The sequence below is a fragment of the Apus apus genome, chromosome 1, assembly GCF_020740795.1.
Source record: "Apus apus isolate bApuApu2 chromosome 1, bApuApu2.pri.cur, whole genome shotgun sequence".
NCBI lineage: Eukaryota > Metazoa > Chordata > Aves > Apodiformes > Apodidae > Apus > Apus apus.
This window is the reverse complement of record NC_067282.1, coordinates 155,816,618-155,953,544: the sequence shown is the minus strand read 5'-3', so window position 1 is coordinate 155,953,544 and position 136,927 is coordinate 155,816,618. Positions and strand designations below refer to the sequence as shown.

The following is a 136,927-nucleotide window of genomic DNA, read 5'->3' as shown; positions in this document are numbered from 1 at the left end:
TGTTGCAAGCTCATGAAGGATTTGCTGTGCAGCACAGGCTGCCCTCCCTACTGACACTCATAAATCTGCCACAAGGGCACTGCTGCTTTCTCCTTTCAGGCTGGGTGCTTCACCCCACCCCTGTGTTTCTCTTCCCTTTGGAGCCAGGGGAGGGAAGGTACTGAGCATTACCAAGAACCCAGCCTGCGTTTATCACCAAATGGCAGAGAGCAGTAGCCTCACCCCTGCATCCCCTGCCTGGAGCTGACGTGAGCAGCAAACGTTATTTCAGGATGTAATCACTAGTTCCTTGGCAGTGGTTATCAAATATGGAAAAGTTCAGAGTGATAAATGTGTCCCCAGAAGGAAACCGATGCTCAGAAAAAAACAAACAGAGGCTGTAACGAGCCCACCTGCTCTACTAGTGTGCTAAAATGCCCCAAGCCCTTCCCAGATGGGAGATGAGTGGAGACCATGGCCCAGCTCCCATTTTCAGGGTAAGAACTATTCCCAGTATTTTAGGAGAGCAGGGAAGCTGATGCATGCTTGAGTGGCCCAAAAGGACAGGAAGGAGGTAGACTCTGGAACAAAATTAGCCCTGATGAGGACTCAACCCATCAGCCAAGGGGAAAAAGTTGGTGTGCTGGTACTTTGGTGGTCCTTCCTCACATCTTATACTCAGCCAGGCTCTGCTGGAACAGGGAAGCCACCATGTTAGTTCATCCCTGGAGGATGAGCCTGACTCTCACACTGGTTTTACATTGACTTATGAAGAAAAGCCTCAACAGCTGGAGCTCCTTTCAACCTCTGCTCTCTTCCTCCGTTTTTCCAGGTGCAAGGAGCTATCATTGTAGCTTCCTGCTTTCAAATCTTCGTTGGATTTTCTGGCCTGCTTGGATTTCTGATGAGATTCATTGGCCCCCTGACAATTGCCCCCACCATCACCTTGGTTGCCCTGCCTCTTTTTGACTCGGCCGGGGACGAGGCAGGGCAGCACTGGGGCATAGCCTTCATGTAAGTGTCACTTCCCCCAGGGAAAAGCTGAGGGTACACAAACCATCTACCTTTAATGTGAAATACAGTGTTGCAGTTTGTAGCAGGGTTCTCCTGGGTTTGAGGTTAATTTATTGAACACCAACATGTGGCAGGCTTGTGCAAGACAGCAGCGTGTCATAGGTTCTCACCCTCCCAGAGGTCCGATCCCTCAGCAACAAAGCAAAACCCGAAAATGAGTTAAAAAATGTGATTTTTGTGGAAATCCAAAGTTTAAAGGTCAGTAGAGAAACAAGTCTTTCTTGTGTCTGGCTCCTGAGGAGAGACTCTGTCACAGCTGTCTATGCACACTGTCTTACACACTCATTATTTGTGTGAAAAAAAACATTCCTGAAATGACAAAGTTGAGCACTCAGAGTTAGGTATTCCTTGAGTTAGAATAGCTGGTGCTTCATGTATTGTTTTCACATGACAAGGAGGAATTGTTTTCTTCACAGAGGGCCTGGGGGGCTCTGGAGAAGTCTTTGCTTGTGGCTTTGTAGCACTGAGTGCTGTTTCAGGGGTATTTGTGTGCGTGCTCTTGTGCATGAATGTATGAGCGTGCTTGGTGGCAGGATTTCCTTGGCATTTCAGAAATGAATTCAGAAAGAATTGCCAATGGTTCCCCTGCAGATTTGGCACCTTCAGATCTCTAATGCAGACTTCCACTTGGGATAACATGCAACAGGAGTAGGTTGTTATCCTCTCTATGGGCTACCATGAGTTTTCTAGTGTTTTCAGAGCTGCCTTTGGAGACTCAGGAGCCAGGCTTGAACGCAGTCCCAGGAGGGCAATGTGCTGTTGTGGGGACATGCTCCAGTCCACTTCTCTCTGGTTCTCTTCTCCCTGCACCTGCCCTCCCAGGCCCCAAAACCCCTTCTCTACCTCCAGTTCCTCACCTAACTGATCTTTCACACCAACACCCCACATGACCCCAAACCCTGTCCCCCAGCTTTCCTTTCACAATTGTTTCTCCCACCACTTGTTGTTCCACTGCCTTGTTGTCTTCTCCAGATCTGATGAATTGCCCTAGCCCCTTTGCTTAGTCAGTCTGAATTTTCCCTTCAAAATATATATTCTTGTCAGGACTTGTTCTGTTTTCTGCCTCATTTTTCCAGTCACTGATTCCTAACCTCAGTCCCTTGCTTGACCTTTTTGCCCAACTGTGCTGCTCCACTGATGGGGTCTCAGCCTGTGTCCCTGATCTCAACCTGGGTCATTGTTTCTGCCCTGCTCATTTCTGTCTCATCTTCTGCCTGTGCTAATCCTAGTCCTTTCTCTCATGACTCAGACACCTTATCCCCACCTGATAATTGTGCTTCGAGCTGTCTGAGTTTGTGTGTTCTTTTACTGCCTTCTCCATGCTCTGTGGCTGCCATTAGGGAAAGGGGGAGAAGGGTGACGGAGAAGATGGAAGACATTGGCCATGTGGTCTCAGCCTTGCTGACCAGCCCCATCAGATCCCAGAGCCCTCATGATGGGCAACACCCATTGTTGCTTCCAGAAGCTGGTCTAGGGCTTGCTCTCTTGCTCCCTGGTGATGGTGCATACACAGGTTATCACTGGGCAAGGCCTGGGCGTACTCAAAGTTCAGAAGCTGTATGAGCTGCAAATGCTAAAACCTGAGGTGTTTCTGCTGACTGTCTGGGACCTGGGATGAATGATGTTACAGACTGATCACGACTGAGCAGATTTTTGTGAGAAAGGGTAATACCCCTCACATCAGAGGACAAGTTCTACTAAATCTCAAATTTCTGCTCCAGTCATAAGCAGACCCTGCTGCTGCTCAAGGCAAAATTACCTCCTCAGTACAAGCTATACTATGTCCATTTCCTGAACATTGCTCTTTGAAATAAGTTTGGGATATATTATTCCAGAAATATTTGGCCTGAAGCAGACATTTTCCACAGAAATTCTAATCCTGAATGAGTCAAGTTCAGCAGAATTATAAACAGCTGATAACAGTGTTTGTTAATGGAATGTGTCAGACAACCTGAATAATAAAGAGCAACACCTACCCAAGATAGATGAAGGTTCTGCAGTGATTTGTAAAGCTGCTGAGCACCTCTCTTACTGTGAAAGCACAAAGGTTGCACTAATGCAGTCTGTCTGGGCTCTGCAGCTTTAGAAACCACAAATGGAAACAAGTTCCTCCTCAGACTTTCCCACTCCTGTCATTCAGCGCTTTGAATCGTGACTGACAAATAACTCTGGCTTGAAGTCGCGGCACGTCTTTGCAGAGAGGTGAGCTTCGTGTGTCCTTTGCACTGCTGGGATTCTGCCTGCTCATGAATATTGCATCCATAGCTTCCCATCCTTTCAGGCATGGAAAACAACCGGTGCATTGTCCATGCACTTCAGCTGGTGCAATCAATTTCTCACCAAATTCTATCTGGATTAGTTCAATATATACAGTTCAGATTTGTTATTAAAAATAAAAAATAAATGAGGAGCCTTTCCTAGGCCTGGTTAACATGGAAGGAAAATGTCCAAAGTCTTCTACCAGCTCAGTAGTCAAGGTGTGATGCCCAGACCCTGCCTTCTTGCTACAGATCACAGCCTTCAGTTTCATCTGGTTGCCCTCTCTGGGGAGAAGACACACAGGGGGCAGACAGGGCTTCCCATGAGCACACCCAGCTGTGCTGACATTCATGGGAGATGTGTCCCACATGAGGGATGGCAGAGGAGCTGCACCTCATGATTGCTGCCACCAGGATGAGCCCCGGGTGCTGCTGGAGGCACACATGAGCATCCCTGTCTTGGAGGACCCCTTTGCCACACAGCCCTTGCAGACCAGTCAGCCCTGCTGTCCCCTTCTTGTTTGGCTGGGAGGGCTCTGTGGGTGCCACGTGCAGCCTCATGGTCCCAGCACAGTTTTTTTCTTTCAAAACTCAACCTTGCACAACCAAATTAAACCGTCTTTCTTTTCTCTGTGCCACACAGGAGCTTTTTGCCAGTTGCAGAGCAGCATAAGTAAACCTGAAATCAGGAAACGTATAAATCCTTTATTTCCAGTACATCTGAATTACACAGAGGTTGAGGGACAGTTTCCTAAATATCCTGTCTGGATCTTGCATGTATCTCATGTTTTTTTCTTTTACTCAATTGCCATTTTTAAGCTCTGGCAACTGTGTCATACTCAGTGATGCACCATCTGGGGGATCAGTTTTGAAACAAAAGGGGAAAAAAGTATTTAATAGAATCATAGAACGCCAGGTTGGAAGGGACCTCAAGGATCATTAGGTCCAGCCTTTTTATGTAGGAACACATATTTGCAAATGCAGCAGACCTGTCAGTGGAATGTGATGGAAAGCTTGTTCCACCCCAGGCTTGCTAATATGGGGAGCCACCCTCTGGTGCTGACAGCCCATTTTTTGGAGTCTTCTGGAGTCCTGGATGCTTCAGTAGCAGGTCTTCAATAAATGTGGGGACAGGCAGGCAGCTCAGCACCCACTTTGTCTCATGGTCTGATTTTCCCTTCTTCCAGGACTATTTCTTTCATAGTCCTGTTCTCTCAGTACCTGAAAGATGTCCCTGTGCCGCTGCCATCTTACCAGAGAGGCAAGAAGTGCCACTTCTCCCCGGTCTACCTCTTCCAGATCTTCCCGGTATGTTGGGGTTCCTGGAGACCCAGTGATCATGGCAGAGGGACTGGCCTCACCCACCTGGGGCTTCCTGGCATCTTTCCATTTGTGTCCAGCCAAGTTAGTGCTTCCCAATCCAGCCTACACAGTAAGGGGGCAAAAGTGGAGAAGATCCCCATGGTTCTGCATGTGGGGAGGGAAGAAGGGCCACCAGGTACCCCTGCCATCCCTCTGTCTCCATCCCATGTGCAAGGGAAAGGAACAGGCCAGGATTGTCCCCCACAACCGTGCTGGAGACATGGCCATGCCCTAACTGGACCCCACTGCTGCATGTGATGGGCAGGTGCTGCTGGGGCTCTCCTTAAGCTGGCTGCTCTGCTACGTGCTGACAGTGACCGACGTCCTTCCTGCGGACCCTAAAGCCTATGGCCACTTGGCCCGGACGGACACTCGTGGGGACGTTCTGTCCCAGGCTCCCTGGTTTCGGCTGCCTTACCCAGGTACCACTGCCCCCCTCTTTCCACATCCCACCGTGTTGCTCCCTGCTCCTGATTGCACCTCCCCTGTTGGCTTGCAGGGGGAGATGAAATGCCAAAAATGAGGCAAACCCCCACGAGCACCCTCGCTCTTCCTCCCCCTCACAATAAATTTCAGGGCAAATTTCACCGACCTGAACCGAGCTCTTTACTTGCAGGCCAGTGGGGAGTGCCAACCGTCAGCCTGGCTGGGATTTTTGGCATCCTAGCCGGAGTGATTTCCTCCATGCTGGAATCTGTGGGAGATTACTATGCCTGCGCCCGCCTGGCCGGGGCCCCGCCGCCGCCACAGCACGCCATCAGCCGCGGGATCGGGGTGGAAGGCATCGGCTGCCTCCTGGCTGGGGCCTGGGGGACAGGGAACGGCACCACGTCCTACAGCGAGAACGTGGGGGCCCTGGGCATCACCAAGGTGAGCCTCTCTGCAGCAGGGTGGCTGCGATGCCCTGGCCCTTCTGGAGGTTTTCCCCAGGGGTGTGTGTATGAAGGAGCGGTGTGCACGTGTATGTGCTGGAGCTGGGATGTGACCTTAGCCCACCTCTTGCAAGGCACACTGAACACTGTGCCCTGGCATATTGGTGACCACCTCAGCAGCACCATGAAGCACCTAAAGCAGAGGTGGTCAGTCCCTCATTCTCTGCTTACTGGGCAAGTGCACATAGCCATGACTCGTGGCACCTGGCTGAGGTGAGACTGGCTTAGGTGTCTTACTCCTGAGCTAACCTGGAAACTTCCTGAGAACTGACTCTATCAAAGACTGTCTGTCTGTCTCTGGTCTTTCTTTGTCTATCTGTCTTCCTAAATATGTTTATGAGGAGAGGGAGAGGTGAGGAGGGAGAGATGAGGCGAGGTGAGGCGAGGGGAGGGAGGAAAGGGAAAGGAAAAGGGAAAAGGAAGGAAAGGGTAAAGAAAATATTTAATAGGGCTTCAAACACCACATTTTTCATTACCCAAGGATGTCAATCATGTGAAAGGTAGACTATTTCTTTGGGGTTATAAAACATGATGGCAAATTTTTGTGTTTTTACCTCTCTATAAAGTTTTGTGAATCCCTAGAGTATCTTACTGCTCTTCCAAGGGAAAGAAATTTCCAGATATAAGTTTGACAATCAGATTACAGATTTTCACTGAGCCTTTCAGCCAGAGGACAGGTACATCCAGCAGCCAACTGGAAAACATTTTTAAATCATTGTCAAATAATCAATGTCATGTCATCAGAGCTGTGAGTCAGTGAATAAATGCAAAATTTGACTTACAGCTTGCACTCTATAACACTGCTTATTTCACTGGATTTTCTAAGCCTCCTTCACAATACCCATTTTTCACAGACTGAAGCATTAGTGTTTGACTGAGAGGGCTGCTTTCAGTAGGAAGGGCTGTCTGAACGGCTGCATGGAGTCCATTTTAGCCTGTTACCCCATGTACCTTGTCACTATGCTGTCTGTGCATACTGATCATGTACCTGAGCCCATTCTTTCCTGACTTGTATTTTGCTACATACATGGCATGGGATGGAGCATAGTGAAAGAGTGCCTGGACTCAAAATTGTCAGATTATAGAACATGTTCTCCCCAATGTATGCTAGGCCCTTCAGGTGGACATGCCATCCTTGCTGCTTCAGGAGAGATATATCCTTCAGATCTCACCTCTGCTCATCTTGTGCACACTTAAGGGAACAGAAAATACAGTCTCATCTCAGTCAACCTTCAATCAGTGTGAGGACTCTGGATGGGATAGATGGGGGTGCTGAGAGCACAAGGCAGATTTCATTCTGGTTTTCACATGGGAAAAAGATTTTTCCATAACAAATTAAAATGCAAGGGACATGTTTCCTCTGCTTAAACAGAGGTGTCCAGCACCAGCTGAAACATCTTTGGATATCTCAGGTATCCACAGAGGCTGTCAGATAAGGCAAAGGAGAAGCTGCTGGAAGCTGCCAAGATGCAACATCTTAAATGGTACCAGGTACCTATGTTTAAGCTGCTTGATCAAGCCCAGCATGCCAGTACTGAGCTTTCATTTCCAAGAAAAAAAGAAAAGGATTTTAAGGAGAGGTGAAGATTTCAGTCACCATATACATAGCAGGAAACTGTGCAGCTTCTTTGACCTTAAGAAAGTGAACTGATTTTCTAGTTTTCCCTACATAATTGAAATAAACTCTAAACTAGAGGCTTTAGCAACATATGCTCACAGTTGTGGTATCAACAGATTAGGTCATTTGCCTTACAGGCCAACTCCATGCACTGGGTAATTTGACATTTTGGCAAATTAAGAATCTAAAGCTTCATTCTAATCCTGGAACAAATAGATCTGTTGGCTTTTATTAAATTACAGTTTTGATGGTAATGATGTCCCAAGGTTTTAAGCCATGGAATATAAAAAGCCCACCTGAAGGCAATGCATGATTTTATTTTGAAACTCCCCTCCAAATCTTTTTCATTTATCTTTCACAATCAAGTAATACTTAACATATTTTAAAGGGATATGTTTAAGAACAACTAAGAAATATTTAAAAAGAGACACTACTAGTTACTGGGAATGTTTTTGTTGAAAGCATTCACAAAAAGCTCTTTCTGTAAATATGACATTCTTCAGATGTTTAAACGGAGGAATTAAAATAATTAATTGAATTATAAAATGTTTGCAGAGGATTACAGTTTCCCTGCCTAAGACAGGAACATTGTAAATCCTAGCATGATTCTTTAAGCTGTCCAAGTTTTGGTGCAGCAAGGCGTATCCTGAATTTAAAGTCTAATAAATATTGCTGCTTTTCTTTTTAGTTTCCACAGTCTGTAAATGTCTCTTTCATCCCTTTGTTTGGCAGATAGTCTTTTTCTTTCCCAATTACATGCTCTAACAGCTCTGAATGAAAGGCCTGGCTTGGTGTTTCATTCCATCTTTGTTGTAGTGCCCAACCAAGAAAAGGCCACCTTGGATCTTTCTAGGGAAAAAAAAAAAAAAAGAAAAAAAAAAAAAGAGAGAGAAATAACTGATTTTACTGAAGCTAGATGGGTGATGAAAGATAGGGACAGACCAAGAGACTGCCCTGTTTCCTTTGTTGACCACGGAAAGCATAGATCAGATCCTACAGCTTGGGACTGGAACAGCCAGCCAGCTCTGGTCTCCTGGATATTGGTCTCCAGGGAATGTAGGTATTGATGTGAATCATGTCATTGAAAGCCATTTTTAGATGGCAATCTGAACCCCAGTGGAAGGGTTGTCCAGTGAATTGACTAGGTAGTTACAGCTCCAGCCTGTGTGTATGCCAAGACATTTCTAGGCTGCAGCAAGAGCAAAGCTGCCTGTGTGGATTACTGTGCTCTGAATTTAATAATACATCTTTTGTTTAACAACAAACTGTTAAAAGTCCTGACAGCAGTAGGGAAGAGCATAACATCAAGTAAATAGGTGTGGATCCATGATTGCTCTCCCAGCGCCTTTCACAATAAATATTCACTGGCGTGCAAATACAGATGCTTCCCACCCAGTGTGAGCATCCCAGCTCACTGGAGCTGCATCCGAGCCGGTGCCACGGAGTGCTTTGGCAGGAGGGGCAGGCCGTGCCTGGCAGGCTGGCGCTGAGCCGGCTGCCCCTCCGTGGAGGGTGCATGACGGGCTCCTCTCCCTCTCGCCCCAGGTGGGGAGCCGAGCGGTGATCATCGCCGGGGCCTGCGCCATGCTCCTCAGCGGCATCTTCGGGAAGGTCGGGGCCATGCTTGCCAGCATACCCACCCCTGTCATCGGAGGCATGTTCCTCGTGATGTTTGGCGTTATCACGGCAGTGGGGATCTCCAATCTGCAGGTACCAGCTGTGCAAAGTGCTGTTTCATCCCTAGGGATGGGGCTTTGGTTTCCAGGCAGGTTCTTGCCGGGCTGAGGCAGAGGTAACCATGCCACAGCAAATGCAAACATTGGTGATGGAAGTTCCTCCGGGGAAGATGAGGCCATTTACCCAGAGGGACTAAATCGCTGAGGAGTCCCTGGCTGGGGCAGGGCTTGCTGGCCCTGAGGGCAGCAGGGTCACTAACGCCCCAGCACTACCAGAGCTGCTGCCCAGGTCCACTCCTGCAGGCCATGTTTACATCTGAGCATGTCTCATGAACACAACAGTAATCCGTGGATTTGGGCGATTCCAGATGTAATGGATACAATTTCTCTCTGCAGTACACAGATATGAACTCCTCCAGAAACATCTTTATCTTTGGATTTTCAGTATTTGCTGGCCTCACAATTCCCAACTGGGCAAGCAAAAACAGTACACTGCTGGAAACAGGTAAGAAATGACATCAGAAGTATTTTCTGTAACATAGCACTGAAGCAAAGGCTGATTCAGAGCAAGCTTTTAAAATGCAGTTTTTCCTGACAAAACCCTGAAACTTGTGCTTTGACTGCTGCCTGTTTCCTTCTGTGAGGGCTGTTCTTGCCCTCTGTTCTGATGCACAGTTCTAGTGGGGAAATCTCTGCTCTTCATCAGTGACTGCACCTCACCCATATTCCTGTCAGGCTAAGGACTGCAGAATGCTTCCCTGGGACACGTTCCCGGGATGGGGCAAGAGAATACTCCAGGGCTGAATCTTGATCAAGGTCATGATGAATGAGGCTTTCTTACATGCTCATACACAATAAAACTTTGTGCTTCCAAAATGCAAAAGCATACTCCTCTACTAAATTCCATCAAGTTCACTTTATTGACATTTCTAGTCACAAAGGCTGCAGTGTCCTCTCTTAAGGTATACATGGCATGCTGGGTGGGCTGCTGAAAGAGATGGGGCCACAAATTACACACTCTATAGATGCTCTATTATTTGCTTTATGTCACTTGGCTATTTTGCTCATGTGAATTAGCCCTCACAGAGAAACATCACACCTGATTAACTTGTGGTGTAATCCCAAACTAAATGTACTTATATTTCTTTGGGAATTGAAGCTCATGCTTTTGCAGGGAACTGCTTGGTGTTATCTCATGGAGGTACAGAACATGTCTGGAGAAGAAGGTAGCTTTTTCTGAGACAGTGCTATGATCTGCACTGTTAATAGGCTCTTAATGTACTTATGGGTCATCTCCTGCCCACCAGCAGCTGGGTCAGTGAATAATTGTGCTGAATAAAACTGTAGGTCTGAAACTGGCAGTGAGATCAATCTCCCTTGCATTACCAGATCTGAAGTCTTGTCTAAACAAGCATGCAGCTTGTAGCCTCTTGGCACATGGGGGATGTTGCTGGTCAAACATGCATCTCTCTGCACCGCTATCCAAAGTTTTGTTTTTCTTTTAGGAATCATCCAGCTGGACCAGGTGATCCAGGTACTTCTCACCACTGGCATGTTTGTAGGCGGACTCCTGGGGTTTATCCTTGATAACACCATTCCAGGTAGGATTTGCTGAAGTGAGCTAAGCTACTAGTTTGTGCTTGCCCTAAGGTTTGTTTTCTAATATTTTTTGATTTTGTGACTACTGCTTTATGGGTAGGAGTTGAGCTAGCAATCATGAAACACTATGTGAATGAACTCCTCCCAGAAAGGGGTGAGGAACAGGATACTTTGCTGAAATGGTCACTAGTTGGAAAAGAGCAGCTTAACAAAAACAAAGTAATTTTTCAGGAACAGGTGAGGAAAAGGTTTATTTGGGAAAAATGTCTTTTAGGGAAAATATCAGCCTAGAGCTATGTTGGTGGTTGAAAGGAGAGAGAAAGGCAACTACGAGAAGTGAAAGGAGCCAACACATGCCTCCTTCTGAGATCTGCTAAAACTGAAGCTGAACTGGTGCAGTGCAAAGCAGTAGGAAAGGCTGATAACCAAAGTTAGGATAAAGCACCTGTAGCTGGCCCTCAGAGACAGCAATGGGCTTCTGATTTTCTTCACCCCTCTGAAGGGGTAATCTAAGAATAGGAGGCACGTGGGTATTGTCTAGAAGCTTGTTAGTGTATTTTTGTAAAGAGCTTTGGAGCTAGAAAGGTTTAAGTGCAAGGGATCTCTATGTTGTGACTGGGTCTGCTGGGATTTGAGAAGCGGGTGTGAGGCACACAAGGTAGTCCTGTGCTCAGAACACCTGCTGTTTTGAACACAACACTCTCATTTTTGCTGTTGCAGGAACAGAGGAGGAGCGGGGGCTCCTGGCATGGAAGAAAAGCCACAAGGGAGAGGCAGATAGCTCTCAGCTTGTTTCCAAGGTCTACGACCTTCCTTTTGGTATAGGCACCAAATACTGTGCTGCCTCCTGGTTTCGCTATCTCCCCACTTGCCCCAAAAGACTACCTGGTGACAAGAGAATGGATGAACTGAAGGCTGCTGGACAGGAAACCAGTGTTAAAGCAAGTTCAGAAAGAGACTCTCAGATAGCTGCTGATACAAGGGTATAAGCACCTGACCTGCAGGTGAAATCTCAGAAGCAGATGTCTGAAAAGCATGTCTGCAGCCCCCATCATTTGAACATGAGTTGGCAGCTGTTAAGAGGCTGGAGCAAGAGAGTGGGAACATCTTTCTCTTCCCAGCTCTGCCCCCTGAACTACCGGTGACCTTGAGGGAGTAATCTTCTGCCCCCTGTCCTGGTTGCTTGAGAAGAAGGCATCCCTGATGTGGGCCCTGCACCACTGTCAGGCATCCCTTGCCTGAGGCCAATCCCCACCACTTTAAAGATCTGTAAAGGCAGTGCTCACCTCTCAACTTGCAGTTTACACCTCCTGCTGGCCAAGGGGAAGGAGCAGGCACCTCTAGGTCATGATTCAGCTTATTACATATTCCCATAAAGTCAGCCAAATGAATGTTGTTGTAAGAGGAGCTTAAGGTTAATGGGACGGATTGTCTTCTGAACGTGCCTCTCCCTTTCTTAGGCCACAGAGGGAATTCAGCAACCTTAGGTTCTTGACATAACAAAAAAACCCAGCTTCACTGAAATTAATCCCACCTGGGGTGCTGGGAGCAGTCTCAGGGGAGCCAGCTTTCCCCAGGGGACCAAAACCCACAAAGATGAAGGAAGCATCATCAAAGATGAAGGAGAAAATTCTTCTGCTCACAATCTGATGTATCCCTGCTACTGCTATGTCCTGTGTCCCCCTCACAGTACCTGTTTGGTCTGGTTGGGTGATTGTACCCAGAAAACCCCTTCTCTGGAAAACAGTTTGCAGATTTTTGCTTCTTTCCACTATTAGCAGAAACAGCCTTAACCTATACATAATGTCAAATATAATGTGATTCTACATGGTGCTGGTTGCCAGTCATGTGTAATAACACTGTTGCTGTAGCATAAGCTTGTGTTTCCTGCATTGAGATTTATACGTAGATTTTTTTTTTGAAAAATAAATAAAATGTACAGTGTAATATTTCTCAAGGTGATTGCCATGGCAGGTAGTATTCGAAGAATCACAGAGGAATTAAGTTGGAAGGAATCTCTGAAGGTCATCTAGGCCAGCCCTGCTCAGAGCTGGTCCTGTTAGACCAGGTTACAGAGGACTGTGTCCAGCTGAACTATGGATGGAGAGCCATAGCCTCTTTGGGCAGCCTGTTCCAGTGCCTGACCATCCTTATGGTGAAAACATTTTCCCTCATGTTGAACTGGAGTGTCTAATGCTTCACTTTGTGTCTGTTGCCTCCTGTCACTGTTCCCCTCTCGGAAAAGTGTGACCCCATCTTTTCTGTAGCCTCCATTGGACAGCTGGAGGCTGTGACACGATGTCCAGCTTGTTCAGCTCAAGACTGAACAAAACCTGGGTGGTTTCAATGAAAACCCTTTATTCCTTATGCCTATTACATGTTCTTCAGTCCCATCCTGCAGCTGTAGCATTATGTGGCTTGTTTTTATCAGTTAGGGGCATATCCATGTCTTAAATCAATTGTGTGCATGTTGGGATCCTAAAGGAGGAAACAATATGGTATGAATTCCTGTTACTGGCAGGCTGAGGTATCTCCATTGAAGACTGTGGGTTCCATGTGTTTAGGAGAAAAAAAATTATTTGCATATTTAAGTATATTTGATTCCCCCACCATCCCAGGTTTTAGAGATGACTAGTCCCAGGTATCTCAGCTCTGCTATCTTCTTCATCCTCCATAACCCTGACTACATCTCTAAGCTTATTTAGAACCAGCCTGTGCTTCCAGGGATCTAGCAGACAAACCCATGGTCATACTCATCAGACCTCTCAAACTGCTTTCTGATGTAGTACACATGAGAAAGCAAGTTGTTAGTCTACATCACCCTGATCCTGTGTCTTGTACTGAAGCTGCCAGGCTGATGCTGGCCAGATGTGCCACACATTGGAGGAGTGGTCTAGATGGGAACAAGATACACAGCTAACGAATGAGGTACACAAGTAACAGCAACAGGGCCAAAACCTGCTGTACTATGTAGCCATCAGATGCTCTGTCTTCCATGTGAGGCTTTTTCCTTCAGTGCTATGGTTGGGATCCCCACATGGGAAAAGCCAGCTGGGAAGCATGCATGGGGAACCCTCAGTAATTTTACTGGCTCTATGCCAGCTCTGTGGAGGCTGCAGCCATACCTTTTTGCTTCTCCTCGTAAGACATGTTAGGATGCTGGCAAGTGCCAGAGGTATATGTTTGCTTTGGATTGTTAATATATATATATATGTATGTCAGAGGTTTCCTATAAAAATGAGTCTTCAATAGGCTTTTTGTTCCCCACCCCATGGATGGAAAACATTGCTCATCTGTTATGGCATCCTCTCCATGCCTGCTGCTGTGTTTGTGTGTCCCCATCTTGTATTTGGCTCACAAGATCCCAGGGGTACTGCTGGGCATGACTTTACAGCTCCTGGCATGAGGGGGCCTGAATCCTTAGTGGAGACTCATCTGTTATTCTGGTACATCCTGTTATTCTGGTACATCCTGTGGCCCAGGAGGTGCAGAGAGTTTTTTTGGGGGATGTGCTGGGATGCTGGTCTAGGGCACTTGGATCTGCTGTTGCTAAGGCTTAGAGGCAGATTTTCAGAAGCTGTTTATGTCTGTATTTCAAGCTCAGGCTCCTAAATATCCTTTAAAATTCCCCCCTTTGGTGTGTTTGTTATATATTTATAAACTATTCTTCTATTTGTCACAGGCGGACATTTCCAAATTTTAAAACAAAGTAGGCAGGGGTTAGGCTGCAGGGCCACCACTCCTCCCAGCTGCATGTGGCCACTTGAGGTTTGGAAACAGCTTTGGTTTTGCACTGCAGGGACACAGCTTCTGTTTATTTGCTACTTAAGGAAATAAATGAAAACCAGAGGATCCTCAAGTGTAAAACCGAACACTTGAGGGCTATTCTGGATTGCCTGGAGAACAGCCAGCTGTCAACTGTATTGTTCTTTGTGCTACTGTTGCATCCTGATGTGGGGTGACCCTGCTTGTAGCTTTGCAGAGAGGCAGACAGCTAGCTGGGAAGTCCAGGCAAGATGTTCCTGCTCTTCTGGCCAAGGAGACCCAGTGATGGGGATTTGACTGTACCCAGGTGCACTGGCTCTAGAACACCTAACCAGAGGCTCATTTCCACAGCTCTGACAAGAAGCTCTCACCTGGGCTGTGGGTTTGCCCTATGTTATGATCTCTATGTCATAAAGTGAGGGGCTGCCATGCGGCAGCCCAGCTGTAATTAATGTCCCTGGTCCTACTCTGCCCCATTCAGCTTGGTCTGCTCAGTCCCTGCAATGGCCACACTTCCATGAATGCTTTTATGTTTCCCACTCCTCCCTCCCTGCCACCTTTCTGCCTCCAATTCCTTCCCACCACCAGCCTCCATTTTGCTGATTTTCCTCCCGAAACGTTCCTGTCAGACCAAGCACCGAGCGCTGCACTAAGTGGTACCTGCACTTACTAAAGCTGCTTCCCTGCCAAGGCAGAGCAGAGCTCACGCATGCCAGGGCAGAACAGCTATTGTTTGTGTAGTCCTGGCTCTGCAGGAGGGGAAGCTGCCTTCCCATGTCATGCACATGCCTGTGCTCTCGTAAACCAGGACTGTGCGACAGGAGGAACCAATGTGCTCTTCATCTTCTCCTTAATGCCATTACACCTCCCGCCAAGCTTGCTGCCCTCTGGAGGCATTAGTATTTTCACATTACCTGAACACACCTGTTGTTTCACATTGATGTTGAGGCCAATCTTAACCTAAACTTCTCCTGGTGAAGCATCAGAAGCCCTGACGTGATGATCAAGGGACTGCATCTACATAGCATACAGTGTCCATTCAAAACTGTCTCCTCTGGTAGGTGGCAGACTTAAAGTCATTTGAAAATGAAATATTCTGCTGTTTAACTTCTTTTTTGTACTGTCCTTCAAAGGTGGGGATGAAAAGCTAATAAGAAAAGGTTGTTAACTCTTGAATATTATCTATGGCCATGGCTGTCCTACAGTATTGCCCAGTTTGACCTCAGCTGATGCAGTTATTAACATGGACATGGTGAAAGAATCATTAATGTAACAAAACTGACCAACTGTTGTGTGGCAAATGGAATTGGAGATGAGAGAAGTCTGTAAGATTTCTACAGCTAAAAGCTTGCAGAAAACGTAGCCTCAACACTGAGAAAAACAAACCTATTTTCCCCCCCCCAAGCAGGTTATGTTAAGAAAACCTAGGCAGAACAATTAATGCAAACACCTGTTACTCTAGATATGTATGTATGTCTCTTGTGCTACCTAAAGGAATGATTTGACCTTGGATCCCCTGAAAAGTCTGTACAGGGATTTCAGCCAGCATGTGGCCCAAAACCCAGACTGTCCAGGGGATGCACATACTTGGCATTTTGGAATGTGAAGGAGAGGAGGAGAAGGGAGAGTCAGCATTGCTTATAGTCTCCTAGTAATGCCAGCCTGTACACATGAAGCACACTGGAATGGTCAGGGAAAGCCAGGCATGCACTCCTAGAGAACATGGAGGGGCTCTTAAATCCAATCAGGATCTGCAATTAGGACCCCCCATGGCCACTTCCAAACCCAGCAGCCAGGCAAACATCCACCTGGGAGTGCTACCACAGCCTCAGCGACAGAAGGTGCTCTGGAGGGATTATTCTCCCCTTGTACTTCAGTACTAGTCTCTAAACATGTTCATTTGAACACAGCTGTGTGTACTATGCTCCTACCTATGTACCAAGGCAGTGCTGGGCCACCGCCCAACCTTCATTAATTCAGCCTAAAAGCCTGGCTGCCAAAGCCTGATGGATGCCTGGGTAGGCCAGCTTTAGTTTAGATTTTAAAATAAAACTTTTAGCCTTTTTGTTTGTGATGGATGTTAGCACGACTTCAGCATAAGCACTGTTGGAACACAATTTGTCCAAGTCTGCAGAGAGCCTTCAGTGATAGCTGAGAGATATGAAGGATTTTATTTGTCTTCACAGCACTTCTTATTTCAAGATACTATCTGAGCAGCACTACTCATCAAACAGTGAGATGTGGCAGAAGAGCACAGGGCTGCTCACTCAGCTTTACACACTGGCAAAAGGAAATAATCCAAAGTGTGTTACTGTGCCTACACTCCTCTGCACAATTTGGGAATGGGTGGCCCACTGCTGTTGTCCTCATGAAGAGATGGAACAGCCTTATCTCACTCTCTGTGAGGAATTCCCTCTTTCCTTGTCAGCTCAAGCTGAAAATTGCACAGGAAAAGTAATCACTGCCAGGGTGCAGGGCACTTTGTGATTTTGCAGGTTGCAGTTTGAGATCTGCATGCAGCCTGTCATTGATGTGCCCTCTCTGCAGCTCTGCAGCTCTTGCACAGCTTATTCTGGGCAATGTCAACCTAACTGTACATGCCTCAATTTACTTGTGAAATGAGGTTAAACATTGATCAGCAACAGACAAAAGTATTTCTTAAGATTTTATAAATACCTAAACCCTGGAACTTTTAAAGGTATCAAGTACGCAACTGATACATCAAGAAGCACTGAGGAGAGAATGGAAAGTCAACAGTTAACAAACCACTTTAACACAGTGTCTCCACACTCTGCTCAGAAAGGTGCTTCACTGAAAGAGGTGCAGTCTCTTCACATGCCTGGTGTACCTGGCAATGCTTGGCAAAACATTAGCAAACAGAGATACTGTTTAGAAATCTTCATCATCAAAGGTCTCGGTGCATCTCAGCATCACAGTCTCATAATCAAACTGATGATCTTCTTCCTGAAAGACCCCCCCAAAGTCAAGCAGGATTAGAAACCACAGGAGTTGATTGTGTTTCAAATACATAGTGGGTTGGTCAAGTGCGTACATGTCAGCTTATGTGTCATGAGCCCTCCTTCCTCTCTGAATCAGCAACCAGCACTTATCAAGTGCCTAAAGTGCCTGATGAAGAATACCTCAAATTTCCAAAAAATTTCTAAAATCACAGGACTGCACCCTGTGTCTATTTACATATTTTAGACAGCTATTACTGACTGCGGTAGCTAGTGGCTCACATAACAGGCTCTGAAAATAAGTTCCTTGAGCCCTTAACCTCTACTGATTTCAGGCTTTGCTGCTCTTTTAGCAACAGAAGGAAATGGTCTTCTCTTTTACCAAGCTTCCAGAATAAGTGGCTCTTAAGAAATCAAAGTCTAGGAGATCAAAGTGTTCGTGCCTGCAGTCCATCCAGTCCACCTTCTGCATTGATGCAAGAATCTTTAGGGAAAGACTGCTTTTAAAAATAGGTGCTGTTTAAAAAATGTATAGCTTAAGGAGCGCTAAATCCTGCTTGCTTGCCAAGTGACTCATCTAAAATCCATAATTTTAAAAGGAAGTGTGCCTTTGAAGATGCAAAGGTGCTCAGTGCTATTTAGAAAAAAACCAACCCATTGAGTTTCATTTAGATTTGTAAAACCTTTGGACATCAATCTAAATTAATTCTTTACTGCCTTTGCTACATCTCTTCTGACGTGTCCTTAAGATAACAGCTCTTGAAAAATTGTAAGATTGCTTAACTAATCTCATGCTTATAAATATTTCTCTACCATGTACCATAGAAACATGCTCCTGTTCTCATTTTTGGGTCACTCTCCTTTTATAGAGTCCTCCCTTTCCTTGTCCAAATGATTTCCTCCCTCCTCTTGTGTGAGTCTGTCTCAAGCATTTTGTACCAGTGGGTGTGCACTCACTTGGCAGCCTTGAGAATCAGGGCAGCAGCCCAGAAGCAGCTGCACTCTGTGGATCTGTGACTGCAAAATGGTGAACATACCCAATCTGACAGCAGTACTTTGTACCTGGGCAGTTATACCAGAAATGGTATAACATAGCACTGGCATGTAATGGCCAACAATAAAACTCATCACCTCATCAGCAGATTAAAGAAAAGGAAACCACAGGTTGCCTCTTGTATTTCTGTTGGGTGGACATCACATGCCTCGCCTTGGTATTGCACTTGCTGCCCTCCTCTGTATCTTCTTCAAGGTGTGTGCACAGTGCACCAGGACATCTGTTTATCCTTGGGATAATTTATGACAGCAGTGCCCAAATTCCTGGCCTAGTGTAGCACTGGCACAGGTAATGCAACAAGGGAAGGGGAATGGTCTGCAGGGGTTCAGATGCCCACATAAGGTGCACAGAAGGGCTCCTTTCCCTTTCAAGTCCAGGAGTCTCCAATGTTCTGAGTAGCCCAGTTTCTTGGGTAAACACATATGTAGCCTACACTGAGCTCTCTGCTGCTGCCTGAGTTGATGTGATTCAAGCTACATGGAACATCTCCCATCCCTGCTCTGCAACCACTTCCATAACTGCCTCAATCTGTTTACTTGGAGATGGAGCTGAATTTCTGCTCTCAAAACAACAAAAAAATTCTTGTCAGTCATATTTGTTTTTGCCTCTTGGAAGGACTCTCGATGTGCTGTACTGCAGTTATCTAAATCAAAACAGATTGTGACCTTCACATTATCAGTACTCTCTAGCCTGGGTGATTTCTGCTCAAACTCCCTTTTTTATTGTCTTATCACACACAACTCCAAGTTCCTGCATAAAAGAAATATGTGCAGCCTTTTATTTCCTTTTGGATCCACAGAGCTCAGTCAGCTGGCGATTTGCTGTAAGTACTTCAGCTTCTTTGGCTGCCCATCTTCCCATCATTCCCACTATCCTAGTCTTATTTAAAATGTCCCTCTTTAAAGCCTGAAAAAGGCACTACCTCCCTCTCCTCTGACCACCTCATCTGGGAGCTGTAAGATGGACTTGGGGTCGTGTATAACAATGCAGTCACAGGCAGAAGGGCTAAATGGGACCACCTAATGCTGGCAGGCACAACAGTCACGAAAGCAACTGAAAACTGAAAAATACCACATCTTGTGTAAACCTTTTCTTCTCTAGGAGTGCTCAGTTCATGGTCATTTACATAAAAGCAGGAAGAGCTCTGCCCTTACACAGAACATAGCTTCTCACAGGCCAAAGGGCTGCGCAGACCAGCGTCTGGTTTCTGACAACAGCCAGAAGTGGATGTTTAGACAAGAAGTGCAAGATTGTGCATGCAGTGTGCTGTTTCACAATATATGCTCCCCTATTATGGCAAACTGTGCTGTGAGGATGTTCTGAGCTATAAATTGTACCTGGACCTTCCGATTTAGTAACTGCCAATGGATTGGTGCCCCAGTAGTTCAATCTGGTTAATCTGCATGTACAAATATTTTTAATGTGCTGTTTGTTCACTTCATTGAGTGCTTTCTAGGTTTTTTTGGCGTTAGACACAATGAATAATCATTCTGTGTACCGCACCATTTAGGATCAAAATTCTCTCAAGGCATCCTGAGTCTTTTTTTGTGGAAGAGTCCTACTCTAGTAGCTCCTTTTTACTGCCTTTTGCTGTGCCTGCTGCCATTCTCTGCACCTCTGTCTCCCTGAGAGGAGGGAAACCAAATAGCACACAGCAGTCACTATGGGATAGATTCAGATATGCATGCAACACCAGTCTCTGCTTTTTCTGTCCCAATTACCCTTCATCACACTCTACTTCCTTCAAAGGAACATCTGCTCAAGGAACAGAGACTGGATGGAAGCTAGGTGATAGCAAATAGCAAAACAGTGGCTACTATGGAGGTACAGTTTACTCTGAGCCCAAACAAGCAGGGTCTTCTTGAGGGACATCTCCCTTTTGGTCCTCTACCCATGTGCAAGCTCTGAGCCACCTCCTTGGCAGGAGGGCAAGAAGGGAGGAAGAAAGCATTGCAAACACAATGACTTCTGGCTCAGCAAACCTGCCACAGTAGGCTGAGCTTGAGAGGCAGCTCAGCAGCTGTTAAAACCACTCTTAGAACACCACAAATAACCTACTCCTATGGCCTGTCAGCAGAGGGCGCAGAGTAGGGGACCGGGCAAGCAGAAGGTGGTCCTGCTGAGCTCGGAATGAAGCAGCTGGAGCTTAACGGAGAACTAGGAAGTGAGATTCGCCTGCTCCCTATGAACTCACTCAAGCTTTTCCACAAGGAACTTTCGTGCAAACAGTTAAAAAAAATAAATTAATTTCCTTAATTCAAAATCTGCCATTTTGAATAACATTCTAAGCAAGAATAACCCTTCAAGCTTTGTCTCTTACAAAAGCAATCCTACTCATCCTTTGTAATGACAAGTGATGAATCCCAAGTCCTGATTTTAATGATTCTGGACAATATGATCAGAAACACAGAACCACATAAATCCTTTTCTGACAATGACAGAAATACATTACTCTTCCTATAAGGAATTCTTTGCCAATGCTTACCTGGCAAAACTGTGTATTAGCAAAGAAGAGGCTTTTTAGGAAGTCAGTGATCTGCTGATAGAGTCTGTGGTGATCCTCCAGATTTTCAGAAGTGCAGCTTGCAACTGCTGAACTGAAAATGGAACCAGATACTATACTTAATTTCCTGTTCTCTCATTTATCCTCGTATTTTCTTTATCTCTTCTACATTTTACCTATAAATTAAAAAAGATTCAAACTGTTTTCAAGACGATTCTGATATCAAAGACAACAGCCAAGCAGGACAGGGAGGTGGTGGTGGAGGATGCATTGACAAGGTATTGTCTAACCGAAGTAAGGAGGATATGTCAGAACGGAGACTGGCAATACAGGAAACCAGTATCACCAAGAGATCCAGTGATACATGACAGCTATAGTAACACTGTTTTGGGGAAAAGTATATATCCAGTATAACAGAGAGCAACAATGGTTATTTGGCAGTGTATTCTGCAGGGTTGTTGAGAGGAACAGCTTTGACTTATTTTGTAAAGTTTTTGAGTAAATGCAGTAACATGTGGCGATGAAATGACATATTAGCTATCAATGGTAGGTTCGTACTCAAGTAGCAGGTAACTTTAGCTAAAAAAAGCAAAGATATTCATTCTAGACCTCACTTCTATATTTCCCCTGGGATTTTACAAAGTTCTCCCATCACGCCTCAGTCCAGAATTAGAAGGCACAGAGTGACAGGGCAGGAAGGGAACAGGATAAATGTTGACTACTGAAATACTAATCTAATTTGGGATGCAAAACAGATTGCAAAGATGATGGCAATATATTGCAGTATTAAGGAATTCTTAATCTAATTTTAAATGCAAACAGCAACTGTGACCTAATAAATGTTATTTAATGGATACATATTTGTTAAGCTTTATTATGTATTCAAGTATACTCTGATCAACAGCGAAAACAACTTTATTTCCATTCATTCTGTTCTAAAAGTGCAAGGTGGAATGGTGAGAGAGATTCACACTAAAGAACTCCCTAAACACAGAAAAGCAAGTAGAAAACAAGATTTAAAAAAACAGATTAAAACCACTATTTGCAAAGAGAAACAATTCTAATGAAGACTAAGTAGCAAGAATGCATAAAATATGAGTCATAATGTGATTTTCCTCTTGAGGAAAGCAACCCTTTTCTTTCTTTGGTCTACTGGGAAAAAATAAAGGCAGTGCCAGCTTTGTATCTGACATGTTCTCTTTTAGGTAACTCATCTGACCTGCAGAGGAAAGAGATGTTATTATTTAATAGGTTTTGTGTTTCTTTGATATTGCTGTTCAGGTCAACCACCCCTTTAGCTTGATCTCCTCCTTTAGATGGAATGAGGGTACTTGAAAAAGGTAAGGGAGACAAATTATCATTAAAAAATTATAATTTGTGTCTCATTAAGTGAGAGTTTATGATTAGCTGACTTAGACCTCACAGACCTGGTAGGTGAGAGAGAGAAAAGGAAAACATTGCAAATACTGTAATGTGAAAAGATGGCAAGCTGTGCAGTGTGGTGAAGAAAATCAGGAGGACCCAAGTTATCCTGAAGCCATGAGGTGCTCTTAATGGGCAATTCTTACTGTTTGTGCTGTAAATGCCTATTAACCATTTTATTTTTGCTCCCTAAGAGACAGTATTATCGTGAGCACAACTGCTGGAGGCCACTGTTCTAACTAACCATTTACTAAAAATTAGGCACAAAAAAGGAAGCTAAGCTATTGCCTTATTTCACAGCAAACTTGTCATGGAGTGTTGGCAGTGGGCTATTAACTTACTCTGTCTAGAAAATGAGGTGAGTTTGTAATTTACCTCTGGATAGATATTCCCTGAGTCTCGCTTCTTCCAAGAAAACCAGCAGCAACATCAAACGCATCTTCAAACATTACCTATCAGAGAAAACACTTCAGATGTCAACATATCCATCCCCCTAAACTTTTACCTAGGGCGTAATTTTTACTGATGAAGGCTTTAAAAGTTTCTTCCCATTTAACAGGTGCATTTACAACTAGAGTAAAACAAGAGGGATTTGTGGTGACAGGAATAACAAGGAATAACTGTATTTCGTGACTAGAAACACAAGGTTAGTCCATTCACTTAGGCCTGTGCTTCAACCTCTAGGAATCAGATTTAATGTGACATCTCCTGAAAAATCAGTAAAAAAACAAGAGTTGTATCAGTGCTTTAGAGACTTAACTGTGGGCTGCTGCTTATGGCTAGAGATCTCAACTGTACCAGCCAGTCTCCCCAGATCTGATTCCAGTGTGCGACCCGGCTTACAAAGGAGTTCAGATGCTCCCTGTGAGAGACTGATAAGCTCATTAGTTCACTCTGCCATAACGCAGTTCACACATTTTCTGTGCCAGAAAATACTGTACATGCAACACCCCCACGGCATTTCCTAAGGACATCAGCAATGTGACTCGTGTCCTGTGATTCAAAAAGAACTCACTTTATTTTTACCTGTATGCTAAAGGTGAACACCTGTCCCTCCCTTGCAGCTAATAAAATTACCCATCTTTAAGCAGCTAGCTGCTTAAGTAATCGGTGCTTCAGGAACAGTTTACAAATAGTTGTTTGCTATTTCATCTCTTTTTAACAAATGCCCATGTCTACTCAGTGACTGGCTTTTTGGCTCTGCAGAGGTACACGGCACAGGCAGCCATTAGCCCTGCACCATTGGAACTGGTCTACAAACACTTTCTCTTTGCTATCAAGTGTTTTAATGAATAAAAAGCACCCAACCCGAAAACACAACAGGTCTTGGCAAATTGGGTATTCCTTCTGGATTCAGCTCATCTGTGCTCCTTAGAGAGTTTTCTTGCTCCCTCTCCTTGGAGCAAGTTAGAGAAAATTTAACTCTTACTTACCACAGAAACTCTACAGGTCAGTGGAGACTAGCAGGATTACTACCACTGCACTCCTGTAGCTTGCCTGTGTATCTCATCAAGACAGAATTTGGTGCAGACGTTTACTCAAAGACTGCTTATTGTCTCCACTTATGCATTCAAGTGGTCTTGGGAAAGCTTAACTACAGCTACTGTTTGTTTCCAATTAGAAGCTTCGGAGCCAATTAGCAGCTGAAGGCTTGGAGTTTCAGAGGCAGATGATGTGTGTTACTGGGCACTTACTTCCTCTGGTGTGGAGACTGAGGAACCACTGGCTTCCTCACTGTTACCTCGGCTGTCCCTCACGCTACCTTCAGTGCACGCAGGCTCTTGGCAAGCAGCCTTAGGATCCATGAGGAAATCTCTCTGGCTACAGTACTGCAAGATGCTGTCTCTCCTTTCTTCAGAAAGCTCTTGCCAGAGGTTGGAAATAGCCGTGGAGACCTCAGGAAGAGGCACCTCCTCAGCGCAAACAACTCCATGCTCTATCAGCAGGTCCACTGTGTGCTTATAAAAATACAGGTATCTGTAATGAAAGGAAAGGGAGCACCTCTTAAGATGAGGCAGTCACCTACTGTAAATCAGCAGGAGACTGGGGAGTAGCTCCGATTCATAACCACTTCACTGACTGCCCTCTCAAAGACTTCATACAATTACTGAAGGTTGCCCAACACTGAAGATTTTAGCAACTCTCTTCTGCCAAGATTTCATTTGCAAAAGGCAGGCTCCAGCCACAGCCTCAGCGGGGTGGCCTCACAACAGAAGCTCCAGGCGCTGCAGGCTCCACTTGTTGCACTGGCAAAACTCATTCTGGCATTTAATAAATTTTGAGTTATTTGCCTTTGTATCCCAAGGCTTTTGTACTGTAAGTCACTTTTTATACTTTTATTGGCATTCCACTACACTTAAAAGCCTTGGCTGAAATCATAGGCTGACATATTAGGTGCTACACACACAGAAAGAGACTACTGCAGGCCTGGACACTCCGACTTAAATAAGCATGGGAGCTCAGTTTCCTCCATTTCACACCTGAGGAAACACATCCCAAAGACTGACTTCTAAGCAGTCTGTAGTGAAACTGGCAACTGAACATAAGTGTCCTAATTTCAGCCCAGTGACTAAATCTCAGAATAAGCCCTTGGCTTCTCTTAGCACTGTGTGGCACAGGGATAATGATGTCTATTTTGAACAGCAGCACTGAAGGTTATTTTACTTTTATTAAATGTTTAGAGCTTCTCTGACGAAAATAACAAGACCAAAGGAATATAAACCAAGAGTTCTATCAACAGCAGTCCTTGTTACTACGTTTGGGCTCAAAAATGACTCCTTGGAAGATGTCCCAGATCAGCACATTTCCTGATTAACTGAACTGATTGCATGAAAAAGTAACTCACAAGAGTTTAGTTCAGGGGGGGGGGGGGGGGGGGGGGTGTGTGTTCTGTCTTGTTTTAAATATTTGTTCCAGCAAACGTGTTCCTGCCTGTAGAAGAGAAGGCTCTGGGGAGGCCTCATAGCAGTCTTCCAGTACCTGAAGGTGCCTACAGGAAAGCAGGGGGGGGGACTTTTTATAAGGGCATGTAGTGATAGGATGAAGGGTAATGGCCTTAAACTGAAAAAGGGCAGATTTAGGGTAGACATTAGGAAGAAATTCTTTAGTGTGAGGGTGGTGAGACACTGGAACAGGTAGCTCAGAGAAGATGTGTATGCCCTGGAAATGTTCAAGACCAGGCTGGATGGGTCTTGGAGCATCCTGATCTACTGGAAGGCGTTCCTGCCCATGCAGGGGGGCTGGAACTAGATGATCTGAAAAGTCCCTTCCGACCTAAGCCATTCTATGATTCTGTGATTCTATGAATATTGAAAATCTTAAGATAATTCTGCACACATGCATAAACATGTTTAAACTCCAGTTTCCATACTCTGGAGTATTTTACACCATTGCTGGAGACAAAATAGTGAAAGGGAATAAGCATTCTCATGTAAGGCATCGTGCTCACCAAAGACTCTGGATGTCCAGCTCCAAACAAAGGATCTGGAGTTCATCAAACAGAAGAGTATGAAACACCATTAGACTACTTTGCTAAAGAAATCAAGCTTGAACCATGACTGAACTATTTCCTTCCCATCTGGAAGGAGATGACCACATTTTGCATGGGACAAGAGAAGTGTGTAGTTGTACCATTGTAGGTCCTGCTGCTGTACATGGGGAAAAAAATAAATCAGTCCACTGAAACTCAAAGCACTTCTGATGCTGCCCAAATAATGTGATCAGATGATCGCCAAAAAGCTATTATTTTCTTTGCTGAAGAGTCCCTATTGTTTTATGCCAGTTATAAAATACACTTTTAAAGAAGAATAACCCACGAATCAACTGCAGTCTGCCAGAAGACTGTAGGGGAAGTGCCAGAGCCCACACAGTACAGGCTCTGCTCCACCTTGTCAGTGAAGAAGGGGAAACTCAGATGTCTATGGCTCTGTTGTGCAGTCTTTGATGAAACAGAGCTTATTTCCCTGGAAAATCTTGAGTCAGCACATTTCAAGGTCTTGTAAATGACACCTCACTAGAGCAAACTCGATTCTCACATCATCAAAAGCAGGAACAGTAGCAGGAAGCTGGTGCCATCTGCTGGCACAGCTGCCTCTCGTTTTAATGAAAAACTCACTAATCCAAGGGAATTTTATAAATAAGAACCAGTTCAAAGAAAGCAAGAAGAAGGAACTGCAGAAGAAGGAACTGCAGAAGTTTTTGTTTATGGCAGTGATGCTATGCTAGAGGACACCAGCTTAAGCTGTGGATTCTCCTGCACTGCGTATTTCTTAACTCCGGAACAGTTAGGGTAAACTGCCTCTGCTGCATGGTACAGGATAGATTGATTAGACATCTATCTGTTTCTCAAATCTCAATGAAATGATCATTCATCCTTTTGGAGAAGTATCCATGACCTCTAAGTACCTTCTACAACCCCAGATTAAAATGCATGAACTACTCACATAAGAAGAGTGGTCTTTGAATTTTAGGTCCTGCATCAGGCACTTAGGAGCTGATCCTAAAGGGGGTTACAGGCTCACACCCACCATGTAAGTATCCATGTTCTCCTTCTTCCCTCAATGTTGCACATGGTTTGAGGAGTGTTTTCTAGTATCCTCCAGACCATCTATATTCTTAGGCCTGCAGGCTGAGGACTGCATGATCTTCCTTTGTAGCACCCAGCCTTACCCTGCTCTGATCCCATGAAAAAAGTACTTCAAGCTGCCAGGAGCTAAAGGTCTATTTCTGGAAGGGGCAACAGTACTCAAGCTGCTCATAACCACCCTTCCTACCATCACACAGGAAGGACATGGAGCTGCTGAAGCAAGTGAAGAGGAGGGCCATAAAGATGATCAGCAAGCTGGACCACCTTTCCTATGAAAACAGGCTGAGAGTTGGGGTTGTTTAGCCTGGAAAGAGAAGGTTCTGGGGAGACCTTATAGCTGCCTTCCAGTAACTGAAAGGGCTATAGGAAGGCTGGGGAGGGACTTTTTAAAAGGGCTTGTAGTGAGGGGACAAGGGGTATTGGTTTTAGACTGGAAAAGGGTATATTTAGGCTAGACATTAGCAAGAAATTCTTTCCTGTGAGAGTGGTGTAACAGGTTGCCCAGAGAAGCTGTGGATGCCTCATCCCTGGAAGTTCAAGGCCAGGTTGGATGGGGATTTGAGCCACCTGGCTTGGTGAGAGGTCTCCCTGCCCACAAGGGCGGTCAGAACTAGATGGTCTTTAAGGTCCCTTCCAAGCCAAACCATTCTATCATTCTGTGTCACTGGAGGCACAATGCACGTCACTGTGGGGAAAAGTATCTGCCTGCCTCTGGCTCCTGCACCTCCCCAGAACACATACAGCCAGTCTTGAGAATTTAATCTGATGCAGCAATTCCAACATTCCTAAAATCTATCCCCATTGCTGGGATACAACTTGGTAGCTGTAATGACAGCACAAACACTCAGGGACATGCACCTGTGTCAATCATTCTGGATGAATAACCTCCCATTCCACCTGAGCTTGCCTGGTAAACCACTACTGTTGGCAAGTGTGTTGCATTTTACTCCGTGAGCCGTCTGGACAGTGGTAACAAATGGCCATGTGGGTACTGACAGACTTGAAATATTTTTTTCTTTCTTGAGGATGGGTGGAAAATCCTCAAGGATTTTCTGAGGCATGGAGTTCTGGGGGCTGCTATGATGCTGGGAGTCACAGGTGAAGGACCTGGGAGGTGCTCAGCTTCATTGCCAGCAGAGCCAAAGAAGCTGGCACCAGGCTTCTGCAGGCAGATGCAGGCTCCAGCAGGGCTGCACGACCAGCAGCAGCTGGATGTACAGTGTTAACGCAAACAAATTAAAAAACACTGAACACAACATGGGGTGTACCTACCGTTCAAATTCCACCAGATCCTGGGGTGGAGCTTCTGGAGACTCAATATATCCTGGCTTCTCATCCTTGTCCATTGTTTGTTTTTCACATTCTTGAATGAAATACCAGACGGTAGAATCACTCTCGCTCACAGCTTCCAAGGTTGATGCAGTGCTGGAAAGAACACACATGAAAAAAAGCCACATGAACATCTTCTTAACTGCATTAATATGGCCCTTGTCATTGTCACTCCAGAGTTCAGGGTCACTCCTCCCAAGCCAGCCTTTTCTCCTCCTCCCTTTGCTTTGCAGGTGAATGAGAAGCCCTTGGTGGAGATAAGCTACACAGAAGGGAAAGTAAATGCAAGCACTGACTGGAAATGAGAGCAACAAGATGCCTAGAGTGCTTGCGCACTGTATAGGACTACAAGGGTTCAGGTGAAATCTTTTTTGCATGATGAAAGGCCTCTGCTTAGAAATTCAGTAATGACAAAAAGGTTCAGAGATGCTAGGATGGAAGCAAGTGCAAAGTATTATCATATTTCCATGACTGGTATAAGCTCTTACCTGTGACTGCTGAAGTGCCTCTTGACATATTCCTCCCTGACTTCCTCCAAGCTGGATGGGTTCCCATCCGCCAGACTGAAGGAGTCTGCTGTCAGCAGAAAGGTTATTGTCACATCAGTGGCACTTCTGGCTTCCCTCTTACCCTCATCCCCAGTCAACCAGAATAATTTCAACAATTGGTCCTTCACAACCCAGAGCTTTTCATTAGGCAAAAATTATGTGAAAAGAGACACCTCTGCTTCTCCTACAATGTAACAAGCAATACTGGGACTTCATGATAACTGAGTAACTTAGAATCAATGCCTTCTTCATAAGTTGGTCTGACAGAACTCATGGTGTAAACAACCAGCAAATCAAAGTCCAAGCAAGCACTAGCCAATACAGTATATTGTGATTGCCATATAATGAGCAAATTGCATGTAAACCCACCTGACAGTCAACCTGTGATTCACAAGCAATATGAACTGTATAAAAATGCAAGTTGATACAAGGGGAACTTTACCTCCAAACTCTCCTCAACCAGCCTCACTGCTTGCTATCCCTTCAATTTTGCCTTGTCAAACTGTTCCTTCTACCTGTGACTGACTCTTATGGATTATCCAAGGATGTGGGTTCAGAGAAGACTGCTTGCTTTAAGCACTGGAAGTTTTAATTGATGCAAATTACTGGAGGTGTGAGTTGTATGAAAAGCAATGTTTTTTTTCTATCTGACATTAATTTGGGCACTTGAAGGGACACACAAATAAGCCCAAAGTCTCTACCCCACTAGCCCCTATTCCTACTTGCTGCCAATGGAGGCAGCAGCCAGCATCAGTAGGCAGAAGGCACCCAGGGTGTGAAGCCCCACAGCAGGAGCTGCCTCGGCAGGTGTACAGCACACAGTACACCTGAGAGCATGTCTTAGACCACCCCAAGACATAGTGTCCCAGGGAGGAAGGGAGGAGTGCGTGAAGACAACCCACCAAGCTGAAAGAAAAAAAAATCCTGGCATCTCTCTTACCTGTTTCTATTGGAGTGAACTCTTAACATTTTCCTATGCTAGGAAATGCCCAACAGCTTCTCTGTCCTTCTCCAGTACCTCACACTAGAGCCTGCAGCTCTGAAGATGAAGCTGTGGCTGGGTGTGACTCACAACACTGGGTGCCCATGATGGCTCTGGCTTGTGCTGCAGCCAGGAGGAGAACAGTGAGAGCCGAGTGTGTAGCTGGGGGATGCACACCAGCCCCACACTTGCTGGGGGTGAATCAGCAGCAGGGTGACAAGGACACTCTGCCTGAACTGCCGGCTGCCATGGGATAGCAGGAATTACTCATTGCATTCCTTCATCTGGACTAGGCTGGGGAGGGGGTAGGAGCGACTGAGAGTCAGAGGAGGGTTTCTGAGGTGCAGGGCTTAGTGGTCAACAGACTTTTCACTATCCCATGCTTACTGCTAGAACTAAAGCCACAGTTGGCTCTAATACTTTTAATAGGCTCAGCCCCACACCTATCTGTCTCTATTTAACAAATAAATTAAAAACAAGTCCAGACGTTCTGTACATGGCAACTACTTGCATATGGTTACCTTTCATCTCCAGCAAAGAACCCAAGGTTTGCTCCAGCTTCTGGATAGATTTCTTAGCCTTACGCAAAACCTGATACTAAACATAAGAAGAAATCAGAACTGATTGCTCTCTGCTCTGACTAGATTAGTATTTTAACAGGTCTTCATTGTTTTATTCACTTTTTCTTCATTTTGACCTTTGGTTATTGTACTGTCCCTGTGAAAACAACTACCTTGTTTCACCAGCTACCCTTATCTATATGAAAAGGGGAAAGAACTAATACCAAAGCAAACTTAAATATAGACTATAAATATTTTGGTATATATTATGCAGTATATACACATATCATGCAGTCATATAGACATTTGCTACTTAACTCTGATCTTCTTTCATCAGCAACTGGTCTTGTTTGGATTGTTCTCTTCTTGGAGCATGTCCAGAAATATGATGCTGTGAAGTCTTGTTGGATGTCTACCAGCTTTAGGCATAAGACTTTACTAATCACTTCCCATGAGGATTTTGCTAGGAGAAGCCTTTGCCACGTTCTACTCTCAGCTACACTGATGTAAACTGGAATAACTTCAGTGCTGCACATCATTCCTTCATCATTTATAGCAAGCATAACTTAGAACATATGGCAAATGCATTTAAACATACACATCTCAAAAATATTTCAAGACTTATGTAGTTGGTGAGACCACCCACAGTCACTTTAGACAGGATGTCCACCTTGCAGCTTTCACACTGGCTATTTTAGCCAGACACAAAGCACTAAGATTACAAGTGAACTTTTATATTTAGGCTTTTGAAGGTACTGAACAGCCTTGGCCCCCAAAAGTCACACAAAGGCAACATGATACTATGAAAAAGCAATTTTAAGAATCGCTATGTGAAGGTAGTCCCCTTAGACTAGACAAAACAAGTATCTGTTTAGTCTTGGCTTCTGAGAACATGGTGAGTTCAGGTTGCATCTTATTCAGAACATGGTAAACTAGACTCCTATTTCAAACTGCATGGGAGGTAAGGGGCTCAGCAGGCACAAGTCCCAGCCAGCAATGTTCACATGTTCAGAGCCTCAAAGCCCTTTACAAGGACAACTCCTGTCCTAAACAATCAGTACATTTGCCATTTTACAAACTGGAAAATTGGAAGTAATCAAGCTAACTAAATGAACCTGTGGCACTAAACTAGGAATCCTTTTATCCTCAGCTGTGTCTCTACTAAATCCATCTTTTCAGTAGCATTTTGAGTCAATTTTACTTATAAACAATTATATTTTGATTAAATAGTTTCTTGGAGACAAATAAGCCCTACTGCTGGTGGTTTTTTTTCCCCAACTTATTTTTCCTGTTTCTCAAAGACAGAGTGCATCTGGTAAGGCTGAATGAATTATTCCCTCCTGTGTAACTTCATCCCTAAACTCACTACCCTGATTTCACAGCATTTTGCTATGCGTAACTTCATCACGGGATACTTTGGTTTGTTTCTGGAGTACTAAAAGAAGCTGCCAAAGCTACAAAGAAGCTGCAAAAACCCCATTTAAAAAGTGTGGATGAGGCACGTGATAAACCCAATGACCCAGAGACCAGAAAGTGAACCACCTGCTTCTGGCAAACTGGCAGCTTTGAAGCGAAGCAGTTCCAGGCAAGCTGCGAGTTACACACACACACACACACTGATAAAGATACAGCGGTCATCCTAGCAAACCTGGTTAAACACACCCATGTGCAATAGTGATGGACAGAGAAATTAGCCACTGCTCCGCACCTTTGAGGCCGATTTGTCCGACCGGGACAGAACAGCTTCCCGCAAGCCGCTGAAGAGCCTGGTCAGCGTGGCGCGGTGACGTGCCTGGGACAAGCGCCGCTTTGCCACGCGGGGCTCTACCTCTGGCAGGGGTGTCGGGGGGCCGGGACTCACTCTGGCACGTGGCTTGCTACAGGCTCCCACTGCCTCCATCAAAAGCTGCAACGCAACATTGACCTACGCTGAGTAAACGCGTGAAGAAAAAGAAGCCTTGACCGCCCACGCAGTGGGCAGACACAAAAAAGGGAAGCTCAGGGTAACTGACAAGAACACCCCAACTCATTTTTCCATAGGAAATCGAGTTTGGAAACTTGTCTTTGGGATGAAGTACTGACTAAACCCTCATCTACCACTAATGATAAACCATGTGGCGTGAAACACAGCTGAGACAAGCTTCCCATCTCCTGCACCCTTCCCTGTAATGGTTTGATGCTCCACTTCCATAGCCTCAGCTTCACAAAGTGCCGAGACTCCTCAGCTCCCAGTGATGCCACTAAACGAGAGAATTCTTCACGCCACCGTGATTTTTTTTCCCTGATTAACCATGACATGAGAGCAGGCAAGGACACCAGGCACACGCATGTGCGAGAGGGCCAGACCCACACCCAGCAGAGCCCGCTGCAGCCACCCCGCCAGCCTGACAGAGCCCAAGGTGCCCGCCTGGGGAAGCCCTTCCCGGCAGCCCCGCCCTGTTACCGACCGCAGGCACGGCCGAGAGGTAAGAACGCCCGCCCCTTCTGCTTCTCTTGCAGCAGGGACGGAAAGGCGGGACGGGGAAGGCCACCCAAGGCAGGACGACGGCGGGAACCCGCAGCAGACGCCTCCGGGGACCGATCCCAACCTGCCCTGCCCAGCCCGGCCCGGCCCGGCCCGGCCCCGCCCCCTCCCATTCGCGGCCGGCGCCTCTGCTCGCCCGCGCCCAGCAACATCAGCCGCACGTGGCGCAGGACCAATCGGAACGCAGCCGGCGCCCGGCGCTGGCCAATCAGGAGGCGGGAAAAACGCGGGCTGTAGGCGTCGGCGGGGAGGGGAGGGGGGCAACAGGGAGGCGGAAAGAAGGGCAACAAAGAGGCGGGAAGAAGCGGGCTGGTTGTGCGCATGTGCACCGGCGGGAACTACAAGCCCCGGCGTGTCTTGCGCTGAGCGGGGGCGGCAAGGCATGTTGGGAGTTGTAGTCCTCCCGGAGCTGGGCTGGGCCATTTCGTTGGGGGCCGGGCTCCCCCCGCCCGGCCCGTGGGCGGGCGAAACCGGCGGCGCCGCGGGGCCCCCATGGCGGCGGCGACGGAGAGGACGGACGAGCTGGTGCGGGAGTATCTGCTCTTCCGCGGCTTCACCGCCGCCCTGAAGCAGCTGGACGCAGAGATTAAGGCGGACCGAGAGAAGGGTTTCCGGGTGAGCGGCGGCCGCGTCCCCCTGCCTGGCGGGGCGCTGGGGCGCGGGTGCCCCCCGGGCAGGACGCTGTCCCTGGGCAGGCCGCGGGCACCGCACCGCGCCCCCGCCGCTGGGGCTGGGGCTGGGAGCGGGGCGGGCGGCGGCGGGGCTGCTCTCGGAGCCGCCGCGCCTGGGCTGGGCTGGGCTGGGCGGCGGGGCCCGGCCGGCCGCGCAGCGGGACCCCCCGCATCCCGGCGGGCGGGGGGGGTTTCACCGACTGACGTTTCTGCTCCCGCCGAAGCGGCTGCGGCCGCGGTGGGTGGCGGGCTCCGACCCCCACCCGACTTCTCAGCCGGCTGGAGGTCCCGGCCGCAGCTGCCGGGCACGGCCCCTGCACCCGAGCTGTGACACGCCGGAGGGTGCTCAGCTTCGTGCCGGGAGGGAGGGAGGGGACGCGCGTCCGAGAGGGCAGTGACAGGAGGGCATCTCTTTGCCGGGATCTTTGAGCGGTCGTCAGGGTTTTTATCCATCAGCTTTACAGCTCGGGTGGATGTTTTAAGCACCAGCTGCTTTGCCGGGTGCGTGGAAAGGGGCGCAGACTTTGCCAGCCTGGAAAACACAGTTTCAGCCCTTTGTGCGAGCTTTACCTTCCTGTAGCAGCAGTTCTGGGCAGCGAACGTAGTGTTTTGAACAGTCGGGTTTTTCTTTACCTAGCGGTACAACCACTGCCTTTTATCATTCACAGACCATGCTGGTTTTATTTTTAAAACACCCGCACTTTGTTAATGCTTAGAGGTTGGCTAACAGTGGATTTAATAGGGATAATATTGTCCAGATTAAGAAGGTATGGCAGGGCTCACAGACTTCTGTTTCCTTTATTTGTAGGAACCCACAGAAACAGTCTGGTTGATGTCCTGAGACATGAACTGATGAAAGCGGAGCAAACCCCATATTAAATAATTTTTGTCGTTGAATTTTCTGTGGGGTGCCGATTAGTTTTTTCCTGATGCTTGCCTTGGCCATCAGAAATGACTGAACTAAAAGTCTATTCCCATGCCATCATTCCCCTTCATTTGTATTGGAGAAATTATTTTCAAAGAGACATAATGACAAAATAAAAATAGTTGCAAGCTTATATACCTGCCTTGTTAGTGGATTGTGTTATGAAAGACAAAGGTAGTTTAAAGATTGCAGTACGATGGATCTGTCTTCCTCTTTCTCTTGGTTAAATGCAGTTGTTTTCCTTTTTAGTCTAGAAATAGTCCTATTTTCCAGGTGCTGTGCTTGAGTTCTCAACATTTAATCATGTTATTCGTGTTCCTTCATTATCGACTGACTTCTTTGAAAATAAATGGAAAGTTTTGCTTACTTGCAAAAAAACCCCACCAACTTTGTTTACCAAAATGTGATCTTTCTGTCAAAATCTGTTAGGCTGTGTTCTTTCATGTTTCTTTTGTTTTTTTGTTTTTTTTTTTAAATATATTTGAAAGGTGCTGCAGAGTGGAAGAAAGCTGATACAAAAATGCAGAGTGCTTCCTGGATTAGGAAAGCAGCTACCTCAGAAGTGCTGGGCTGTAGTATTGCTTGTGCAGTCAGAGCTTCTCAGCACTGAGTTACAGAAAGTCTCTTGTGCTGGAAGAGCCCTCACGTGACTGCAGCCTTCCCCGTTTTGCCCTCTTTAGGTGGATAAGATAGTGGACCAGCTGCAGCAGTTTGTTCAGAGCTATGACCTGGCTGCCCTGCGGGATTACTGGAGTTATCTGGACCGGCGCCTGTTCAGCCGTTTGGAAGACGTGTACCGGCCAACAGTGAACAAGCTGAAAACCAGCTTGTTCCGATACTACCTTGTCCATACTGTTCAGGTAGTGTTTGATTTGTAGGCTTCTCGTGTGGAAAGATCCTGGTCTCTGCAACCAGAGCAAGGAAATATCTTTGTGAGCCTCTTGGCAGGCTTGGTGGGTAAGGAACAAGCCATTCATGTGTCATGTATCATGAGTGCAGTTAGGAGTTTGATGCAGGCTCACATGACAAGCTTGTAAGCAGGATAGGGAAGCTCAGGCAAGAGAGAAATATGGTTAGCTGGGAGCAAGACATTCACACTGGGACATGAAGGCAGGTCACCCCTCTTCAAAGGCTGTACTGCTATCTTGGTCCTGCTCAGCCTCTGTTGATAACTTGGATACTGGGAGAGATCACGAGGTTCGTAAACGCCTCCTCATGTGGCATTGCCATGAGGATAGAGGAGGACAAAAACAGTGCTCAGAGCAATCTTTCAGAAGTTGATGAAACAAGCAGAAAAAAGCCCCAAGCGCCTATATGTAGGTAAGAGTAGTCAGCTGCTCCCATGCAGAATTGAGCAGACAGCAGTGCAGGGCCTAACTGCAGCTCTGGGGATCAACCAGCAGCATTGCCTGTATTCCACTTCAACCTCTTGGCAGGACTCAGCCAGTCCTTACAAGCACCACAGTTTTTTACAGCATCAAGGGAGCTTGAGGCTCTGGAAGAGAAGAAAAAAAAAAAGAAAAAGTTGGTGGAGTTGAGTTGTAGTTTATAAGAAAGGGATGAAGTGAGTTTCTAGTCTGCACAAGGTGACATGGGAGAGAAAATGAATGAATGGTTTTTGTTTGCTTTGAATAGAACAGAAAATAATGAGCTTAAAACAGAGCAGATACTATCATGCTGAAGCCCCAGGAAAGTCAATGGAATATATTGCACAAGGTGGGCTTTGGTGAACGGAATAGACAAATACCTGCCAGGAAAGAATGTTTCAATTTTTTTACCATTTAGAAGCAATATTTCCTCCTTGATTTCATTCCCTGACTGAAAATCTAAAATGGGACGTTGGTAGAGGAGTCAAAATCTAACACACATTTCTGGAAGTGTGTTTTTTCATGTTTTGTTTTGCTTTGTGCTTGACCTGAGGCATGACTGTCCTATCTGAATAATGTATCATATTTAAACTTTTTTCAGGCTATGTCTGCTGTAGACTTGAGTAATTTGAAGTATGCTTTGGTCCTGGATATGAATGCCCATGTCTAATGTCAGTGTGCAAACTGGACTGGGTTAGCTGGAAATGAGTGTGATTAGTTTGATTTGCCTCAGCCTTTAAATATGACTAGTGATGAGAAAGAAGGTCAAATTAAGTGCATTTGTGAGCTTCTCCTAGTGCATTTGAGATCCTTTGTTCCTAGATTAATTTGTTAACTCTCATCATTTGCTCTGTTTGGTGGTGAAAGTAGTTGTTGGCATGTTCAAAACTTGGAGGAAGTATTTCCAGAACCCATGTGGTGACATGAATGGAAGTGTGAGCCCTGCTCTTCTTGCTGTGTTTCAGGCTGGCCGCAATGACAAGACACAGGAGTTTTTCCTCAAGCAGGCCTCCGAGCTCCAGAACCAGGCGGAGTGGAAGGATTGGTTTGTCCTGCCCTTCCTCCCTGCCCCAGACTCCAACCCCACCTTCGCTACCTACTTCTCACGCCAGTGGGCAGATACATTTATCGTGTCTCTGCACAACTTCCTGAGTGTCTTATTTCAGTGCATGCATATCCTTATTTGCAATTAATAGTTAAATTTCCCTTGCCCTAGTGTTATGCTTACTGTTAATATTGCTGCCAAGAATATAGTATTACAGAACTTGCTGCTTTCAGGTGATTGTTTGGAGCCAAGACTTAATAGGAAGCTGGTGTTTACCAGAGGATGTTGAAATATTGTTCAATTATCTGATGATATGTTATATTCCCTAGGCACAAACAATTGTGGTTGTTGCTAATGCTGTGCTCATCCCTGTGCTAAGTGGCTAAAAATTTTGTGCACATCTTGTTCTGAAACACCTTTCATCTGCTTGGCATAGTACAAAACAGGCATGCAGCCTTGGGCCCTAGTCCATAACTGAACTAGCATCTCCTGTTAGACTCTTCTCTGGGTACATACGTTCACAATATTGGCTAGTGACAGCTCTCTGTAATAGAGCAGTCAACATGGGCAGAAGTAGCAGCTTCTGTCCCACACTACTGAGTTCTGGCTGTCTTTGTTGATGAACAGGTTTGCACTACAGCTGGAATACAGCTCATCTTGAACTGTTTGTTCAGCATGCGCTAATGCAATAACAATCTGCCTTGTCCTCCCTCCACTTCTGACATAAATAAAAAGGAAGAATCTAAAACTCCTTGCAAAGCCTGTATCAAATAGTTTGTGCAACAGCAAAGTATGAAGGCAGTACAAAGTTGGCTTAGGTAACTAAGCTGTTACTAGACCTCTGGCCTTGCACTTATTTCTTGCTAGTAGCATGAACTGAGAAGCTTTGCTGTCTTACAAGCAAATGGCCAGTATAAAGTGCTGGCTTTTAGAATAAAGGCAGGTGCACATAGGTTCTTCCCTTGCTTTTCTTTAACATTCCTTACCAGTTCCAGTAATTTTGAACTTTGAAGCTGAATGTCTCAGGAGCAGTCTCATACAAGAAGAAAATGAATCGTTGCGGCATAAGGTCAGAACTGACGTCACTCTTTAGGTGCTGACTGTATGAGGCTGTGAGTTTTGTAGAATTGGTTCCATCCATTCAAAAAAGTTGTAACTGTTCAGTTCAGTGCCGTTACTCCAAGGCAGATTCTGTGTAAGTCCTTTGTTTCTTTTGTTTATCTTTTAGCTGTCTCCAGCAAACCTAGGGTTATAATTGTATGGTCAAATGTCTGTTTAGTGTATTGGTGTCTGGGGGTTGGTCTTTTCTCTTGTGTAACTGGTGATAGGATGAGAGGAAATGGCCTCAAGTTGTGCCAGGGGAGGTTCAGATTGGATATTAGGAAAAATTTCTTTACTGAAAGAGTGGTCAGGCATTGGAACAGGCTGCCCAGGGAAGTGGTGGAGTCACCATCCCTGGAGGTGTTAAAAACCCCGTGTTTATGATTCTATGATTTGGACAGATGGCTGGGGGCTGTCCTTTCCTGCTACACTGCAAAGTCAAGACAAGCTGAAACTAGTGGCAGGTTAAGTGTGTATATGGCTGACTTTGCATGGAAACTTAAGAATACTTTTCAGTCACTTCCAGATTGTAGCTGATGGAGCAATAGAAACAGGCAATGACTTCTGGCAAAGCATCAGAAACCTTTGCTTTTGAAATGGCCACTTTGCCGTGGTTCAAGTGCACTTAAAGCAGTTGGGATCAACTAATGGAAATGTTGTAAATGTGTTTCCCAGCTCTAGACCTTACAGTAAACCGTAAGAAGGACTGACGCGTTCAGACAAAGTAACGCCCAGCTCCTTTGACAGCATCAGCAGCAGATGCTTAGAGAGAGGGGATAAGAATATATAACACAGGTTAGTCCTTTCCCAGTGTAATTTCCTATTAGGTAGTTTTGGGAAATCTACAGTTTAAAAACTTCATAAGCTACAGACTGTGTGTGGATAATCACATACAAGTGGGAAGCCCTATTCACATAAGCAGGACTTTAGTTTCACTTCCTAAACATATCCAATGAAAACTCTTTCTGGATGAATACTTCAGTAAAAGTAAATTTTGTATTTAACCTTTTATGTTACAAACCATTATGCTGTATGTTGTGCTTCATATTTCAACTGTTTTGGTAGCTGATCAACAATGTTCATTTGTGGTAAAAATGTTGAAGTAAAATAATTGATTTCAAAAAGGAGGCTTTTTTTTTTTTTTTTCCCCAAAAGAAAATGGAAATCTGTCAGTGTGGACTGTATGGAATCAGGAGATCAGGAAAACTTTGACAGGAGGGTTCTGCAAAGATTGTCAGTGAATAGGGACAGCAGGTTAAGGGATGGTTTTTGATTTCCCCCACTTTTGTATGCTATACTTCTAGTCAAATTAAAGCTGTTTCTTGTTTGTGGTATGTTGATTGATACCACTTACAGTCTGGGTCAGTGTTCTCTGACAAACAGGGAGAGGTAAAACTAGACTTTCCTTTTTGGAGAAGTGCTCTGGTCGGAAAAGGAAGCAACTACCTATAGAATACAGGTTTAAATAAAAAATAGTATGAGTAAATATTGAATTGATGCTACTTGAAATTAAGCAATGGTTGTGATTTCACTATTGAAACAATGCAAATTCATGAATAGCAAGCTGGTTTTCTAAAGCTCCTTTTTCTTCTTGTAATTTCTTTCATTAAATACTATGGCAAAAGGAAAAAGAAGATTCATATCTGAAAAACAAATGTACAGAAACAGGAAAGCCTGAGGAACATTTCATGTGAACAAGAGTCACAGGCATAAACCACATCCGTCACAGAAAGCTGCATCCTGAGGTTCCTCTCTGCTAAGGGTGAAAAAAGAAAAATGCCTCTTTCTCCATCATGTGGAGATAAATGTCATTGTCATGTGTGGGAGGGAGCTGGGCAGGGTATGGAGCTGGATTTCGGGATGACCTGATGGCGTTGACCTCCGTGCACCCTGCCAGCTCACCAAATCCTTGGCTGTGGGAAGAAGATTACCTTCTAGGCTCAGTGCCCATACTGCCAGTCACTTGCATTGCCTTGGCCTTGAACTGCCTACATGGAGTAGCTGGTAGCTCTGCCCTGGCTGGCTCTTTCCCAGCACCATTAATGTCCCCACAGCAACAGCCCAAGGAGAGGAGCGAAGGATTTTAAGTAGGCTCCATTTTCATCTGTGTAAAGTACTGGTTGTTTTGACTACTTGGAATAATGCGGTGCTGAGCCGGTCAGAGCGACTTTCTTCCCTCCCCACCCTTCCTAGGGCTGTTGAAATAAAATGAGTAAACAACTTCAGCAAATGGGAAGGAGGTGAATCTTGGTGACCATCTATTTACTTGGCTCTCTTCTCTCCCTGTAGCTCTTTGCTTTGCAGGCTGAATCCTCCCGCATGAAGAAAGAGGAACTGGAGGTGGAACAAGCAGTTGTGCATCACAAATTACCTGCATATGTGGCCAACATGGATCGACTAGGGGACTCTGAGCTGTGAGTGCCAGCAGGGGAGGAGCTGGGGACAGGCTCTGCTGCTTTTATGTCAGGGAGACACCCAGATGGTCATTTGCTTGTTCCCTGCCATGGGAATCAATGCAGGATGACATTAGGCAGAAATTCTGGTGGTCGAAGTGGCTTTAATGGGGGAATTCATGACAGCCATTTCTCCTGCCATTTGGTAGAGAGATTCTTGCCAATCAGTGAGAGCCCAAGCACACATGGAATCGATTCTGCTCTGCTCTCAGCTTTACATCAAGGTGCTCTGGGCAGCTGGGGCACTGGTAGCAGTGCAGTACCCTGCAGTATTGCTCAAATGAAGTGGGTTGTCTCTTGACTTCCATTTACTTTAGAGCCTGCAGTGCAGTAGGTGAGTGCCCTGTGTTGTTCTGTAGACGCAGTTGGTGTATGATCCAAAGGGATCATTGTTTCACAGACATGCTTTCTTTTTCAGTCAAAGGAAGAGGAGTTTCTCTTCTGCCAGACTGAGTTACGCACAGAATTCCTCAAACTTGATGCAGTTAAAGTGTGTTTTATGGCTACATCTATTGTATTCCTATCTGTGGAAACAGGGCAACATATGCAGCTTGTTTAATTGTTATTTAACCTATTTTTCCCCCAGTACACAGTCATGCAAAGCAAGTCTGTGTGTTTGAATTCATTGCATTACTGAGATATTTTTTTTTTCTTGCTTTAAAAGGATATGAAAGCAAACGTAGCTTAGCCACAAAGTATTAATAACACTGCTGGGGCTTTGACTTTCTCTTGTGATTCTTTCACAACTGTTCAGACAGGAGGAGGGTTGATCAGATTATCCTGCTGACAATGAGAAATAGAAGTTGTAGCAGAGATCACACACAGTCTTTGTTTTAGTTCATCAGACACTGAAGATATTGAGGGCCTGTTCTTTAAAATTGCTGATCATGACATGCTGAATATCTAATATTTTTCAGTGAAAGACTGGATGCTGAATGCCTCTTGAAGTAGGTCTGGTTTATGCCTTGAATTTGGGATCTGGAACAGGTTCTTTGGAAATCTGTATTCCCCTGCCATTTCCTTAGGGTCTTTCTGAACTAACCAGATGGCATGGAAGTAGTTTGAGGTGGCCCCACAGGGGATTCAACAACAGTTGAGCTCACTGTTTCAGTGGCATCTCTGAGAAGTAAGCTTTGGTTACAGTAATTATAATTATGTGCTCCAGGCACTAACAGGATGCTTTAAAACTTTATTTTTTTTTTTAAATGCATAGTGCATTATCAGCTTGGAGAGAAACATCTGTCCTCTGGTGGTTCAAAAAGCTGACACTTTGCTTGTTGGACGATCTTTGATCAGGTTGTCTGGCTACACTTTCATATTCTGGGGTTTTTTTGTTTGCTTTTTTTAAATTAGTGATATGACTTGCAGCCAGAGGACTACTGCGCATTCTCTTCAGTCCCGGGGAGGCTTTCTGTCCTCTTTTCTCTCTCAAAGTAAAAAAGGCCCTTCCAGACCAGCCCATCCAAGTGGGGCTTCTCCAACACAGACTGGCACTGTGCTTCTAGGGAAGAAAGAATCAACTAATCACCAGGTAATTCACAGCCGTGTTTGTTGAAGTGTGCTCAACATCCAAGGAGTTAACTTGCAGCACAGCACTGCTCCAAGCTTTTGCTTCCACCTGAAAAAATTGAATGCTTTTTTCCCCCTTGCAAGTGTGTGCAGCACAAGAACAGCTGCTGTTGTCTGGGGGCTTGTGGAGCCCTTGAAGGTGCTTTGTTTCTCTGCCTCCTCTCTTGCTTTTTGTCCTGCAGCTTAGCACAAGTGTAACTTTGCCAAATCATACCTCTGCCTTCCAGAGTGCCAAAGGAAAAGAAGGAACAGTGACCTGTAAGGATGGGAAGAGCCACTTCAGTGGGTTAGTAGCAGGCGAGTCAAGTTCCCTGCAGCAGCGGCAGAAGCGGTTGCAAGAGCATGGGAAGGAAAGAAAGGAACTGCTGTCAAAAGGGACCTTCCAGGTACCGGGCAACACTGCAAGGCTGGGAAGCAGAGGGCTTCTATTTCCATAGTTTGTTATGCTACATGGTAAAACAAGTGCAAGCGTTCCCATTCAACTCCTGAATTGCTTCTTAGATCTAACTAGTATCAAAGGTTAATCTCTGTAGTTAATCAACTCCTTCCACTGTCTGTTTATTTCTATGTCCCTGGAAGGGAATCAGTATTGACAATGGAAATGGAAGAAGAGTTGTCTTTTGCCATGATCTTTTCCACAGCCTGGTCCTGTGGAGGGTATGTTTCATCCACCTTCAAGGCTATGTTCAAATCCTTGTTTTAATCCCTGTTCCTTACTGAAATGGTATTGGCTCACCCATCCTGCCCAAGAGAGTTCTCTCCTGTGGGTCCTCATGCTGGTTTGTGCAGGCTCTGTGTGAAAACAGATAAAAATTGATAGAAAGTTTTCCTGGATAGGAGTGGAAATACCCTTAATAGCAACCTGTGTTTTATGGAATTATTTGCACTGTAAGTTGCAGTTTTGCCTGGGGATGTGCCCTGTTTTTCAATCTAATGAAATAATAAAACTGTGTCCTGGATTTTGACCACTAAAGGTCAGTGAACTACTTCTGTTCACCTGTGTATTATCTGGCTTTCAGCAGCCATGTGGTCAAAGGATACAGAGCACAGGAAGAACAATGGCAGCATCTCAGCTATATTTCTTTTGGCTGTATGAGACACTTTGCCCTGGGGGAGAGACGGTCCTGAGGAGTTGTTGCCAATCAGCCCCTCTGTGTGGCTGTTCTCTCTAGGGGAGAGCACTGCTTTAGAGGGGAGATGTTACTCCACCACTGAGCATTCAAGGCTATGAGAGAACTTTTTCCTTCATGGCTCATCTAAAACTTTTTAATTGAATGTTGGTCAGAAAACTGCAAAGCGTTTCCCATTAAGTATCCTTTCACTTTCCTTTTTCTGTGATGTTCCAGTTTAATGCAGTGTTTTCATGTAGAAGTTGCTTCTGGTGCTCTAGGGGAAGCTGTTGCTATTTAGCTTTCTGTTGTTCTCAAGACATGTGAGCAGAATGGAAGCTGAAGGGCAGCACTTGCTTATTTCACATGAGTGTCATTCAATGGTTGTTATCTCCCCACTTAAACTAACACAGAGAGAGGCATTATTGGATTTATTTCCCAATCTTTTCCAGTTTTGTGATTTCAGCCAATTTGATCATGTAGTGTTTGACCTATTGCTCAAGATGTGAAGCTACTATAAATAAGGCAAGGATGCGTTAGGGAACAGGGATTCAAAACCATCAATATCAATACTGTTTTGGGACATTTCATCTTCAGAGAACAACTTAGCAAAGAAATGCTTGCAGATGTTTTACTGGTTTATGTGCTTTTGCGTGTGTGTGGAGACTTTGGTAGCAGAGGAGGGGCCGCATGGGTGGCGCTTATGAGAAGCTGCTGGAAGCTCCCCTTTTTCCAAAGCTGGACCCACCTCTGACCGAGGCTGAGCCCATCAGTGACTCTGTGACTGACATATTTAAGAAGAGGAAAATGTACTAAAAGACGTGCAGGGGAGAGGAGAAGAGGGGAAGGTGAGAGCAATACCTGAGCAGAGATACCAAGGTCAATGAGGAAGGAGGGAAGACCCTGCAGCCTGTGGTGATAAGACAAGCTGTCCCCTGCAGCCCATGAAGGACCGCGGTGGAGCAGATGTGGACCTACAGACATGGAAGACCCCATGCCAGGGGAGGTGACTGTTCCTGAAGCAGGCCATGACTGCGGGAAGTCCATGCTGGAGCAGTCTGTTCCAGTCCCCTGTTCCTGAGGGACTGCATTTCCTGGGAGGGACTCATGTCAGGTGTTTGTGGAGGACTCTCTCCTGTGGGATGGACCCCATGTTGGAGTAGGGGAAGAGTGTGAGGAGTCCTTCCCCTGAGGAGGAAGGAGTGGCAGAGACAATATGTGACAAACTCACTGTAATCCCCATTCCCTGAGCCCCATAGCCACTTGGGAGGAGGGAGGAGGTAGAAAAATCAGGAGCAAAGTAATTTGGGCCTGGGAAAAAGGGAGGGGTGTAGGGGAAGGTGTTTTTAAGATCTGGTTTTGTTTCTCATTGTCCTGCTCTGATTTGGTTGGTGACAAATTAAATTGATTTTTTTTCCCCAAATCGAGTCTGTTTTGCCCATGACCATAATTGGTGAGTGAGCCCTCCCTGTCCTTCTCTCAACCCACAAGTTTTTCATTATGTTTTCTCACCATCCCACAGTGTGAGGAGGAGTGTGCGAGTGGCTGCGTGGTTCTTTGTTGCTTGCAACCACAACAGCGCAACAGTGCTGTATCTGCTTCTTGTTCCTAAAACTCCATTTGTTCTGTCTGCCCAGTCAAATTGAGTATTAAACTTTTGGACTCATGTTGACTCCTGTTGTCATCTGTCAGTTGATTGCAGTAGTCCCCGTGCACACAGACTAGATCTCTGGCAGATGAAGATAATCTATCCACTGGGGCTCATCGCTCACCAAGAGTTTTTTGTGCAGCTTTACTGAACTGCTTATTGTGCAGACTTTAACTACATTGCAGAATGCAAGAATTCCTTGAAATACGTTGATTTTCTTGTGAATTTGTGCTTGTGATAATGTTTATCAAATAGAATGCTTATCAAAATGGGCCTCAGATAACAGCTAAGGTATACCAAACTGATGTTGTGGTTCCTTTAATTCTTACAGGAAAGTATGGCTGAGCACATGGAGGGGGCTATAATGGACTGTACAACCAAGGAGGCCATATTTGATGGTGCTTTTGTGTGTGCACTGTCCTTATGCTTAGAAAGGTCCCCGGCAGAAGGGGTGTTGAGCTGAAAATGCCTTTGTTTCAGTGCAGTTTCTTGTTTCTTTGTTGTTGTTTCTGTTTGTGGTTTGTTGTTTTTTTCTGTTTGTTTGTTTGTTTTTTTTCTCTCCCAGCAGGCTGGTGTAGCTGAAGAGCTTGATCTGGAGCTGCTGCTTCCTTGTATTTCACACAGGATTTCTTCCTTCAGGGCCAAAGTGCTGAGAAGAAAACAGATATTATCACAGCTGAGACAGAGCCATGCTCAGAGCTGCATGCTGAGCAAACAGAAACTTCAACCAAAATGCCTGCCAGCAGTGCAGAGGCTGTAGAGGTCCGGCAGGAGCAGCCTTTCATTGTCCTGAGCCAGGAGGAGTATGGGGAGCACCATTCTTCCATTATGTACTGCAGGTAATGCACTGGTAGAAAAGGGCTTTCTCATGGAAGCCTCTGTAGAGGATCATCTGTGTCTGGCCTCTTTCTACCAGCCTCTGTTCTGTCCAGCACATTGTGCATGTACTCTCAGTTGTAGAGCAGTCGAGTTGTGACTGAAAATAACGTGTAGCTTGTGCAGTGAAAATGGACACAGATTTTTGTGATTGGGAGATGCCATCCAGGAAGAAACTCCTTGGGAAAGCAGGATAATATTTCCCAAGGACATTGTGCTTTGCATGTAGAGCTTGGTGCTCTTCTTTGTGCTACTTATTGAGGACTGAACAGGAAGTGGTGCAAGGAAGTTCTGATTCCTGCAGAAGGCACTGGTGTATAGCCAGGATAGAAAGGTTTACTGAGGAGTCTACTTGTATCTGAGAACTTCAGGGAGAAAGACATTGAATTGGTTTCCTTCTGCCCATAGGGTTGATTGTTCTGGACGGAGGGTGGCCAGCCTGGATGTGGATGGCGTCATCAAAGTCTGGTCTTTTAACCCCATAATGCAAACTAAAGCTTCATCCATTTCCAAATCTCCTTTGCTGTCTCTCGAATGGGCGACCAAGCGTGATCGGCTGGTGAGTAGCCTGCGTGTGGAGGCTGGAGAGTCACAGCAGGTGATTTGGGGCGGTCTTGAGACGTGTTGCACATTAACTTCTAGACAGCTGTGTTGTGGATATGCTCAGGGCAACAGTTACTTCCCACTTTTGTGAGACATGGGGAACTGAAGTCTGTAGGGTCTAAGAAAAACTATAGAGTGGGGAGTGTGCTCTGTATATTGAGCAAGGAATTCACCCCGCGTTGCTCTGAAACAAAAGTTCCCAAGCTGCAGTGCAGGTACAGCTTCAAGATAGAAGTAGTTCCTTCAAGAGAGGTGCCTCTTCTCCATGCAGAACAGGCAGTCACTTGTAAAGGCAGGCAAAGGCAACCTGGTACAACAGCCCATTGGAAGCCTGCACCAGGGAGCTGAGGAACTTTACACACACCCTGAGCCAGAAGCAAAGATGAGAGCAGGGCTGAGGAGCAGGGGTGTGGCATTGGCATTCTGCTTGTGCAGGTGTGAAAAGGGCTTTCTAGCCGGCTTTATACTGGTGCCTTATGGGTTGGGGGTCGTTGTGTGCATAAGGAGTTTGGGGCTTGTTTTAACTATCGTGACAGTTTAAATGTTTCCTATAGCACTTTGTCTCTAGTTCTGTTTCTAAAGAGGAGCCTTAAATTGTTTATGTTCTGAGTCCTAGAACTGTTGCTAGTGCTTCACGCTCTCTCTTGGCAAAGAGACAGGGCTGTGTGAGAAGGCAGGCCTGCAACTGAGGGAATATTGTTCACATTCTGGCACTGGCAACGTGTCACTGCTAACCCCAAAATGCTACTTGTAAAAAGCTGGTCCTACAGCTTGTTTCTTTCTTTACTTTTGCTCTTAGAAAGGAAGTTGTCCATGCAGTTGTTCTGATGTTTCTTCTGCTTTATGGAGTTTATTTCCTGCTTGCTGATAGAAAGGTTCTTCTTTCTGAAATACATGGGGATTCAGCAGGAAATCAGGGTCTGAAGTGAGAAGGATCTGGTTTGCTTAATTTTCTTTGATAATGCATCCCTCTGTGGTTTTGCTTCAGATTTAAATTGTAGCAACACTGATAAAGCATAGTTGAGCCCTTCTGGTGGTTTTAATTCTCCCCTGGATGAAAGGAGGTGGATTCTACTTGGTTTTCTCTTTGTTAATTCTGTGTTAGTCTTTCCTTCCTCCCCTAGATATTAAGACTCTGCATATGTTTTGCATCCTATAAATGTTGAGCCACACTCTAGATAGTGGCTTTTACTCCACTTTGGTGTCTATCAGATCTTTTTCTCACTAGAAAGCAGTGCTTTTGCTCTGACTTCTGTGGCTCTGGTGTAGTCCTACTCAGTGTGATGCACAGAAAGACAAGATGTGCCCTAATGGAGCGAGGTTTAATCTAAATGCATAAGTAGGAAAAAATTTACTCTGTGGTATTGGTGGTAGTTGGACAGCATCATTGTACTTGCTCACACTCCTTCCATCTCTTTGCTGGTTTCAAGCTACTGCTTGGCAGTGGGGTTGGGACGGTTCGTCTTTATGACACAGAAGCGAAGAAGAATCTCTGTGAAATCAGCATTGATGAAGACATGCCCAGGTAACTCTGGAATACTGATTTTTATATATCTATGTAAATGCTATTGGTTTTGACTGAAAAGGTGAGTGATGTCTCAATGTTCCTGCTGCTTTCCTGCAACTGCAGGACTACTCAGGCTTCATCCAGAGGACAGCTCATGTCTGAGCAGCATCAAATTGCTCAGTTAAATGGGAGAAACTTGGAATATGTTTAAGCACATGAATCTTGCCCTCCTTTACTGTGCACCTTGTCTTGCAGGGTCTTAGTGGGAGAGCTTGTAGCTGAGTGTTGTGCTTGAGGCAGCTGCTGGAGGGAGGCAATTCAAGACTGTTTGCTGTGTTTCAGGATCCTCTCACTTGCCTGCAGCCCAAGTGGAGCTTCCTTTGTCTGTTCTGCGGCAGCCCAGAGTCCCATCTCCCACATGGAGTTTTCAGCAGTCAGCTCTGGGGGCAAAAGCATGAACCAAGTTCCTGGGAAGCTGCTCCTGTGGGACACTAAAACGATGAAGCAGCAGGTACTTGCTGGATTTCTTTCTCAGTCTGCTTGCTGAGAGTGAGTGTCTTCTGTTTCAATGTTTAGGAGCCTTCTTTGTAAATTATGCTGACTTTCTTTTCAATACCCTTCTCCCCCCTTCTTCCTTCCCCTCAGTCATGTGCAGGATAAAAATGAATAGTCTAAGCTGCTGGGTTTGGGTGGGTTTTTTCGGTTTTGTTGATTTTTCTGAGGGATTCTTCAAAATAGTCCATGTCTTTGCTTCTATCTTGCCTGCACAGTTTGTGAATGGAAACATCCCAAGTGGATTGAATTATGCTTTTCTCAGGCTTTCTGCAGTTGACCTATATTGAAGGGTTTTCTTTGCTGCTGTCTCCTCTGCGCTCCCTGTTTTTAAATGAAGTGCTGCTTTAACAGGTTTCATCTGATGTTATCCTCTCCATTGTTTTGATTTGGATGGGTCAGGTTCTGGGAGGGAATCCTCGTTCCATCCCTTGCCTTTGCCCTTGAGAAATGCTGTCCGTGATATGTAGGAGAAAGCAGCTTACTTAAGCTAATGCCTGCCAGAAGCTGGATTTGCAACCTTGAGGCCATGGCCAAGAAAGCTGTGGCTTGGCTGAGGTGAATTTTAGGTTTAGTGTCACAGTAAAATGCAGCTGCCAACTTTGAAGTCTGTAGTCATGAGAGCAGTTGGGCTCTAAGCTGGAGGAGTTCTTGCTACTAGGTGCTGTCTTTCTTCCCTCCCCTGGAGATCAGCTCCTCATCGCCATTTCTTGGCATTAATGCAGAATTTCCCTTCCAGCTGCAGTTCTCCCTGGAGCCTGAACCCATTGCTATTAACTGCACAGCTTTCAACCACAATGGCAACCTGCTGGTCACCGGGGCTGCAGATGGGATTGTCCGTCTCTTTGGTACGTTGATATTGGGCAGTGAGGTGACCCCTTGGTGTCCTCAGCTGGCTGTCCCTGGCACCTTTCTTCTGCCACTGGGGAGGCAGCTGTGGGATGTGCCTGAACACCAAGGTGGAAGCTCTCAGGAGTGAATTGACATAAACTTTTATCTGGGGGTCGCTGGCTAGAGACCCTGGTAGTGCTGCTGGTTGTGTTGTTTTGCTGAGGAACAGAGATAACTTGCATGGCTGTGCCACTGCCAGAGGCAGAGTCTTGAGGAAAGGAATTAATGTGTGACCTTCCACTTGTAGGCAAGGGCTTCACATCAGCCCTTCTTCCCTGAGCAATTTCTGTTTCTTGGGTTTTGTCCTCTTCAGCCTGTCTTTGTGATGAAGGCAATTTGGGCCTCCCTCTTTGAATGAGGGATGTGATTCTGGCCCAGGTGCCTAACTGGAGGCTGCAGACCCAGGTCTGTGGGAGGACAGAGCTGGAAGCAATTGTGAGGGTGGACAGGATAGCAAGGGGAGGAGAAGAAGAAAGGTGGCGGTGGGGCTTGGGTGCAGAATGCCTGTATTTGGCAGTGAGCATGTGAGCAGCCCTGCAAAGCTGGAGGAAGAGTTGCTTAGTTAGAGACCATGATTTTTGTGGTCAGTGTAAAAGCCACATGCTGGAGAATAAGCACAACAGGGTGTTGGGATTGGATTGGGTTCCCCCAGGCTGGTTTGGAGGGCTGGAACAGAGACCTTATGAATGTAAAGGGCTTCTCTTTCTTAATCCCAGCTCTTAATGAGTATGAGGAGTGTTCAGTATTGGTTCTTTCCTCAGATATGCAGCAGCATGAGTGTGCCATGAGCTGGAAGGCACATGATGGGGAAGTCTACTCTGTTGAGTTCAGCTATGATGAGAACACAGTCTACAGCATAGGCGAGGATGGCAAGGTAGGCTCTGGGTGACCTTCTACTGGTCAGCTGACAGCATGATCCCTTCTGGAGTCTTCTCTATATGCTGGGGACAGCAGTAAAATGCCATCAGAATCTGGAAGATCTGTGGGCTGCTAACTGTAATCTTAGGTGTGCAACACCTCCCTGCTGGATGCAGTCTCTGCAGAGAGAGTGGCTGGAAACTGTATTAACAGCTGGAGCTGTCTTGGACCTCATCTGCAAATCCTACTGTTGGTGACATCCAGTTCTTGGGAATCCATGTTAAGATCGCCTTTCTGTGGCCCTGAGATGATCACACTTGAGATCTGAGAGTCACCAGGGCGCAGATCCTTGATAACTTCACATAAATTGCCCTGTCAGCAGCTCCCTGTTGCTGACAATAAAGGCTTCAATTTCTGCAGTTCCAGTCTTCAGCAGTAGAGGTGTGGCTCCTTGGCTGATGAGAGCTGAGTGCATTCCCACCAGGATCCTGTATGCGATGTGGAAGGACACATGCAGCAGTGCTTATGGAAGGTAGAATCATAGAATCATAGAAGTATTCAAGTTGGAAAACACCCTTGGGATCACTGAGTCCAACCATCACCCGTATTCTACAGAGTTCTCCCCTAGACCATATCCACCAACACCACATCCAGGGATGGTGACTCAACCACCTCCCTGGGCAGCCTATTCCAGTGTCTAACCACTCTCTCTGTGAAGAAATTTTTCCTAATGTCCAATCTAAACCTACCCTGTAGGGCATATGTTTGCCTGGATAGTAGGTACTCTTTAACAGCTTTTGCAGCCTGTGTTTTATAAATATAGCCACTTAGAAGATGGCATTTTGAGAGCTGTATCTGTTTGTGAGGAGTAGCCACTCCACTTAAAAATGGTGAGTAGCCCCTCTACTTTCATCCCAGTCAATTTAACTGTGGGCTTTGTAATCTCCTTTTGTCATTCTAGTTTATTCAGTGGAATATTCACAAAAGTGGTTTGAAGGTGTCAGAATATCATCTTCCCAGTGAAGCTACCGGTCCTTTTGTTCTGTCTGGGTACAGTGGCTACAAGCAAGTCCAGTTCCCACGAGGAAGGCTTTTTGCTTTTGACTCTGAGGGCAACTATATGTTGACATGTTCTTCTACTGGGGGAGTAATTTTTAAGGTAAGTCTGAGAAGCGATGGGGGGTGCTCTTACACATCCATACAAGCTCTTGTTACAAGGCTGTAACAGCAGCCACTGGAAGTTCTCAACGAGCACCTGCCCATCCCTGCTCTGTGAAATATGCAACTCCATTTCACAGAGTGAGCATTTTAGCAGTGTGTGGTGTTCAGCAGGTGTTTGAACCCTCTGTGACCATTTGGCCCTTTGTATGTTGCTAGAGTATGTGTGCTCCTTATTCTTAAAGCTTAGCTGCAGCAGTTTTCCTCAATATGAAAATGCCTAGGGGAAAGTTTTATTTCATTTTTTAAAATATATTTATACATGTCAGTTCAATGGAAAATGTGGGATTGTTGAATGATGCTCATCTTCAATCTGCTGTTTGTTTGCTGATGCTATGTTAGTCTTAGCCTGATTATCTCCTCTTACTGTGTACTAAAATTAAATTAAGAGTTTGGTTCCAGGTTCCAAGTACCCAAATTTCTGTGCTGCAGTAACAAGTGGTTACTGATCATATGCCCCTTGCCTGCCTTCTCTTGAGTAAATACCCATCAGTACAGACCATTGCAAGGCAGATGAGATAGAATTTTTACTTTGCATCTAGGGCATTCAGAGCACCTGCACTAACATGAGCTATAGCTTAGGCTTATGTGTTCCTCATCAGTGAGTGCTCTGAACCTGCCTTGTTCAATTACTGCTGATGTCAGTAGCTGAGCTGCTTGAGAACATGTGCTTCTGTTCTGAGACTGGTAATTTCCTTCCTCATCTGTGCTACATGTATCTCAACATCTCTCTGTTTCTCTGCTGATAGGGATATGGAGTCTGTGGGTTTCGCTCCTTTTGTGGGTGCACTGCCCCCACTGCAGAGACTTGCCTGCTTAAAATTGTATGCTTTCCTCCTTTTAGTTGAATGGTGAGGAAAAGGTTTTGGAGAGCTGCCTTTCCCTGGGAGGACACCGAGCTCCCGTTGTCACAGTGGATTGGAGCACGGCCATGGACTGCGGGACCTGCCTCACTGCCTCCATGGATGGGAAGATTAAATTAACAACCTTGCTGGCTCAAAAGTCTTAACCTGGACAGTGCTGAAGAGAGAGAGCAACAGACTTGACAAAACCAGTGTTAACTCCACAGGAACAAACTGCATGGGAGAGGAGACAAACCACAGTCCCTCTTCTCATTGTAGCTTTTGCCTCTTGACAAGTGTTAAATACAGTTGCCAAACCTCTGTGCAATAGAATGCCAGTATGGGACTGGATCAGTGGCAGCACTCAAAAATGTCCTCACTGACCCATTGTGGCAGGTGGGCTCCCTCTCTTAGGGAGTCTTGGGTAGCACATGGCTAGGAGGCTGCTGGGGTCATATCAGGGCTTCTGCAGAAGAAGGTGAGGCTGGAGGAGGCATGCATGAGGCAGCACAGGGCATGGTGATAAGAGGGTTCAAACTGGAAAGGCGGGTGTGAAACCAGAGTATTCTTTCAGGATAGCATTTGTTGTTGTGCTTTTGTTTGTTGTTTTTTTTTTTTTTTCCATAAAAAGAAAATATTCCCTTGCACTTGATTTCTGTGCTCTATTCAGCTGTTACTGCAAAACATGGAGAGTGGCTGGGGCAGTGGGGTGCCGAGAAAATCTCCTGCAGGGAGAAAAAGTCTTGTATATTCACCAGGTGCTTCCAACACTGACACCTGTATGCTGGGGAGAACCAGTGCAAGACATCTAGGAACCGAAAGAATTGTGTTAATTTGGATGAACTGTATTCTCTTGCAATGTCTGCTACCAACTAGAGGAGAGACCCTGATTCAGACTTTTAGAAGTGCTTGTATTTGGCTTCAGAAGCTACAGAAGTTCTAGCCAGGTACCTGATGGTGGACAGAAGGGAGGGCCAGAGCCAGCCTGGTCCTGTGTTGTCTGTCTGAAGCTGTCTCTCCCCCTTTAGTCCCCCAGCCATAAGGACAAGTGCTGTGCTCAGGTATCGCATGTTCTTTGAATGAGCTGCTAAGCAGCCAGATTTTATCTGCTTACATGTTGCCACAGAATTTAGTGCTGCTTATGTCCTTGGCCTTTACTGGGAGCTTACAGTACTTGGCAGAACTCTCATTCTCAGTTAGGGGAAGAAGAGGTCTAGTTTACAGTTTGAAGATAACTCTGGTATCCTTCAAAGGCCGTAAGTCCCATTAAGTTTCAAAATGCCCCAAATCCCAATACTAAACCCAAAGTTTTAGAGCCTGGACATGCATTAATATTCACTAATGTGAGGGGTGGTCACCCAGAAGAGAGGTGGAACATTGTTTCTGCCTGTTGTTGCCAAGTGTGCTTTGGCATATTTGTCAAAGTTGTGATGCCAAGCTAGCTATCTCCTTGCATTTGAAGAGGTGGCAACTGGGCCAGGTGGACTTCCCATCAGGTGGTGCCTGTTTCCACACGTTCCTTCCCTGTTGAACCTCTGCATGCAGAGAAAGTTGGGGTTGTTTAGCCTGCAGAAGAGAAGGCTCCGGGGAGACCATATAGCAGCCCTGAAGGGGCTACGGGAAAGCTGGTGAAGAACTTTTTAGAAGGGCATGTAGTGATAGGATGAAGGAGAACAGCTTCAAACTGAAATAAGCTCGATTTAGATGAGGTATTAGGAAGAAATTCTTGACTGGGGGGGTGGTGAGGCACTGGAACAGTGAGTGGTGACTGCCTCATCCTTGGAAGTGCTCAAGGCCAGAGAGTCAAGCCCCGAGCGCCCTCCCCGGATCGCAACCCCCGGCGCCCCAGCCCGCGACGCGCGGCCGGTCCCGCTGCAGCGGCCGCAGCGCTGGGCGCCAGCAGGCGCCGCCCTAACGGCGGCAGCGGCCAGCGCTCCCGGCCGTGACGTCAGAGGGGTATGGCGTGACGTCACGGGGGTGGTGTGATGACACCCTCGGGAAGGCCGTGCGCTGCCCCCGCCGGCTGGGAGTCACTGCGGCGGGGGTGAAAATGCCTTTGAAAGTGGGCCGTTCGTACAGCTGCTGTTCAGGGGCCCTGTTTGCTCCCCAGCTCGAATATCGAAGGATGCGTCTCTCTCTGCTCGTCGGGCGAGGCTGTGGAGTGAAATGCGGCGGGGGTGGCAGGTGATGGGGCTGCTGACAAACCCTCGGACGTGCTGCAAAGCTTCACTCTGTCCCACCCCTCCACCCGTGCTGCGTGAAGGGCGGCAGCTGGGGCTGCACGGACGCTAACCCGCTGAAACTGCCCGTCCTTCCCAGCCGCCGGGCTCTCCCCGGAGCCCGATCCCGCCTCGGGCGGGCTGGCGGTCCACCCGCGTTCGCACCCTCTCCGCCTGGGCGAGCGCCGGGTTCTGTCGCGACTTAGGTTTTTGGGACAGGGTCGGGGTTGTTTAGGTGCTCGCCTGCACCCATGGGGTTAGCGAGGAGGAGGGCTCGGAGTGACGGCAGACACGGCGGTACCGCCGGCTCCGCCTTACAGCGACGCGGCTGCCCCAGCGCGGGGCGCTCTGGGCTTCCCGTTCGGGGAGGCGGCTCCCGGGGCCGCCCCGCCCCCGGCGGTGCCCTGCGCGGGGGATGGCGGCAGTTGCGCGGCGGCGGCGGCTCCTGCCGGCCTGGATGGGGGCGGCGGGGGACGAGCGGGCGGCGGCGGCACCGCCATCCCGGCCAGGGCGGCGGCGGCGGCGGCAGCGGGCGGCGGCGGGGCCCAGGTAGTGCTGCTGAAACTGGGGGAGCAGCGTGGCCGGGCCGGGTCTTGCCCGCGCTGAGCGTCTTCCCCGTCCGGTGCGCAGGGCGGCGGCGGTGGTGTACTGCATGAACGAGGCGGAGCTGGTGGACGTGGCCCTGGCGGTCCTGGCCGAGGTGAGCCCGGATCCCCGGGGATGGGGACGCGGCCCCGGCCGTACGCGAGTACGGCTGGGCGGAAGGATTCTGGGGCTGCTCTCGGCTCTTTGGAGGCCCACGTCGGGAGGCGGGTCTGGGTGCGCTTCCGAGCGCCGCCCGGTCCCGTCCTCCTCCGGCCGTGCCGCTGTGCGCGGCGGGACAACAGCCAGCAGCGCGGACATGGGAGTGGCGAGGGGCTGTCCCGTGGGGAGGGTGGGCTGACCAGCCCCCCCCAGCCTCCTGGGGTGCTCCCGGGATGAAGCCGGACACAGCCGGGTCTGTTTGGTTTTTTCCTTTGGTCAGAATCTACAGTGCGAGGAAAATGTGAAGACGGTCCAGTCCGGGAGAGAAGAAGAGCAGGAGCTCCAGCCAAAGCCAAACGAGGCTTCTGGAAGCACGGCTAGCACAGGGAGAGGCAACGACTGCAATCTGGCTGTCCAGCCCTCTCCTGATGCTGGTGCCGGTGCCAACACAGAGAAGACAGGCTGGGAGGACTCTGATGTTTTGAAATACGTCAGGGAGATTTTTTTCAGCTAGCATTGCCTCCTCTGCAGCTTCCCAAGAGTAAAGAGGACAGTGAGGAGGGTGTCCTCTCCCACAGCACTGAGGATGGTGGGAGGATGGCCTGGAGTGGGCTGTCTGTCTCCTGTGTTGGTGTTCTGTGGAGTTAGTAAGAGACACATGAAGGCCATGAGGGAGAAGGAAAGGGCGGGGGGGGACACACTCCTCCCAGCGTGTGCTGGGTTCAGAGGGATTTGGCTCCAGATTAGGTTGTGTGCATTTCAGTTTGGCATCTGAGAGCATGGACAGATTAAAGAGGACATTTGGATACCTATGAGCGTCCTTTTGGTGGGTCAATGTTGGGACTGGAGGGGAGCAGGGAGTTGCTGGCTGTGAAAGGCCTTTGCTTGCTCTGCAGAGCCAGATATTTATGGTTCAGTCTTGGGGCTTCCTTGTTGCTGCAATCCCTCTGTGGCAGCTGCACTGGGACCTGGTAGTCTGTCCCCATTGGGCCTGGCACTGAATTTGTATCCATGCTGGGACAGTTCTCCCATAGCTCAGGAAGACATGGGTGGGAGCAGACTGGCAGGGGTAGGGACCATCCGAGGGGGCTTACCCTGTGGCAGTGTGCACAGGGATCTAGGAAGGAGTGAGCATCCTCTTCCTTGTCCAAAGGGGGAATCAACAAATGACATGAGGCTAGGGCAGGTGTGAGAACCTTTACTGAAATGAAGAATCAGTCAAACCAGCATCAGAAAAAAGATTCTTACGTGCCCAAAGGGGATGGGGGAGGGGAGGGAGAAAGCAGGTCCTTCCCTGTGCGATGTTACAGACACAGCATGGAGCAGTGCTGTGCACCACTGGGTGGAGACCTCGTCCAGTGCTCTGGCTACGATGGCCCAGCTGGGGCACTGCATCCTGGCCTCTGGCAGGCCTGGCTCTGCTCCCTGGGCACACCTTTGCATGGGACACATGTTGGGCTGAGCTGGCGCTGCAGTGAGCTGCCCTCACACAGGAGCAGTCTCTCCTGAAGTCTCAAAGGCTGCTGAAGTGCTGGGCTCAACCCTGTAATATCAATGGGGAGAAACCTGGGGCTCTGCACCTAAACTGTCTGCTTTCTTGTGGAAATCCTCCTCACTAGGGCTGTGCTCAGCAAGGTGTTAGGCTGCCCCTCTAAGTGCTCTCTTGCTTCTGGGGTTAGATGTGTGCCACTTCACCTTAATGAACTACAGCCGAGTCACTCCAGATGCTATTCCAGCAGGTGAAGTACAGGCACTTCTGCTGAGGAGAGTATTTCCAGTGTATCTTTGGGGCTGCCACTTCTATGATGGCTTTGTGAAGCCTCAAGTCACCTCACACTCCTCAAGTTACAGTTGCCTCAAAGGCATCTCCAGTTAGTCAAGGAGGTGGAGAAGAAGCAGAGACACTGAGCAGCTCCAAGAAAAGAAGCTTGTTTGCTTCTCTGCCTGTCTACAGTTTGGCTAGATATGGCCAGTGGGATGTGTCCACTGTGTGCTTGTTCTGATCTGTCCCCTTCACTGTCCTCTGGGTCAGGACCAGAAATGCTATTGCTTTGATGCTGTGTCCCAGGCTGAGGGCTGCTGTTCCTGAGATGCTCTCATGCTGTTCTTGGTGCCTGCTGCCTACTGGCTGCTGGAGCACTGCCGGCCAGTGGTGGCAGTCACAGCCGTGTGCCAGAGCATGGCTGGACAAGGGCCCTTGGACCACGTATCAAATTCCTGCCCGTGACTTAAACTGTAGTGGGATTACTATTTCAAATCAGGTTATTGATAACTTTTGCATCTTCTTCTCTGTCAAATCTCAATGGCCAGGGCCTTCTTAGAATGGTTTGACACGAGCCTGTCCTGGCTGAGGTACGTAGTGGCAGTGAAAATCTGGAGCAGTAGTAGAATCAGAGTCCCAAGCAGTGCCAGGAAGCCCCCAGTGAAGTCAGAGGGTTGAATCCACTGTGAGGTTTGGAAAAGAAATATAGTCAGGCCTCCAGACAGCAGTATCGTCTTGATTTGGGGTATGATGAAGAACCCCCTCCTGCCCCCTTTCTCCTCTGTGCACTTCACACATGCAACAAACATGGCATAGAAGATACTGATGACCAGGCAGGTATACACAGAAAGCACTGCCAGGACAATTCCTGAGCTAATGCCCATCATCTGCAAATGCTTGTACTCCAGGCACTGCAGCTCCCCAGCTGTCTTATTCCACAGGCAGAAGTTGTAAAAGCCGATACGTTTGTGAGGAAGGTTGACCAAGTTCCCAGCTTCCCACATCAGTGCATAGAACATCAAGGCCGAGGCTCCAGCAGCCTCAAGGAAGATCAGCACACAGAGCTGGTGCCCAGTGCACTTCAGCTGCAGCAGACCCATCCTGGTGCCCACATGCTCTTTTTACCTGCTGTAAAACATAAAGAAGGGGACACCTTGGTTAGGGCATGTTACGGCTTATGGCACCCTTCACAAGATGTGCTCTGAGCCTATGTCACTGAGTTCTTGGGACTCCCCTTGCAAGTAGAGCAGGAGCATCTCAGTCCTGCCTCTGACTGTGCTGCGCATGTACTGGGTTGAGGGGGTGCATTTTTGGTCACAGCAAAGGTGGCTTAATGATACCTTACGTGTGGACAAGCACTGGAAGGATAGTATGGCTTCTGTAGCCCCCACACATACCCTTTGCAGCACTGTCTCATGTTGGACAAGAGGCATTTGTCAGGAAACTGCAGTGATAGGAGGGGAGCAAAATGCTGTCTGGTAAGAAGGGAGTTAAGAGCTATTCTGGGAAAATGCTTTTCTTTCAGTTCTGGTCAGACAAGGCCATTACTTGTGATCTTTGGACGACTGAGGAAAATGCAGGCATGACAGAATTTGAAGTGCAGGGCTCCCCCTGCCTTCCCTTCCCCCCCCTTAACTCTGGGACACCCAGTGCCATCGATGCCACTCATTTCCAGTATCCACATGCCCCTAAGGCCCTGGCATACCTGTACATTTCTGGGTACAGCAGGGCAGATAGCCCCACCAAGGCTGGCAGATGTGCTGGTCCTCTCTCCTGGTTGCCATGTGGACAGTCAGTTGTCCACCATAAAGAGGCACTCCAGAGACCCACCTGCAGGCACTCACCCTCCTGGGGCCCAGGGAGATGGGTGCTATGGAGACAGACCTGTGACTGCTATCCTCCTTCCTCTGCTCTCAGACTTCCTGGCAAAGCGGACTCCCTCTCCTAGAAATGTGGACTGTCCTCAGTGCCTTCTTGCAGGCTTCTGCTTTGCGCTGAAAAACAGAGAAGTAGCATCAGAAAGGAGTATTGCTGGCTGCAGAGCCACGTGGAGTCACAGCACTGGCCACCCAAGCAAAGAGCTCAGAGACCTTGGCTTCAAGCTCAGCCTTCTGCCTGAGGCTCTGCAAATAACCCCTTACCTGCCTTTGCCAAACATTATCTCCTGTGAATCATTTACCACCTTCCCTCAAGAAGTTCATAACGTCAGTCCTGCTGTCTCCCTTCCAATGCCCATTGCCCAGTGATAGGTCATCCTGATGTCCTGGATGTCACAGGCTACCACCCTGCAGCTGCTTGTGGATTAGGTAGAGCCTCTGAGTTTTTAGAGGTCAAGGAGAGGCACTGCTCACATCTGTACCCGTTGTCTGGCTGCAGTCCTTATGACCAGAGATGCTTCAGCATTCCCTTCCCACCCTCTGTCTCCCTGGATACTTGGGAGTGGGGCAGCTGATGAACTCACCAGGGATGTCTGTCAGAACTCCGTGCTGGGCCTGTTATAACCCAGCCAGCTCCTAGCTGTGCCCACCCAACAACCCTCGCTGCCATATTTCTTTAGACTCGTTTCCTAAGAAAGGCGGGCTTAGAAAAACACGGGCTTTTTGTTCAGCCTTCTCATGTTACCTTACATTTATCCCCCCTCCATAAAATATAAAAGCAATTAAAAATTTTCCTGGTTGCATGTGTTACTAGAGAGGGAACAGAGAATGAAATCCCTAGCAGATTTGTGGGATTATACGTCAGGGGTGGATGAAAGCCACCTCAGAGACTCCGTGCTGCTGTGTGATCTCTGCATGTGCGAGAGCCAGGGCAAGTCCCATGGTATCTCTGCCCTCTCCTCTGCTTTGAGCCTCATGTCTTTAAGGACCTATCTGTGTTTTCCCAGCGACGCCCCCCCTGTTCACTCTGCTAATTTGCAGGCAAATTGGCCCCTCAGCTCCTGCTGCATCTCTAGCCCAGCCCAGCAGGTAAACACCTGTCCCCAGGTGTGACTGTGACAGGAACAGAAGCATGCCTAGTACGGGTGCCCCGTGCCAATTGGAGCAGAGAGCGCATGGCTGGCCTGGAGGTGATGTACTCTTTGGGAACACAAACCAAGACCTGGCCCCCTGCCACCAGCCCAGAGGCAGACATGGTATTTGTGAGCTCTGCAGCTCAAGCCATGAGGCCAGTTTGGAGGCAGTCTGGCTGAGAAGCAGGGGATAAACAGGAAAGAGCTGTCACCCGGTGGTGTCCTCTGGAGCTTTTCCCAGACATCTGCAGCCCCTGTGCCTCTGAGGAGATGCCTTTGCACGGGAGAGTCTGCAGCTCTGCTTCAAAGGTGCAAAAAAGAGGAACCCGAGCACAGCACAGTGCCCCCCAGTCTGGCTTCATCCCCTTTTTTTCTGGGCAGACATCAATGGGAGCACTGGACTACACCATGGGAAGAGCTCTGTGTCTCAGTCTCCTGGGCAGAGACTGGGCAGGCTCCATGTGCGTGGCTCAGGAGCTCCCTGGGGTGTCTGTATGTGAGATGGGGCTGTAGGGACCCTCTGTGCTGCTGAGACTGCACAGCCCTTCCCTTTGCTGGGAGCACCTTCCTAGGCTGGAGCTGTGCCTCTCACCCCAGTCAGAGGCTGGCTGAGTGCCTGGGCAAAAGCAGCGGGACAGGCGGCCAAAGCACTCAGCTCTGACGCAGGATCTGGTCTCTGTGCAGGGATGAACATCTCTGTGGAGCTGCCGGACTCTGAGTGCACACAACAGCAGGATTTTCTTTTGCACTGAAAAGCCCCCCCAGAAGATTTGGCCTTGCGGCATCCCCCCTCCCCAGCTGCTGCAGGGGCTGGGAGTAATGCTGTGCAAGAGTGTTGAGAAGGGGAGGCAGCTTTGGACTTGGTACCTTTCCTTCAAGCCACCTGCTTCCCTGCCAGGATCCTTCTTTCGTCCTCAGGCAGGATCAGCTGTGGGAAACAGCAGCAGCAGAAAGGCCACTGATAAACTAAGGACTGCTGGTGAACAGAAACCAGCCAGTAGTACATGGACCAGGCTGTAGAAGAACTGCCCCAAAAGTGTCCGAAAGCTGTGGAAAGACCTGCGCCCTGCCAGATATTTGCACCCTGCAGAACCTCTTCTGCCCCTGGCAGCTCCCTCTGATGCCAGTGGCATTACAAAGGTGGGGGCCCCAGTGGAGGATACTTACAGGCTGCCCATCCAGCTGGGTGTGGAGCTGAGGCACGTTGGAGAGGGCTGAGGTGCTGCCCTGATGAGCTGAGCTGCTCTGTGGCTGCTGCTGCCAGGTCCAGCACTGGGACACCACTATTTCTAGGGCGTCACAGGCAGCTTTCTGTTTCGGTTTTGAGGGGTATGGGAGCCTGTTGCAGTGCTCCTCCCTGATACTGCGTCATCCAAATATAGCAAGAAAACAAGCTAAGCCCAGACACTGCTGTCTGAGCTGGGGGCAGGTTTCCACTTTTCCTTTCCTGTCCATGCTAACCGAGGTGATTAACTGAGCAGGCTCTGCTCACTTGGGAAAGTGCTATTGGAGCGGCTTGGGCGTCTGTGGGGGCTGAGGTGAGTTTGTTTGGTTTATATGCTACTGTTGAGGTGACTGACCATCCAAGTGCCAACCCCAGTACTGCAGCATTGTCGGACTTGACTGACCACTTTGCACTTCATGTGCTTTGAATGCTGCTCCCCTCCTTCTGTTTCCCACACACAGCTTCGCCCCACGTCCCCCTCACCTGCAGGCACAGTGCAGGAGAAGTGGCAAGCTGCCTGCTGTAACAGGAAGCCTGTGAAACCTCAAGTGATGTAAGGGGCAAAACTCTCCTTCCTTTAGGTCTTCTGGCCAGATTCAGAACCATTTGTCCTGGCCCATAAGCATCCTTGGTGGTGGGTCTGTTGAGACGTGTGTTGGGGGGTGGTAAGTGTAGGACACCTAGCTATGGAGCTGTTCACAAAGGCCCACCTAGTAATTCCACATGTAGGGATGTTCTGAAGACCTCCATGTAGTACATAGGCTGTGAGCCTGTAATATTGACACTTGCATCCAAGAGCACAAAGTAGGTGAAAGGAAATATGCAAGGAAGCCCTAAGAGAAGCTCAATTGATAGAGCTATCAGGCACATGGCGGTGGGGAGGTGCCTTCCTACCTTGCTTGTGTGCATGGGATAATTTTAGCATTGAGAAGGACAGGGATCTGTATTGAGGTGTTGGAAGAAATCAGGTCAGGGGTGGAAAGCTTGCAGCAATTCCAGCCTAGCAAGCTGAGCTGAATGTGGTGAATGGTGGGAACACAGAAGGAAGCCTTGGGGCTGAATATAACCATCATCTAACATTGGAGCTGCTGGCTGGGGAACTGAGGAATGAGCAGAGACCACCGAATGGAGACCTGCATCCCAGTGAGGAAACATGCATTGTTAGGAGTCATGTTTGTGCTCTCAAGAGGGGCAGTCACACAGTTTGGCTCCCTGCCACTCATTTTTCTGCCATTCAGGAATGATGATCAGACAGACCCAAAGTGAGGCAGGGCATTGAAACAGGCTGCCCGGGTAGTGGTGGAGGGACCATCCCTAAAAGTGATTAAAAAATGGCTGGACGTGGTGTTTCAGGATGTGGTTTAGTGGTTTGGGGTTGTAGGGTGGACAGCTGGACTTGATGACCTTGAAGGTCTTTTCTAACCTTGATGATTCTATGATCAGCCAGCTCCTTAGCTGACCTCAGCACTGCAAGGCAGGCTGTTCTGCTTCCTTCACAAACATCTGCACTTTGCATTGGGTCCCTGTTTGCTGGAACAATCAGGATGATTGCCATTGCGGGTCTGCTCCATCATGCCACAACACTTTTTTCTCAAGAACCCATCCTTCTAGATGGGTGGCTAATCCCCTTTCCATCCCCTGCACCTCAGCCTTCATGGGTTTTGACAGATGGCTACATACCTTGGCTTTAGCTTTTGCATGCAGCTCCATCTCTCTGGTCTTCTCTGCTCTACTTAGATCAATACATACACCATTTGGTTACTCTTGGAGTGTGGCACCTCCCAGAGGAGAGCTGGTTGCCTGACTGTGCACCTATGTCACAAGCACTCCTCAGAGTTTCCCGAGGAGCCCTGTGTCTCCTTCCTTGCAGGGTTTCAGGGTTTCAGTCTCTACTGCTTGTAATACCTCCTAGGATGTCATGGCTGCCAGCAGGGAGAGGTGCAGTCAGCCTCTGTCCCAAGACTTGCTCTTGGTTCCTGTCCCGGTTCAAGTGGTGACTCAGACGTGGATGGGCCTGAGCAGTTAACCCTTTTGTATTTAGGATCCGCCCCTGATCTTGGGGATGGTGATGATGCCAATGTACGATATACCAGAAACCCCAAATACGAGAGCACGCACACAATGAAGACTGGACACTGAAATGTGTTTTATGTGATTTAACGGCTTGAATGGTATCACAAATATGTGGGAAACGAATTTAGAATGTAGGGATACAAACTGTGTATGCAAAACTTCCCCTAGATGATTGCTTAGGTTGAGAAGAAGAGGAGAACTTATGATAGAAAGATAGCTTATGTAACTCATCACAGTTCCCCTCTCAATAGGGCTGGCGTTGTGAGTGGAGGCGTTGTGAGGGCTGTTTACGGTATTATCCCAGGGAGAGCTTGCCCTGAGAGAGACAGAATAGAAAGAAATATTATTAGATCTTACAGTCCCGGCGGGCTGCAAGCGGCAGAGACAAGCAGGCTGCACATGGCGGCGTCTGCGGCTTTAAGATGGTGGCAGCAGGCTGCTGGCTGCACATGATGGCATCTAGCTGCTCTCCTTCCCCGATGGAAGGAGAGAGCCTTTTGGGGAGATTTACAGCTCTTTTAGGATTTCTCGAGGTAGTGAGGCTAGCAGGTACTGAGCTAATGGCTCCTGCTTTTAGCCCTGCTCTCGAGTAGTGATTTATAGCTCTTTTAGGTTTCCCCTTTCAGAGTCTTGGGTGGTGACTGAGCCACCATAGCTGAGATCTGTTGCTCTTTCTCCTCTCCTTCTTTCTTCTTTTCAATGCCAATGGGTGTAGGTAGGAGGATCAGTAGCAGGCAGAGCAGCAACAACCACCCAAGCCCTGTAAGCAGTCCTTTTGTAGCTCTTATTCCGGCCCCTGATTGGTGTATTTTCTGATCCATTTATTTGCATGTAGTTCCAGCCAATCAGATAGCTACTTTAGCTAGCTGCAGAGTTCAATCCAGGACTTGGCAGCAGTCTTTGCCCTTGGCATGTCCAGACTCGTCCTGGACTTGTTCAGGCTTGTCCTTGACTGAGAGACTGACAGTTCCTGGTGCAGCCTTTTTGTCTCCTTTATGAGGTGAATAGTTCTTTATGGGAGACAATTTTCCCTTCGTGAGGGGTAAAACCCTCACTATCCCAACTAACCTGCTTATTCTGGAGGCCTCCTTCCATACCTTTGGCTGCTTCTCTGGCAGGTAGTTCCCCTACATCACAAGTAAAGCATGAGATAAGCTGGGACTTTCAAAAGTGGTTTATTTAGCCTGCCGTTTTAAAAGTAAGCTGCTGCACTTGGTTTCCAGTTGGTCATGACCCTGGTCCTCATTCCTGAGGGAATCTTCACAGCAGAACTCTGTTCTCTCTAGTTACTAAAAAACCCTCTCAGCTATAGCCAGTACTGCCCTATTGTACCAGACTTGAGAGATTGCTGGGGGACTCCTTTGGCTGGTGAGAAGAGAGGTTGGCATTCACTTAATACATTCTACATTGTTCTTCTACATTGTTTAGAAATCACTTTTATTCAGAAGAAAGAATAAAATGAGTGTTTGTGTTGTTTTGTTTTTCTCATCTGTAATCTGCTGACAACTAAAAATAAATAAATCTCAGTGAAATGAAACCAATTCTATGCTTTTTTTCCTACAGCTGTCATGAGGAAGTTGCTGGCAACCTAAGAGTTGGAGGCCAAGGCAGTGCAAAGCTAAATGTCTTTGTGCTATCTGCATGTGTTCTGCAGTTAGGATTCCACAAGACTGAACCCTCATCCCGCAGGGTATCAGATATGAGGCTTCCAGAACTCCTTCTGAAGGATTGCTGCCCAGCTGGCTGAAGCCTTTAGCTTGGAAGGTGCTCATCTTCATCATACTTGCATCCAGTCCTGGCCCTGATAGAAAGCTGACCCACTTGTCTCTGGGTGGCCTTGTCATGATGACTTGTGCCCATGTGTTTAATTTTTTGTCTTTGTTCTTGCATTTGTCTTGCTGTAATATGATGTGATATTCCCTCTTGTCTCTATGCATAACAGAGGGGCTTTTTAGAATATTTCTTTACAGCAGTACATTCTAAGTATTTTAAGTGTTTGGGCAATTCTTTCTTCTTGCAGATACAAAGAATTTAGGTTTTAGTTAATATTGGCAATTCTAGTATAATGGATGAGACTCCCAGAGCTAAACCATAGAAAAGTCAGGCCAGAAAATATTTGCCTCCACACTTTTATCAGGGGAAAGCCTAAAATTTTTAAGCTTGTATAGCAAAGTCTGAGCTGCAAGGTGCAAAGCATGACTCCCTGAAATCATTTAGTATGAACAAATGACATGCATCATTTCGTAAGATGTTTGTGGCAGGATCCTCTGCAGTCTAGCTAGCTAGCTAACTCCACTTTGTTACCCAACAACAGCCACACATACAGTAAGACACAGAACATTTTATGCTATCAGCAGGTGTGTATTTATGAAAGTAACCAACACTGATCATCAGTGTTACTGCCACAGGGCCTTGCACAGCCATAGCAGTGCACAGCCTTCATTGTTCATCGCCAAAGCACCAAAACCTGGAAGTGAAGGGAGCGCCCTAGCAATGAGCTAGGCACCAGCACTATGTCGATATTGTGATTTTAAGATATCCAGCCATTCTAAACTAGTAAATATCTGGTTTAGACCATCTGTGCCACCTTGCCTGGCTTGGACTTAATTTTCTCACCTCTGTCCTAGTAGCTACATCCAAATGACACTGGACTAAAATTGTAGCAGATATCTCCAGAGCCTAAGTACAATGTCAAGACCCCCCAGTCAAGCAGCGTGTGTGGGAGAGAAAGAATAGCTGGTGCCACCTGCACAGGTGATACATGGTCATGAGCTGCTCAGCCACTGCTGCTCACTGCAGGGTGGCTGGCAGTGTAAGAACAAGGTGTCCTGGGGCATTAGCAGTGCCAGCATCCAGGGAAGCTAGAAGTTACGGAGGGTGGCAGCATCCACAGTGGTGGTGCCACTGCATTCAGGCAGCAGCTGAACCAGTGTCCAGTGCAAGTGAGATGAAAGTACCTGAGTAACAGCAACCTTTGTGCTAGAAATGGTTTCCTCTCAGGTACATATATAACACCTGCCTCCACTACACACCTCGCTGATAAGACAACTCTGGAAAAGCAGCAGAAGTGTGAAAAATGGGATGTAAAGTGTTTTACAGCCTGTGGAATGGTACTCCAGTCCAGATCTAAAAAACACAGTAGCAAAATATTAAGAGCAAAGATTTTTTGGTTTGTTGTTGCTTTTTCTTTCCTTCTTCTAATCAGCGTCAATTCCAGGAAAGCCCAGAAGAACGTGATCTGTTACACATATACCCTTGGGTATGGTCCCCTAATAGCTAGGAACAAGCAGCTGCAGCTGGGGAAGGAAGTGCTTGAAAGTCATCCAAGATTGCTAAAACATTTAAAAATGCCTTTATTAATCTCTTCTCTGGCAGGCAAGCCCTCATCAGTCATAACACTTAAATGTACTCAACTTATTTAAATGTACTTGACCATACTTAAAATGTAATTAAACTACACTTTCCTGGACCATCGTTCCCACAGAAGTCAATAACAGCTGTAATGATTTGTGCCTAGACTTAGAGGCTGGCAGAAAGCAACTCCCTTTTAACTTCATCAATCCCTCAATACTGCAGGTGGATCATGTATCTCCTTTTCCAAGATATGGATCTTCTGTGTGTTGGATGGTGTGACTGGCCCTGGCACTGATGGTAGCTGAAGATCACGTCTCTTCAAGTGGCAAAATCACTGCTGCAGCCCAGGCCCCTGACCTCTCTCAGCATGACCTGACCCAGCAGATGCAGTTTACCAGCTGGCCGTGGGCCAGGTTAGGTGCAGCTGGCGTTAGTGCTGCACTGCAGGTACCTCACCTGCAGGGTATGGTGAGGCAGGAATCTATCTATTGGGTAAGGTCCATGATCAACAGGTGAGATGAACCAGGTCTGACAATGTATAGGAAGGCATGTCCCTTGGGCATAAACCGTATTTACCATGTTTTGAAGCTCCTTTTATTCTAAGCAACGAGGTGTTTTATACAGTTGATACTGATTTTCATTAACAATATTAAATGCACCTGGCCAAAATAAAATAGGGAAGGCAAAATACAGGAAAAGCCTCCAATTATATTTACATAGATTTAAAAAATACATTAAGAACACAGGATTCCCTCAATCAATTAATTCAGTCCTCTCCTATCACAGGCAGAAACAAACTAATGCATAAATTAAACACTCATCTGTTAGTTTTCCAGCTACCGTGCTTTTTGCTTTGTTGTTGGATTTTTCTGGTTAAGTACTCCAACACAAAGCCATAGTCATAAAACAGACTAGATCTGGGCACGTGTCTGAGAAAAACAAGGCAGCAATTCAGAACCAAATTCAAAGTAATTGCTAAAACATACCACTGCAGTGTGACATTGTTGGATTTTCAGCACTCAAAGCGTGAAAAAAAAACATGAATAAGGTTCACCCTGAGAATAAATTCCAGTATCCTTAATGTAGGCAGAGAATAAGTTCTCACATTCTTCTGCTTAACTGATCTGTGCTAGCTCCCTATGAATCCATAAAACCCACAGGTTTATATAAAAACACAGGTATGACTTTTAATATTTCTCATCTGGTCCTCATGGAGTAATTCTAGATCTCTGCTCAAAAAAATAACATCTGAGGTACTGTTCTGTAGAATTTGCTGACATGACAACTGGAAAAGATTTTAAAGCTCTTATTTCCATGAGAAGAATATTTTTTTCTTTATTTTGTAATTCTCAGAATATTTCAAGAAGCTTCTTTATCTGTGTAGAAAAGGTAAGAATTGAAGATTTGCTTTGTAAAATTTTGGGAATAATATAAGCTGTAAGAATTTTTTAAAAGTCACACAATCTTACGCTGGTGTTTATTGGACTAAATAAAAATAATAACAATGGTGAAAATCCATTGACTTAGGCACTGTGAGGTGTGGATATGCAGCTTTCTGTTCAGGACATTTCTACTTTGCTACTTTCTTCAGCGACAAACTTGTTGATTTTGTACACTTGATAGCAGGCTGTTTCACAGCTTTGTGGATATCTGTGAGGCCACAAAGTTTGACACTAAGCACAACAAATTGCACTGTCTTTCACTACCACATTCTTAGCAACGTTTTCTATTAAAACCATACCAAAAACTCTATCAAACCCTATCCTTAAACTCCCAAGTAGTTTCAACATTCCTGTAAGGAGATTATTCTGTTTAAATGTGAGACAGTAAAATGTTAAGTTTATGTAAAGCAGATTTTTAAGGCCTGAAAGAACCAAAGATTATTTCATAATTCATGTCACCTACCATGTAAAACAGGCTAGCATTTTCAGTTTTCTGTGGACCCTGTTCTAGACTGTGTATTTGACTGAAGCTAGACAGCGAACCTACCACATCTGTCCCACCAGTGTGCTCTACTTGCTTCCTGAAATGCCTGTACACCAATGCACGCAGCATGGGGAATAAACAGGAAAAGTTAGAGGTCTGTGTGCTGTCTAAGGGTTATGATCTGGTAGCAATAACAGAGACATGGTGGGACAGCTCACACGACTGGAATGTGGCCATGGATGGCTATGTGCTTTTTAGGAAAGATCGGTAGGTGAAGCGAGGTGGTGGAGTTGCTCTTTATGTGAGAGAGCAGCTAGAATGTATCGAGTTTTGTGCAGGGGCTAATGAGGGGCAAGTTGAAAGTCTGTGGGTAAGAATTAAAGGCCAGGCTGGTATGGGTGATACAGTTGTGGGGGTCTACTACAGACCTCCTGATCAAGGCGAGGAAGTTGATGAGGCTTTCTACAGGCAGCTGAAAGCAGCCTCACAACTACAGTCCTTGGTCCTCATGGGAGATTTTAACTACCCCGATATCTGCTGGAAGACTTACACAGCCAGCCTTTCACAGTCTAGGAGGTTCCTCCAGTGCATTGATGACAACTTCTTAATGCAAATGGAGGATAAGCCGACTAGAAGAGGAGCGCTGCTGGATCTTGTGCTCACCAAGAAGCAGGGCCTTGTTGAAGCAGTGGTGGTCAATGGCAGCCTTGGCTGCAGTGAACACGAGATGGTGGAGTTCAGGATCCTGTGTGGGAGGAACAGAATACCCAGCAGGACCAGAACCCTGGACTTCCACAGAGCAAACTTTGGCCTCCTCAATCAATTGTTAAGGGAAGTCCCATGGGACAGAGTGCTAGAAGGTAAAGGGGCTCAAGATAGCTGGTCAACATTCAAGGACCACTTCTTGCAAGCACAGGATCAGTGTGTCCCAATGGGTAGAAAATCTAGTAAGGGAGCTAGGAGACCAGCGTGGTTAAAAAAGGAACTGCTGGGCAAACTCAAATGGAAAAGGAAAATCTATAGATCATGGAAGGAGAGGCTGGTTACTTGGGAGGAATATAGGACTGTTGTCAGAGAATGTAGGGAGGCAACTAGGAAAGCTAAGGCCTCCTTGGAACTTAACCTTGCAAGTCGGGTTAAGGACAATAGAAAGGGCTTTTTCAAATACATAGCCAACAATACTAATACCAGAGGCAATATAGGCCCACTGCTGAATGAGGCGGGTGCCCTGGTGACAGAGGATTTAAAGAAGGCAGAGGTGCTGAATTCCTTCTTTGCCTCTGTCTTTACTCCTGCAGGCTTTCCCCATGAGCCCCAGTTTCATATAGCCCCAGCAGAAGTCAAGATAAAGGAGGAGTTTGCCCAGGTAGATGAGGATTGGGTTAGGGATCAGTTGCGTAATCTGGACATCCATAAATCGATGGGTCCGGATGAAATGCATCCAAGGGTGCTGAGGGAGGTGGCGGAGGTCATTGCTAGGCCACTCTCCATCATCTTCGGTAAGTCATGGGTAACAGGAGAGGTGCCTGAGGACTGGAGGATAGCAAATGTCACACCAGTCTACAAGAAGGGCAAGAAGGAGGACCCAGGTAACTATAGACTGGTCAGCCTCACCTCCATCCCTGGAAAGGTGATGGAACAACTTGTCCTTGGCACTGTCTCTAGACATATCAAGGACATGGGGGTCATCAAGAGCAGTCAACATGGTTTTACCAAGGGTAAGTCATGTTTGACTAACCTCATAGCCTTCTATGAGGAAATTACTAGGTGGATAGATGATGGTAGAGCGGTAGATGTGGTTTATCTTGATTTCAGTAAAGCATTTGACACTGTCTCCCACAGCATCCTTGTAGATAAGTTGATCAAGTATGGGTTTGATGATCAGGCAGTGAGGTGGATCAAGAACTGGTTGAAAGGAAGAAGTCAGAGAGTTGTAGTCAATTGGGCAAAATCTAGTTGGAGGCCTGTGACTAGTGGAGTCCCTCAGGGGTTGGTACTGGGACCAGTGTTGTTCAACATCTTCATCAACGACCTGGATGAGGGTACAGAATGTACCCTCAGCAAGTTTGCTGATGACACCAAGCTGGGAGGAGTGGCTGACACACCAGAAGGCTGTGCTGCCATTCAGAGAGACTTAGACAGGCTGGAGACTTGGGCGGGGAAAAACCTAATGAAGTTTAACAAGGGCAAGTGTAGAGTTTTGCATTTGGGGAAGAAAAATGTCATGCACCAGTACAGGTTGGGGGCTGACCTGCTGGAGAGCAGTGTAGGTGAAAGGGATCTGGGGGTCCTGGTAGACAGGAGGATGACCATGAGCCAGCAATGTGCCCTTGTGGCTAAGAAGGCCAATGGCATCCTGGGGCGCATTAGAAAGGGTGTGGTTAGTAGGTCAAGAGAGGTTCTCCTCCCCCTCTATTCTGCATTGGTGAGGCCGCATCTGGAGTATTGTGTCCAGTTCTGGGCCCCTCAGTTCAAGAAGGACAGGGAACTGCTTGAAAGAGTCCAGCGCAGAGCCACAAAGATGATTAAGGGAGTGGAACATCTCCCTTATGAGGAAAGGCTGAGGGAGCTGGGTCTCTTTAGTTTGGAGAAAAGGAGACTGAGGGGTGACCTCATCAATGTTTACGAATACGTAAAGGGTGAGTGTCAAGAAGATGGAGTTAAGCTTTTTTTAAGTGATGACCAGTGACAGGACAAGGAGTAATGGATACAAATTGGAGCATAGGAGGTTTAAGGTGAATATCAGAAAAAATTTTTTTACTGTGAGAGTGACAGAGTCCTGGAACAGGCTGCCCAGAGAGGTTGTGGAGTCTTCTTCTCTGGAGACATTCAAAACCCGCCTGGACGCCTTCCTGTGTGATGTACTCTAGGTGACCCTGCTCTGGCGGGGGGGTTGGACTAGATGATCTTTCGAGATCCCTTCCAACCCCTAGGATTCTATGATTCTATGCTAGAGCTTGCACTAATGGGCATTCTGACTCCCAGCCAAAACAGCATCTCTTCTTTCTAATGCAAATCTGTCTGTTAGCAATCGCAGCCACAGCTTCTCATGCTTTCTTTTTTGTGAACTGAGGCTGTCTCTGCTACTCTCAGCTGATCTACTGAAGAACATTTTTGGGGCAACCCCTGGTATCAATCAATACAGCCTGGGGGATGAAGAGATTAAGAGCAGCTCTGCAGAAAATGACTTGGGAGGTATTGGTAGGTGGAAAGCTGGACATGAGGCAGCAACGTGTGCTCACAGCTCAGAAAGTCAACTGTATCCTGGGCTGCATCAGAAGAAGTGTGGCCAGCAGGTTGAGGGAGGTGATTCTCCCTCTCTGCTCCACGCTCGTGAGACCCCACCTGGAGTGCTGTGTCCAGGTCTGGAGCCCCCAACGCAAGAAGGACAAGGAGCTCTTGGAGCAAGTCCAGAGGGGAACCACAAAGATGATCAGAGGGCTAGAGCACCTCTCCTTTGGAGCCAGGCTGAAAGAATTGGGGCTGTTCAGTGGGGAGAAGAGAAGGCTCTGGGAGGACCTCACTGCAGCCTTTCAGTATTTAAAGGGGACTTATAAAAAGATGGGACAAACTTTTTATCAGGGCCTGTTGTGATAGGACAAATGATAATGGTTTTAAACTAAAAGAGGGTAGATAAGGAAGATTTTTTTTATGAGGGTGGTGAAGCACTGGCACAGGTTGCCCAGAGAGGTGGTGGAGGCCCCATCTGTGGAACCATTCAAGGTCAGGTTGAACGGAGCTCTGAGCAACCTGATCTAGTTGAAAATGTCCATGCTCACTGCAAGGGCTTAGACTAGATGATCTTTAAAGGTCCCTTCCAACCCAAACTATTCTATAATTCTATGATTTTAGGAGACAATTTTATTCCCATAAGGTCTCGTTTCATCATAAAGTGGCTGAACTGTCTTAAGCCTCATGACAAGGGGTTGTGTTCAGTTCTTAAATACTTTAAAGGATTCTCTTTTGCATTCTTCATTTCAAAAGAAAATGATTTCAAATGATGATGGCACCAGGATTAGTCAAAGCCATTCCGTGTTAGTTTCAGATAAGTTCTACAAAGTCAGGATAGCTTTTCCCTTCTTCTATTTCACATAGGCAAAAAACTCTGTCCTCATGGCATAGCATGAAGATAACTCACACTGAGCTACCTGCTCACTTTGACACTTAAATCTTTCCCAGATTTTCTAGTGCTTGCCATGATACAAGTCCTCCAGTTCAATTTCCATAGCTTCCACATTTGTTTCTTTCCTTTTGTCTGTACTGAAACTAAAAAGTTCTGGTTGATCCTAGTTTTTATAGGATTTGGCCTACCTCATTTACCTTTAACCAATATTTTCTCCTCTAGCTTCTCTGGACCAAATGAGCACATTATTACAAACATACATACCCTACTGCAAATGGGAGATTTTTTTTTTTTTCATCCTTCTGGAATTTGCCTTGGCTTCAGTTTTTCTTCTGACTGTTCCCAGATAGTAAGGTGGAGTGTAGTGATGTGATTAAGATAGTTTAAACTAAAGAAAAATTAGTTTGTCCAAATGCTGAGACTGAGTGAAATCTCAGCCAAAAAAACTCTGTGCAAACCTTTTTGGGACATACACTTTACTGAGGTCTGAGATTATAGAAAAAAAAAACAACAACAGCTTACTGGGGTTTTAAGAATTAAAGAAACATATAATGCCTACCTTTCCTCATAGGGTCAAGTACCTGAAGTCTCTTATGTTCAGTTTCAACATGTTGAGACTGTGAAACAGAATAGAAACACAAATTATTAATATTATTAAATCTGAAAAGATTTAATGACAACAGTGTTATCACCTTTATGGCTTGTTCAAGAAATGTAGACCAGGTTAGGACAGGGGAAGCTTGAGTAGGGGTTCAATAACTAATGGGAAAGAGTTAAGATGTAAATATCAGGCTTTTCATTGATTATTTTTGCTTGTTTGTTTTTGTTTTTTGTTTTTCTTCTCAAGCAGAAGACAAGGCAGGCATTCAGTATTTGGCTGGATTTTCAAAAGCTCAGTTAAATAACAATAGGACCAGAGGAAATGGCCTGACATTGTGGCAGGGGAGGTTTGGGTTAGATTTAGGAAGAATTTCTATACTGAAGGAGTGGTCAGGCACTGGAACAGCCTGCCCAGGAAGGTGGTTGAGTCACCATCCTTGGAGGCATTCAAGAAACGTGTAGATGTGGCACTTCAGGGCATGCTCTAGTGGCTGAGGTTGTGGGACTTTTTGTGGGTGCTTTTTGGTAGAGTGTGTATGGTTGGTTGATTGTTTTTTTTGTGTTGACTTGGTGACCTCGGAGGTCCTTTCCAGCCATGATGATTCTGTGATTCTGTGACACATAACTTTACCATTTTTTCCTGTCTCAGACTTGTTGATGTTGATACTTCTTTCATAAATGATACAGACAATAAAATGCAATGGGCATTCTAGGTCAGCAGCTTTTGGTGACAAAATTGTTTGTCCAAAGTTACAATGGTTGAATTAAACTGTCATACATCAGTCTTCAGTCAAAAAAAGAGCACAACATGTTTCTATCCTGATAAAAAACACTCACAATTTTTGTTTCATTACTTCTGTCCTTAGCAATGCTGTGAAAAAGTTCTCGAGATGTTTTGGTTTTTTTCTGCAAAGAAAATAGTATGTAACCATTTTGATTAATGAGGGAATATTATAGTTAGAAAAAAAAAAAGAGTAGCAAATAAACATGATAATCATGCCAGAAGGAACACATGTAAGCAAGCTGCTCAGGATTGAATTCCTTACGCTGTTGTGTTCAGCAAATATTTATGAACCTGGACACAAACATATCACATTGGCAAAGGACCACATTTCCTACTCAATCTGGCTTGTTTATTTTTAGTCTGGGAACCTGGAGAGGCAGGCTTTCCCAGTGGTATTAATTGCAATCAGTTTTTCTGATGTGGGGGCTTCTGAAAAGACAGACAGGCATAAAATGCCAAAAGCTTGGGAAGCATCGGTCTACCTGTTGAACCAATGAAAGCATTAATAAAGCAGCCATAATTATAATGGATATGTACCTAAAAATAATATGACTCACCAAATATTAATGTGACTTCTTTACAAATGACAGTTTGCTTTCTCTAGGCAAGAATAACAGTCCTCCTATTTTACATTGGAGAGACATTGATTTCTAGGCTAATAATCAGCAAAGTGCTGTTGAGGGTTACATACAGCTCCAGCATTAATATGTCATGTAGAGTCAAAATCTCTACTGTACCTGTGGTACTCCTTGCAATTCAGCTTTTTCAAATGCCTTTAAGGACTTCCATCAAGAACAACATAACTTTTCATAAGTCTTTTGATATAACAGTTCCTGAAGTAGATCCACACGGGAAAATGCACATAATAATGAAAAGGTCAAAAGTAAGAAGTTCTTGCAGGAATTGTGTACTGTTCTTTCAGACACATTTGATAAACTGTTGTTACTTTTTTTACATAATAAAACTATTACTCTTACATGCTTTGCTACTAGTATACATCCAGCAAAAGCACTTTAATTCATTGCATGAAGATGCATGAATACAATTAATACAATTTCATTGCGTGAGAGATTTCTGCCTATGTTTCAGCACAGAAATTACCAAAGAAGACCTAGTCAAGCTCCACTAACTCTTTTGCACTGTACAGGGGTGTTTTTAAGTATTGCCAGGCACACCCTTACAGAATCCGTCTCTTAGGTGGCCAAGTGTGGTGTTCAGTCCTGAACATGCTCATCCTCTCTTAAGACAAGCACATGATGGAATGAGCTCTGTTCCCAGAGGGATCTCTGCTGGAAAAGCCTCCTCTTTACTGTGTACTAATTTAGTGACTCATTCTAAAGTGCAGTCACTTTTGAAATAGGGAGGTTTGAGTAGTCGCTTAAAACTGTGATTTGACAGACTGCTGAAATCTGCTACGGGCTTTCAGCTGCTGAGGGAGAAAGTTTCTTTTCCTTTGTCCTTGGTCCTGCCATTCCAACCTCTGCCACTTTTGTCCCTGCTCCTATCTGGTGTTTTCCTCCATCCCTTAAAACCAGCTCCAATCCTCAAAAAAACCTTGTGTGAGCTGATTTATCTCATTAACCCAGCAGAAAACCATCTAATCCTTTTTGCTGGGTTTGCTTCCTATCAGATTAGTGTGTTAAACTAGGTCATGGCAGGGACTGAACATCAGAAGGACATAAATGGAAGGAATACACAGCAAGGAATGTGGCAGGAGACAAGAGGGGACAGAAAGTGGCTGTTAAATGGCTCATCACATAGCGTTACAAGTCTGTCAGGATGAGGAATATGCTAATCCATTATTTAGTACAGACCCTGAAGCAATTAAGCTTTAACTTTTGTGGTTCTTCTCAAGGGCTTCTAGGAAGGCATACCTGCCCTTCTTTGTTCTTTCTGTTTCTGTGTATTATCAAACAAGTCTACCAAGTTTAAAGACTAAACTAAGTAGATGGGAAAAAATACCCAGACTTCCTGCAGTGGTCTTCTGTGCTTATCTGGATTTGAATTATCTAAAGTAGTGTTACACCCCTCCAATTTTTTTCCTGAGTTTTGAAGTCCCCTGAAATCCTAATTATACAATGGTGTTCCACAGCTCCCATCTCATCTGTATAAATCCCATTATAGGGCTTTTAATCCCAGTCCCGGGGATTAATACCATGCACAGATGTTTTGCAATAAATTATGAATGAGAATTACGTGGCAGCTTCCTCAATCTACAGCTTAGTCACAGATATCAGGTGTACCTGACTGCCTTGTTTGTATGCGCTGTTTATAGGTCACAAGCAAACGGTGCTTACGGACATTAGAAAACCTGGAATCAATCCCACTGACTGACATGATGAGTGTTTTGACACAAACAAGGTTATTTTTAGCAAATGAAGTGGAAAGGCTCAGAGTTTGAGGCACAGTTTTCTCAAGTTGTGAGTCCTCTCAGGCTGCCCAGCCTCATGTCACACCCCCATGCACAGGCACACTGCTAGCCAGACAAGAGGAGGTGGGACAAGAAAGCATGTAGGGATGAGAAGTACTAAAAGGCTCAAGGTACTTAGTGTTACCCAGAAAATACTGCTAACTGTAGAGTCCATTTGCCATTTTCACTATAATGCTTTCATGTTGTTTTTTTGGTTTTGTTTGTTTGTTTGTTTTTAAATCCAGCAATGGGAAATGTGTGCCCATGTGGATTTATCATTTGCATATAAATAAACTCAGTCCCAAAGGTAGCACTGTAAGAACAAATATGACTGAGGGTACATTAAGGAAAAAATCTCTCAGTACTCATGCTTCCTTTCACCAGCACTCTGCTACCAATCCTTGTACCATGCAAAAGAGACTTTTCATCCAACCCATTAGAGCTGACCTTCTGTATTTATGTTATAAACAGGAAGTAAAAATGCATGGGAACTATTATTGTTGGCTAAAATTCATCCAAAAGCTTTCTAAATGGAACAGACTCACAGAAGTTTGTTTTACTTATCTACAGGAAACATCTTGAGTAATGTTTTGATAATCATAGGTGCCAAAGAAACACACACAAAAAAAAAAAAACAAGGAAAAAAAAACATTTTTCAACCTGTTTTTTTCAATGAAAAAAGTAAATACAGGTTTCAAGAAAGAAAATGTCTCATTGCCCTCCAGTGAAAGCACAAAAGCACTTGTTAGCTTTGGGGCCACATTTGCCTGTGAGATTCAAAGTAGGCACAGTAGGGATAGTCTGGTGCTGGCAGCACTTTGCACCAGTGAGATGACTTGCCCACATGTGTGAGAGGAAAACACAATTCCTGAACACTCTGACCTGGCTATTTTCAATGTATAGCTGACACTAGTGTGCAAATGGACATGATGCTGGTGCCCTCCTTAGACTGTCTCTATGTCTACTTAGCTGTACTGCAGAACCTGACAGGTAAAAAGCCATCATCTTTTGGAAAAAAAGCCCACCACTTTCTGCACTATTTGGGTTAAGCTATAGGGAAAATGAATACTACTGCTCTGCACTGTTAAGTTGGACTATATAGGCTATTGATTTGTTAATTACTGTTCTGACTGACTTAATCCTAACTTTTTTCAAAATAGATCCTGTTAAACTCCAGTAATTCTTTCTCAGTGGCATTCAGGACAGAGATGTGAACAAACAAGAAAAATGTATAGTTTACCTTAGTACGTAGTTTTAGCTTGCGTGCAACAAATTCACAGAAGTCTGAGCTGTCAGAATCTTGGCTGCTGTGAAAGACAAGCATTGTTTTGTTTAATTTCCAAATTTGGTGATTGCAAACAGTATCTTGCAGCATTCATTCCAACAATTAGCAGGTGTTTTATGTAGTAACCCTAGTTGTAGAAAGGGAAATGTGTTTTCCACACGCCTGTCTTCCAGATCCACATTTGATTTTTACAAATCTACAGCTAACCTGCAAAAAGTGGGTGCCATCATCTTAGAGAAAGAAATACAATCTCCCCATATGGCATCTCCTGCTCCTACCTAGGTTTCTTTTAGTTCTGCTTCACACACTTTCCTCCCTCTCCTAAATCCTGCCACAGAACATCATCCTCTTTGTTCCCAGTGAATCTTCTCCTAGTTCTCTGATGATGCATTAAGTTCTCGTGTCTCTTTATTTCCTTGCAGTGCAGCACAGGTTGTGAAGCACATCTCTTGATTTCTATACTCTGGGCACCTAAATTCTGATGAGATAGATCCAACCTACAAATCTTTCCCCCAAAAAAGAATGTACAAAAGTTTTACTCCCTAAAAAATAACCATAGACCCACAGCTGTTCATAACACATAAATGCCCACCTCTCATAAATTACCTGCACAGCTAATCTTGCAAGTCACTTGCAGTCTGCACTGGCACAGGAGGAGATGATAATTTTTAATAGGAGTATGGTTTGGTCAGCATAAAGATTCTTGTGCCGCTATCAGTTACCCTGAACTTAACCCCTTATGTTAAATGGAATAAATTTAGCATCTTCCATTAAACAAAATCAGCTTTACACAAAACCAAAACAATATACCTTAAATTATGGCCAGACTGCTCTGCAAAATGTAAAGCTGAAAAAAAAGCATATTGATTTAAGTGATCCAACAGACCAAGCTCTGTACCAATCAAGATTCATTTCTCCTCAGAAAGGCGACCTGGGGCAGACAAAGAGCTCTACTTCCTATGAGCTGCTATTAAGGTTTGGATATGAGATTTGTATCCAATCTTTGAATCTTTTGTATGCAATATTAAGGAGTGTGACAATGAAAAGTCTAATTCTAGTCACATTTCTAACATTTACTCTGGCAGTCTTTGCAAGGTGCAGAGAAAGTGTAATAAATTGTAGTATATCTGAATAGTTCTAAGTTACCTGGAATCCCAGTGTAACACATCAGAATTCAGGACCTGGGAGTTCACCCTGGCTTCTTTCAATACATTCTCATGTTCCTTCAGGCACAGATAATAAAAAGAAACACCACAGATTTAGTTTATTGCCTAAGGAAAGCCATTATAAAAATTATTATTATTGCTATAACTCCGCAGAGTATTATGTTTTGTGAAAGCAGGATGAAATGAGGCAACACAAAAGGCTTAGGGTGTACTTTCCTTACCTCCTTGCTATGAACACTGTAGTTCAAGAGAGCATCACAGAAATGCTGTCCTATTGACTCCAAGTCTTTCATATCAAAATGGGTGCTTTGTCTACAGCCTGCAGCATCAACAAGAGCCATACAGAAATTAAAATGTCAGTTATCCTGCTGATTGTTAGGTATCTGTGATATTTCAGGATGGTGGGTGACTGCAAGCTCACATATCTTTCACTGACAGATGCTACACAGGTCTATGACTGCTAGAGTTTTATACAGATAATGTTACAGATCATTATTCTGCCTCTATGAGCAAAATCTATCCACTCAGAGGGGGTTAACTATAACACATAGTTAACCAATTCCCTATTACGAAACTTCCTAAAAATACAACTCACTTTAGTTACTGCTTTAAAATTGCCATCCACTACTGTTGTTGTTTGATGATACATATGAAATAAATGCTAGCAGTGGCCTGAAAGGTTAATGCTCTAGTTTTACTGTTTTTTTTCCAGTTCTTAAATCATCATTCGTTTCTACCCATTAAGACAGAACACAAACACGGGGATGGTAGCTCGAGCTATCATTTTCCATGGAAAACCAAAAGTAAAGGTCTTGTTTGATGATTCCTACTACATAGCTACAGGGAATTGTCTCACCTAACTGAGAGCCACAGATAGAGGCTTCCAAAGTGTAGCTGTTGTTGATGCCCATCTTCCACATTGCCACTCGACCTGTGCCTGCTTTGCTCTTTTGTACTCTGAAACAGCAGTCTGGGAATGAGAACTTAAAAGACAGGTCCAACATTAGTCTTGGAAGTAAACAAGAAGATGCAATCATTTCATTCTAAAGCTGCAAGGTGGTTTTTTTTAACTACCAGGTAAAAAATTGAGAGTTTTCACTCTACCTGAATACTGCACAGCAGAGATCAGAGCATATTGTTATTACTGGTATAATGAAGATGCAGGTGGAACAGCAGCCCTTTGATTATAAGTTTATTTTACTTTAAGGATTTCTGAGACATCTGCAAATATATTTTTGTGGCTGTACTTACTGTTTCTAAACAATTAGCTGAGTTACTACAAATCCTGTTAGATCCCAACATGCACATTTACTCAATAGTTGAAATAGCTCTCCTCTCATGAGTTAATAGACTAACATTTTTATGCAACTGATCTGGAGCTCACAGCCACCTCATTATTTATATCTGAGGAAACAGCACTAGTGGCAAATATCATAGAATCATAGAATCATAGGGGTTGGAAGGGACCTTGAAAGATCATCTAGTCCAACCCCCCTGCCAGAGCAGGGTGACCTAGAGTACATCACACAGGAACGCATCCAGGTGGGTTTTGAATGTCTCCAGAGAAGGAGACTCCACAACCTCTCTGGGCAGCCTGTTCCAGTGCTCTGTCACTCTCACAGTAAAAAAATTTTTTCTGATATTCACCTTAAACCTCCTATGCTCCAATTTGTATCCATTACTCCTTGTCCTGTCACTGGTCATCACTTAAAAAAAGCTTAACTCCATCTTCTTGACACTCACCCTTTACGTATTCGTAAACATTGATGAGGTCACCCCTCAGTCTCCTTTTCTCCAAACTAAAGAGACCCAGCTCCCTCAGCCTTTCCTCATAAGGGAGATGATCCACTCCCTTAATCATCTTTGTGGCTCTGCGCTGGACTCTTTCAAGCAGTTCCCTGTCCTTCCTGAACTGAGGGGTCCAGAACTGGACACAATACTCCAGATGTGGCCTCACCAATGCAGAATAGAGGGGGAGGAGAACCTCTCTTGACCTACTAACCACACCCTTTCTAATGCACCCCAGGATGCCATTGGCCTTCTTAGCCACAAGGGCACAATGCTGGCTTATGGTCATCCTCCTGTCTACCAGGACCCCCAGGTCCCTTTCACCTACACTGCTCTCCAGCAGGTCAGCCCCCAACCTGTACTGGTACATGGCATTTTTCTTCCCCAAATGCAAAACTCTACACTTGCCCTTGTTGAACTTCATCAGGTTTTTCCCTGCCCAAGTCTCCAGCCTGTCTAGGTCTCTCTGAATGGCAGCACAGCCTTCTGGTGTGTCAGCCACTCCTCCCAGCTTGGTGTCATCAGCAAACTTGCTGAGGGTACATTCTGTACCCTCATCCAGGTCGTTGATGCATATAGTAGGTTATTTTGTGTGTTGTTTTCCTCCTGAGCTGTAGCAACCTTTCTGGCTCAAAGCAGCTTACTGCAGTCAGATTTTGCTGGAAAAGGACATACTTTGAACCTTTTTTTTTTTCCTAATTGAAATATCTTACATAAACATGGTGATTTTGACACAATTTTCAACATAAGTTCTCAAAAGGATTCAATCTGGAGAAACAATTTTTTTCTTTAGTTTCTTATTTGCTTACTTGTCTGTTGTTAATTCTACAATATATTTTAAAGCTGCATTTAATAGATGAGTACACAATATTTCATGTTAGTTTTTGTCATTGTTAAAACAACATCATTTTGATATATTTTTCTTTTTTCCTTTTTTCATTCTTTTTAAAAGCATTTTAAAATGCTAATTTTATGTCTCAGTTAAGCATGATACATTTTGGAGTACTGAAATATCCCTACCATTTCTAGTTTAGCTATTTGAAGATTATTTACCTGAGTGAAGTGCAGTCTTCTAGTAAATGTGATACCTTAACAAAAATGTAGGGATCCAACATGGTGCTTGTTTTTATAGGGGGTTAAATTTCTATTTAGACATCTGCTTACCATATCTGGGCAGCTTTTGCTCAGCAAGAGTGGGAAGACATGTGGGTGCCCATATGGTGCTTGTGCTTGCTGCTTTGTCTCACAACCATACATGAAGACATTTTGTTTCCTGTTGTGACCATGGATGTCACAATACAGAAAAACACCCCGTTGCTCCATCACTCTGTAATACCAGACAACAGAAGACTTTATTAAAAGTGTTGGATTTTTTCTCCACCTCTAGAACCAGTCGGAGCTAACATGTTACACTGAGGTTCATGTGTAACCCAAAGAGCAAAAAATGAGTACAGGTTTCATATTCTGAGTTCTAAGTTAAACATTTAGTGTGGGAGATTATAGCCAGACTCCTCAGTTCCCACCAGAATTAAACACTTGTCACTGCACAGAAAAGAGTGTGTGCACCATCAGCCTTAATCCATGTGTTTGTTCTAATTCTCAGGCTTAGTTACATGTGTCCAGCTCTGCAGATGTGTACACAAGCATGTTGTGCAGCTCAAACCTGCTATTCTCAGTCACCTGCTGCACTTTCACTGTTGTCCCTGTGAATAATATAGAATATAAAATAATACATGCTGTACAATTATGAGACTGAAGCATAAGCCACAGTGAATACTCTTTCCTTTCTCAAATCAGAGGCACCAGGTTTTTTTGATGTGCGAAGATTCTGCTATCTTTTTTATTAATTAACTTTTTTAAAGTAAAATTGCAGATTGAGGTTTAGCAACCCACACCCCCAATGCCCAATTAGTGTCAAAGCAGAGCTTCACGGGAAGATGTGATGACACCACAGTTTGTCACCTGGGGCTTTACCCTGCACAGGAGTTGGAAGTCCATGGTGGAACTAAGAAGGAAGCATTAATTACCATATCTGACTCAGCTGACAGTAGCGGGATGTGAGGCTGAAGGCCAGTAGCACTTCAGCAGACATAATTAATATCAATTACAGGCCTTTCACATGTGCAGGCTGTCTCCATATAGTAAGACAGAGAGGAATTCTCATGGAAAAGAAGAAGAGACACAAGGCTCATCCCCTGTAAGCTAGGGAACCACATTCCAAAACATTAATTTGAAAGAACACAGATCTTATTTAAAATAGGTTGTAACTAGATGAAAAACTTTGAATGTACTAATTCTGACACTGGCTTTTTGCACTGGGGCCTTGTTTGTATTAATTTGTTTCAGAAGTTAAACTAGAGGGATTTTGTTTCCTAGCTGAAGATTTCATTTAACACCTGAAAGCTTATCTTTATATCCAGAGCATCAGTGTCTCTGAGACTGAAAGTTTGTATAAGAAAACAAACATATTTGTAGCAAAACGTACAGCAAATTTGGCAATGTTTTCTGTCAAATCAACACCTGGGACCTATTTTGAACCCAACTTAATTCTGGAATTTCATTGTATGTCAGAAAAGAAGAAAATGGGAAAAATAAGGAATTTGATAAGTAGATTTTGGCAGAGGATAGTAGGAAGAAATATACTGAAAATGTTTTGACAAAAACTCTTTTACCTTGGAAATATAACTTACTACCAGAAATGGAGAACGGATACTTAAGAAAAACCTATACAATACTGAAAAAAATAACACATTCTGAAATGCAACTGAGTATAAACATTAACAGTCAGAAAAGCCTGGGTACAGGGCAAAGAGAAGCCACACAAACAAAGAGACAGTGGAAAGCAAAGAAAATGAGGTTACCTGCTGATCATGTTTCGGGTATACCAGATGGAAGGATACCACTTCCTCATGTTAGATCTGTATTTCCGATTCAGGTCGTGACCTGTTAAAGAGCAACGGTGATTCCCCACAATCACACCATCTGGATTCAACATGGGTACCACTTTGAAGACAAAGCTGTCCCGCAGCAGTTGAGCTTTGTCTGAATCTCCAAGAATGTAATCCAGAATGCCCTTCATTATCCAGGAACTGTTAGTTTCTCCTGGATGCACCCTCGCTGTTAGTATCACTGCCTTCCTCTCAGTGTTCTGGCCACTTGTGGAGGGGTTGGTGATAGTTAAAACGTATACCATGTTTCCTGCCAGTGAACGGCACAAGACATGGATCTTGCAGAACTTGGACTTCACTGGATCTTTAGAGATGGCCACCAGGTACTCCTGCAGGTTGGTGTAGGTGTAAGGATAGCAGTGGGCAAAGTAGCAGGTGTCATGGTCATGAGGGAACTGTAATGTCCAAGTAAGTGAGAAATATTGATGTCGGTCTTGTCCTGCATTGTTTTTGTAATACTTGATTTCATTTCCAGTCCTTCGCCAGCCAACCTGGTACTTCTTAGCATCGACTTCTGAGTACAGCAGTGGCTGCAAGCCATGTTTATATAAGCTGTTAGGCTTGGAAAAGTTGACAATAGTGAAGCGATATGGCACCCCTGCCTGCATGTTGCTCACTTGGAAGTAGTACCACTGCGTGTGTCTGCTTGTGTAGAGGTCGGTGCGCAGGGTCAGCTGGTACTCAAATTCATTGCTGGTAGGCAGAAAGAAGACAACAGCTGTGATGCTGGTCAGCACTGTCGTATGATGCAGTGTCAAATGATGTGGAGTGCCGTGAAAAAGCACCCGACAATGAATCAGGTGCAAATCTAATTTACACTGTCATAAATCAAAGTCTATGCAGCTGCCAGGAGAAGATGCCTAAATGCCCCAAGGGTGTCAATAATGCAACTGCTGTCTTCATTAGGACTTGTAATAATAACCAGGACTTCTAAATATGTTCTCCACGCTATGCTTTAAAAGGAGGTGTTTAAGAAAAGGTGTTGAGTTTCTGTGGGTGATTATCACCTATAGAAAGAGTTCACTGCTACAGAATGCCTATCAGATAATTTAAAGTGAAGGCTACGAGAAACTACTTTTCAATCTTACTCAACTGACGTAAAAAAAGTTACAAACCTAGAGTAACACATTCTGGTCAGAAACCGAGAGCAGGCTGCTGGTAATAACAATTCGGATAACAAATCCACCTTAAAAAAAGAAGAAAATATTAGAAACTTACACTTTGACCACCTTCTGCAAATTCCCGCTTTCAAACTGTGCTTTGAAGATAAGTGTGTTGTCCTCCTTCTGGTGGAGGGTCTGCTTCAGGGGGCAGAGACCTGTCACTTGGAAACACATAAAGCAAGAGATTATGTTAACTAGGGAAAGGTGCAGAACAGATGTCTTTCATTTCAGGCTGAATATTTTTAGGGAATATCTGCACCCTTCTCAAAATTCCTTCTAGAAATAGACAACTGCATGGAGCTGAACTTCAAAGCATATCTTAGGTAAGTGTAAAAAGAAATGATACAAAGATTTTTTTGCTCATTCCCACTTAACCTTATGTATTTCAGCCAGCCTAAGCTCTGATTCTGTCTTGGAGGTGCCTGTGTGTCTCTGTACAAGAAAACAACAATTCATACTCTGTACTTAAGCAAAGAAACTGAGTTAGGTGGAAAGACTAGGACTTAGTTCCCCTCAGGTCTTGTCACCAGTCAAATGGGCAAATTTTCTACTAAAAAATCATACGTAGCTGACAACTGTTGCCATCGATTTTTATTTTTTTTTTTTGTAATCCGTGTATTCAGTTATTCTGAACTAGAAGTAAAAATTATTATGCCCAAACCCAGCTGCAATCACTTGTATGTTGCAAATGATGTGTTCACATCGTTTTAGTGTGCAGTAAAATGCTATGGAACAAAGTGCATGCATAAAATATGAGTTCTTTATCATGACATTTTAATTTTTCTACTGGATTGCATTTTCTTTTCAAAATCAGATTTTACAAGGGTCTGTAGGAACTCAGCAGCAAGTAGTTCCCAGGCAGACAGTAAAGCCCAGGTCCTGCTGAATTTAAATTCAAATTGAATGGGAATCAGGATGCTACTTATTTGACTAGATTTTTATTTTTTTGGGGGGGTTGGTTGCATCTGGTCGGGCCTGGTCAGGTTAGAATGGGCAAGACAAAACTTTCAGGAGAAATTGGTCTCATATAAATCATAGGCCGTGTGTGCCATTGTGTTTTAGTAGTCACAGAAACCACATGCAGTAAGCAAGTGGTACAAGTAACTATGGTCTAGTATTATATTTAATTGGGAACCACAAAATCTTGAAGAATAAGATATTATATTTAAGCAGCTACCATGGAAAAAATAATACAATAATAAACCTTGAAGATATCACATGGTGGCCAGGGTCACAGTAACTGGTTATGCTGCTTGGAGATCCCCTTTCCCATCCCATCCTAGTTTGAATATCAGAGACTACAATCAGTAGGGTGACTATAGATGACCAATGATTTTTGTTAGAAATGAAAATGCATGAAGTTAAGTAAATCGAAAGATCATAAGAGGCCAATGAATGCAAAGGTTAAATTTAACGAGTAATTAAAAGCAAACACTGTATGCATTTTTATGTTAAAGAATTTGTACAATAGAAATTGAATATATAAAAAATCTTTTTATTGTAATGCAACTCAGGATACACAGGTGGAGTTAACCCCCGTATCCTCAGCTCGCTAATCATAGAATCATACAGCAAGCCAGACAAAAAACCTTAAACATAAAGTGTCTGATTATTTACATCACATTGGTGTCCGTAAGTTTCGTCCTATCTGGTGACAAGGGGAGTCCTGCTGCTGCCTCCCTCAGGACGCGGTGGCTCATTACATGCCAACCTGAGGCACTTAGGTCATAAATCTACTTAACGCAGATGGCTGCGGTACCCTGTAGAGCCTCTCTGTGAGGAAGATTTTAGGGGTTTAAAATATGTATTTATTGCCACATAACTTAGATGGCAAAGTTACCAAGCTGGGAGTTTCTGTCCCAGGAACAGAAAGAAGATTAACTCTATGGGGCTCCGAAGTTTTCTTCCTTCTCCCACCTGCTCCTGTCCCCCAGCTGGTAGCAGTGACCAGCAGCCCGGTTCACACAAGGTGTCAGCTCTCCCTGGTGCAACAAGGAAGGGCAAGTAAAGGCTCCAGGGCTCCTAAGTTCTCTTTCCGTCCTGCTGCCAGCCAAAAGCAAGGCTAGGGGGCAAAGCAGCACGCTCAAGGCACTGAAATTACAATTACAGTCACTTAAAACCTCACCCTGTAGTCAAAAAATACTAACTTTTCCTACCCATATGTTTAGATTCAAAGATTTCACAGTGATAGCAAACAGTCATATTCTGCTGCAGGTTGATGTTTGCTAGCTCAGAAATTGCTAGCTGGCTGTAACTACCTGCACAACACCATTCCTCAGAAGTAGGAAGGAGAACTTGCTATACTGAAAGGCAGCAGTTTTCATTTCCTCGGTTGGGAAGTTTCATTCATGAAGTTTGAGAACGGTGACAACAAAATACACACTTTACTAGAGAGTTGTACAGGCTGCAATAAGAGCCACTTCAGTTGCCTGTACATGAAGCTCAAGTCAGTACTTGGAAATGGAAAGTTGTATTTTTAAAGAATGGATCATAATAGAAACCACTGTCCTTGTTTTCAAAAAGGCATGGAGCTGGGATTCAGAGTGTTCCTCCACGTCTTATCCTTTGCAATAAATTATCAGGTCCAGCTGCAAAGGACAGAGACTCCTTCCTAGGAGCAAAGCAGTTGGTGGAATAAGGCAACTAACTCACTTCAATTTGGTTCAATTAATGCTTGCCAGACTCAGGAGCCTGTAAACAAGCACTGATTAAATCTGGCCAGATTTTGGTTATAAGTCTTGGCAAAGACACTATATCAAACAGGATAACTAAATATTCTCCCAATACAGACATTAGTGTTGATCCTGCAGTTACACAGCTCTCATATTTTTCACTTCCTCTTTTGGCTGTTATTTTACTCCACTCATATTTTCACAAAAAACTCATTTCAGGCTGGTTCATAAAGTTATTCACTGAGAACGGTGGCTTGAGCTGAACTGAACTTCTGAGATAATTAACAGACTGAGAAGAACTTATGGATAATGACACAGCTGTGTAACTGATTTCTTACCTATCGAAAAATAATTCATTCCTGAGTGATTTAAAATAACAATTTAAAATCATACTGATCTCATCAGGCTTTGAATTACATTCACAAAAGAGATCAAAGCAGGTGCTTTGATAGCATGATCTTTCAGGGTGTTCCTACCTTCTTCTCCTAGATAAATCACAGTGCCTTTGTCAGGAGTTGAGTATGTTGGTGTTATCTCCAAACCTGTTGGAGTATACAATGGCTCAGGGGCAGTGGGTATCCAATCTGGAAAAGCAGAGACACACAGAAGGAGTACAAGCAGGAAGCTTGTATTACAGTCTATAATATGAAGGACATTGAAAAGTGGTTCACCCTATTTACACCAGTTGCACATGAAGGAACAGGGAAAGCCCCCTATTGAAGCTCATTTTTTGGATCTGTGAACAAACCTTCCTTGTAACTCCAAATAAAAATACGTATCAATCTGTGTACGGAATAACTTTTGCTGTGCAAACTTGGCTCTGTTCCCTGTACAGCTTTGCTTACCACCAGAAAGGATGACAATGGTGAACACTAGACAGTATCAGTACCATTAGGAAAACAGATGCTCCAACTACAGAGTGAAGTAATTTATTGCTGACCACACAGATGCTGCATGGCCATAATGGCAGTGTCTCTATTTAACTTGCAAGACATCTGCCTGGTGTGTCAAAGATCTGTTGAACACCGATTAATTCTGGCAGCAAGCCTTTCCTTACTGTAATACTCAGAACAGTCCATCCCATTCCACTCCCCCTCCCACCCAGGTAGGGAGGGAGAGAAAAAGAGAGATACTTGGCTGGATTGAAAACTAAACTACACAACTTTAACTAAACACTAATGATAAAAGAAAATATATACAATTATACACAAATATGTTCAGGTATGTGCAAAAGCCTCTTGCCTCCCCCCACCCCCAGCAACTCTCACAGCATCTCCTTAGTTGCAACAGTCCTGAAAAATCCCGGAGCTGCTGCTGGAGGAAACAGAGAGTGATGAGGGTCAGGAGAGCTCGAGCCTAAGGGTCGACGGTGATGGATGGATGGAGTCCTCTCCGGACACTGGCCATGGATGGAAGAGAAGGGAAGAAGAAGAAGGAAGTTGTCTTCTGTCATCTCTGACCTTCCTCTGAGCTTACGCAGATACATGGAATGGAATATCTATGGTCAATTTTGCTGCCTAACTCAGCCTCCTCTGGGGGGGTCCCTGTAGTGTCTGAGCCGGCAGAGTAAAGGTGTGACCTTAAAGACCCAGCAGTTAGAAAAACATTCCTCTCTTATCAGCCTTAGCTGGAAGGCTCTGTGACTAGTTAAAAGAAAGCTTACTGAAGGGAAAAAAAAATCAATAAAAGGAAAATTGGCTTCATCCTGGCTCAAACCAGGAAAAAACATATTTAACATACGTAAAGAACACTGTATATAGTAAATTCAGGTGTAACATAGATCTGAAGGTGGATGAAGAAAAAGTTTTTAAGAGTGAGCTAGTAAACATATGAAATTGACCCAAGAGTTATTTGTATCCTAGAGTGAGAAAGATTTCTCCCAGCAAAGGACTCCACAGGCTGACAATTTGCAACAAACAATCCCTTCACCAGAACTAAGCCTCTGCAACGAAACCACTGACCTTAGGACCTAAAGGAGCAGTAGAAGGAGAAGCCAAAGAGTGTCCGTGAAGTGTATGTATAACAAGTTTAACTGCATTATTAGTTTTTCTTTTTCTGTAGCTATTAGATCTGAACTAATAAAATAATGTCTTTCTTCAGATTTCACTGATGCTAACAATAAATTCCTGGCTTTATTTATATGTAAGGTGTGCTTCCTCGTTGCCCATACACAAGATTTTGAACATACCATAACAACTTACCAATGTGCTCAATCCTATCCCTGATGACTTCACATTGGTCTGGCCAGTTCACAAGAGAAAACTGACCAGCAGGTGATGAGTCATCAAGAGTCTGAGGCTTCTGGGGATGGGGTTCCACTGCCTCTTCTGTCAGATGATAACAGAATCTGTTTTGCCCTTGGAAAAAGATGGGCACAAATGGAATCTATAAGAAAGTGAAAGAACCTTCACATCAGTCTCTCTTGCTCTTCTGAGTGGGAGCAGCGATTATCTATATGAAATTAACATAACTAAGCACAATACAATAAAATTACGTCCTACTGAAATGTAAATTTAATGCTCCATCCTATATGTCACACTGAATTTAAAAGTAACATTGAATGAACGGTTAATTCATGAAACCACAAAGCACATCAAGTATCCAAATGCAGTGGGGAATAGCTTTTTTGGGGTTCCTATAGAAAGCATTGGCACCTTTTATTATTAATGGCTTTTGTAACAAGTGAGTTATGGGAGGGCCAAAAGATAGGAGCTTGGCTTCATGGACTTTTTTTTTGGTGTTTGGTTTGGGTCTGAATCAGATACTCACACCCTTAAGATTTATTTTGCCAGAAAAAAATATCAGCTTTAGACCTGGTTTCTAGATCTACTTCTCCTCACAACAAACAAAATAACATAATAAGCAAAACTGCTTCATCTGAAGGATCTGGTTTCAAGTGTAGATAACATGTGAAAAGTAAATGAATTAAAACTAAAACTGCAGAACCGATTTTTAACCTTGAGGATACTTATCTCTAATGGATACCTGGCTGCTATAATGCCAAATCAGTAACTGGTGATCAAGGGCATGCTGCAAGAAGAGACTGAGAGAATTACTTGCCTATGTCAAGAATACCCATAAAGTGTGGCTAGCCCTAGCTCCAATTTTGTTTACAGCTTGACAGTAATGTCAGCACTAATATTTTCCTCCTTCCCCTTTTCTTCCACCCTGTGGTCTTCAAGGAAAAATGTAGGGGAATAACTGAAAGGGTCCTAACCTGTAAGAACAGCACACTGCTGACTGTCTTCTGTCACAAATGAGTTAGTGGGGGTCTTCATCCTAAAAAAAAAAAAAAAAGGAAAAAAATATAAACAAAATACTAAAGTAAAATTGAATGTCCGCAGTAGGACAGCTTGTTTTTGCTTATTGTTAGAGAGAAAAGCTGCCTCTGTTTTGTTCTGCTTTGTGGCCTGAGTAAGAATTAGGCCAAATCCACATGGTCATGTACTCCATTATTATTCCTGTCTGCTGCTCAAAGGAGACATGCTTTCACCTCTCCTCTTCTGTTTCCCTGGTGCCTCTCTTGTGCAGCACTAGTACTCCTACTGTTGTGTGAAAAGCCAGAGCAGAAAACTGATACAAGAAAAGATGTTTGGTTTTCAGCTGTGTTAACCCCCTGAATCCGTCCATCAAACAAGCCTACGATGTAAGAGCAGGACATGCAGTGGAAGAGTGAGGATTGTCCTTCTGGTAGCAGTCCAGTTATATGTCACAATTACCCCAAAGTACAAAGCACTGGGACAGGGAGGTGAGGAACTTGATTCTGGTCAATTGAAGTGTAACACTTGGCTGAAGTTAAAACAGCACCCTCTGCAGCCGAAGTGCATGTAGCCTTTTTTACAGCTCCTGTTGACATTCACCCCATTTGCAAATATAGTACAGGGCTTCCAAAAATCTGCTACTCCAGTAGATAACCAGGAGCTGTATTTTTACAAGTCAAGAACTGAGAACAGTTCAAAAACTGGAAACTAATGCAGAGATAAAATCACAAGGCAGAGGATATAGAGCACCTAAATGAGTTCCTAACGTCTAACCCAAATGTTAGGTTCTTAATGTGATGTGCTTCCTAATGTCTAACCTAAATCTACCCTCTTCCAGTTTAAGGACAAGAGGTAATGGTTTTAAGCTGGAAGGGTAGATTTAGGTTAGATGTTAGGAAGAAATTCTTTAGTGTAAGGGTGGTGAGACACTGGAACAGGTTGCCCAGGGAAGCTGTGGATGCCCCATCCCTGGGAGTGTTCAAGGCCAGGTTGGATGGGGCTCGGAGCAACCCGGTCTAGCGGGAGGTGTCCCTGCCCAGGCAGGGGAGTTGGAACTAGATGATTTGTAAGGTCCCTTCCAACCCAAACTATTCCATGGTTCTGTGATTCCATGACTTGACTCATTAACAGCAAGCTGTGCTGCCCACGAGTAACCCAGGCCATCCCAGGGATGAGGTCTGAGGACAGGGATTGTTTGGGTTGTGAGATATTCAGCAAGGTCCCAACGTTTAGTTTACAGACAAGGGTGCTCTGTGATGCGTTCTGGATGCCTGCAGAAAAAGTTTGTAACCGGGGCTGATGGCTGGTTTTCTGAGTAAGAAGCAGTTGCTTCTAAGGAATCACAGCTGATTTCCCCACGACGCGGGGCTCCCTCGGGGGGGGGTTGGGGTCCGGCGCCGAGGGGACTCACTGAGCTGCCTTCCTCCTTGACGGCGAGGCTCTCCCCATCCCGTCCCGCTCTTCGGGCGCTGGGACAGGGCATCCCGGAGCGACGGCACCGTCGTGGAGAGCGGCCTCCGAGGGCTCGCTGCAAAACCCCGCCGCTCCCCAGCGGGTAACCCCGGGGCGCATCGCCGCCACCGCCACGGCCACCGCCACAGCCACCGCAACGACCACCGCAACGGCCGCCACCGCAACGGCCGCCACCGCAACGGCCACCGCAACGGCCGCCACCGCAGCCACCGCCACGGCCGCCCCGACCCCGAGAGCGTTGGCGGCAGGCCCCGCAGGGGGAGCTGCTGCTGGCCTGGGCTGCGCGGGGAGGAGGGACATTCCCCTCCCGTGAGGTGTGACGCTTTTGTTCTTTAACTCAGGGAACACAAGCAGCTTAACGCGTTGCAATAAAGTAAATAAAGCGTTTACAGACCCTGTTCGTCTGTGTCAACAAGGCAGCACCTTCTGCTCTTGGGAGTCTCCCCACTTCTGGGGACCCCTGCGTAAGAAGAACGTGGAGCTGTCAAGAGCGAATCCAGAGGAGGGTGACGAAGATGATCAGAGGGTTGGAGCACCTCTGCTCACAGCAGAGACAGGCTGAAAGAGTTGGGGTTGCTCAGCCTGGAGAAGAGCAGGCTCTGGGAGGACTTCACAGTGGCCTTCCAGTACCTGAAGGAGCTACAGGAAAGCTGGGGAAGGGCTTTTTTCAAGGGCTGGTAGCGAGAGGACAAGGGGTAATGGATCAAAACTGGAAGAGGGGAGATTTAGGTTAGACATTGGGAGGAAATTCTTTAGTGTGAGGGTGGTGAGACATTGGAACAGGTTGCCCAGAAAACTTGTGGATGTCCCCTCCCTGGGAGTGTTCAAGGCCAGGTTGGATGGGGCTCTGAGCAACCCGGTGGAGGGTTCTTCCACCAGGGGCTTCTAGTGTGAGGTGTCTCTGCCCATTCAGGAAGGTTGGAATTAGATGATCTTTAAGGTCCCTTCCAACCCAAACCATTCCATGATTCTATGTTTCTCCTGACCCAGTCTATTACCTGCAATACCTGCAACCTGGACTGTAAAAATCCTGGATAATACTCATCCTCCTGTACACTTGAGACAGAGTGCAGAACACAAGGATGTGCCCTCAGTGCACCCCAGTGCTGGCTCTCCACAGTCTGTACTTGAGTAGGATGGCAGACACCCAGCTAGTCTGGCTTAGACCTCCCATGTCCTTAAGTGCCAGATGGAATCAAGCACATCCACTTTTTGACTTCAGAAGCTGAAAATGTTTTGCAGGTTGGTCAGGCTGCCACAGGCCTGTGTGGAGCTCTGAGAGCATACATGCTAAGTGGATGCTGTACGTGTTGGGCTTCCCATGTGCATGTGCCATGCACGTTTGTGCTTGCATGGTGTGTCTCCTGCTTTCTGGTCACCCCATGCGGTAAGTCCAACCTCTGGAAAACCTTTAGGCACATGTATTCCTGCCTGAGAAATCTGTCAGGGCAGGAACTGGAAAACCAACATCTGCCAAATTGATATCATCTACTTGCAGAACTCAAATGACAGTCTGTGATTTGCTTTAATTTGATCCCTGCCTGCACCTTCTTCAAAATTTTGCAGTTGGAGGAGGCATAAGCAGGCTGTTCCGGTGGGTTACACATGGGCCATGACCTGACAGGCACATGAAGGCACATGTGCTCTGGACTCTGTCTGAGAAGCAGAAGGAGCTGTTTCCCAGACTTTCCATTCTTATTGTGAAGCCCCATTGGTGCCTTCTGCAGAGTTTTGCTAGCCCATTCACGAACAGAAGATGTTCTGCTCAGTATTCTGTTTTCTAGTTGCTTGTTACATTCTGGAAATTACCCCATCACTTCAGCCCCACAGCTACAATAATCTCACAGCATTGCCTTTGTCTAAAATAGGTAGAAGGGAACGTAGGAGGTTGTGCTGATCTTTAGGTGTCATTGCTAGTGACACAGCAGGGCTGCAAACACCATGGTTCTCATGTAACGTGAATCCTTCTGCCTTGCTGTTATCTGTATGAAGAGGATGCACTCTTAATTTCTACCTTCCATTGCTTTCTTTGCCCTTTCTAGTGCCTGGATGGTTGACTTCCAAAGAAACTAGCTTCCAGAACAGTGCTTCTGCACGAGGCCCAGAGAAGTCCTCAGAGTCCAGAGCCTGGGCAGAAACCACCCAGGGCCCAAGGGAGGGGGGTTAACCTCACAGCCAACCAGTGCTGAATTTGTTTCAGAGCCTTGTCTTGCCTTTGTTTTGGAGAGTTCCTTGGCTAAAACAAGGGCCCAAATTGAGCGACTGTGAATATCTATCCCTGGGATTTCTGCGAGTTACCTGCAGGTATAACTTCCCCAGCGTCCTGAACCTTGTGCAAAGTGAGTCACAAAGGTGACATGCAGTCACAGAAGGGACTGTGAGGGATAAATGAACTCTTTTATTGAACTGAAGAGAGAATTTGAACCTGCCTCCTAAAGAAGTGACCTGTAACCATGCATTTTTAGTCTGTATAATTATGGAACCACCTTCTAGCTCCACAAATAGCCTCCAAAACTAAACACTCATGGGAGTTTTCCTGTTTGCTGCTGCAAGACAGGTGCTGTGACCTCTGTATCACTAATATGTGTCGTGGTTGCATCAACCTGTACAACTGCGTGTGTGCATGTGTGTGTCACTGCTTCTTAACACATCTAGGGAAGTTACTTCCTCCCTACAGTAATCGCATCCCATGTATGATTATACAACTTCTTCTAGAGTCAGACCCCACATCTCCAGCACTGGAAAGCAATGTATGTGTTTGTTTCTGTAGTGAAGATGGTCCTGAGATGCATATTACAATGTTTGAAAGAAAATAAGATATTTGAACCATAATGTATTCTTAATTATGATCAGTGAAAATTGTGCATTTAATGCAACAATAGAGTGTTACTGTGTTCTGCAAGAAAACCTTTGTAATATGAGCAAATTGTGGGAAAAATCCTGAAGCAGGCCTTAAAAAATATTCTGGTTTTAGGCTGAAAACTAAGATTAACTGAACAATATCCTGATATTTCCAGAATTACTTTTTTTTTTGTTTCACAAAATGCCAGCTGAATGCTCAGATTTACTTTCCTTGTATAAATGATAGCCTCTGTAAGCTAATCACAAAACAAATAAAATCAACCATATGCTCTTATTTCAATTATTCACTTTTATTTCTATTGTCACATTAGTTAAAAATCATTATCTCAATGAGAATTATGTTGTGTTAGGGGCTGTGTTTTGCTAAGAGTCCATCCTATAGAGAGGTGAGCAGGAGAGTCAGGGAGGGCAGAGCCAGGAGCCAGAAATGACTTTGCCTGGAAGATGGGTGGATAGAACTGCAAATGGAAACTGTGCCATAAATCTATCCTGCCCAGTGGACAATGTTGCCCCTTACAGGAGCTCAAAACTGAGCTCCTGAGCTGGCAGAGGGAAGTTCCCAACCTAACTTTAGTCTGGGGTCTCCAGGAACCTGTGGTTACCTCTGGTGAGAAGTTATGTGTTGCTATATTCTTTCTGGGGAAAAAACCTTTTTGTTTTGGTAGCATCTGTCTCAGTCTTAATTTGTTCCTGAATGTATCAGGACGAGCACACTAAAGCTTTGTTGGATATTAGAGAAACCGTTCTTCATAAATTATTAATTTGTGTTTAAAGCATCTGTGCTTTCTTTCCTTAAAAGAGTTTCCTTCCCATTTGCATAATAGAGTGGTAGACGCTATTTTGAGATCCTTGTGTAGTCTTCACGAAAATATTTTTCTCAAGTTTTTCTTTAAGGTTATTTTTTCTACAGTGGCAAAGCTCTCCCACAGCGCTTTGTGTTGACTTCTTCTTTCCCTAAAAATCAGTGGAACAGGTAGGAGAACAGGGGCAATGCTTAACTGGTAAAGGTTTCGGTGGCTGTTGTCAACATATGGAACAGAATGGCCACAAGGTGGTAGCAGCCTGTAAGGGAGGGCCAGGGAATGGCTCTCGGCGTTGCTTGTTGATCCGGGCAGGAAAACACGGCACGTGTGCCTTGTGCCAAACAGTGGAGCGTTCGCAGTGTTCAAGCAGAGTTATTTTAAATCTGTTTTCTTGAGTTACTTCACTTGGACGTGATCTTGTGTAGGGTAGAGCAATGGGGGATATCACCATAGCATCCCTCTTGTCAGCTGTAAGGCCTCACAGGCCGGCAGCACGTGACTTGGCCAAGGATGCCAAGTGCAAATCCTTTAAAAAATTGCCAGTGTAAGCTAGTATCTGGGCTTGTGCTGCTGGCCAGTACAGTGCATCCGTTTTTCGGGCTCTAATAACAGTATCCAGAACGACACAGCCCTGGGTTGCAGAGTGCTGACCTCCTATATACTCCTTCCGCCAGCTAGGATCAGCTCAGGATAATGTAACGGGTTAACTTCACACTGCTTGGCTTTGTGAGAGATCAGATGTCATCTGCCCTCCCCGGAGCTGACATAAAATTAATAGAAAAAGACAGTGAAAACTCCATCATGTGCTCAGTCTGATTTGACAGAAATGCAGTCATATGCCCACACGTGATCGAGATTAAATTTCTGCTGCTGAATGATCTGGCAGTGTGCAAATCCCTATTAAGGTGCATGAACCCACAATTTTGGGCAAAAAAATTATGCTTTTACTTCTGCTGCTCCTGCTATAAGAACAAAAAAAAGAGAAAGGGGAGCCTCTGACAGATTACTGGGGCAGACAACTGCAGGAATCATCTTCGTCAGGGTTACAATTACCAGAAAAGATATAGGAGGTTGTTCTGTAAACTGTTTTGGGATGATTTAATCCTTATTGAAGCACGGATATTATGGGAAGGTGTGTGAACACTGGCAGCACTAACCTATTTCTACCTTGGGTCGGCTCTATATCATACTTTGAGTGAAGCTTTTATCTGTGAGGAGAGCTAAATATAAAGGTAACTTGAATGTGACAAGATTATAAGGTTAATTTAACTCTGCATTGAAGATAATCCCAGCATTTCTTCCTGTACTTCTATGTACAAATGCTTTTAGACCTGGTGCTTAAATTTAGCAGTATGCAGTTTAAATCTTTTAAAGCAAAAAAATAACACATAAATAAATAAATGAAAATCTTTACTCTTGTGCAAAGTTTTCTCCTCAGTGCTAATGATTAAAACACCTATCGTTGATCAGTAAGACTCTGTCCCTGGAGGCAAAGAAGGAGTGAAAAAATGTCACTTAATGTCGCACATAATGAAGTTGTGTTTTGTATTAGGTCCCTTTCACTTAGTGCTGCAAACTTGGACACATGCTTTAAATTTATCTTTATTTCTATGGAACTGTTCTTAGCAGTACGGTGAAATGTGCTTATGTTAAAACATGGTATGGAGGATTTTCAAAAGAAATCATGTCCTGGATTGACCTGATTCCCCTCATTGTTCTTTTCTTCTGGCTGTAATATAGCTTATGGAGTGATAAAATGCATCACTGAAGGTAACAGTCTAGCTTGTTTCTCTCTGATACAATTGCTGATACACTTTCCTATGTCTGACTTAATTTCCATGTTTTCCACAATTTTCAAGGGTGCATCCTCCATTTTACAGAATGCAAACTGTTTAAGAATATATATATTCTGACTACTTTTAGCTAAATAAAAATAATATACTCTCTGGATACTTATACAGCTGGATCACTTGTGAGATTTAGAAGATCCCCAGGAATTTTTACAGGTATTTGGGAAGTTCTTAGTCAAGCAAGCTCCTTTAAATCCAATTATTTCTGCTTTGTTCTTTTCTGTTCTTTCCAGATATTTTCTTCTCTCAGGCCATTCCATGAGCGTCACATCCCTTGCTGCCAATACTGATTCTTATGTTCATGCCTGGGTTTCTTTGTTTTTCCTTTCCCAGCTCCAACATTAATAAGCCCCCTGGGTTTTCTTTGAAGATTTCACTGTAACTGAAAATAAACCTTTATGTATCTCTGATGTTGCTATTTGGATTAAAAACCCAAGTGACTGCATTTTAAAGACTGAACAAAGAGCTCTTGAAGATACATGGGAGATGGGTACTCAACACACACTGGAACTCAAACCAGGAGTAGAGAAAAAGTAAACAAATTTTAATATCTTTTTTTCTTCCTTCATTAACAAATTGCTCTGACCGTGTTGTAATGTTTGTTCCTCCCTGTGTTTACTGAATTATAAAGGAGTTCTGTATTTTTTTTTTTTCATTAGAGAGGTTATGTTTCTTTACCATTTTCCCCCAAACACTCTGGTTCCTGTATATATAAAAAAAGTTCTCCCATACTCTTGGGGAATATTTCTAAGATTTTGTTACCTCATTCTGTTTAAAACCCTTGGCTGAAGCTCTTGAGACATGTTGAAACAATCTGAGATCACTCAAAAGGAAATCTGAAATGTCATGGTACAAACTTGGCATTGCAATGTCAAAAAGTTTGCAAGCAACAATATCAGCCCAGTTCTGAGGCAACCCTGCTTTAACACAAGTGTTTGCCAAAATCGTGCTCCTTTGCGTTCCAGCAAAACCCCTTGAGAGAAAGGAGAGCAATGGTGGGACTCCCCTGGAAAAGGATGGGAAAAAAAAAAAGTCAGAGAAAATGGGTGGTGGATCTTACTGCTCCTGCTTGTGCTCTCCAGGGATAGGGAGTGTCTTTTTATTATATGGTTGTGCAGTGCTTAGCACAGAGAAGCTTCAAACCCTCCTAAGGGTTTTTTGGACATTTTGGAAATGCCAATAAAAATTATGCTATTTGACCAATGATTATTGTAGTGATTACAGAATTTGGTTTGTTCCCACAGCTTTTATTTTTATTCATGTTCCCCAGCTACATATTGGTGTGACTGCTGCTGTCCCTGTCATGCCAGGATTGGTCCTCATTGCATTCTGGACTGGTTTATTTTTGGATTCTGAGTATGACACCTCTATTCATGTGCAAATATCTGCATCTGAGCTGGGCACTTTAGGTTTTCTCTGTCCTGGACTGGTTGGAGAGCTGGGCAGAGAAGAACCAATTGAGGTTCAACAGGGGCCGGAGTAGGGTCCTACACCTGGGGAGGAAGAACACCATGCACCAATATAGGTTGGGGGTGGACCTGCTGGAAAGCAGTTCTGAGAAGAAGGACCTGGGAGTCCTGGTAGATAGTAAATAATACATGAGCCAGCAATGTACCCTTGCTGCCAAGAGGGACAATGGAATCCTGGGGTGCATGAAGAAGAGTGTGGTCAGTAGGTCAAAAGACGTCATTCTCACCTCCACTCTGCCCTGGTGAGACCACATCTGGAATACTGCATCTAGTTCTTGGCTCCCCAGATTAGGACAATGTAGAGTAGATCTGGTGATGCTTAATGAATGAGTCAAGAAGATCCAGAGTGGCTGGGTAAATCAGTAAAGAAGATCTATAACTCAGAAAACAAACACAGATCAATAATGTTCCTTCTTTGAAGATTAAAGCAAAGCCTCTTGACTCAGCGAAATAACAACAGCACAGATAAAGTAGCACTATAAAGGTGTTGAAATTACTGCACTAGCTTTAAGCTACTTGGCATGGATGCTGCTGCGGAAATTGGTGCAACAGCAAGAATTCAGCTTGATTTGCAAAACGCTGCTGAGAAACTATATAAAACCACAACCATTTCAGGCTTCAGCTGGTTAAAATACTTATAATCCAGAAAGTGGTATGCATGAAGCAGGTTCCTGGACTTTAGGTGGGTTCATGGACTTCCCTAGACTGCCTCCAATCTTGGGTGATTTCTTTTATCTTTTTCCAGTATGTTTCCAAAGATTTTCTAACGGAGTGTGAGTTCCTACCCGTCAAATTAAAGTGTAATGACAAGCATGTTCCTTGCCTTGGTTGTTTTTCCTGGACCCTTTAGAAATAGTTCATAGAGTCCCTGGGGACTGTAGACCACAGGCTGAAAATCACTTAATAATTATCTTTCCTGGTGCCTTCTAGATTCCTGGGGGACAGCATCTCTTTCAGAAGAAAGCCCAGGGTGATGCATCAATAAATGCTTATTTGAGACAAAAGGCATGATTTTTAGGTCAGGACAGTGGGGTATGCACAGCAAAAAGAACCTGAGGGAGAAAGAAAGGGCTAAGTGATATTTAGTGTATGATATGAAATATTTTCTTAATTTATTTTTGCATTTGAAACTTCTCTTTGGGAGGTGAGAGGTAAGTGAGTTCATAGGGTAGAAAACACCAGTTAGACTTACTCTGTGTGTTTTGGTTTCTTTTTCTTTTTTTTTTTTTTTTAATTATTTTGAACAGTCTGTGACTGCTTCTTTCTTCTTCAATTTTATTTTTAACTCTTGGCAAAGTCACAAGGTCTTAAAGATGCTTATTTATATAGATTTCAGAAAACAAAATAAATAAAAACAAGCTATTTGTATCTCTGTGCTTGTGTAATTCAAAGTCATAACTGTGACTTTCAGTGGTCTAAACAGGATCCAGCTGCTGTTTTTCTACAGCTGTGGAGCTCAGGTAATACTTGATAGTGCTAGAAGTACAATATGTTTTCCCAAAAGCTCCCTGTCTTTGCTTCCAGTTAGATAATGTTCTTATCTGTGAGGCAGCTACCAAAAGATGAAACTCATGTAATAAGACTGCTTTTCTCCAAGTAAGTCTGTACCAGCAGTTGGCATTTCCTAGAGTAGAAATCACTGCATCCATGTAGGGGGAATTTATCCTGAAATACATACACATCATTGTTGATGAGCAACCTGGCCCTCTCTGTGCTGCTTTGGGCCCCAGGTGAGGCCCTGCATGGTGGGGTGGGTCAAGGGAGGCAGCAGGGCTCCCTGCACTCTGCATTCAGATGTCAGGTATCATTAATCCCATGACTCCTGTCAGCTTCTGAACACTCTCTAGACGTTTTGATGGTTGAGGAACTTACCTGTATTCCAATGCCAGTAATGGGAAGCTGTGTTTGAGGATCATGGAATCACAGAATTGTTAGAGTTGGAAGGGACCTCCAGAGATCATCTAGTCCAACTCTCACTGAAGTAGGAATGTAGCGTGCTGCCATGTGCCATCTGTGGCTTTGCAAGCCAACCCTTGTGCTGCTGGGCAGTTCTTTTTTGTGCATTTTTGGATGGCAAAAACTACGCTGGCTCTCCTTTCCTCACTTTCAGTTGGACTTACAGGGCAGTGAGAAAGTGGATAAAGGCTGGGAGATGGCAAAGGGCAGCAAGATGGGACAGTGATGCTGTGTCAGGAGGGTCTTCTCTTGGCACAGCCTCACTCAGAATGATTTTGTATTAGGGCCTGAGAAACAAGCATGGGCTGGTAGGGCAGAGCTTGTAGGCTGTTTTTACAGCCTCTGAAAGAATGCCATTGTCATACAAGGGAGCTTTCTGGTATTTCTGGATCTAAAAGGTCCAATGAAAATTTAAGTGGGAAAACACACCAAAGTCACCCTTATTTCCTGTATTTGTAGCTCCAGTTCTCACAAGACACCACCAACGTTACTGTGTTACCATGCAATGCTGTGTCCTCAATAATGACATCGCCATAGGAAGGAAATTCCCCTTAAATTTGGCATGGTCGGAAGCCAAGCACCCAGCACTATGTGCAGAGGGACAACTTTGCCCGCCACCATCATCATCATAATCACAAAGGAGCTTAAAGGAGGCAGTTGCATAGAGGGGGTGGACTGTGAGACTTGGAGAGAGTGCCCGCTCATGTGTGCAGCCTCAACACCTCCAGCACTGGAACAAAAGCAATGCCAGATCAGTCACAGTCTGTGCTTCCTGGTACTGACAGCAAATCCAAAGGGTGGCCTTGCTTCTGAAGCTGGACTTTGCTTTGAGACAACAAGGATGTCCTGGCTACCTTCTCTTTAATTTAACTTTATTTGCCATAAATAAATTATTTGCATGTCTCTGTTTTGAACCCCACAGGAATCTGCAGTTCTCCCACTGGTTGTGCTATGTCAGGTGTGAACTCTACCTGCCAGACAGCCTTATCCCTTCTGAATGTTAAGTACTCTGTTTCTGTCCTGGTGTGTCTTGCCAGTGGTTCTAAGGCAGTAATTCTCCATCATACCCTTGCTCTGAGTAACCCACAAAATATAGTATTCTAGGTTAAGATATTAGTGAGTCTTCTCATTTGCCATAGCTGGGTAAAATGTTAAACCAACAAACTACCTTGTTTTCCCTAAAATGTTCTTCCTTCCTAGCTACCTAGGGGGGCAAACAACTCAGCATCTCTCATCATAGTAAAGCCTTCAGTCCCATTGTTTCAATGAGCTTAACTGTATTTTACTGCTGGGATCAGCTGCCGACCCTTGAAGGAGCCCAAGGTTGATACTGTGAATAGTGGTGCCTTGAAAACCAAATGTGGGAAAAGACTGGTTGCTGGAGGAAAACATAGTTCCTTGGAACAGGACACACAAAAGCAATTTCAGCTTCTCCTAAGGGTCCAAAAAACTCATCTTGCAACCATTTGCATTAAGTGATGGGGACTTAGGAGAGCACGGTCCATTTTCAGCATCAGAGGTTCTGACCCTGTGTAGGGGAAGACAGTAAAGTGTATTTTTTAATGTTGAAACTACTGGGAGAATGCAGTAATTGTGAAGATTATTTTATCTGCCCACAGGAACATTACTAACCTAATTTCCAGTAACTTCTAATCTCCACCATGTCCTATCTGAATTCTTGAAATCCTGCTCTTCAGGTAACACTGACTTTAAAGAGAAAACAACCTTCCATTATCACTTATTACAGTACATTGTGAGAAAGAGCTTTTGATATTTGTCAAGCAAAGATGTTCTCACCTGGAACCCCACATTTGCTGTTGATTACAACTGGCCAAATAGTGAATGACAACAGCATCCTTAGCTTTGGGGCAAAAGCTTTGCTTTTCTCAGTATAATACTACTGTTTCTTCCAAGGCAAGTACTGTGGAAACCTGCAGCTGACAGTGAGGTGTTTTTTCTGTATTTTGAGAGAAGCAAAAGGTGACACTTCTAGTTATTTCTCTATTAAGCAGTAATGGGTTTATTGTACAAAGTGTTTGCCTAAGGCTACCACGGATAGTAAAGGTTTCTATAGGTTCAGAAAGTGTCCAGAACAAGTAATGAAGCAAAAATGTCATGGTGCTATGAAACACAAAGACATCAACTCTGTCTCAGGATATCCTTGACTGCAAATCACTGGAAGGTACTAGATTACATTAGTGTTATATATTGCCACCTTCCTGTATTTTCTTTGTGTCCATTACTGGCCACAGAGTATTGGGTTTGACAGACCTTTTGGCTGATTTGGTAGAGACACTTCTACCTTCTTACGCTTTTTTTAATGTTTCTGATTTAAACTAAATATGCAGAAGGCAGCAGCGAAGTTCTATTTTCTCTGTTCCATAGCAACAGGCAAGAAATTTTGCAGTGCCTGTGCCAAACTCAGTGACATTGGTATAATGTAAGTGCTCATCTCCATTTTTTTCAAAGACTTACGTACGATTATAAAGGCTATCATATTTAAACACAGCTTTTGCTCATGGGCTCCCAACTGTGCACCAGTGGGTAAGGATGGATGACAGACTGTCAGAACCAGTTGAGATCATCCTCATGACATCCTGTATATCTCTGACTTGAAAACTTCTCCAGCAGTCCTGTGCAAGAGCTCTGAACTGCCTCAGCCACGGATGTTAGCCACAGCGTATCTATCCCCATCCTGTCACACAGTCTTGGTTTGAAAACCTACAGAGCACGGATTACATGGAAAGTTGTTTCTGAGGTTCATTATTTCCTTTGTCAGAAATGAACAATTTGGTTCATTCTGTGATTCTGTGGTTCTTCTCTGAATTTGTGAAACACGTGTTTCCAGCTGCCAGATCTGATTTTACTTCTGCTGCGTGGAATAAAGACTCATCTCCTATCAGAAATGCATTCCCATGAGGACATTGCTGGGTCTGATCAAATGGCCTTTTGACCATCTTTTTAGTAAACCGAAGAGGGGTTATGGATCCCTGGCATGAAGTAATGGGGCCATTTTGGGTTACTGAGTACTGCTCAGCAGCTGACCTGCAGTGACAGGCTGTGCTTGAGCTCTGAGCTTGCTGCAAGCAGGAAGGATAAATGCAAGCATAAGCCACCACGAACTGGATTTTATTTGGCAACTGGCGCAGACAAAGAGGTCATCTACACTAATCCAGTCAGTGAGGAATAACTTTTAAAGCTGTGGCAAACCCCTTGCTTTGGATGTATGTCTGAGCCCCAGGCTAATTTAGCATTCAGTGCCTCATCACAAAGCTGGAGGGGCCATGGAGGCGGATTTCCCTTCTCATCTTTAAATAGTGTCAAAGTGAAGACACATGAAGGGCAGTGAAAGGTTTGTGCACTGTTGTGTAGCCCCTGGCCACAATTTCAGCTTGAAAGCAAGCTGTAAGGTTCGTACTATTAGAACCACTTGGGACCTTTGTTTGGGGCTCAGAGAGAAATTCCAGGTGGTCCCAACAGTCTGACTTTTCTAAGTCCTCCAAAAGAGGTGATTTAAAATTTGCTCTGTAATTAAATTATTACAACTAGCAGCAATTTACTCCTGCTTGCAATTTAGTTCAAATTAAATTTATCTCTACCGTTTTTGTCTTCATGAACTTGGGAATCTTGTTTTTAATTGCCTAATTTAGATAGATAAAGAAATAAGGTTCTTCTGGGAGTAGGCACTCTAAGGCTCCAAACTTCTCATGTCGGGGTAAGGGTAGTGAGGGTAAGGAAATCTTCCTTCCTGCAGTTTATCAAGAGTATCTTGGGATCAGGGTAACTAAAACACTACTTGAAGTTCTTGTGAATGCAGATTTTATATGCACAGAAAAGCTATGTGTTAAAAGCTACGTGTTATAACCTTAGCACTTTTTCAGTCAGGTAGTTCACCAGTTTGCATCAGGTTGGGTTTTTTTTGGAGCCTGACCTGATCCAAAGCCTGTGGAAATCAATGGCAAAACTCCAAAGAGACTCAGGCTTTAAGTCAAGGAATTAAGCTGTCTGCGTTAGTGACATAGGATATTATTGCACTAAAGAGCTTATTAAGATTAAAAATGGGATTACGCATTACCATTAATGAATGCAAAGATCTTACATGGTTTGGGATAAATCTGCAAATGCTAATTCTGGTTTTCAGGAAAACGGATTCAGACTGGATTCAAGAAAAAAATAACATATCATAGCATTGCAGATGATGAGGTGCATCTCGTATGTTCCAAAGCGGAGAAAACTGGTACAAAAGGTACGATGTGGAACTAAAATCTCTGTGTTTGCTTGTTTTTTTCTTTTCTAAGAAGCAGTTCTTGTTGATCAGTGAAATTAAAATGTCTCATGTATTTCCATGCTATTTCTTTTGAGCCTTAGATTATGTATTTTTTTAAATTTTAATATTTATTTTTCCAAATGAGCTTTTGGTTGCAAAAAACGATTTAGCAAAAAAATATCTTAGCCCCTAAAGAATCAACAAAGGATCCCTGGTGCTGCAAGGAAGAGCAGAAGGAAAGAGGGGCAGGGAGAGTGATGGAGAGGAGGAGCAGACAACGTAGTTCCAGGGACCACGATGGGGGTATGCTGATGATGTGTGGGGATCTGGTTCCCCACATCTCAGCTCCATGAAGGGTTGCTGAGGACTTACTGCATAGCCATCCACACCAGCTTTTGTAGCACATAGCAAATGGGAGGCTGCTGCTGCTGACACTGCTCTGTGATGGTGCAGCAGTCCTGCAGCAGCAGCAGGTCACTTGGGCTGTCTGGTGCTTGCTGAGGTCAAAGGGCAGGTACAGCCACCTTTCCCAAAGGGCTTGCTGGGTGCTAACAGAGGTGTGGGTATGAGCCACTGTTTTTTTTTTGGTTCCCACAGAAACAATAAGTCCTGAATGGTAACAGGGAGAAAGGGGTGAAAGCTCACCTCAGATGTTTGGTTTTATTTTCCCCATAATATTGATGTGTTTTTACTTCTTCACTGGTCTGTTTGTGCCTTGTTATCAGAAGCTTTTAGATGGCTGCTAAACAGAGTTACCTGTGTATTTAGCTTTGATATTGTAATGACTGAGCATAAATTTCATATGAAAAACAGACTTACTTTCTATACGTCATTACTGTCCAGCTTGAGAGAAGGCAGTGATGGCGATGGCCCAGTGTGACTGCTCTGCCTCCTGCAGGAAACAGGCCTGATCCATACCAGATGTTCTCTGCAGGGGATTCTTGGATGCTTTCTACAGTCCAGTCACAAATGTCCTAAGCAACAGAGCCTTCCCACTTCCCATGGGACGAGAGGCCAGCTTTCCCAAGGAAGGCATTTGTTAACACTTCTTGATAACAGCTACTTTAAACTGTGATGGCTTGTTATGTTCAGATAGATTTTCCTTGTTTCGTCCTAGCTAGTATTTGTCCTCCTTTGTTATCTATACCCTTTAGCTACCTCCAGCTGGGAATCACTACACCTGGCTATTTCAGGGCACTGCGCGTGCTGGAGCAAATTCCCTGCTGCTTGTGGAGTCCTTACTCCTCCTTTCTTCATTTTTTAAATCTGTGCTTCTTTCCTCTCCCTCCCCCTCTTATGTTAGCTTAAAGTGCGTAACAAGTTTATTAGCCTCTCTCCTTAAAATGCCTAGAAGTGAATGCAGCTTTCTGACTGGGGATTCAACAGTGTTAAGTTCCTCTGAGGTTTCTCATAATGTTGCTCCTTGTGGTACTACTTCTGTGTAGGCAGCTTTACCCCAAAATTGCATCATTTGTTGAACATATTTCATTCCAGTTTCCCTGCTGACTTGCTTTCTCCTTGCTCTTGTCTAGGACTGGTGCTTACCAGATCTTCTCCTAGCCTAAGGTTTGTCTTTGAAAGGACTGTTCCCTGATGTCTCCATCTGCATTTTCCTCATACCAACTCTCTATATGTAATCTGGTCATGTACTGACATTTTCAAGACTGTGCTGCATCTCCATCTCCTCTTTGTTATTGAAGTTCTGTATCTGGTGACTGGAGTAGCACACTGGCTTGGAGATCAGGAACATTACTAATTCATTAGTTCCTGTACTAACAAGTGCCTAGCATGGAGAGACCTTGATGCCAGCAAGGGTTTCTGGTAACACTGCAGTTGCTGAAGCCAGATCTAACACTGCTTGTTTTTTCCATGTGGTTGGCCTGCTGTTATTTTTCTTCCTTTACTTTCAGACCTGCAGCCAGCTCCCCTGGTGGAGACAGATGCAAGCAGCCTGGATGATAAGGTGGCTGACTAGTGGACAGGTTTGAGCTGATTTGTTGAGATGAGCAAATGAGCTTACTTTCTCCTTGTGCGTAAAGAGACCAATGTGGAGTTTTGATGAAGCAATGTGAGTTTATGCCTCAGGTCACTTGTGGAGCAGAAGCCTCTGTATGGCTGAGGATGAAGTCCTGTTTTCCATCTGGTCTGCAGGGCAGAGATCTGTGTACTGCTTTGGTCGGCACCTCAGTGCAGGGGCTTTACCACGTTGCTGTTCAATGCTCTCCATGTTCTGGAAGGAATCTTTCCTTCCTGTGCACCTTTCCTGCTCATGGTACCAAAAGTCTTCTCTACCCCCAGCGTCCCCCTGACTAACGTACTGCCCTTGACAGGGTAATGTAGTTCACCTCTTTGTGCTGTATACCTGGTCTGCCCAGTCACAGGGGTAACCTGGCGTATGTTGCGTATGTGCTGGTGATTGCCTTGCTCAGCCACTTCATTTACAGCCTCAGGAATGTGAGAGGCCCTCAGAAAAAATGCCAGAGACAAGAAAATGTTTGAAAATGTTTGAAAGCAATGAGACTTCAGAGTGAAAGTATCCATTTCACTCAGTGGGATCAGTATGGGCCAAAAATCCCACCACAGTTATGCTAAACTTCAAGAAAGGGAACCACATAAAAAATGAGATCACTTGTTAAAGATAAGCTAAAAGTTGCATGTGATAGGATTAAATCCTTATGTGGTCCCAGCAAAGGGGCTTTAGCCATCCCATTCCCTGTGGGTGGATTGCAGTCAGTGTGGGGAAGCTTGGGAGCCATAAGCACTCCTTGCCTTGGGCAGTCAGGACAGCCTCTGGAGGTGCAGGTGCCCAGCCCCAGGGTACTAAGCTGAGCCCAGCTTTAACAACCTTGGCGACCCTATAGGGACTGGGAGTAAGAATTCTAAGTTAAGCAGCGCAGTATGAGGAAATTCCAGAGTTGAGCACACTCACAAGCACATGTTACTATTTTTAAATTTAATTGCATGATATTCTGTTCTTTTTTTTTGTTTGTTTTTAGTCTTTCTAGATTTGCAACACAGTGGTGTGGTGATGCTGCTGGCTGGAATAACCTGCCCACTCTGAGTGGTGCTCAGCAAATCATTCCTTTGAGGCATCACATAAGTGCTTTCAAAATACATACTTATTGTTCTTTGGATCTTTAAGCTGAGGCTCTGGACCTTGCTGTCTGAGTGAGATCAGACTCAGAGAGGGTGAGATTCACTAATGAGTACTCATAGTTGCAACCACAACCAATGACAGCTGTGTTTTAAACACCAAGACATGATTTTAAGTACTCTGAAAAATCAGGTGCTGGAGATCTAAAGGTGATGGATACTCTTGAAATTATTTTTTCTAACTCTCAAGGTTCCATATATAAAATAGAAAAATGGTGCACAAAACACACATATTGTCAGAGCACATTTTTAGACTCTACCACATTGATCGGTACCACAGCAGAAAGTGGTTGTGGCTTGGTACTGAGTAAGGCTCTAATTTGCAAACAGTTGGAGGATGGGATATTGCACTGAGCATCTTCAGATCTTCTGAAGAATCCAATTTACACTGGAAAATTTTTATTTATTTTTTTTTAAATTGAGATTCCTGGGGTGATTTAGATATATTGAGGGAGGAAAAGCTTCTCACTTTTTCTAAGGCTCATTCTTTTTTTTCTTGCAGAGAGTTAGATTTATTTAACTTTCTCATTCAAGTCATAAACTGGTGAGTGATGATGTGACTCATCTTTGAGGGCACTCTTGAAATAATACAGAATTTTCCAGATGTCAGCTAAACTCACCTTTAAAGTTGGTGCTATTTAACAGCAGTAACCATGTGAAAGGGTATTTCTTTGGCTTTCAAAGTGCTGTTGGGAAAGGATTTATAAAAAATCTGCTCCCCCTCCCCCAAATGACAGCTGGCTAACTCATATTTGTATCTCACCAGATAGAGAGCATTCAAAGACAGAAGACTTTTAATTAGACACCCAGTGATGAGTTGCAAGAAAAATATCTCCAAAAATGAAACAAAAGAAAACACTTTCTAATGCTGAGACCTGGCTGCATACACCAGGAGGCAGTTGAACCCAACCAACTTGAAACCCTTATGAATGTTTAGAAAGTTCAGCAACAACAAGAAGCAAAAGGAGATGAGTGTTTGCAGCTTTGTCTTGCAGTCATAGCAATGAGAAGGAACTAAGTGGCGTTCATGTCTCAGTCATTTTTTGCTATCGGGTATAAACATGCTGAAACTCTGTTGTGTAAAAATCCCAAACGACTTAACTGGCCAAAAGATTTCTGCCCTGAGGAAATCATGTGCACCATGCCTGGGAGAACTCACCAGTCATCACTCAGGGAAAAACTGCTTCTCAGATGATATCACAGTCAGTCTTTATTGCCTATTGTTTGGAGATAGCTGGTTTTCTCTCATGAGGAGCGGGGAGCAGCTTTCAGAGCTTTCCTCAGGAAAGGATTTTAGAATGAAAGCTAAAATCACCTCTGGATATATTTTGTAAGTAAGTCAGACTACATTCTTAGGATTTTAAAAATATTTTAAATTCATTTTTATTGCTTTTGACTTGTTTTTATAGTAAAAGAACAAAGAAAAACAGATTACAGTGTATATAGACCGAGGCCCTTCAACAAGCTACTTTAACACATTTGCTTTCTTGCACCATAGCCATCTCTCACTGTTCTAAAAATGGAGGTTTCAAGGGTTATAGCCTATTGGAAAAAACCCAGAAGCTCAGATAAATCAGCTGTGAGGACATTTTAAGACTATCTTTCTGAGTCTCAAAATTCCTTGCAAGTAAAGGAATGAATGTAATACCTATTAATTATTTTTAACATCCCTATAAACTATTTTTAAAATAACTAACAAGCTGTGTTGACTCAAAACATCTTCTGACACAGCTCATCATCCAGACATGGGAGCTGGAGTATGTGTACATTCCTGTTGGACTCACCTAAGAAGGAGAATGGAATAGTTCTCTGATGGAAGCTTGGGTTATGGCAATCAGATATGGAATTATACCAGAACCCTCCCATTTGCTGAAATGCTTCAGTCCCTGGACTAAGGAGAACTTTGATTTTACTCCAGTATTTTCTAACAGAGGATCTCACTGTCTTAGGACTGCTTTCCCAAGGCCTGGGATGAGAAGGGAGCAAAAGGACTAATGCAAAGATTCTCCTCTTGTTCTCCTGCTTAATAAAGGAGAATCTCAATCATAATAGAGGCAGCCAGCTTGCAGAATCCAAACTGGATCCAAGGGGTCTTTTCCCAGAGAGAAGAGGACAGACTGAGAAGGTGGAATAGGAATCATGTGCTACAAGATGGTGTAACATGAGGTAAACACAAGAGCATTGACACAGGAACACTCAGAGTTAACCACAGAAGGAGAGAGCTTGAAAATAAAGTGAAATCAATCATCTACCATAAAATCATTTACATAAAGGATACTTTAGGGAAAGAAGAAAAGCCTGAAAAGGTGAGAAAGGTGGAAGAAGCTGGGAGCAAGTGGAAAGCACAGACTGCCTCTGCCCAAGGAAGTCGCTGTGTGCTGCAATTAGCTAAGTGGTACATGACTCCTGCACTGTGATTGTGCTGCGGTTCTGAACTGCTCGTTGCTTTACTGCTGTTTCTGTTGGCAAGAGTGCTGAATAATAAAAGCTGTACTCTGGACTGCCAACAGGAATTTCCTTTAGTTTTTGGTGCTGAAGCTGTATTTTAAATGAAAACTGCTTGCTTTTATTTCTGGAATAACAGTAGCAGATAACTATAGCACAGCCATGGATTTATAGCAATCATTTATTTGTGGGGGATTGATCTTTTAGGTAGGATTTGCTCTCCTCTCCACGACCACTCCTTGCTCCCATGATGATGTTCAGCATAGGAAAAATGAGCTGGGGGGAGGCAGTTCTTATGCAGTGGTGCTTGTCAAGCTGGAGGCAATGATAAAAAATGCCATCTCCTCTTATGAATATTATGTAGCTACAACAAAGCTTGCTCCTTGCCTCCAAAGGAAACAAAATCCCTTCCTTAATGCCAAGGCAGCAGGGAATCTTGGTGTCTTCCCCAAGCATTGAAGCGATTGTGAGTACCTCCCCACTCACCAGCACTCAGGCTGCTAGTGACCAGGAGACACAAATCGATAGGGTTAAATGTATTCACTCTGTGCTTACCTGCATATACACATCCTAACCTCCCCCTGCCTCCCCACCTGCTCTGCTGTTATCTCTCCCTGGGGAATCACCACTCCCTGCTTTGTCCAGGCAAACTCCAGAGCTTGAAGTTGCCAGAGGGTGAAGAAAGAAAAACCTTCTTGCTGATGGGAGGGGGCTGTTAAGGGAGTCTTGCCCCATGCTAAATACAGGGAAGAGGGAGCAACTAATGCAATACCATCTTCTGCTAGATGGGGTGAGACTACTGGCATTGTCTGATGACAGACTGTAATGATTCTCTGTCTTTTTAACCAGCAAGCAAACATGTAATGGGGAGTAAATGGCTCATGTAAATATGTATGGGTCTGAGGACAGTACAGGTGTGACACAGGGGACTTCCATGGGGGAGAGGAAACACAATGTGGAGTGCTACTTCTTTAGAATTGCAACCACTCAGGAGAACAAAAGGAATGAATAGTAGGATTAATTAACTTAGTTATTGATCTCAGACATGCACATTTTCATTCAACATTAGTAAAACAGCCAGAGTCTCATGGCTCATAGCTGGTGGGCAATAAAGCAGAGACAGCATCTGCAAGCCTTTTTTCCCCTCTTGCTGATGAAGTAAATCTTAGCAGCAGATTTCTTATGGTGAACTCATGGGAAAGGGTCTCCTTCTACATAAAAATAGACTAGTATCCAGACTAGTGACTCACATCCTGTCCTCTACAGGTAGACTGTCAGCAACTAACTGGTGGCCTGGATAACATGGGGACATACCTACAGAAACCTTATATAGAGAGCTGTCAAGGAAGGAAGGAAGAAAAAAGAATGGGGACGATATAATCAGGTCTGGACAGACATGCACAACCATGTACATAGTACCTCAGCTAACCAAGGGAAAGGTTAACCAGAGAAGTTCAAATACATCCTCCCCTTATCTCCATAAACATAAAGATCTATGTCAGTGAGAGAAAACAGGATATGGTACAGGGAGGCATTAAGACATTTTTAAGTAGTTTCATCACATCTGTTCAGGGTCCTGAGTAACTTCTTTGCCAAATTAGTCTGCAAAGGACTTTCTCATAACTAGCTCTTACAAAACCACTCCGCCCAAGAGGAGATGGATCTAAGGGCCAAAAATAAGTGTCAAAGGTGATGAAGACCATGCTGGGATCTGTGGAGTCACCAGGTGACACCCACAGAGATGCTGGCACCTTAGATGATCCCAAACTGGGCCAGCTCGTGCAGTTCCAGATGGCTGAAAGCTTCCCATGGGCAGATCACTGTGATATCTGCAAAAGAGAGAGAATGAGAAATGGGTTCTGGTCACTACACTTCTTGGATTTCTTTTGTATTAATAGGAAGGCTGATTTACTCAGGAAACATTTGCCATGGGAAGAGCAAGAATGAGACTCCACTTGAAGGTTATATGGGCAGATGAGCTTTTCAAATCTGGGACTACCTACCAGTCTTAACCAGATCGGTGTATTTTCTCCTGCGTCATCTGTCTCTGCAAGCAGAAGCAAACCACCATTTCCTATAGACTGTGTAGATTGTTGTGAACACTGATTCTGGTTATATAGTTTCTCCTCTTTTTTTTTATGTACTGCCTGTAGGCAAATTGTGATTTCCTTGAAGACATGTACAATCTTAAATCATATGCTGAATAATTTGGTCTACAACATTCACAATCTGTAACTCATCTATACGTGCAGTTGTTACTGATACCTAAGAAGTTCCGACTGTTTACAGCTCATCCAGTGCATGTTTCTCAATCCCAGATGGGTTCATACAATTCCTAAAATCAGGATTCTGGTGATAATGTAAGTACTTAACCAGCTGGGATTTAGTGTCTGTGAATTTTGGTATTAATAGCTTAGCATTTGGCATTTCTTTGAGAAATTCATTCTGCTGAAATTCTTAACCAGAGTATTAGCAGAAAACAAAGACAAACAAGCACATTTGCAGCCAAATGAAAGTATTCAGAAATTGAAGCATGCTTAAATAGTCTTTCTGCCTTGTAACATATGTTAGCATTAGCATGATCATAGCAGCTTGCAGAGGGTGTACTAGACTTCTCTGGCGACCCTGAGAGCTGCAGAGAGGCTGGACAGACAGAGAGACCACCCCAGACAGTCCTGTCCCATGCTGAAGCATTTGGGTTAAAGCAGGGCATAGCAACAACATCCTGCAGCTCTTACCTGTGCCCAGTCCCTCCATGCCTGGAATGTCATCTCCAAATCTAGGAGAGAAAAGAACAGGGGAGGGGTGAGTTTGGGCCAGCATCAGCTACAAAGGGCAGCTGCCCTGCACCTCCAGCCAGGGAAAGAGCAGTGTGTGCGGGCAGCAAACAAGAGGGAGCAGTCCAGGTGGGAGAGCTGACAGCACCGAGGGGCAGGGGGAAGCCCCCTAGCCCAAGGGAAGGTGGAACTGCAGGAGCCCAGCTTAGCAGTGGGGAGCCACGCAACTACCATGGCTTATTTTCTTTCCAAAATTACCTTACCCTTTTACTCCTTTTTTAGGAGGCTTGCTCTTGAACTGCCTTGTCTGCCTCTGCTTGAACTTGGGAGGCCCCTTGCGTGGTGTAGTGGGACCAGCTGGAACATCTGTAGCATTGAGTTTGGCAGCTGGGGTCTCACTCATGGCTGGGCTGCTGTGTGTGGCAGGTGCACGACTCTCTCAGATCCCTTTGTCTGCAAAATAACAGCAAGGACTGTTAAGGAGTCACAGAATCACAGAATTTTTTGAGTTGGAAGGGACCTTAAAGATTATCAAGTTCCAACGCCCCTGCACAGGCTGGGACACCTCCCACTAGATCAGGTTGCTCGGAGCTCCATCCAACCTGCCCTTGAACACCTCCAGGGATGGAGCCCCCACAACATCTCTGGGCAGCCTGTTCCAGTGTCTCACTACCCTTACACTGAAGAAGTTATGCCTGATCTCTAACCTAAATCTCTCTTCTTTCAGATTAAAACCATTACCCCTTGTTCTCTCACTGCAAGCTGCTGTAAAAAGCCCCTCCCCAGCTTTCCTGTAACCCCTTCAGGTACTGGAAGGCCACTATGAGGTCACCCTGGAGCCTTCTCTTTTTCAGACTGAACAACCCCAACTCCCTCAGCCTGTCCTCATAGGAGAGGTGCTCCAGCCCTCGGATTCATGGCCCTTCTCTGGACACATTCCAACAGGTCCACATCTTTCTTGTGCCGGAGGCACCAGAGCTGGATGCAGTATTCTAGGGCAGGGCAGACTAGAGGGGCAGAATCACCTCTCTTAATCTGCTGGCCACACATCCAGCCCAGGATGGAGTAGGCCTCTGGGCTGCAGAGTGACACAACACTCTGCTTATCATTTCTAGGTATCAGTAGTCAGGTGACAGAATTACGGAAAGGATAATTGTGACAGGATTAAAGATAAAGGTATTAAGCACAAAGAAAGATCATAATGCATACAAAGTAAGCGAGATAGATAGCACTGCCTTTCACTCCACATGCTTGACCTCAGGTGCCAAACTAAGAACACTTGAGCTAAGGACTGGTTCTCCTAGGAGCCACAAAGATATACTTAGGACTTAGAGAAATATCCTGTCCTTGGGAATCATGATATACATCACCTGTTCATATAGTTGTGCCTAAGCAGTGCCTTTTGAACACTGATGGAACTGAGATGCTGAGATAAATCGGCCCTTAGTCTGGGTGCAGCTGCAATAGGGCCTCATGTTCGTAAGTACCAACCTTAAGGGAAATAGCACAAGAGCTTTAAGTAAAGGATTACACAGAAGACAAAGGCAAAGCACTGGAGACTCTTTTAGACTGAAATTAATTTATCAGGATTTAAGAGAGCAAAGCCTGTAATGTTCCCCAGGATATGTCCATTTTGGTATTTTTGAGCATTGTACTACATGCACTCATCTCCTCTGCACCACACTGCACATGAGCCAAGCTCCACTTCACAGGAGCTAAATGGTTACCAGGGAGAAATTATTGTGTGGGACACTTCTCTCCTGCCTTGGAGGGCAGAATTTTTGCACTCAGAGCCCTTTGCTTCCTTCCCAGAGAGAACAGCGGTGACTCTCAGCAGTGCTCAAGGGGGAGATTCCAGCTCTTCGTCAAATTTTGTGCTAATTAGTATGCTAGAATAGTGTGACCAACTGCATTTATAGAACATAAATAATTGCCAACTTTTTCTCCCCTCCTTGAAGTCACATTCTTCCCCATGAACTTTACATAAGCCCTGTCTCCAGGTGTTCATCCCAGTGCAGCCAGGCTGATAAGATCGCTGATGGAATTAACTTCAGGATTTGGTATTAAAGCCTAATCCCTAATCCCATTATGTCACCGTAGTGCTCTGGCCTAATTCCCAATATCTCTTGCAGTAACAGTCTGGACATTTAATCTCAACTATAAATGCTATCAAAGACTCTTATTTTTTTTTCTTCTTAGTCTGAAGGCAGTTCATGTCTTTGACAGTCCTGAAATAGCCAGAGTGCCGGAAAACAAAGCCTGAGATGCAAGGAGAAAGACCATACAAGCAATCCTGTGTCACTTCCACATCAGTGCAAGGAGAAGAGCCATGTTTCCTTATCTGTGGCAGACTGGGAATACTTCACCCCTGACATCTTTCCATCTGTGCTAGCAGTAGGATGGATCCTAATGATAGCATCTAGAGGCATGCTAGATCTTCTGTCGCTTGTGCTTGGGTTGTGTCAGCTGTAATATCCTGAGCAGGAGACTGGACAGGCTCCAGCAGCTCCAAATGGAGCAGCAGATGGTTGTGTCTGCAGCTGAAGTACGCACAGATGCTATTCCCCCGCCTGTAACACAACGCTTCCTAAGCACACGCTGTGCCCACAAACACAGGGATCAGCTCAAATTGTAGAAGTTCCTTATTTGGCTGCCATCTCTGCAGCACCTGAACAATTGCTCAGTATTTACAGCCTTATCCTCACAGCATGGTGGCAGAACAGCAGGACAGGCAAACACTGTCACTTTCATCTTTTACAGAATGGGAATGGAGGTCTAGTGATCAGTATGACCTGGACTGCACAGCTGGGAGGAGTGACAAAACCTTTTGACTCAAAGTTTTTTAGGGACAAACTGAGAGGTGGAGGCAGTTTGTCTCCAAACCCAAGAGACAATTTGGTGCCTCACTGTCACTTGGGACCAGAGAGGAATTCCGATGGTACTGCCCTACAACAAAATGCTTTGCATTGGAAAACTGCTCCAGGGCATGTCTGCTAATGCCCCAAAGCATAGTATTATGCCTCTGCTTCAGGTGCAGTTCTCATCAGTAGGATATCTGGCAGTGACAGATACCCCTCCTGAGCTACAAGAGACACACATCCACTTCAAAACACCATGTTCATCTGGCATGCCAAGATTCTTCGCACCCCTCTGAAGAGCTACTCCCAAAAGTACAACAGAAGAAACAAACTGGCTAACAGATTTCCAACCCTTTTGACTGGCATCCAAAACTTTCAGGATGCATTTGAGCTCTGTCTCCAAATAAGTTCCTGCCTTGCTTGACCAACCTCTGCTGTCTGCAGCATGGTACCTTAACCATAAAGACATACTTGAGGGTCAACTCCTCTTAGTTCCTTGCCCCTGGCCTTCACTTTATAATAGAGAAAAAGCTAATGGGAAGATTCAGTTCTTAAAGTTGCCTTTTCCCTCAGTCAGAAGTAGTTGTCTCCACCTACCAGCTATTTGATAACCCAGGATTTGGTAGGAAAAAGGTTCTGCATAAATTCAAGGAAGAATATTCAATGAAACTAAAAGGCACAATTCTGATTTATTCCTTACCAACCTCCCTCTACCTATTCTCTCCATGCATCACCAAATGAAAAGGTACCTCAATGCCACATGATAGCCTCCCATCTTGCAGCAGGAATAAATCTCCATTCATGCCGGAGAGGGCCCTGCCCCACAACATAGGAGCTGCCCCAGTTCCCACACCCTAGGAACCAGCTGCCCTTGCACACAGCCAGACACGAGTGGGCAGGCACTCCGGCATCTCAGATGCAAAGGAAAATAACACTGCAGCTTCCCGGGGAAATTTCCCAGCCTTTCACTTCTCCGTACCTGGGTACTTGGGTAGTCCTTGGTACCGCACCAAACAGATGGCTCAGAAAATGGTTATTGAGACTGAGTCTCCTTTAGATCTCTGTGCTATGCTGCCTCCCACAGTGCTTCCTGGGATGCCAGAGCTCTTCTGCTGCTGCTGGCACTGGGATGCAGCTCCTGGGTGAGACCTGATGGCTGTGGATCCAAAGGCTGTTGAGGAACAAGATATTCTTCCATGCACTTCCTCTTCCCCCTCCTCCGATAAGGTGTTACCTAATTGCCCATGACAACACTTCTGCTCAGTCCAGGCTTTAATCCTTTGGGTAAGAGCTTTGCTTGCATGCAAATGCTAATTATACCTAATACGTGGTAATGGGCTTACCTTGTTTGCATCAGACATCCCACCTCTGGGTTGCTGGCCAGGTTCATAATCCTTCTTTTGGTTTTCTTTGAACTTAAAGAGGCAAACTTACAAAGGCTTGAATACTACTGACAAATGCTGACTCTTCAGTCTGCCCCATCCTTAATCTGTCTATGGAAAATTTCCCTGACAGATAATGCAGATGCCTCACTTGACCTTCTTCAAATACATTAAGTGTAGGATCTCATCCTGCCCTGTCTGAAACCTTTAAAAATGCAGTCTTGTCCATGCAGGCTTATCTCCATGATGCCTCAGGGGTGTCAGACAGAGAATCCCCATGGAGTGGGGCTCTCCATGCAGTGAAATGCTAGAAGACAGTATCTAGGAGGAAATACCCTCATTTTTACATTCCTTTCGATGGAGTTCTTGCATTCACAGCTCTTGACCTCATGAGAGTCACTAGCATCATCCATGCAGCCAGACTTTTGTGGCAGAATATTGTATCCAGTTCAAGACGCCTGTGAGGAGCAGTCTCACAGCTTCAGTCTCAGTTGCTTGAGCTGGCTGATGATAGTGGTGGAAAAAGACTGTGTAGGTTCAGCCCTTTCAGATTCTGTGTTTTACACATGACCTCAGACCCTTTGTTCTAGCAGCAGTTTTAAGACCAAGAACAAAAGAAAGAGGATGCTGTCTAAAAGACAGAAATTAATTTCAAGTAGAACTATATTCCCACAACTGCTTCATGGATGGGGATCATCAGAAAGACTATCCCAGATAAAAGAAGGGATTCAGTAACGCTGGAGTTCAAGCATCAATCACACAGTATAAACTCCCCACCAATGTGTCCTGCACTGTGGCTGGGCACCAGGGTAGGAAATACCAGCCACCTATCCTGACTGCTCCTCAGGAGCCCCTTGGCACTGCTCACACACAGGCTGAGCCGCTGAGGACACAAGCCAAGAGGTTGCCAGGGGCCCCCAACCCAAGGGGTACCTGGCATGAGAAAACCAATGGCCCTGAGGAGGGCAGAGCTTCTTTCCCAGCCAGGGAGCTTTGAGATAAATCACTGCGCAGCACTTGTCCTAATGTTGGAGGTAACAGAAAATGGTCAACCAAGAACCACAACTCCCTCTGTTAGCTACTGGGTCTGTTCATGCTCTCTAAGCACAAACATCTGAATTTTTCCTCCACAGGGTTTTACTAGGACTTTTTTCTCCCCTGTGTTTTGCAGCCAGTTCCTATTTCATCCCCCTGCCACCCTCCTTACTGCTTTGAGCTCCTGGGAAATACTTACAGTGTCAAGAGCTCCTCTTGCAAGTCATTCAACTCCTGTCCTCCAGTCTGTGCAGAAGGGGTCCCGAGGTGTCCTTTCTCCTCCAGATATACCCTACCACCAGGTGACATCGGGACACCAGTTGTGGGCGGGCCCTCACACGGGGAGGGGAGGGAGGGGATATGTGGGGAGTGCTGTAAGCCCGGGTGCCATGCTCCAGTGAGTTCTGGGGCGGGGGGGCAGAAGAGCCTCCACATGCTCCTGAGCGTGCAACAGTCCCCTTTCTGCAAAAGGAGGTTATGGTTTCTTTGGAGCTCCTGAAGGGAGGTAGGGAGATAAGCAAAAAGGAATAAGGCAATATCCTGCCCTTTGAGCAAACACACACATGTACACATGCACACGCACATGCGTGAGGAGATTGTCCTAATCACCCCAGTTCCCTCCCCTTTCACTCCTGAGCACATGAAGAGGCTTCCAGCAAACTTCTCAGTGGTGCTACTGGGGTCAAGGCACACGTAAGAGAATGGTGCATGTGGGCAGCCTTGTGCTGAAAGGGGCTGAGCTGCTGAGCTGCTGCGCAGGGCCCTGGTGAATATTTAGCTGCATCCAGCAGATGTAAGAGCAGGGAAAGAAATGGAAACCTTTGTGTTGCACGTAGGTGGCCAGCCAGTGGGGTGGCCTGTTGCTTCTGAGATCCAAGGTGCTGGCCTGAGAGCAACAGCTAAGTGATGTGTAGGTACTAGTAGCATCACTACTGTGAGGGTGCTGTCTGAGAAAGGAAAGAGCTGATGCCTCAGCCAAACATGAACCCAATGAAACTCCATGGGTGGCAACATTATTTTATCAGGAGCTTTGTCTCCCTGATGTGTTTTAATAGCCTGTTGTGATTGCTTGGGAGATCAGTGTCAGAGATGTGGAAAACATGGGGGAATTTCAGGATGAAAAGAGAAGGTCCAGGGCCCTTATAGAAGGTGGTGGAAGATCATTCTCATCCTCCACTGGAGCAGCACAACACTTCAGTCATGTACTAAAGATCTCTGGCTCAAGGTATAACCACAGGGCAACATCATGATCTTCTGGGGTTTGTTGGCTCTGGTGAGGTGCTGCTCACTCACCCTCATTGAGCATCCAGCTCACAATGTGAGATCATGGCTGGCAGGGCTGACAATGGTCCCAGAAGAAGGAAGTGAACAAAGAGGATGAGGGCAGCACAGGAGCAGAAGGAAATTGAAACATGGGTTTGTGTAGTGATCGATGGGCTTTGTCTTCAGGTGAGGCTGGAGGAGGGGACTTTGGAGCTGCCATGCTAGTCAGAGGTGTGACTGTATGTGACCAAGAAAGGACAGGATCTCTCTGCCATGACAGACCCTGGAGCAGGGACCGGTCCCACACTCTTTTGCTGCTGAGCAAGAGACCCACAGACAAGGCCCCTGGCTTTTCAGATGGCTGAAGTTACATGAGATAAATCCCTCAGTGAAACTCTTGGCTTACATTTAAAAAATTGATAAAGTCCTAGCCCTTGAATAGGCATGGAGAAGCTGGGAAGTAAATCCTGGATGCAGCCAAGGGGCTTTCAATCTAGCAGGGAAGCAGCAAACACACGTAGCATTCCCATGTGTTTGAGGATGATCACACAGGTTTTGGAGGCTTGTGCAGTAATTTCTGGGTACAGGAAAGAGGACAGGGGCAGCACCGTGTTGGAGTTGTCTCTTCCCTATGATGACTAGAGCTTGTACACAAATGTATGGAGATTGATTGCACTCAGCAGCTCCTAACAGCAGAAGTGATTACTGTGGGCAGGCACCTGCTTGTGTAGCTATAAAGAGGTGCAGCCTGCTGGCAGCAGACTCTGCTGCCATCCCCGCTGCTCATTCCCATGCCTCCATCTGCTGCAGACAGGTTTCTGGGGGCTCCCCCTCCCCCTCTGCCATCCCCTGTGTAGGTACAGTTCCTGGGGAAATCTGCTCTACAGCCCCCTACTCCCCTTTCCTGAAATGTAAAAATTTACATTTTTTCCAGGCTGCTTGTTTTCAAACACCCCCTTTGTTTTCATGCTTTTCTGACAAAATCTGGCTCATTTATCTTTAACAAAATTGGACATGCGGGAAAAAAATTTCCATGGTATCATATGAAGCTGTTTTTTGGCCATTGACAAAATGTGGCAGAAACTCCCTAAAGGGCCTCGCTTATGTTCTTTCTTATCTCCCATGATTATCAAGCCATTTCTCCTTCTCTCTCTCCCTTCCTTTCATTAAGCAAGTGGCATTTACTTTATGGGGATTTGGGTGTGTGGCTCCTTTGCAAAGCAACAGGTGTCAGCTTTGTATTGGTGCCTGGCTGCCACCCTAGATGGATGACGAGTTCTGCTCAGGGACCAAGTACTGGATCCCTGTCTCCCTGTGTCCCTGCTGAGGCTGTTCCTCCACTGGCCTCAGGAAGCCAGCACCAGCATTTTGTGCCACATCAGTTGCCACTTGATCCAGACCAGAGCTGCACCAAAAGCTGTGGGGGCCAAGCAGTAGCAGAACTACAGTCCCAGTGTCCCCAAAGGAGAACCCATGAGCTTCATTACCTCTGGCCGGATTATTCCTTGTTCCAAGGAATCACTTAAAAACATCTCCAAGGTTTCTGACCCTATTTATGAGATGGTGTAGCCATGGTAACTGTAGTTATACCAGAAATAGCAGCTCACTTGAATTACAAAGAAAACACAAGTTTACAAGACAGTGACTTTTCCAGGGGCTGGCTGAGCTCATGGGACTGTGGGAGGAAATCCCAGCTGAGGCGCAGACTTGGGGATGCAGCAGATGAAGGCTGTGGCTGGCATGGGCCACAATAACTCCTTCAAAACTTATCTCTACCAGCTTGTGCCAGGTGGCTGGGAGACTTCATGCCTTCCTGATAGAGCTTTATCACTTGCCACACAGACATATCTGACTGGAAACAAGCAGGGAATTTTCTAGGCATCTATAGTTAAACCTTAGTTTCCCTCCTGCAGGCAGTCTACCAAGTGCCTTTGAATTGCTGGTAAGAGGAGAGTGGTAGGACCTGGATTTGGAATGATATTGTGTATTTGTGTTGTAGAAGGTCAGTGAAGTTGTCAAGTCAACAGCATTTTGGTGAGAAACTTGTTGTACCAAGATGCCTGCAAAAGAAGATTTCCATGCTGTAGCCCTCCTTCCCCACGCCCCTCATGTTCCTAAGCTGTCATTTGTGCTACTGAAAAAGGGAAATAGAGGACTGAGCTTTGTCTGGCAGAGATATTTAGCAGTTGGAATACATGCAAATCAGCCCATCAAAGATGCAGAGAAAAAGGAATCCTCATGGAGAGTTTTATCATTCTTCTTCAGGAAATCATGTACCACTACTCTGTTGTCAGGATTAGGGTTCTGTAACAGCCTGCAATAAACTGGGTGTGCTGACTTTGGGAATCTGTGCCTGCTGCCTGACACAGCAGCTATGCTGAGTGTCTCTGAGGCTCTCTAAAGAGGCTGAGGTCTGTTTTTCCATTATCAGGGCTCTACAGAGAGATTTCCCTGATCACTCTGGAGAAAAGAGTCCTTTGAGGAAACATAAATCAAGCTGTAAGGTTTAGCAATGGCCCTGCTTGTGTCAGAACCTGAGTGCCACTGGGGACGTGACTAAGTCTGCAAGCCAAATGCCCCTTTCCAAGGTTCCTTCAGGAAAAATGGAATCCCTGTTTTTCTCAGTCAGTTAAGGGTTCTCCATTTGTGAGTGTCAGAACATCATTATAGGTCCCAGGCTTTCAGGCACCAATGTCTGAGGACACACTGGGGCTTTTCATAGCAGATGATAGAAAACCCATGTAGCCTGTCATACCCTTCATAAATTACCAGAGAACTACATTTTCTTCTGAGCAATGAGTCTGGCCTTTCTTGGAACAGATAACCAAGTCTTACTGTATAATACTCACAAGACTGCTACACTGGTATAATTTTGTAAATTTACACAAACTTTTCCCTGAGTGGCATAAAAATGAAACCAGAATGAATCCTCTCTTTGTTTTAGATAGCACTTTCCACCCACAGATCTCAAAGCACCAAGCTAAATTTTCATCATCCCTATTTGTAAATATGGAAGCTGATGGTCCTACACAAGTTCATATATCTGCAGATGAGACCCAGCCATCCAGACTCTGCTGTGAGGACTGTTGTGCTTGGTCATATAGCACAAAAAAGGCTCAGTACTTTATAACTGCCTTGTGATTCATTGTTTAAGAGCATCCCTCCTGCTCATTGCTGAGTTGTCCCATGAGAAAGCAGTAACATTAATGAGCATCTTTTCCATGCACTAACTTTTCTTAATGTGTGTATCCAGCCTGCTGGTAGTGCTGCAATGGGATTGAGCTTGTTAGATAATTTTAAAAACTTCATCTCTTTGCCATTTTAACTCTGCCCATGATTAAAATACCTGTTTTTGTTTGTTTGTTTGTTTATAATATTATTTTTCTCCTGATTGCCATTTACAGCATATGCTCAATATTAATACAGTGAATCTTTTCCTAACATTTTTCCTCTTTTTGTTCAAACTCAGGTAGTTAGTCTTGTTATCTGCCAAAATGCAGAGCATGCTGTTGCTCTTAAAAATGAACCTGAATAACACAGTTTGTACAGTATTGTCTCAAGGGTTTTCCTTAGATTTTTCTTTTTCCACAATTGATTCCTTCTGTATTAATTAATTGCCATATACCTGTGAACAGTGATTAAATTATCTGCTAGGACTCACTAAAATCACACATTGAACTAAACAGAGAATAGTGCCTTGCTAAACAAACAAACAAAACCCCAGCAACATAAAAGAAAAGAAGAGACTCCAAGAGGATGTTTTTATTTAAATGGAATCAGATAATTCCAGAGCTTTATTCAGTTTAAAACAGTGAAGCAAATGTTTCAGTGTCACTGGGCTAAGAAGATGAAGCTATACACAAGTCAGCTCCAGATGTCTTCTTTCCTGACAGCTCCTTTTCTCATATTTTTTTTCTGAAGGATCAATTCTTTCTCCTTGGCAACCAGCAGCCCAATAAAGAAAGGCTCTTCTGAAAATTTTTGGTAAAATGTTTCTTTCTTCTTCTGAAGGGGACACATCCCTTCTTAACAGCTTTCACACCATGCTACAGACATACCCTTATTTCCTCCTCCTGCCAAATAAAAGCAATCTCATTCAGTGCAGCTCTTTGCCACCATTGTGATGATTTTTTTCATGTAACAGCTGAGGCTTTCACACAGAAATTATTGCTTCTGGGGAGCATCTTGCTCTCTCCTTGGGAACATTCAACTAATGGGCAGGGGAGGCAGCTCTTCCTGCTCCATTATCTTGTCTCTTGGGTGGCTGCTAACCTCCCAGATACATGGATGCTAAATGCTCTAGCTGCCATGCAACAGCAGATCCCTGGTGGAAATAACTGTGGAAGGGAAAAAGCCAGGGAATGAAAATATGAATCAAAATTTGCTTTACATTATTTTCTGCTTTTATTGCTCAGGTACTAAGCCTTCTCTTCTCCCCTCAGGATCTTGCAAGAGTGTAGGGCTTAATGTATTAATGTGGAGGGTTTTTATGGCCTTTCTCTGGCAGACTCCAACCTTTCTTTTAGTTTAGAGTCTCTATACTCTTGCTTTCCAGTGGAGGTACACACCTCTATAAAGTGAATTATAGCCTCTTACTGGGAAGCCTCTAAGGATATTTCTGTGCCAAGAACCTGGAACTGCAGCCCACTTCTGGGGTCTAGTCAAGCATCATAAACATATCATGGACTAAATGAACTGTTTAGGGGCCATCACTGAATGCTGGGAGAACAAACATTGCACAAAAGATGTTAAGACAGTTTTATATACACAAAGTTTTATTTGTGGGGTCCATAGCTGATGGCATACTTTGACTATAAAGGTGAAAGGTTTTTCTAGAGAAAAATTAAAGTAAAGGAAGAGAAGAGAGAGAAAAAGGGGAAGCTTTCCTCAGTGGCCAGCTGGGAAGGGCAATGATGTGGTCCCATAGAAGCATCCTTCTCTGAGGGGTCTCTCCAGTGCAGGAGATGATGACAACGAAAATTATGATGATTATGTTTTCTTGCCATGCTTTCCCTTAATATTGTATCCTTTTTGTCAGGACCCACTTAAACTCCCTGTTGGTTATTCCTGGTTGTGACTTTATTAGCTCTGGGAGGAGAATGCTCATCATGTGCAAATGTTGCACATTCCTTGCTTGTTAAGCTTCCTTAAATAGATCCCGGGTAATATTTACTGAGAATTTAAATAGCCGTTACCTGCTTTGTTAAGCACCAAATTTGTTTTCCTCTTTTATACACTAAAGTCTACAAAACAAGAGATAAAGAGGGCGAGGGAGGAGGGGCAATTCTCACACCAGTGTTTTCCATGAGAATCCACCACAATAACGCTGTGGGGGTTTGCAGAGGCAGGGCTATGAAAGCAATAATATGGGAGCAGCACCAGTGCAATAAAGGAAAAATGTTGCCACAGAGACGCTGATAATTACTGCCTGCAGGTTTCAGGGAGAGATTTTGTAGCTGTGGGCAGTATCCCCTGAGCACTCCTAAGGCCAAAGCACCGAGGAACACAAGGCATCTAAGAGCTAGTGGGAGCCCGGACACAGCCTGACCTGCAGCCATGAATTCCGGTATGAAATAAAGTGTTCAGCACAGGCAAGGCAGGGTGCAGCTGGAAAGGGAGATTGTATAAGGCAAGCAGAGGAGGAGGTTGCCACAGGTCTCCTAATATAGTTCCAGCTTCAGCTCTGGTTGTTTTGAAGGAAAGTTACAACAGGAGATAAATACCTCCTAACACCCTGCATGGTGATCAGTTTAAGGCTGAGATTTGATTACATTTGCTGAGATTTGACCTTACATAACCACCTGTTTTCTAAGAGTTACTAAAATAATCCACTCCACTTTCAAATCCAGCTCTGGTGTGTGACTTTCCTAGGACACCATCTCCTGCAAGATGCCATGATATCCACAGAATCACAGAATGTTAAGCAGGATCCCCTAGAGTAGCTCACACAGGAACATGTCCAGGTGGATTTTTAATGTCTCCAGAGAAGAAGGCTCCACAACCTCTCTGGGCAGCCTATTCCAGTGCTCTGTCACTCCCACAGGGAAAAAGTTTTTTTCTTATGTTTACGTGGAACCTCCCATGCTCCAGCTTGCAGCCATTGCCCCTTATCCTATCATAGGGCATCACTGAGAATAGCCTGGCTCTGTCCTCCTGACACTTGCCCTTTACATATTTATAAGCATTAATGAGGATGGCCTCTCCAGCGAGGGATGGAGGTCAAAACTGCTCTCCTCTGTGCTGGACTCTGAACCACAGTGAGTACACAGATGAAACCCCTGCTCTGTCATGGCAAGGACCTTCTTCCCCAAACCCAGCCCTGTCCTTTCACTCTCCCGCTTCCACCCACTTAGCTTTCTCTCTCATATACTGGGCTGCTCTGTCCATCCACAGCCTTTCTCATGCTAGCCTCTGGAGGAAACTTGATCGATTTTGCCCCTACTCTCTCATCCCAAATCAAATTCTTCTTCTCACTCTGTCTCTCGCTGTTCTCCTTGCTCTCCCGGGGGAGTTGAGTCATTCAGGAGTGACATGCAAAGTCTTTGCACCTTCAGTTGGAGATGGGATTTATGGTATTAGTACATTAAATGGCCTGAAAGCTGCTTAGAAAAGCATTAAATCTCCAATCTTCTCTTCATCTTTCAAGGAGAGGTGGAGTACCCAGTCACGTTTTCTGGGGCCAGCTCTTTGTCCAGCTGAGTGCTCTGAAGTCCTGTGGCCAGGGGGTTTGAAGGGATTGCCATGGGATAGAAGGGTGGGAAATTCGAATACATCCTTACCATGGGCTCTGTGGCTGTACCCCAAAGTGCTTTCTTCCTTCTTGCTCAGTATTGGCCCCCTTGCCCAGCACCACATCTAGCCCCCATCCCTTTCCTCCCTTCCCACCCCACTGGGTACACGCTCCCTTGAAGTGCTTTAGGCATGAATGGCACCAAGTAGGAAAAAGATGGGTCCCACGTGTGCTAGGATTAGCAGGACCAACCTTAGGATGCTGCTTTTGAAAGCAAGTCCTGGGAAACCTTGTGCCTGCCTTTTATAAACACACAATCAATTCTTTCTTCACAGGCTGCATCCTCCTGTTTATCCCCTTAACCGGGAAGAGGAGGCAAAGGAGGCTTTACAACCAAGGAGTTGGGCGGCACCTTGTTATGCAGTGACTGCCCCCTCATATGGCATGGAAAGGCCACATGTTTGAACTCCCTGACCTGTCACCTTCCCCCATGCTCATCACCTTGTGACTATCTCAGGCCAGGATTATCTCCTCTCATCTCTGGAGGAGAAAAGATCTCCGCACGTAGTGAGGGACACCACCTGGGGACACCCACCTGTGGGACACTCACTTGCAGGACACCCACAGCCAAAATTGAAGCTTACCTTGCAGCAGCTGTTGGTGTGAATTTGCTGCACCATGAGGTTATCTTCCCAGCAGATCACATGTAGTCTTTCTGGAGACTGCAAAAAGTTTGAGGGGGAGGCAAAGCTCATGACAGTGACAGGATTCAGCAACATTATTCATTAGAGAGTTATCTAAGTTAGTAACACTATGTACCGAGTTCAGTGCAAATGCAAATGAGTAGCTTCAAAACAAACCACTTTACAGAAGCAGTAGAAAAAAATATTACTCTATTGAGTAATACAATTACAAAAATAGATTCTCTGCCTGGACTGAAGAACTTTTTATTTTTCACCTCAGAGTTTTCAGCCTGTGAAATTTCAGTCCCAGATTAGCCAGTTTTGGAAATTAAAAGTAGGTGAAAGTAAAGGATTGTATAGGTTAGGCTTTCCTAAATTAATCACTTCTAGAGGCCATAAAATAATTCCTTTCCTCAAATGCAGACAGGTCTTCTGCAGAAGATGACATTTAGCAGCACACAGAAGCCATGTAGCACCAATCTAAAAAATTCAAATCCAGAAATGCTGGACAGCTTGTGGCAGCAATCCAAACTCAAATTAAAAAAAATAAATGCCATGACTATTTTTTTAATCTTACAATTGTAAAGAAATCTCAAGTTTTGTTTGGACCAATGAGGTGCTACAGAAGGTATACAACTGTTGAGAGTAAAGGCTGTGCAGCTGAAGAATATGCATTTTAAAATTTGCATAAGCTTTTGGCTATTTACTTGAAATAACTTTAGACACACTGATGGTTGATTGGACATATTAATGTGGTCAGCTAATTGTACAACCAACAGTGATCAGTGCAGTCAAAGTAAATAAGACCTAGTGATAGCAATATTTTAAGTAGAAAATATTATTTTCCAACTAAGAACACATTTGAAATATTAGCATTTCTTTTTCAATAAAGCAGGTACACTGTAGCTGTTGTCCTTGCCTCCTTCTATCACAGACATAAGAATTGGCTGGGGTTAGACAACATCTGCCAAGAGATGGTCTTCATTGCATGGCCTTAGTTTGTCAGAGATTAAATACTCAGTGGTAGGGATTTGCTTTCAGTGATATTCTGCTCCAACACAGTTCAAAACCTGTCTTTCTTTCAGCAGGTCAGTGACGTGGTTCCCCAGTGGAAAGGGATGACCCAAAGGCTGATGCCTGGCTTCTAAGCTCCCATCTGCTTGGCATGAGGCACACCCAACACCTGCAGCTCCTTCTCACTCTTCTTACCAGTGGGAAGATGAAGCACAGGCATGATTTGCCCATGATTAGATACTGTCTAATTTCTAATCTAGGAGTAAAATCTGTTGTTCCTGCATGCTAGGCAGATGTGCCAATATGAGCTGAGTGTACACACCAATGGTGGCATACAGCTATACCTCCCTATACCTCTCTCTGTGCACATTGGTGAATATGCTAGTCTCAATGTATGCCCACATATGGTTAGAAATAGTGTACAAATAGCTACACAAAGACACAGGCAGTCTGGTATTTGTCTCCAACTATATATAAAAAAAAATGAGACAAAGCTAAATGCAACCATCCCCCAGCAAAAATTATCACAATAGTGCTAGAGTTATGATTGCACTGGTCTCTCTCACACAGCTGCTAAGGAAATCACATGCCAAGCAATGAGCAAATGATAACCTCAAGCCACACACCCTCCCAGCCAAGAGGGTATTTTGGTCTCCCAGTACAAATTAGGAAGTCTACTAAAATCAGAGTGTTAGTCCAGTCAGCACAGGAACTAAGACAAGGAGTTGATGTACAAGATGCAGGGGCTACATAAGATGACTGTTTCCTCAAAGCTCCCCATAACTAACTCATTCAACTTTTAACACTTTTCCCCGGCCAGAACTGTTCACATGAACAATTTGAGCCACCATAACCTGGCATTATCACTAAAAGAATTTGTTCTCTCCTTTCCCCATCCTTATGCCCACACAGCCCCTTCTTCTGTGCTAGCACAAGTGTTTAGCCACATTTGCCCATTGTGAACAAAGATTGGGAAACATATCTGGCTTTAAAACTCACTGGTATATACTTATGTGTTTGCTTACATATTTTTGCCAGGTATGTTTTAAACTGAGCTCAGTGCTGTATTCAGCTCAATTCTCCTGTGCTGGCCCACAGGGTGGGTTAGTGTAGGAGTGAAAAAGAGCAGCAGAGAGTAAAACAATTTCTCTTGATGGTGAAGCTAATTCGTGGATGCTTAAAATGTTTCTGAGGCTACAGCCCCTGCTAAATGGAAATCCATTGCCAGCCAGACATATGCTCTGTTAGTCCCCTGAAATGCATGAGGTCAGAATCAAAGCACCACATGTAGCCTATGAAAGCAATGGTGGGCTGGGAAGAGCAGAACCCCTCTTCTGAAGTCTGTCCATCCCTGAAGGAGAGCCCTCCTACTCAGTTGTCTGCAACCTTTAAAAATCTGTGTACCATAAACGTTTTCTAATGGTCATGCGGATCCAGGGCAGTGAATTCAAGCCCAACTGACAATAGATTTGCTTTGCTTCTGCAAATGCATTAAGAGCAGTCTATCAGTCATTGCAGATCCAGATTTATTTGTTGCAAACCAATGATTCAATTGGTTCTTAAATTCTGCACCGATGATTGTGTATTTGAAGGATTTATGTGACTGAAGAGCTAAGTGGGCACTCCGTGAGTGAGAAAATCTGCTGATATTTGAGAGAGGAAGTGGTGCAAAATCTATCTGATCATTTAAGCATCCCTAGGAAACGAGAGCTTGCTCTTCCTGAAGTAGATCTTTGAAAATGCTCGTATGAAAATGGCTGGGAGTTGGGAACAATTAGCTGATTAAGTGCAGCAGGTAGCATGTTTTAACCAGGAAAAACGAGGTTCATCTGCAATGACCCCGGTTTGTGCGCCCCTCGCCCCCCTCCCCCCATGTATGGAGCAATGTACTCAACCCGATTCAGATTCTTCTTTAATCGGTACAAATCAGGCCCAGCTTTGAAACGGACCTTAATTACAGCAGGAAAATAAGCAAAAATAAAGCTGCAAAACAAAGACCCGGTCTCGCAGGCACTGCAGCACGCACCCAGAGCCCGGGGCCGTGCGCAGGGAGCAGCACCCGCGGCCCCGACCGGTTTCAGCCCTACAGACAAAGCCCTGCGCACCTCCGCGCAAAAAGAGCGCAGACAAAGCGGGGCAGGCGGCTGGGGGAGCGCTGCAACATGCGGGGCCGCGCAGGGCTTCCTCTGCGAGTGGGCGAGTGGGCTGCTGCTGCTGCTGCTGCTGCTGGTAGCAGGTTTGTTTTTTTTTTTTTTTGCCTGTTTTTTTTTTTTTTTCTTCGTGTGAGTCTTTTTTTTTTTTTCCTCTCTCTCTCTCTCTTCACCAACTTCCTTCCTGCTCCAACTGCCGAAGCTGAGCGCTGAGAGCGGAGGAGGACCCCGGCCGCAGGCGCAGCTCAGCCGGTGAGTACGAGCCCAGGCGGGGGGAGCGAAGAGAGGGTTCACCCCCACCCCCCTCCATCCCGGGTTCCCTCGCCCCTGGCTCCGCGCAACTTTACGCCTTTGTTCTCGGGCAAGGCTGGCTCCGCTGCCCTGCCCTGCCCTGCCCGGCGAAGTGGGCACAGCCCTGCCTGCACCTCACGGGGGGGTGTGGGGCTCAGCGTTGCCGAGGGGCAGAACGAGGGGAGGCAGACCCCGGGTGGCGGGGGCGGGGGGGTGACTGCGGTTGTAGCCCTCCGAGGTGGTACCCGGCGGTCCCCGGGAGGGGGGCTGGGCGATGGGGTCCTTTTCTGCCGTCGTACCCCGGTGGGGGTGGAATGAAGAGGCCAGGGTCGGGGGCGCTGGTGGGGCCGGTGGGTTTTTTTCCCCCGTCGCGGAAAATGGCTTCATCCCTGGCAGCCCCGCTTCCTGGAGATAAGCCCTAAATCAGGGGGGGTGGCTTGGGGGAGTGAATTTGAGGCACAGAGGGTGGGCAAATAAAATGACGGCCCTGTGACCATCGGTCTTTGTGCCCCGTGGTGGCATGGGGTGGGGCAAGAAGGTGTCCACCATCCACCACGTCTCCTGTCCCCCAGCCCCCTCCTGCTGCAGGTACTAGGGCAGCCACCCACGCCCAGAGCAGGCAGAACCTAGCTGCAAGACCCCTCGGCAGGGTATGATTCCTCCTTTGCCTCCTGCAGCCATTTCTTTCTCTCTCTCTGGCAGGGGCTCCCTAGTGCTGTCCCTGCCCCTCTCCCCACTGCTTTGTGGGTGCTGCCAGGCCTCAGAGGTGCTGGCACGGCATGATGGTGGGCTGGGGCTGCAGGAAATGAAGAAAAACGTAGTGGGGCAGGGCACAAAAGTATAGGGTTACTTTTATAATTTTTAATGGTCCCTGTGGCTTGAGACCACTGGGGGTCTCCATCTTAGCCCAGCCCTTTTCCCAGGCAATGATACAGGAGCCCAGGGACCCCTATAGTTGGGTACAGACATGCTCACTCTCGGGAAGGGCTGGTGTGTGAGCCAAATAGCATATCTCAGTTTGCAGAGGGGACCAGTCCCACAGCTGCAGTGAGTAGAGGAAGGAGCCTCTGCAACGTGAACTTTTCTCTTGGAGTTTTTCTCTGGCCTGGGAATTTGGCAGGAAGGCAGAATCAGGTCCACATCTTGGGGAGAAATACTGGAATAGGGTCTGATTGGTGCCATCCTAAGATGTGTGTGAAGCAGGGTTTGTTCAGCCCAGTTTAGCTGTTTCTGTTCCCTGTAGGCTCTTGCTGTTGGCACAGCAGGTTGTCTGTTCACGTTCTCTGGGAGGTTTTCGAGCCTAAAAGCATGTCCCCTCAAGTGAGCTGCCCCCATGAGCTGACAGGGAGAGTCTCTGCAGCATATGTCATGCACAGGGAAGGTCAGGGATGGGGAGCAACCAGCTGGTCCAGCCCTGACTCTCTGCCTTTTCTCTGCATGTGGCCAAAGATCTCTCTATCCATTGCCTGTGTCCCTCCCTCTCCTGTAATAAACTATAAAAAACACTGTGGAGGATGGGGGCAAATAGGCAGCTCTGCTCTGTGGTTGCAGTGGTGGCAGAAGCAGCCTAGTATCGTGAGAGAGCTTGGAAGAGTGAAAATGACTCAGATCTGCAGCTAGAGTCCAAGTGGAAGGCAAGACCTGGCAGTGACTGTCACAGCTCATCATGTCCTCTTCCTGTGGGATGGCACTGTGGGGATCATGAGGCTTTGTAAGGGTACTGTGCTGGGGCTGCAGAGCAGTGGGGCATGGGCAGTTCTTGCATTCATGAGGGAGCTTCTGGTTTCCTTCCTCATGAGGCAAGCTTAAGTGCCTTCCCCATGGTATGTAGGTCCTTGACACTCCTACAGCTGGCTGCTGGGACACACTTGCTTTCCTGTCCATTTGAGTTGGGATTCCTTTTTGTTTCCCAGCTGCCCGCTCTGCACTAATTCCTGACTCACCACAAAATGCGATTGGAAAGTAGTCTTGCATCAGGGCCATTGCCAGTTAGCATGCCCCACTGAGTTGTCTTGTTCCTGTGCTGCTCGGTCCTTCTCTGTCCCTTTTTAACATGAAAATGTACTCCTCCTTGACTTTTATTTTTCCACTGGTTTTGCACTGGGGTGTCTGCGTATTACTCATTACTGGCTGATTCCATTTGCTGATTCACCCTGAACTATTGCATATATTTATTTTCTTTCTGTTTTAATGAATGAGAACACTATCCAAGCTCCCAGTTTAACTTTTGGGAGCAGGGGCAAAGGTTAAGGCCACAGCTGCAGTGAAGGATAAAGGGCTTGCTGGGGAAATTGCAAATAAGCAGGCAAAAAGAGAATTTTTGGTAGAGACAGCCTTGAAGAAGGAGTTAATGTGAGGGTAAATTGAAGTGAACTGAATGATCTGTGTAACTTGACTAAATCCCCTTGCTGCTGAAAAGCAGGGAATGGCTAGGCCACTTGTAAAAACCTCTGCTGCACCAGGGCACTATTCTGGTTTTCGGCCTTTCTCTGAAGAGAGGTAAGGTTGCTAGAACCATGTGGCTGGCTGTGTGAGACAGGCAGCTGACTGAGGAGGACCTGGCAAAGCACTGCTCACCTCTCTTGTCTGTCTCCTGTTCCCCCATCCCATGCCCTGGCTGACCATCAGTCCTCTCTCTTCACTCTGGCTCCCATTTGGGATGCCACCCAAGTGGCTTTGCTGCTCTCCTGTCTTCAGTGATGCATGTCCCAGCTGTGCTGGCTGCATGGCCGTGGACTCCAGCTGACCTGCAGCACAGGTACACATGGCTGCTCTGCAGCTGGGCTGGATGCAGTCAAGTTATGCTTCCTTCCTCCATGGGAAGGAGACCTGATTGGTGCCTGAAGTGAGCTGTTTGTTCCTTGGAGCAAGCAACGGGAACGCCGGTGATAGATTGTAGCGGGTGTGTTTCCTTAAGGGCGTCAGCTAACTTGCTAATACAAGGGAGTTGCTGTCAGGTATTTGATCTTTCTATGAAATATGGCTTTTAACCCATTGCGAGAGAGTGAACAAAGCCTTTGCCCTTGGCTTCATTCGTGTGTCCCTGCTCCCCAGCGCGTGGCGGTGGCTCTTTGTGCGAGGTGCCTTGGAATGGCCGGGGTGCCGGGCAGCAGCCGCGCTGCAGAGGAGCTGTAAATCACGCCAGCTTCAGCCTCCGCTCCTGCGTCTCCTCCCTGAGAGGGAAGAATAGTGTAGGTCTGCGTGTGCACGTGGTGCCTGCAGGGAGACAAGAGGGGGCAGGGGGGATTGTGTTCAAGCTGGAATATTGGCACGGCAGTGTCGGGATTGCAGCTGATCACCGTTGCCATTTGCCTGTAACGATCCCACTGTTTGGCACTGAGCAGGTTCCTGCCTCTCTGGGGGACTGGGCCACACCGTGCCAGAGCCAGTCCCTCCAGGGACATTACCCCCCCACCAAGCAATCCCATTGACTGTCCTCTCCTCAGTTACCCAGACTAAGTGACCATGACTGAGAAGACCCAAGAACCTCATGTGGAGGAAGATGATGATGAGCTGGATGGGAAACTCAACTACAAGCCTCCTCCTCAGAAAACACTGCAGGAGCTGCAAGAGTTGGACAAGGATGATGAAAGCCTCGCTAAGTACAAGAAGTCCCTGCTGGGAGATGGACCTGTGGTAGTAGGTAGGCTGGGGAATACTGGTAGGAGGAAACTAGGGATTAGGAAACTGGCATTGCAACAGTGTGCTGTGGGGATGGGGCAAGGTGGCCTCAAAGAAGAGGGAGCTTGTTTGACCAGGCACATGTACTGCTTCTGCTGGAGGACTGGGGATGGGCAGGTGGAGAGATGCATGTAAAGGAAGCAGGGAGGATGCTCTGAGCATTAGATGTAAGGTTACTAGGGAGTGCTGGCATCAGAAAGGGACTTGTGATGGGAGATGTGTAGGTCTTGTGGTGTGAGGTGTGGGGGCCTTGGGGGACTCTTGAGGGGTTAGAAACATGAGGGGACCAGCCTATGCTGAAAGGAAGCCTTGTTGCTCAGAATGATCTTAAGAGGAGAATCTCCTGTCATGGAAAGACCTCCTCTAGGTCTTGTGGTGGAGGCTGGAGGGATCCATGTTGAACGACTGGGGTAGATGCATAGTTTTCTTCTGCTGAAGGAAGCCTGGCGTTACTGGGTGTTTCATGAAGTTTCTCTGTGGTAAAGCAACACTGTTTCTTCAGTGTCATCCCCTTCCCCTAGCATTTAATTTTGCAAGCTGACAGCTTTCCCCTGACTTTCTTACCTGCAGACCCAACAGCTCCCAATGTGGTGGTCACTCGACTCACCCTGGTATGTGACTCTGCTCCAGGACCGATCACTATGGACCTCACAGGTAGGCACAGACTCTGTCCTTGGGCACTAAGGGGAACAAGCAAATGCTCTGGCCTGCTTCAAATTGAAAGGGAGTTTTTCCTTGGGATGCTGCAGTGGGATCTAGAGGAACTCTGAGGACATCTTAGCCTTGTTTCTTATTTAAGGTATATACATATGAAAAAGGAGATGTAACACAGGGAAATGTTGAGAGTCTTTTTCTTTATCTAGGCTGCTCTAAGATCTCCTTGGTTTCTCCTGCCTTCTTACTTCCTTTCAGTGAGACCTCACAAGCAAGGGATGTGCATGCGTTCGGGTAATGGGTTGTTTTGAAACTTCAGAATCAAGCAATACTACAGTTCCAGCTCCTGGGGACATGAGGAGAGAACCAGGCTTCACCTTATATGGGCTTTTCTGTAGAGAGAGGAAGCTGGGTCCGGAGGAGCAGAGAGGCTTCCTGTTCAACCAAACCACGCAGAGCCCTGCAGAGCCTGGGCAGCCTCACAAGTCAGGCGGGAGCTGCGAAACATGCTCTGCTCACCCAAGCCAGGCTGGGCACGGGTGAAGCATGCACACACTCCTGCAGATGCATTACAATGAGTCTGTGCATAAATATCTTTGTGTATATGTGCCTAGACCTGTGTTTAAGCATTATCTTCATAGATGTGGGCACAGCCACGTATGTACACCCAGGCTTTCCTCTGTGTCTGCTCTCACAATGCGATTGCTTACACAGACATGCGCATACTCATTTTGCAGGTGTCATCGTTCAAAGGGATGCTTACCTCTGGCACCAATCCCACCCCATTCCACCATGTGTGGTCTCTTCTTGCTGTGACAGCTCTAGCTAATGGCTTGGTCCTCTCATTACAGGTGACCTTGAAGCACTCAAGAAAGAGACCTTTGTATTAAAGGAAGGAGTGGAATACAGAGTTAAGATCCACTTCAGAGTGAGTTGTTTTCCTTCCTGTTGCTTCTCATTGGTTGTGGAGGACAGTCCCTGGCAGTCTATCAGATAACTAGAGCCAGGCAGCATGCCTGCCTAAAAGCTGGGCCTTTGTAAAGGTCCCCTAGCTTCAGGTGTCATTTTACCCAACAAGGGACCAGTTTTTTTTTTCCAGGGAATTGCTTCTGTTTACTCTTCCCTTGGAAGAAGCTGCTTTCTGTCCATCTACAATGTTGAACAACGGGTGATTTGGAAGCCAGATGAGTAGTTCTGGCCAAGTTTGGCTTCACCTTAGCCAACAGAAAATCTTTAATTCATGCAAAGTGGGAATGGACAGGGAGGAGAAGAAATAATGTTTTTCCACAAAGTTCAGTCCTCATTGCTGGGCTTTTTGTATGCATAAAAAAGGTTTAATACTGTAGCCTTTGGCTGATGATACCTGAGTTCATCTGGGTCACAATATAGCTAAACAGACTAATTTCTCCCCCTCTCCTGTTAACCAGCATGTCAGCCATTTCTTCTATGTCCAGCAGAAAATGAAAGTTGGCCACACAGCATTATGACATCCAGCACTGAAGTGATCATCTCATCACGTTTGCTGCAGACAATGCTGGCTTTGGCAGAGAAGGCAAAAAGGGATGGAGCTTAGTTCTCCTGACATGGAGGAAGGAAAGCGTTAGTGTTGTGGGTTCTGTAAGAAAGATTTCCCTTCTCTGAGGCTTGGTCACTGTCT

At 45.4% G+C, this 136,927-nt stretch overlaps 8 protein-coding genes across 12 annotated transcripts in view; 4 read left to right on the top strand and 4 right to left on the bottom strand.

Moving 5' to 3' along the window:
- Positions 1-11,487, top strand: part of LOC127386882 (solute carrier family 23 member 1-like) — a 21,177-nt gene extending 9,690 nt beyond the window's left edge. The window contains exons 5-12 of the mRNA XM_051624556.1: positions 812-993; positions 4,499-4,619; positions 4,939-5,095; positions 5,290-5,543; positions 8,769-8,933; positions 9,296-9,404; positions 10,405-10,500; positions 11,219-11,487. Of these exons, the coding sequence (XP_051480516.1) occupies positions 812-993; positions 4,499-4,619; positions 4,939-5,095; positions 5,290-5,543; positions 8,769-8,933; positions 9,296-9,404; positions 10,405-10,500; positions 11,219-11,487 (1,353 nt within the window). The remainder of the gene's footprint in view (positions 1-811; positions 994-4,498; positions 4,620-4,938; positions 5,096-5,289; positions 5,544-8,768; positions 8,934-9,295; positions 9,405-10,404; positions 10,501-11,218) is intronic.
- Positions 11,488-17,152: 5,665 nt separating this feature from the next.
- On the bottom strand, positions 17,153-32,103 carry STRA8 (stimulated by retinoic acid 8). The gene is made up of 8 exons (XM_051624584.1): positions 31,912-32,103; positions 30,165-30,240; positions 28,602-28,686; positions 28,057-28,209; positions 23,894-24,176; positions 22,575-22,651; positions 20,760-20,871; positions 17,153-17,227 (listed from the first exon to the last, which is right to left on the bottom strand). The coding sequence occupies exons 1-8, from the start codon at positions 32,101-32,103 to the stop codon at positions 17,153-17,155; spliced, it is 1,053 nt and encodes a 350-aa protein (XP_051480544.1).
- Positions 32,104-33,163: 1,060 nt separating this feature from the next.
- On the top strand, positions 33,164-52,614 carry WDR91 (WD repeat domain 91). Of its 4 annotated transcripts, none has more exons than XM_051624506.1 (15): positions 33,164-33,342; positions 35,004-35,183; positions 36,656-36,863; positions 37,722-37,804; positions 40,126-40,250; positions 41,643-41,820; positions 42,086-42,244; positions 45,255-45,454; positions 45,900-46,050; positions 47,525-47,619; positions 47,944-48,112; positions 48,893-49,001; positions 49,806-49,918; positions 50,864-51,061; positions 51,965-52,614. In XM_051624506.1, the coding sequence occupies exons 1-15, from the start codon at positions 33,220-33,222 to the stop codon at positions 52,127-52,129; spliced, it is 2,256 nt and encodes a 751-aa protein (XP_051480466.1). In that variant the 5' UTR covers positions 33,164-33,219; the 3' UTR covers positions 52,130-52,614. The 4 variants fall into 4 exon arrangements, with proteins under 4 accessions (XP_051480466.1, XP_051480457.1, XP_051480475.1 ...); XM_051624497.1 differs by having other exon boundaries at positions 45,240-45,454; XM_051624515.1 differs by lacking the exon at positions 35,004-35,183 and having other exon boundaries at positions 33,187-33,342; positions 45,240-45,454.
- Positions 52,615-54,573: 1,959 nt separating this feature from the next.
- CYREN (cell cycle regulator of NHEJ) lies at positions 54,574-55,737 on the top strand. Its single transcript, XM_051624740.1, has 3 exons — positions 54,574-54,730; positions 54,812-54,881; positions 55,206-55,737. The coding sequence occupies exons 1-3, from the start codon at positions 54,597-54,599 to the stop codon at positions 55,437-55,439; spliced, it is 438 nt and encodes a 145-aa protein (XP_051480700.1). The 5' UTR covers positions 54,574-54,596; the 3' UTR covers positions 55,440-55,737.
- Positions 55,738-56,107: 370 nt separating this feature from the next.
- Positions 56,108-57,808, bottom strand: TMEM140 (transmembrane protein 140; the record flags this gene model as incomplete). The annotated part of the gene is made up of 1 exon (XM_051621138.1): positions 56,108-57,808. A coding segment is annotated over one exon (591 nt), but the record flags the coding sequence as incomplete, so codon positions are not given.
- A 10,111-nt stretch (positions 57,809-67,919) lies between these two features.
- AGBL3 (AGBL carboxypeptidase 3) lies at positions 67,920-92,247 on the bottom strand. The gene is made up of 14 exons (XM_051621018.1): positions 91,886-92,247; positions 90,432-90,493; positions 89,416-89,541; positions 87,691-87,798; positions 84,598-84,703; positions 83,293-84,072; positions 81,596-81,758; positions 79,500-79,626; positions 78,865-78,962; positions 78,624-78,700; positions 77,433-77,499; positions 73,836-73,904; positions 72,958-73,015; positions 67,920-67,999 (listed from the first exon to the last, which is right to left on the bottom strand). Exons 1-14 carry the CDS (start codon positions 92,245-92,247, stop codon positions 67,920-67,922), a joined length of 2,283 nt encoding a protein of 760 aa, XP_051476978.1.
- A 17,400-nt stretch (positions 92,248-109,647) lies between these two features.
- PDE6H (phosphodiesterase 6H) lies at positions 109,648-119,050 on the bottom strand. 2 transcript variants are annotated; one of them, XM_051625144.1, is made up of 5 exons: positions 119,004-119,050; positions 117,367-117,558; positions 113,793-113,982; positions 113,491-113,531; positions 109,648-112,581 (listed from the first exon to the last, which is right to left on the bottom strand). In XM_051625144.1, exons 3-5 carry the CDS (start codon positions 113,930-113,932, stop codon positions 112,505-112,507), a joined length of 258 nt encoding a protein of 85 aa, XP_051481104.1. In that variant the 5' UTR covers positions 113,933-113,982; positions 117,367-117,558; positions 119,004-119,050; the 3' UTR covers positions 109,648-112,504. The 2 variants fall into 2 exon arrangements, with proteins under 2 accessions (XP_051481104.1, XP_051481097.1); XM_051625137.1 differs by lacking the exon at positions 117,367-117,558.
- An 11,730-nt stretch (positions 119,051-130,780) lies between these two features.
- The window catches only part of ARHGDIB (Rho GDP dissociation inhibitor beta), an 8,680-nt gene continuing 2,533 nt past the window's right edge, over positions 130,781-136,927 (top strand). The window contains exons 1-4 of the mRNA XM_051624728.1: positions 130,781-130,896; positions 134,382-134,578; positions 135,187-135,270; positions 136,122-136,198. Of these exons, the coding sequence (XP_051480688.1) occupies positions 134,401-134,578; positions 135,187-135,270; positions 136,122-136,198 (339 nt within the window). The 5' untranslated portion in view covers positions 130,781-130,896; positions 134,382-134,400. The remainder of the gene's footprint in view (positions 130,897-134,381; positions 134,579-135,186; positions 135,271-136,121; positions 136,199-136,927) is intronic.

Coding starts and splice junctions, on each gene's coding strand:
- STRA8 (XM_051624584.1), bottom strand. CDS start 32,103: ATGGAGGCAGTGGGAGCCTGTAGCAAGCCACGTGCCAGAGTGAGTCCC. Junction 28,687..30,164: donor TTCTTTGCTGGAGATGAAAG/GTAACCATATGC, acceptor TGCTGACAGCAG/ACTCCTTCAGTCTGGCGGAT. Junction 22,652..23,893: donor CAGTCTCCACACCAGAGGAA/GTAAGTGCCCAG, acceptor TTTCTCTGATAG/GTAATGTTTGAAGATGCGTT.
- AGBL3 (XM_051621018.1), bottom strand. CDS start 92,247: ATGTCCCTCCTCCCCGCGCAGCCCAGGCCAGCAGCAGCTCCCCCTGCG. Junction 90,494..91,885: donor TCAAGGAGGAAGGCAGCTCA/GTGAGTCCCCTC, acceptor TTTTTTTTTTAG/GATGAAGACCCCCACTAACT. Junction 87,799..89,415: donor GGATAGGATTGAGCACATTG/GTAAGTTGTTAT, acceptor CTGCTTTTCCAG/ATTGGATACCCACTGCCCCT.
- PDE6H (XM_051625144.1), bottom strand. CDS start 113,932: ATGAGTGAGACCCCAGCTGCCAAACTCAATGCTACAGATGTTCCAGCT. Junction 113,532..113,792: donor CCTAAAAAAGGAGTAAAAGG/GTAAGGTAATTT, acceptor TTTCTCTCCTAG/ATTTGGAGATGACATTCCAG. Junction 112,582..113,490: donor CATGGAGGGACTGGGCACAG/GTAAGAGCTGCA, acceptor TCTCTTTTGCAG/ATATCACAGTGATCTGCCCA.
- CYREN (XM_051624740.1), top strand. CDS start 54,597: ATGGCGGCAGTTGCGCGGCGGCGGCGGCTCCTGCCGGCCTGGATGGGG. Junction 54,731..54,811: donor CGGGCGGCGGCGGGGCCCAG/GTAGTGCTGCTG, acceptor TCCGGTGCGCAG/GGCGGCGGCGGTGGTGTACT. Junction 54,882..55,205: donor CCCTGGCGGTCCTGGCCGAG/GTGAGCCCGGAT, acceptor TCCTTTGGTCAG/AATCTACAGTGCGAGGAAAA.
- WDR91 (XM_051624497.1), top strand. CDS start 33,220: ATGGCGGCGGCGACGGAGAGGACGGACGAGCTGGTGCGGGAGTATCTG. Junction 33,343..35,003: donor ACCGAGAGAAGGGTTTCCGG/GTGAGCGGCGGC, acceptor TGCCCTCTTTAG/GTGGATAAGATAGTGGACCA. Junction 49,002..49,805: donor TGGGATTGTCCGTCTCTTTG/GTACGTTGATAT, acceptor TTCTTTCCTCAG/ATATGCAGCAGCATGAGTGT.